This window comes from Schistocerca americana, chromosome 11 (assembly GCF_021461395.2).
Source record: "Schistocerca americana isolate TAMUIC-IGC-003095 chromosome 11, iqSchAmer2.1, whole genome shotgun sequence".
NCBI lineage: Eukaryota > Metazoa > Arthropoda > Insecta > Orthoptera > Acrididae > Schistocerca > Schistocerca americana.
The window spans coordinates 181,871,135-181,993,036 of record NC_060129.1 but is presented as its reverse complement, the minus strand read 5'-3'; the positions used below and the strand labels follow the sequence as shown (position 1 = coordinate 181,993,036).

Here is a 121,902-nt window from a genome sequence, read left to right as displayed (position 1 = left end):
TATCTGATACCTTTTAGTATCTCCAGGGTTCTTCCATGTATACAACCTTCTATCATGATTCTTAAACCAAGTGTTAGCTATGATTAAGTTGTGCTCTGGGCAAAATTCTACCAGGTGGCTTCCTCTTTCATTTCTTAGCCCCAATCCATATTCACCTACTACGTTTCCTTCTCTCCCTTTTCCTACTACCGAATTCCAGTCACCCATGACTATTAAATTTTCGTCTCCCTTCACAATCTGAATAATTTCTTTTATTTCATCATACATTTCTTCAATTTCTTCGTCATCTGCAGAGCTAGTTGGCATATAAACTTGTACTACTGTAGTAGGTGTGGGCTTCGTATCTATCTTGGCCACAATAATGCGTTCACTATGATGTTTGTAGTAGCTTACCCGCATTCCTATTTTCCTATTCATTATTAAACCTACTCCTGCATTACCCCTATTTGACTTTGTATTTATAACCCTGTAGTCACCTGACCAGAAGTCTTGTTCCTCCTGCCACCGAAATTCACTAATTCCCACAATATCTAACTTTAACCTATCCATTTCCCTTTTTAAATTTTCTAACCTACCTGCCCGATTAAGGGATCTGACATTCCACGCTCCGATCCGTAGAACGCCAGTTTTCTTTCTCCTGATAACGACATCCTCTTGAGTAGTCCCCACCCGGAGATCCGAATGGGGGACTATTTTACCTCCGGAATACTTTACCCAAGAGGATGCCATCATCATTTAATCATACAGTAAAGCTGCATGCCCTCGGGGAAAAATTACGGCCGTAGTTTCCCCTTGCTTTCAGCCGTTCGCAGTACCAGCACAGCAAGGCTGTTTTGGTTATTGTTACAAGGCCAGATCAGTCAATCATCCAGACTGTTGCCCTTGCAACTACTGAAAAGGCTGCTGCCCCTCTTCAGGAACCACACGTCTGTCTGGCCTCTCAGCAGATACCCCTCCGTTGTGGTTGCACCTACGGTACGGCCATCTGTATCGCTGAGGCACGCAAGCCTCCCCACCAACGGCAAGGTCCATGGTTCATGGGGAAGGGGTTCTACTAGCTAGGCGGCAAATTAACCAATGGTGGTTGGAGCAAAGAGGACATTAAAAGGAGACTAGCACCGGCAAAAAGGAGATTCCTATTCAAGAGAAGCCTAGTAGTACCAAAAATAGGCCTTAATTTCAGAAAGAAATTTCTGAGAATGTACGTTTGGAGCGCAGCATTGTTTGGTAGTGAAACATGGACTGTGGGAAAACCGCAATGGAAGGGAATCGAAGCATTTGAGAGGTGATGCTGCAGACAAATGTTGAAAATTAGATGGGCTGATAATGTAGGGATGGGGAGTTTTTGCGCACAATCTGAGAGGAAAGGAATATGTGGAAAACACTGACAAGGAGAAGGTACCAGATGATAGGACATCTGTTAAAACATCAGTGAATGACTTCCATGGCACTACAGGGAGCTGTAGGGGGCAAAAACTGTAGAGAAAAGAGATTGGAGTACACCCAGAAAATAATGGAGGACGAAGGTTGGATGTGCTGCTCTGAGATGAAGAGATTGGCACAGGAGAGTAATTGGTGGCGTGTCGCATCAAACCAGTCAGAAAGTCAGAAAAAAAGGACAGAGAACAGGAAAGTGCCAAATTCCAGAAAGGGATACGTTCAGCACACGGCACAGTAATGGAGAAAACACGTAGAGACTTACCAGACACGTGTTACTCCGGTCCGCGCCGTAGCAGCCTGCTCTATGGCGGTCGGCGGTCGCGAGTCGCTCCTTTTATACTTGGGCTGTGCACGGCTGGGCAGGGCTGCCACCTCCCACCCACTCTGTTCTCCGATTTCCCTCTACTCCATACCCCACTCCACATTCCCCTGCCACTTTCCTGCAGTGATAACGCGTGAGCGCGTCTGACGTCCGAAGTCTTGCTACGCGATGTCTGACAGCAACAAACGCCAAAGACACGTGACTTCTGTGGCGTTCACTAACTTTCAAGGTAAAGTTTGTCCAAACGATCTGACCAAAAGTCCTAAGAATATTTTGTTCTTACATATAATAAGTAAGTGTATCAAAATTTTGTATAACACCACTCAGTGACCATACCACATCTATAGTGGGAAATGACATAACAGGCCGAAATATTGAATTCGTTTTTCGCAAGAGTCTCACGGCGGAAGATAGTGACGTGGTCTCTCTTTTCTAGCCGAAATGCTAGATACTGAGGTAAGCGATCGAGAAACCGAATAGATACAAACGCTTAGTAGTAGGAGGGCATGCGGACGAAATCAGACATTACTCAAAAGAACTTGCTCCCCTACTACAGCAGTTTATCATTGGTCGCTACAGAAACGAACAGTGCGTAGTGAAAAGAAAAAAGCGTAGGTCATTCCCATTTCCGCCGGCCGGTGTGGTCGAGAGGTTCTAGGCACTTCAGTTTGATGACCTCAGATGTTAAGTCCCATAGTGCTCCGAGCCATTTGAACCATTCCCATTTCGACGATGTGCCATAGGACAGATGCACAAAATTACATCCCCACATCGCCGACGTCTGTCTGTTGTGGAATTATGGCACGTGTTCTATGCTAACCTACTAGGTCTGTTCTTGAGAGCAAATAATCTCCTGTATAAAAATGAACATGGATTCTAGAAATTGAGGTCTGATCGAATTTTCTCGTTCTGAGAAGACAGAAGGAGGGATGTGTTATACTTGCTAAAAACAAAGATCGCACAAATATTTCTCTAGTTAAAACAACGGGTTTCGACAGACTTTGCTGTCATCTTCATGTGTTAAAAAACCTTTTTATTATGAATCGCGTTCATTTTAAGTTGGAACTCTCGCCAAGTTGTCATATGTGACATTATGAAAGTATATACACTACTGGCCATTAAAATTGCTACACCAAGAAGAAATGCAGATGATAAACGGGTTTTCATTGGACAAATATATTATACTAGAACTGACGTATGATTACATTTGCACGTAATTTGGGTGCATAGATCCTGAGAAATCAGTGCACAGAACAACCACCTCTGGCCGTAATAACGGCCCCGATACGCCTAGGCATTGAGTCAAACAGAGCTCGGATGGCGTGTACAGGTACAGCTGCCCATGCAGCTCCAACACGATACCACAGTTCATCAGGAGTAGTGACTGACGTATTGTGACGAGCCAGTTGCTCGGCCACCATTGACCAGACGTTTTCAGTTGGTGACAGATCTGGAGAATGTACTGGCCAGGAAAGCAGTCGAAAATTTTCTGTATCCAGAAAGGTCCGTACAGGACCTGCAACATGCGGTCGTGCATTATCCTGCTGAAATGTAGGGTTTCGCAGGAATCGAATAAAGGGTAGAGCCACGGGTCGTAACACAACTGAAACGTAACATCCACTGTTCAAAGTGCCGTCAATGCGAACAAGAGGTGACCGAGACGTGTAACCAATGGCACCCCATAACATCACGCCGGGTGATAACGCCAGAATGGCGATGACGAATACACGCTTCCAATGGGCGTCCACCGCGATGTCGCCAAACACGGATGCGACCATCATGATGCTGTAAACAGAACCTGGATTCATCCGAAAAAATGACGTTTTGCCATTCGTGTACCCAGGCTCGTCGTTGAGTACACCATCGCAGGAGCTCCTGTCTGTGATGCAGCGTCAAGGGTAACCGCAGCCATGGTCTCCGAGATGATAATCCATGCTGCTGCAAACGTCGTCGAACTGTTCGTGCAGATGGTTGTTGTCTTGCAAACGTCCCCATCTGTTGACTCAGGGATCGAGACGTGGCTGCACGATCCGTTACAGCCATGCGGATAAGATGCCTGTCATTTCGACTGCTAGTGATACGAGGCCGTTGGGATCCAGCACGGCGTTCCGTATTACCCTCCTGAACCCACCGATTCCATATTCTGCTAACAGTCATTGGATATCGACCAACGCGAGCAGCAATGTCGCGATACGATAAACTGCAATCGCGAAAGACTAAAATCCGACCTTTATCAAAGTCGGAAATGTGATGGTACGCATTTCTCCTCCTTACATGAGGCATCACAACAACGTTTCACCAGGGAACGCCGGTCAAATGCTGTTTATGTTTGAGGAATCGGTTGGAAACTTTCCTCATGTCAGCACCATGTAGGTGTCGCCACCGGCGCCAACGTTGTGTGAATGCTCTGAAAAGCTAATCATTTGCATATCACAGCATCTTCTTCCTGTCGGTTAAATTTCGCGTCTGTAGCACTTCATCTTCGTGGTGTAGCTATTTTAATGGCCAGTAGTATATATATATATATATATATATATATATATATATATATATATATATATATATATATATATATACCACTCACAAATGGTTCTAACGTCACAACAAAAACGCAGCACTCGAAGCACATCTGTTTATATAAGCTGGACGTTTTCTGAGATTAACTGAGGTCTGGCGAGACTGGTGGCTACCGTGAGGTCCACAGCCTTGTGGATACCGCCGCAGCTGCGATGGCTCGGTAATCGACTCCAGAGATGCTCTTCACACAGTACCCCACTGCCGTTTAGTGAAAAGAAAAGTAAGAGCCTAGCGCGTCTCGGACCAGATTTGTGACTGGATTCGCGACCTCCTTGCAGACAGAAGACAAAACGTCGCTTCTAATGGAACAGAACCGAAAGATCTAATGGTAATTTCAGGAGTACCACGGTGGAGTGTGATAGGACCGTTACTGTTTACAATATGTACAAAAATGATGTTGTATACAACGTCGGCAGCTCCATTCGCGGATTATGCGGTTCTCTATAAGAAGGTAATAACTCCGAAAGACTGTCAAATTCTGATGAATGTAACGCATTATGGAAGCTTAGGAGAAGAAATCTACTGCTGTGCAATTGGACTGTTCTTGACAAACAGCTGGAAACTGTAATTACCGTAAAATAGCCGGTAGTAACCATCTAGGCACTTGCTCCACGTACACCATAATTACTCTACCACACTACTCTGTCTCCGCTAATTTCTCAACCACACGAACATTAGGGTTGCACACGTCTGGTATGAGACGTTCCCGAAGGGGGGGGGGGGGGGTCCAGAACCGCACAATAACCCTGGGTTCCGTGTGGGGCGGTGGTGGGGTGAGTGGACTGCTGTAGCCTGTTGTGGGTTTGTGAACCACTGAGGGCTATGGCGGGGACGAAGCGTCTCCGTCGTTTCTAGGTCCGCAGTTCAGTACATACATACATGCATACATACAGTCACCTGGAACGAATGTAAGTGGAGTGACAACATATAGAAAAAATAGTAAGAAAAGCAGATATCTGATTGAGATTCACACAGGTCTTCAGAAAACGTAATTCATCCACGAAATTAGTGCCTTACTGGATACTTCTTGGAGTTATTTTTCAGAATTGCTTATTAGTGTGGGATCCTTACCAAGTTGAATTAATAGAAGAAGTTGACAGGACGCAAACAAGAGCGGCTCGTGACGTCACCCGATCATACTGTTGGAGAGCGATCGTTGCAGAGGTACCCAACAAACCCCAGTGGCCGACGCTACAACAGGGGTGTTGAGGTTTCCTGTTGACATTCCGAGAGAGTTCGTTCCAGGAGGAGTCAGATAACGTATCAGTCGCTCCATCATACTTTGCAAAAACAGACATAATGTCTAATGGGATAACAGCAATCAGTGGTTTTATAATGTTACTTAAAATCCGTCTTGATTGCAAATTTTTTATTCATATGACCGGTTTCGGTTCATTCAGGACCATCTTCAGATCTGTAAAAATAATGATACTAATTTACTATTTCACGGAAGCAAATCTTTTTCATCCTATCTAATCAACATCAAATGTACCAGAACGTACCTGATATTTCAGTTACAGGAGTAACCCGTCCAAATTCAGCAACTTTCACATGCTACATCACATAAAATAGGTTGGCAGAGTGCACGTCATTTATATTAATTATAACACTATTACCGACAGGTGGCATCTGGTACATTCGTTACATTCCATTTGCACATACTGTATTCAGTAGATCTTTTTCTATATTAAAAATACTTAATTAAAATATGTAGATGTCAAGGTTAAAATCTGTCCTTGTCAGAATTGAAAAACAGTAAAATTATCATTTTTATACGATCTAAAAAGCATAGGGCGATTTATATATCTATGGTGCTGGTGTGAACTTGTTTTCCTCTACGGTCTGCTTCCGCGGTTCCCGCCATTTCGGTCCGCTCATTCGTCTGACGTCCATCGCCGCGGGCAAGAGGGCCTCACAGGACCGCCCCGTCAACGACGCCAGGCGCTGCACGCGGCTTCCGGCTTCTCCACCGCGCACCATCTCTCATCCCTCGGCCTGGATCTCCACACGCAGCAGTTGTCATTTAGTAGGTCGTCATAAATACTAAAATAGGGGTTATGATTGAATTCGCTTTGCTCGTTCAGGATTAAATCCGGGTCTTTATTTTTATGGGAGTATATTTCAATCTCTTCCAAAATGTTAAGAAACCGTCCCTTATGAGCTCTATGCGGGATGTCTAAATTGTGTTCAATGTTCGTGACTGAGTGCTTTGTCGCAGCCATATGCGCTCCAAAAGCTGTTTTGTTTTGAGCGTAGGTGTGCTCTCTGAATCTGGTTTCAAAGTTCCTACCAGTCTGCCCTATATACAGGACTATTACAAAAGATTCAAGCGATTTCATAAATTCACTGTAGCTCCATTCATTGACATATGGTCACGACACACTACAGATACGTAGAAAAACTCATAAAGTTTTGTTCGGCTGAAGCCGCACTTCAGGTTTCTGCCGCCAGAGCGCTCGAGAGCGCAGTGAGACAAAATGGCGACAGGAGCCGAGAAAGCGTATGTCGTGCTTGAAATGCACTCACATCAGTCAGTCATAACAGTGCAACGACACTTCAGGACGAAGTTCAACAAAGATCCGCCAACTGCTAACTCCATTCGGCGATGGTATGCGCAGTTTAAAGCTTCTGGATGCGTCTGTAAGGGGAAATCAACGGGTCGGCCTGCAGTGAGCGAAGAAATGGATGAATGTGTGCAGGCAAGTTTCACGCGTAGCCCGCGGAAGTCGACGAATAAAGCAAGCAGGGAGCTAAACGTACCACAGCTGACGGTTTGGAAAATCTTACGGAAAAGGCTAAAGCAGAAGCCTTACCGTTTACAATTGCTACAAGCCCTGACACCCGATGACAAGGTCAAACGCTTTGAATTTTCGGCGCGGTTGGAACAGCTCGTGGAAGAGGATGCGTTCAGTGCGAAACTTGTTTTCAGTGATAAAGCAAAATTTTTTCTTAATGGTGAAGTGAACATACACAATGCGCGAATCTGGGCAGTAGAGAATCCTCACGCATTCGTGCAGCAAATTCGCAATTCACCAAAAGTTAACGTGTTTTGTGCAATCTCACGGTTTAAAGTTTACAGCCCCTTTTTCTTCTGCGAGAAAAATGTTACAGGACACGTGTATCTGGACATGCTGGAAAATTGGCTCATGCCACAACTGGAGACCGACAGCGCCGACTTCATCTTTCAACAGGATGCTGCTCCACCGCACTTCCGTCATGATGTTCGGCATTTCTTAAACAGGAGATTGGAAAACCGATGGATCAGTCGTGGTGGAGATCATGATCAGCAATTCATGTCATGGCCTCCACGCTCTCCCAACTTAACCCAATGCGATTTCTTTCTGTGGGGTTATGTGAAAGATTCAGTGTTTAAACCTCCTCTACCAAGAAACGTGCCAGAACTGCGAGCTCGCATCAACAATGCTTTCGAACTCATTGATGGGGACATGCTGCGCCGAGTGTGGGAGGAACTTGATTATCGGCTTGATGTCTGCCGAATCACTAAAGGGGCACATATCGAACATTTGTGAATGCCTAAAAAAACTTTTTGAGTTTTTGTATGTGTGTGTGCAAAGCATTGTGAAAATATCTCAAATAATAAAGTTATTGTTGAGATGTGAAATCGCTTCAATCATTTGTAATAACCCTGTATTGTTTACAGCAGTCATTACATTTGATCTTATATACACCTGAATCCTGAAATATATTCCTACTATTACATATTCTATTCCGGATCTTCAATTTTAACGTGTTATTTGTTCGGAACCCTATTTTAACGTCGGATTTACGAAAGCATCTTTCAATTTTGTCTGTAATTCTTCCATTGTAAGTGAGAGCTACATATTTTTTCTTGCTGTTCCTCTTAACTGCTATTTGACTTCCTTCTATTAGTTCCATTTGCCTCTTCTTTATCTTTCTATAAATATTCATCACCTGCTTACACGTATATCCGTTCGCTACGGCCACTTGTTTTAAAATACCTAACTCCTTTTCTACTTCCTGTTTATTTAGTGGCAATCTTAGTAGCCTGTATATCATCGAAGTAAAATATGCCCATTTGTATCGTGGTGGGTGACAAGAGCGCTCATTGATAACTAGATCTGTACACGTAGGTTTTCTGAATGTGCTAAATTCATGCTTCCCATCTTTCTTTATTAGTGTTAAATCTAAGTAATCTATACGGTTGTTTTCTTCAAATTCCATGGTGAATCTAATTTTCGGGTGTTGAGAGCTCATTTTTTGTGCTACGTTTTCGATATCATTTTTATCTCCTTTGTATAATAAAATGGAGTCGTCAACATATCTCCTGTAATATACAATTTTCTCAGCGATATTAGGATTTTCATCAAAGAATTTGTTTTCTAAGTGATTTACAAAAATGTCAGCCAGCGTCCCAGCTAAACTGTTCCCCATTGCCAGCCTGTCTTTCTGTTGATAAATTTTACCATTGAAAGTAAAGTAATTGAACGACAAGACTTGTTCCAACATTTCCACTAGTTCAATCACTTCCCCCAGTGTCAATTTACCATGAGTGAGGAGATTGTTCTTAATGATCTCAATCGTTTCTTTTACGGGAATGTTTGTGTACAGATTGGTGATATCCAATGAAGCTAGTGACGCGTTCTGAGGTATAAGTACGTCTTTAATTTGCTCGCCAAATACGTAGCTGTTGCTAATGTTGAAAGTCCGACGATATGTATATGCCGCCTTCAATCTGTTATTTAGCTCTTTATTTAATTTATAACTTAGGCTGCTGGTGTTATTAACGATTGGGCGAATCAATTTTTCAACTTCATGGAGCTTTATTTGTGAGCGTAATTCGTGGATTCGCGGATTCATTACTTTCAGTTTAAACTTTTCCTCCTCTGTGAATAGAAACACACTGTTACCTATTTGTTTCCTTATTTCTGTTTAAAATTTCTTGGTTGGATCTTTCTTGACTTCTACTATTCCGTTTTCCATAAAGAACTTTTCAGTTTTCTCTATATAGTCTGTATCATGTATTAAAACCATAGTGCCGCCCTTATCTGCCTTTGTGACAATAGCCTTACGTGATTCTAACTTCTTATTCATGCAAAGTTTGTGCCACGTCAGGCTTCGGGATACATTACGAAGTTTTTACGTATTAGGACAAAGCTAATGAAAGAAAACTTGAAAATAAAATTTAACAAAACATGCTTAGACGCAGGGATTACTCCTAATTACGCAAAAGTAAAAATCAGGAATATGTCAAACATAGCACAAATAGTAAAATGTAAAAGTGAAGTATTATGGGTAAAAACTCAAATTCGACAAGCATATAAAATGAAAGACAAGTTAAATAGAGAAGCTTTTAATCTTCACTTGATTTTAGGTGACATTTTATCTCCATTACAGTTCACATACGTAAGCAGAGAGATTGAAAATAGAATTGACAGGGAGCGAGAATTAACTCTAAACAGACATCAGAAGAAGCTGCAATATAACCTAAATCCCGCAATTAACTCAAATACAATAAAAAGACTGTCGCAAAAGTGAAGATTGCATGTGATATCGCAAATATGAATAGATACGAACAGACAAACACGGCAGTTAAAGTAAAGAAGTCAATAATAGATGAAATGCACTCTGCTCACAAGAACAGAAACGAACTACTAACTCTTAAGGGCTTGAATGAGAAGTTAGAATCACGTAAGGCTATCGTCACAAAGGCAGATAAGGGCGGCACTATGGTTTTAATACATGATACAGACTATATAGAGAAACGTTCTGAATGAACCGAAACCGCTCCATCATACGTCTAGCGAAATGACAGCAGCGAGAAAATTAGAGCATATATGAAAGTTTATTGTCAACCATTCTTTCCACGCGCTATTCGCGAATGGAAGGGGGAAGAGGCATGAGACAGTTGTAGCTGAAGCACCCTCTGGCGCACACCGTAGATGTAGATGACGTCACCGGTTAATGGGGTAGAAATGCGGGTACTGCAGCCACACTACGTGAAACATTCAGCTGTCAAGTGTGAGTTGCGTAAAACGCAGCCCAGAGTTTTCGCTGCAGAAGCAGGAGGTGACCGTGAGCGTATCTGGGACCGTTCAACCCGAGATAACCCCTCGACAGTACGACTTCTTCCTCGACGCGATTGAGCCTCGTATTGGCTGCACACTGCTTCCTGGTCTGTATCCTGCACCATAGTTTGCTAAATGTAATTTTCAGACGAAGGAAGATAAGGGTTAGGATCCTGCCGACTCCGAGGTCATTAGCCACGGAATGCAATCTCGGACAGTGTGCAGGAGAGGGAAACAAATCGACCGAGCGCATTCAAAGGGATTTCCGCATACGCTGAAACTTCCCCTATGAATGTAAAGAATGACTGTGCTGGTAAAACTTCTATGTTACTTGATTTTCAAACACCAGAGTGAAAATGAATGTTCTGAGACCGTTTTCTCTTTACTTATTCTGATCATTTCTAAACTGACACACAATATTTTAGCGCAACGCAATCTGACTTTCAACAATCTCTACAAAAGAATAGCCCTGACGAACAATAATCTATACCCTCCATGAATCACTTACCTCACAAAAATCTTCGTTACTCGAACTACTGCATAACAGCGAGCGCCAATACTGCCAGCTAAATAAAAGATTCAAACTACTGAAGGCACTAACTACTGATACACGTATACTCAGCAAATGAAAGATTCTGATAGAGAACAAACAATGTATTTACCTTCGTCCACTCATATTAACATTTCAAAACTCTGGGATTTCTCTCCCCCCATCCACCACTCCTGGCGGCTCACCTCCAACTGCCCAACGCTACAGGCTGTTCACATCCAACTGCCCAACAATACACTGGCGAGTAACTTCCAACAATGAGTCCAGCCAGCCACAGACTGCACACAGCGCAGTCAGCGATTTTAATACCGAGCGCTGCACAGCGCTACCAACATACAAACATAAACAGCCTACTTACAACGCTTATCATTCGTTGGTTGTGGTGCCAGCCAGCTCAAGAAGAGAAAAAAATCAAATCCGGTGGCACTCTACACGGAATGGGGAGATTATGCATGAAAAGGAAGCACACTGTGGCTCCAGAGAAAAAGACGTATTACCGAAGGGAAAGCTACAGTGCAGCCCGATAGTAAAACTGCACGATGTAAGTATTCACAGAAAGCACGTAATATGATACTTAGGGGTACATACTGGCGATTCACTGGCGATTAACCGGCACTTAAAACATGCAACTGATCAAGCAGGAAATCTGGAAAACTCGCAAGCATCAAGAGAATAACAGACTGCTACTGCAAACTGAACGAATCTATCACCCAGCTTTGTTTGAGGGCGTACTGAAAAGTGTTATCTCTTTAATTTTTTTTTGTGAAACTCGTAACCCTTGTAATATTGGGGGGGGGGGGGAGAGGGCGACCGATCTTCATGCCATCCTTTTAAAAATATTGTAATCTACTCATATATCTACTGTATATTTTAAAATATTGAAGGAAATATTTATTGCTTTTGATGACTTTTTTATATCAGTTTTTGTATGTTTTTCTTTTTTTTTGTATTTTTCGGTAGAATGTAACCCAAAAATTTAAGTCTTAATACTAAATGTGGCTTTACGCAGTGAATTTGTTTTTCATATTTTGATGTTCAGGATATCTCTTACATAACTATACTGCATATTTTTAAAAAGTATGGTGTCAACAAAAGTCAATGGTAGTTAACGAATACTGTATTAAAAAAAAAAATATGGTGCTCTCTGTGTACACATTACGAAAAATTTTCAGGTTCTAGGCCTTACCTACTGGTCAGAACGTTATTTAAAAATGACGTTGTTGATGAAGTTGACAAAAGTTAACGAAATTTGTCTTTCTTGTGGTGGGGATAAAGTACATCCCCTTGGCAGTATGCGTTATGGAAAACACTTTGGTATTGCTAGGGTGAAAGCTTTTTAAATAAAACAAACATTGAAACTTCCTGGCAGATTAAAACTGTGTGCTGGACCGAGACTCGAACTTGGGACCTTCGCCTTTCTCGGGCAAGTGCTCTGCCAACTGAGCTACCCAAGCACGACTCACGCCCCGTCAGTTTTAATATGCCAGGAAGTTTCATATCAGCGCACACTCCGCTGCAGAGTGAAAATCTCATTCTGGAAAGATCCCCAAGGCTGTGGCTAAGCCATGTCTCCGCAATATCCTTTCTTTCAGGAGTGCTAGTTCTACATGGTTCGCAGGAGAGCTTCTGTAATGTTTGGAAGGTAGGAGACGAGGTACTGGCAGAAGTATAGCTGTGAGGACGGGGCGTGAGTCGTGCTTGGGTAGCTCAGTTGGTAGAGCACTTGACCGCGAAAGGCAAAGGTCCCGACTTTGAGTCTCGGTCCGGTACACAATCTGCCAGGAAGTTTCATATCAGCGCACACTCCGCCGCAGGGTGAAAATCTCATTCTGAAAACAAACATTACTAATAACTTACAGCTTTATTCTTCACGTCTGCATATTCAATTCTCACTATAGTCACCATGGCGACAAACACATTTCTCTCCACAAGAGAACAGTTTGTTGAGATCGTCATTGTAGTACGTCTGACTTTGTTGGTTGTTCCATAACCTCACCTCTGCATCCATCACTTCTTCACTATCAAAGTGAAGTCCTTGAGGGTGCTGTTTAACTTTTGGAAGAAGATAAAAACCGCTTGCGGCCTAGTCGGGACAGAAAGGAGGATGATCGATGACAATGAATCCAAGGCATCAGACTGATGCAGATGTCGTGGTGCTCGTGTTTGGTGTGGTATATAGAATGTTAATAACGTTTGTTTTATTTTTAAAAAATTTCAGAGTTTTCACGTGAAAAATTCGGAGTCACTACTTTACGGACTTTGTCTCACAGCGATCAGAACAGAACAGTGGTTAGGGGAGGGCAAAGGAGGGCCCTGCTCCGACTGTACGGGGCTTTCAGCACGTGTTTTCACCTTTTACTTCCCGAAGAGTACATTACACTTGCTGTCTCCAGCCAAGTTTAAGATTTTAAAGACTAGTGGAAATAATGGAAATTATGTGGGAAGATTTCAGGGACAGCCGCCAACGATAACAATGGCAGTGTAAGGGGGGGGGGGGGGGGGCAATCAGTGTCAAAGGCGGTACAGTGTTCTCATTTCTCCCCGACATCCGGGAGCGGTTCCAAGTAAGCCATGTAGACCCGAGTCGAGGCATAGTGCACTTTTTAACGCGACACGACTTCTACCCAATGCTTCCACAACGAATGCTTCTCACTCAGCTGACTTTGGTCCTATGGGGAAAATACTGACCACCGCGCGACTGCTGTGGTCGCAGGTTAGAATCCTGCCTCAGGCATGGATGTGTGTGATGTCCTTAGGTTAGTTAGGTTTAAGTAGTTCTAAGTTCTAGGGGACTAATGACCACAGCAGTTGAGTCCCATAGTGCTCAGAGCCATTTGAACCATCTGAACCAAAATACTGTCCATTTATTTCTAAAATGCACAGAAATATGGGGACATGAACACAATTGACACACGACGACATGCGGGAATCCATTAGAGAGCCAGATAAAAGGCAAATCTCAACACAGGCTAACACTACACATCATCTATTATATGCTCCAATGCAGAGAAAAGAGAGTGTACAGACCGACCAGGCAGACAATTACCAGACTTGAACTCGATCCATGGAAAGTATCCAACACAGAACAGAATGATAACACTCTCTCTGACAATGACAGTGACCTGTGAGTGCCTGGTACCACATAAGGTACATATGACCATAGTTTTATCGAGTTTTGCGAAAATTCCTTTGATAATATTCCGTTACAGTAGTCATTCGAAGCTTCATGTATTGTGCTCTTGACAAACAATTGTGTTTCTTTCAGCATCTCTGTGTCTATAGCCCTGCAAACGGCCTTGCCGCAGTGGTAACACCGGTTCCCGTCAGATTAACGAAGTTAAGCGCTGCCGGGCTGGGCTAGAACTTGGGTGGGTGACCGTCTGGTCTGCCAAGTGCCTGTTGGTAAGCGGGGTGCACTCAGCCCCTGTGAGGCAAACTGAGGAGCTACTTGACTGAGAAGTAGCGGCTCCAGCCTTGTAAACTCACAGAGGGCCGGGAGAGCGGTGTGCTGATCACGTGGCCCTCCATATCAGCACTATGGGACTTAACATCTGAGGTCATCAGTCCCCTGGACTTAGAACTACTTAAACCTAACTAACCGAAGGACATCACACACATCATGCCCGAGGCAGGATTCGAGCCTGTGACCGTAGCTGCAGCTCGGTTCCGGACTGAAGCGCCTAGAACCGCTCGGCCACAGCAGCCGGCTATGAAGAATTCAGAAAACTCAGAACATGAAGTGAGTGTCACTTCACAGTCCACCAATGAAGCGCGCTCTCTCTCTCTCTCTATTCGTTTAGTCGGTTCTGACTCTTCGTGACCCCATGAACCAAATCACGCCACTTTTTCCTGTCTTGCACTTTCTCCCGTAGACCTTCCAGGTTGGAACCCATTGCTTCTGTGATGCCATCGATCCTTCTCATCCTCTGACGTCCTCTTCTTCTAGTTCCTTCAATCTTCCACAGTATTAATGTTATTTCCAGCGAGGCATGCCTTCGCATTGTGTGTCCAAAGCCTTTGTTCTAACATTAGACCTTCCAAGGAGAAAACTGGTTTTATTTGCTCCAATATTGATCTGTTGGTTCTTTTTGCAGTCCATGGTACTCTAAGAAGTTTCCTCTAACACCACAATTCGAAGGAGTCAATTCTTCGCCGTTCAGCCTTTCTAATGGTCCAGGTCTCACATCCATACATCACAACTGGAAAGTCCATAGCCCTCACAATACGGATTATGTTGCTAGTGTTATATCTCTGGACCTTATAACCTTGTCAAGGTTTGACACCGCCTGTCTACCGAGCAACAGGCGTCTCCGGATTTCATGGCTGCAGTCGCCATCAGCAGAGATCTGGGAACCGAGATAACTGAATGTGGTCACTACCTCCATGGTTTCTCCTGCTATATCCCACGAATTGGTAGGTGTAGTTGCCATAATTTTCGTTTTCTTCACATTCAGCATAAGTCCGGCCATTTCACTTTCGTATTTCACCTTCAGTAAGAGTGTTCTTAATTCTTCTTCACTTTCTGCCAACAGGATCGTATCATCCGCGTACTTGAGGTTGTTTACAATTATTCCAGCTATTTTAATTCCTGTTTCTCCTTCATCTAGCCTCGCATTCCTCATAACATGTTCTGCATGCAGATTGAATAAGTACGGTGGCAGTAAGCAGCCTTGCCGGACCCCTTTCTGAATCTTTATCCATTTCGTTGTTCCATACATAGTTCTCACCGTGGCTTCTTGGTCAAGGTATAAACTCCGTATCAGATGAATGAGGTGATCTGGTACACCCACGTTTTTCAGTACGTTCCATAATTTGTTGTGATCGACGCAGCCAAAGGCTTTGGCGTAGTCAATAAAGCAGAGGTACACATCTTTCTGGAATTCTCTCATTTTTTCCATAATCCACCGAATGTTAGCAATTTGATCTCTAGTTCCTCTTCCTTTCCTAAATCCAGTTTGTTCTTCTGGTAGCTCTCGATCTAGATATTGGCGAAGTCTATTTTGTAAGATTTTCAACATAACTTTGCTAGCATGTGAAATAAGTGCGATTGTTCGGTAATCTGAGCATTCTTTAGAACTTCTCTTCTTTGGAATGGGGATGAATACTGATCTTTTCCAGTCTTCTGGCCACTGCTGCGTGATCCATATTTTTTGACATATTGAGTGCAGCACTTTCACTGCATCCTTTCCAGTGACTTTCTGCTGGTATTTCATCATGTCCACTAGTTTTGTTATCAGCCATATTTTCAAGGGCCCACTGGATTTCGCTCTCCAAAATATCTGGCTCTAGTTCTAAATTAACATTAACATCAGCAGTAGGAGCCCTGTCATTATGCAGTTCTTTCTTGTATAGGTCTTCTACATATTCTGCCCATCTTTCCTTAACATCCTCTGCTTCACTCAGATCTTTCCCGTTTCTATCTTTTATCATTCCAATTTTTGCCTGGAATTTTCCTTTAATTTCTCTAATGTTCTTATAAAGATCTCTTGTCTTCCCCATTCCGTTACTATCTTCAACTTCCTTCCACTGTTCATTAAAGAATATATTTTTATCTCTTCTAGCTAATTTCTGAAAATCTTTATTTAATTCAAACATAGCTGATCTATCTCCCTTAATTTTTGCTTTCCTTCGTTCTTCTGCAACTTGCAGTGCCTCAACTGATAGCCATCTAGCCTTCTTACCGTTCCTTTTCTTGGGAATGTGTTTCTCTGCGGCCTCCTTGACAGTATTAGCTACTTCTGTCCACATCTCTTGCGAGCTTTTGTCCTCCAGCTGTAATACATTAAATCTGTTTTGTACCTCTACAGCGTAGTCGGAAGGTATAGAGTTAAGGTCGTATCTGCAAGTTGGGATACTTTTTGCTACATTCTGATGTTTCAGCCGAAATTTTGCAATCAGGAGCTCATGATCTGATCCGCAGTCAGCCCCAGGTCTTGTTGTAGCTGACTGAACCGCGCTCTTCCACCTCTGATTACAAAGTATGTAATCAAATTGGTTCCGGTGTAGGCCATCTGGCGAAATCCAGGTATATAGGCGTCGTTTTTGTAGTTGAAACAGTGTATTAGTAATTATCAATGAATTTTCTTGGCAGCATTCTAGGAGTCTCTGTCCAGCTTCATTTGTTGTACCAAGGCCATATATCCCTGTTATACCTTCTACAGCTTGATTTCCCACTTTTGCATTCCAATCTCCAACTATGAAGACGATATCCTTTTTTGGTGTTGACAGTAGTAATTCTTGTAAAATCCCCATAGAACTGGTCAATAATTTCCTTTTCAGCATCGGTTGTTGGTGCATAAACTTGAATTACTGTGATGTTGAGGGGCTGACCTTGAAGTCTGATGGACATCATTCTATCATTTTATATTTGCATTCCATTACAGATTATCTCACTTTATCACTAACTATGTAGGCTACTCCATTACTTCTGTTGTTATCGTGCCCAGAATAATACACCATATGGCCATCCGAAGCAAATTCTCCCATGCCAGTCCACCTCATTTCACTTATTCCCAATATGTCGATGTTAATTTTCTCCATTTCTCTTTTCACTGTGTCTAGTTTTCCTTGATACATGGATCTTACATTCCATGTTCCTATGCAGTGCTTCTCTTTGCACCATCTTACTCTTCGTGAAGCTCCTCTCAACCTGGTTCCCCCCAGAGATCCGATTGGGGAACTTGAAACTCCGGAACATTTTGAGCTGAGCGAAGCCGTGGAGTTTTCTTGGGATAGTTCAGTGGTGGTTTCCCGTTGCCTTCCACTGTCCTCCAACTCCTATCTGCTCATCGACTCAGTTTCCCGCTGGGGTTGGTTACCCAACCTTCCGCTGAGTTGCTCGGTTTAACAGGGGCACCACGTGTACGTAAGAAGTTGGAGAATTGAGGTGACAGAGGCTGTGAGAACTCTCTTGCTGAGTTCTTGTAATCGCGTATCACCCCCATTTTATGCCAGAGTCTCATGATGTCTGCAGAGACCCCCACAGGTCATTTCCTGGGCCCTGACGCCGCGCTACGAGCTACCAAAGAAATGATGACTTTGTTACGATTCTTGACGGGAAATAAGAAATAGCACAGGCTATGTATTAAATCAAAAGAAACTGACAAACTGATTTGTGAAACGACTCCTCCAAAGTTCGTGAAGGATTGCAGCTTTCGACGCTTAATGCAATGTCTAATACTATACTTGGCATACTATCAGTTTAGAGAACACCACTCCTTTTTATTTTCAGTAATGTATGCTGTAATCGTTAATTACATAAGCAGTTTACAATAAAACAATGTTTTGTTTTCTAACTACGTAGCAAGATTATTCTACATACTGCTGTTGTTATGTAGAAGCTTTAATTACGTAAACACCACTCCAGAAAAACTACTGACCAGCCTCCTGCTCCGACTTTTGCTCCGATGCCGCAAAACTACGCCACATCTCTGTTGACCTGGTAGGGCAGCGTCTGTGAAATACGGTTCATGTAGGGTTGCCGGGTTTTAAAACACACGCCTTTCCTTACTGTTCTTTTTCACGATTCCTCCAGCTACATGCAGGTGACATTAACTTCAGAGTAGCAATATTGAAACTTCAGACATGTAATTCACTGTCTAGTTTTATGGCATTACGGTTCTTCTTCTATTTTGCTTCAGACTTGCCTCTCTATGAACTCTTTTTAACCTCTTTTACTAAAAAGAAGAACATAAAACAAGACATGGTATCAAAGGTTTGGAGTTAACATGTTGTGCAAGCTGCAGTTAATCTCAACTCGTACTGTTTTCCTTGTGATAGAAGTGAAACTGTCGAAAGACAAAATATAACGTGTCTGGTACTTGAGATGCTTGATGGATTGTCTGATAAAGGTAACTGACTTGTTTGCTACAGAAATCTGATGCAAGTCACGTGCCAACGCTCTCCAAAGACGCCCTTATCTGATAAGCGACGTAAATTAAGCGAAACTACACAGTTTTTATGGTATGTTCGTTTTCTAATCTTTCTCACTTCTTATATCAGTAACTGATACTGTGTCATTCTTCTTTCCAAAAATAAAGAATTAGAAAAAGAAACTTTGGCGCTACAGCGGAGTGTATGCACGCTCCGCTGCAGCGAGAAAAATTTCATTCTGGAAACATCCACCAGAATGTGGCTAAGCCATGTCCCCGCAGTGTCCTTTCGCCCAGGAGTGCCAGTCTTCCAAATTTCGCAGGAGATCCGTTGGTAGGTTGATTCGAGGGAAGGGCCCAAACAACGAGGTCATCGGTCCGATCGGATTAGGGAAGGATGGGGGAGAAATTCGGTCGTGCTTTTTCACAGGAACCATCCCGGTGTTTACCTGAAGCGATTTAGGGAAATCATAGAAAATCTAGATGGGCACGGCCAGATGCGGGTTTGAACCGTCATTCTCCCGAATGCGAGTCCAGTGTACTAACCACTGCGCCAAGTCGCACGGTTTCGCCGGAAATTTCGCTGTGAAATTTGGAAGGTAGGAGACAAGGTACTGACTGAAGTAATGCTGTGAGGACGGAGCGTGAGTCGTGCTTGGGTAGCTCAGTTGGTAGAGCACTTGCCCGCAAAAGGCAAAGGTTCTGAGTTCGAGTCTCGGTCCAGCACACAGTTTTAATCTGCCAGGAAGTTTCATATCAGCGCACACTCCGCTGCAGAGTGAAAATCTCATTCTGGAAACATCCCCAAGGCTGTGGCTAAGCCATGTCTCCACAATATCCTTTCTTTCAGGAGTGCTTGTTCTGCAAGGTTCGCAGGAGAGCTTGTGTAAAGTTCGGAAGGTAGGAGACGAGGTACTAGCAGAAGGCTCTGAGTACCGGGCGTGAGTCGTGCTTGGGTAGCTCAGTTGGTAGAGCGCTTGCCCGCGAAAGGCAAAGGTCCCGAGTTTGAGTCTCGGTCCGGCACACAGTTTTAATCTGCCAGGAAGTTTTATACTCGCATTGCAAAAATACTAGAGGGAAATGCAACGAATCGCAATGAAAGAGAAGACACGTCACATTAGTATGGGAGGCGAATAAAAGCCAACGGCCTTGCCGCAGTGACAGCACTGGTTCCCGTCTGATCACCGAGGTTAAGCGCTGGCCGGCTGGGCTAACACTTGCATGCGTCACTGTCTGGGTCTGCCGAGTGCTGTTGGCATGTGTGGCGCACTCAGCCCTTGTGAGGCCAATTGAGGAGCTGCTTGAAAACGCTGTTGAATGTTGTTGTTTGTGACAAGATTGCGTTATGCCTCGTATATAATGGAGAAACGTCAGAGCATTCGCTTGGTTGTGCAGCATCGTGCAGCCATCTCACTTACGTTGTGTCACGGTTGGGCCTGTTTGCAGCACGACTGGTATTAGTATGACAAGCGCGACGACGTCAGCAGCGACAATGATAGCTATCACAGCTAGCGTTGTCGCAGGTGTCGTTGACAAAGCAGCAAAGAGAGTTGCCTAGCCGGCACACGTTATGTTTTCAGACGGATCCCGGTTCTGCACATAACACCACGATGGACGTATCGCTGTCTGGGCTCTCTGAGGAAAACAAACACCATCATACAGATACAGCACCTGGCGAGCTGGTATGGGGTACATTTACGTAGTAGGCAACACGATCAGCTCTGGTTCGCATAGTCTGTAAATTGGATGGCAGGTGCCGCATTTGTGAACTTTTAAGATCTGTGTCTGTCCTCAACTTTTGAGCCATCTGTAATGCTGTCTTTCAACAGGATAGGGCAACACCAGATGTTGCTAATGCATTTTTCACCTTCCTCAGTACAGAGGGTATTTGGGTACTGCCCTGGACAGTCCGTGTCGAGATTCCTGAACCACTGAAATCATTTGGTCATGGATCGTCGAAAGTCCTGCACGACCAATGACGACTTCTCACGTAGAGTTGAAGCTGCATTGAGTGACATACCCATACATCTCTCGTGTTGGCACATTTTGTTACCCAGTCAAGGTAGAGTCAGAGGTGCCAGCGCTGTCTGCCGAATTTGGCAACACGTAAAGCCTAAATTCAACTAAAAATCTCATCATATATGCTCTCTGCTATACTTTACAGTCACAATATGTTAATTTTCGTTATCTTGTGACATTCCTGATGCAGAGTTTTTGGACAAGAGTGTCAAAAAATTTATTTTTATGGGAAAAATATTAAATTATTTCTGCAATACATGTCCTATTTTCTCTGTTCCACACCAGAGTACTCACTGCTCACTCGAGCCAAACAGAATTGACCAACAAACATCTAAAATACAGCGCCATCCATATATGGATAATCCGAAAACACTTCTCTTCTTTTTTTTTTTTTTTTTTTTTTTGAGTCATCGGTCTTCTGACTGGTTTCATGCGGCCTGTCACAAATTCCTCTCCTCTGCCGACCTCTTCCTATCAAAGTAGCACTCGCAGCCTGCGTTCTCGATTATTTGCTGGACGTATTCCAATCTCTTTCTTCCTCTACAGTCTTTGCCCTCTACAGCTCCCTCTAGTACCATAGAAGTCATTCTCTGACGTCTTAACATTTGTCCTACCATCTTGTCCCTTCTCCTCGCCAGCGTTTTCCACATATTCCTTTCCTGTCTGACTCTGTACAGAACCTCCTCATTCCTTACCTTGTCAGTCCACCTAATTTTCAACATTCGTCTGTAGCATCACATCTCAAACGTTTCGATTCTCTTCTGTTCCGGTTTTCCCAGAATCGATGTTTCACCACAATACAATCCTATGCTCCAAACGTACAGGGTGTCCGAAAAATCTTTCCCTGATTACATAAATTGATAACTCAGGCTAGAAGTAAGATACAAATATGAAACTGGTGTCTAATTGTTTACAAACTATCAAAGTTTTTTTCACACATTAGTAAACTTCCACATGAGCACCCTCGGTAGTACGTAGCACATCTAGGCGATATTCAATTTCCGTCCGCACATTAGCCAACATCACTGGAGGGATCGATTCAACGGCTGTGGTTATCCGTTGCCGCAAGGTTTCAAGATCTGGTACACGTGTTCGGTAGACCTCGTCCTTGCCATAACCCCTAAAAAGAAGTCTAATGGGGTTACGTCAGGAGAGCGTGGAGGCCAAACCGTTGGCCCATCGCGACCAATCCATCGCCCAGGAAAGGTCATATCGAGATAGGCACGGACGTCCAAACCCCAATGAGGCGGTGCACCGTCTTGCTAAAACAAGACATCGGGGTGATACTGAAGCAGCTGAGGAACAGCATACAGTTGCAACATGTCCAGATACACTGCATATGTGACGGTAGCCTCAGTGAAGAAGAATGTCCCGATAATTCGATCGTGCAATAGCGCGCACCAAACATTCACCTTTGGACTGCCTCCGGTGCACATTATGGCGATTCAGTACTCCATTGACAAAAAAGGTCGCTTTGTCAGAAAAGGCAATTCGTCTGAGATAACCATCATGGTCCTCCATACGTGATAGAATTTCGACCGCAAAGTCATATCGACGTGTACTGTCATTGGGCAACAAGGTCTGAACGATTTTCACTTTGTATGCGCGAAACAATAAACGTTTGTGTAAAACGTCACGGAGAGAGCTTTTCGGCATCTGTAATTCACGTGAGGCCCTGCGCACCGATTTCTTCGGACTTTGCAGAAAAGACTGCCTTACAGCTTCCACCCTGTCTGCTGAGGTTCTCGGTCGACCAGACCTCGGAAGGTCAGCAACCGATCCTGTGTTCTTGAACTTCTCATACCAGGCTTTAATGCTCTTGACATCAGGTGGATTCCTTCCAAATGTTGTCTGGAAGTGTGTCTACACTGTAGTCGGTGGTCGTGTCTCATGGTACCACAGGACACACTGTGCCTTCTCCTGATTGGTTAACATGGCTTCTTGGGCACTGCACCTCATCCACTACTTACGTACTGCGAACCTAAAACAGAAAAAAATTTGTTAGTTGTAAACAATTCGACACAAGTTTCATATTGCATCTTACTTCTAGCCTGAGTTATCAATTTATGTCATCAGGGAGTCTTTTCGGACACCCAGTGCATTCTCAGAAATTTCTCCCTCAAATTAATCTTTGGTACTAGCAGACTTCTCTTGTTCAGGATGCCTTTCTTGCCATTGCTAGTCTGCTTTTGATGTCCACCTTGCTCCATGCGTCTTTGGTTACTTTACTGCCAAAGCAGTATAATTCCCTAACTTCATCTACTTCGTGACCATCAATCCCGATGTTAAGTTTCTCACTGTTTTTATTTCTGCTACTTCTCATTACTTTCGTCTTTCTTCGATTTACTCTCAATCCATATTCTGTTCCCGTTAGACTGTTCACTCCATTCAGCACATACTATAATTCTTCTTCACTTTTACTCAGCGAATCGTATCATTGACATCCTTTCACCTTGATTGTTTTATATGATTCAGACTGAGTTTGGGACAGAATGTTCTGTCATGCAGCGCCAAGATAGCATACTGAAGGCCTTATCAAATTTCGGACTCCTGGTAATCAAATATCGGTATGCGAGTCGATAGATGGATTACGCAAGTTGTACTCACGGGGCGCACACGTGATGTCAAGACTGTCACACCTGACGGTAATCAGTACAGATAAGCGGTGAGCAGGCAGGCGACACCTGCTTACCGTCACGCCAGGTGACGTCACGTGGCCGCAGCGTCCTCTGACTTGTGTATATAAGGAGCGGGTGAACGGGCTGCTCCAGCCTACACTGGTAGTACGCCAGCTGACAGAGCGTTTCCGTGCCTGACGACAGCCTCCGCTGCTGACTTTTAAGGTGAGTGGATGCTCTGCTACTCCTGTTTAATCTCTCGCGTTTTTTGGTGAGCTTCACACGTGCTATATTTGAAACTCCCTGGCAGATTAAAACTGTGTGCCGGACCGAGACTCGAACTCGGGACCTTTGCCTTTCGCGGGCGAGCGCTCTAACAACTGAGCTACCCAAGCACGACTCACGCCCCGTCCTCACAGCTTTACTTCTGCCAGTACCTCGCCTCCTACCTTCCAAACTTTTCAGAAGCTCTCCTGCGAAGCTTGCAAAACTAGCACTCCTGAAAGAATGGATATTGCGGAAACGTGGCTTAGCCACAGCCTAGGGGATGTTTCCAGAATGAGATTTTCACTCTGCAGCGGAGTGTGCGCTGATATGAAACTCCCTGGCAGATTAAAACTGTGTGCCGGACCGAGACTCGAACTCGGGACCTTTGCCTTTCGCGGGCAAGCGCTCTACCAACTGAGCTACCCAAGCACGACTCACGCCCCGTCCTCACAGCTTTACTTCTGCCAGTACCTCGCCTCCTACCTTACAAACTTTACAGAAGCTCTCCTGCGAACCTTGCAGAACTAGCACACCTGAAAGAATGGATAATGCGGAGATATGGCTTAGCCACAGCCTAGGGGATGTTTCCAGAATGAGATTTTCACTCTGCAGCGGAGTGTGCGCTGATATGAAACTCCCTGGCAGATTAAAACTGTGTGCCGGACCGAGACTCGAACTCGGGACCTTTGCCTTTCGCGGGCAAGCGCTCTACCAACTGAGCTACCCAAGCACGACTCACGCCATGTCCTCACAGCTTTACTTCTGCCTGTACCTCGTCTCCTACGTTCCAAACTTTACAGAAGCTCTCCTGCGAACCTTGCAGAACTAGCACTCCTGAAAGAATGGATATTGCGGAGACATGGCTTAGCCACAGCCTAGGGGATGTTTCCAGAATGAGATTTTCACTCTGCAGCGGAGTGTGCGCTGATATGAAACTCCCTGGCAGATTAAAACTGTGTGCCGGACCGAGACTCGAACTCGGGACCTTTGCCTTTCGCGGGCAAGCGCTCTACCAACTGAGCTACCCAAGCACGACTCACGCCATGTCCTCACAGCTTTACTTCTGCCTGTACCTCGTCTCCTACGTTCCAAACTTTACAGAAGCTCTCCTGCGAACCTTGCAGAACTAGCACTCCTGAAAGAATGGATATTGCGGAGACATGGCTTAGCCACAGCCTAGGGGATGTTTCCAGAATGAGATTTTCACTCTGCAGCGGAGTGTGCGCTGATATGAAACTCCCTGGCAGATTAAAACTGTGTGCCGGACCGAGACTCGAACTCGGGACCTTTGCCTTTCGCGGGCAAGCGCTCTAACAACTGAGCTACCCAAGCACGACTCACGCCCCGTCCTCACAGTTTTAATCTGCCAGGGAGTTTCATATCAGCGCACACTCCGCTGCAGAGTGAAAATCTCATTCACGTGCTATATTTCTCTCTCATTCGTTAATTCCTCTCCCACTTCTGCACTGAATTAAGTCTGTATGTGGCAGCTCTGTACTTGGCACAGGAACATTGTGCGATGGCTTCCAGCAACTTCTTCTTTCGTCAGATTCGCAGTCATGGTGTCCAAGTTTTGCTAATGTCTGATGCCTTCCTCACTCATACACATACCACTAACTGCTTCCTGCAGACCATTGGTTTCTACTTCTGAAATCCTCTTGGTACTGTGTCCGCTCAGTGTCATTCAATACGATCACGACCACACCCCTCGATCGACGTTATCACTCGTGGTGTCACTCGCATTCATACATGGCAGTGAAAGTTTGAAAATTCGTGACGCTAGCTCAATGGGCGTCAATTGATTTAAATGTTATTCCCGGCTGACTCTTAATTCAATTACTGCCACGCGGGTGAGGAGAAAGAACACATCCTGGTGATACCAGCATTATGCGTATTTAGATGTTCGATTAATCTGAATGGTTTGCAATGTTCCAGCGATTCTATTCGAACTCTATGCTGATGTACCGACATGGACCATTTTTGCAGCTAAACATGCAAGTACGTAATGGATGTTCAGTTTCTCAATGTAGTTCGTCGCACTCACACATTATACGTCCGCTGTAAGGACCATTTCATGCCTTTACATTTTTGGTGTCCCACAATATTGGTTGGCTAAGTATTAAGGGAAGCAGTGGTTGGGAAAGGAGTGAGACAGGGTTGTAACCTCTCCCCGATGTTATTCAATCTGTATATTGAGCAAGCTGTGAAGGAAACAAAAGAAAAATTCGGAGTAGGTATTAAAATTCATGGAGAAGAAGTAAAAACTTTGAGGTTCGCCGATGACATTGTAATTCTGTCAGAGACAGCAAAGGACTTGGAAGAGCAGTTGAACGGAATGGACAGTGTCTTGAAAGGAGGGTATAAGATGAACATCAACAAAAGCAAAACGAGGATAATGGAATGTAGTCAAATTAAATCGGGTGATGCTGAGGGGATTAGATTAGGAAATGAGACACTTAAAGTAGTAAAGAAGTTTTGCTATTTGGGGAGCAAAATAACTGATGATGGTCGAAGTAGAGAGGATATAAAATGTAGACTGGCAATGGCAAGGAAAGCGTTTCTGAAGAAGAGAAATTTGTTAACATCGAGTATAGATTTAAGTGTCAGGAAGTCGTTTCTGAAAGTATTTGTATGGAGTGTAGCCATGTATGGAAGTGAAACATGGACGATAAATAGTTTGGACAAGAAGAGAATAGAAGCTTTCGAAATGTGGTGCTACAGAAGAATGCTGAAGATAAGGTGGGTAGATCACGTAACTAATGAGGAGGTATTGAATAGGATTGGGGAGAAGAGAAGTTTGTGGCACAACTTGACTAGAAGAAGGGATCGGTTGGTAGGACATTTTCTGAGGCATCAAGAGATCACAAATTTAGCATTGGAGGGCAGCGTGGAGGGTAAAATTCGTAGAAGGAGACCAAGAGATCAATACACTAAGCAGATTCAGAAGGATGTAGGTTGCAGTAGGTACTGGGAGATGAAGAAGCTTGCACAGGATAGAGTAGCATGGAGAGCTGCATCAAACCAGTCTCAGGACTGAAGACCACAACAACAACAACAAGTATTATGACTATACGTTGTATAGAACTTCCACAGATATTGTTTATCATGTAGTCAAGACTACGTAATGAAGCCAAAATCGTGGATAAAATTGAAATGTAGTTTGTTTATTAACACATTTCTTTTCACTAACTAAATATGAAATATGAATCGGGATTGGGGGTGATGATCCTATCCTTCTTTTCAGTATTAAAATGGTCGATATCGTGTTTTGAATAACGCGTGTCATATAATGTCCAAATATCGACACGACCCAGGCTATCAATTCCGCACTTAAATGTCTATTCTTCGCTCTCGAAATGTTCGATGTGATTGTCTTTCACACGCAAGGTTCATTTTAACGGTGTATGCACTGTTTTTAGTATTTTAGGTCCCCGTTAATTAATATCTGGTAGTTAACAAGCGAACTATTTGTATGCTGGCGCGTTGTTTGTATTAGTTATCCCCGCAACTCTCCTAGGATAAGATTCTCTTAATGTTCCGCGCACACGCGTTTCACAGTTTTATAAAATGCAGAATTACGTAAACTATAGCTTTCCGTTGCGTACAACTTTCGTGGGTTCCACAACCGTAATAGTTTCCAAAAAGTATTTTTCCCAGCTAACACAAAGCTCGAATTATGTTGTCTGAAACATTTTCACTTCACCCGACAATAAACGTCTCTGATCACTTCGTCACACGTAATGTATTTTAAACGTGCTTGAAGAGTCTTTAAATAATCTCCTTAACAAATTTCGCAGTCGCGTACCACTTTTTCATCGACTAGCCCGATCGCTATAACTGAAGGTAGAGAGCTCAATAATGTGTTACATGTTCTTTTATATGTATTAAAAAGCAAAGGCGCCCCTATATCTTTCTGTCCCGCTTGGTCTTTGCTACTTTGCTTTTTATTGCTTTTCATTATATTGCTTCTTAGTAACACTGAGCAGTTATTAAAGTTTCGTGTTACTTTCCCCCTTTTAATTCTTCCAAAATAAAGTATATTTATCCCGGATTTTAATTAATATGATGCTAATTGACACGCCTGCCCGCAACCGTTATAGTACCTCTGTTTCCTATGTTCCTTTCACATGCATGTTCTCTTCAAATCGCGTCTGGTCGCAGCTGAAAACAAATTCCTTACTGAACAAGGGGATAAGTTTGTTTACCTCATCTAATAATTTTCGGGCCGATTCCGCAGTTTCTCATGCATCGTCCTGTTGACACTTCATTTCAAATTTCGTTATCTTATGTCTTCCAATTCTCTAGAACTGTTTGAAGTTATGGACCCATCCACAACTTTCGTTGAGATCACTATAATTTATGTCGCACGCAATTTGATGTGCATATCGTAGCAGATCACTTTCATGCACATCCTGTCAGTTGTATTGTATGGCTCTGAGCACTATGCGACTCAACATCTGTGGTCATAAGTCCCCTAGAACTTACAACTACTTAAACCTAACTAACCTAAGGACATCACACACATTCATGCCCGAGGCAGGATTCAAACCTGCGACCGTAGCGGTCACGCGGTTCCAGACTGAAGCGCCTAGAACAGCACGGGCACACCGGCCGGCTGTCAATTGAGTTGAGCATCCTTGAAACGCGCAAACACCAGGTTTTGTAACGATTCGGCCTCGTCCTCGCTTGAATATCCATAGTTCCTCTAATGCACTGTACACTCATATTGCTGTGGACTTATTCGAAATCTGTTCATAATTGTTTTTCACTATGTTGAGGGCGATCTTGCATGTACGTAATAATGTATAATACCCACTCCTTGGAGAATTCTTGTCCTTTACTACATTTCATTGCAGACCAGATTTGAGGCTGTCTATCCCTTAACAATGATGAACTACGTGGCTCGACAGATGTTTCAGTGTGACTTTCACTTGCTAAGCACGTGTCGTCATCGTTGCACTCTCCATGTAGTTGTCTGCATAGCCGAACGTATGCTATTGTGGAATGGGGGTGTGACAGTTCGATGGAAATCTCACTGCCGCTGAAAAAGACAAAAATGGGGTCCTGGTGGGACGGGTGCATGGGTTCTAGGGCAGCACACACACACACACAATGAAAGTAACACAGGATACTGAACAGTGAAAGATGTTACTCAACTTAGGTAACGTTGGTTACAGCACCTGCAGAATGCAAGTTAACCTGTATGTCCTACGTTGACTAGAGTTCCATTAACACAAATTAAAACACGTTCTCTGAACTCAAGTCGGAATGAAACTAAACTTCTGTCTTGATGTACTACTTGAACAGTTCCAAATTAACGGTACTCAGTTAAATCTCTAGGCAGGCACACCATAATTGTATTCCGCCATTCTATCGGCCACTGCCTCTGTCTCACTTGGTGACTTGAGGACACGGCGAATGTTGTGCAGGAACTCCCTGGCAAGACGCTGGCCGACTTGCAACCTGCAGCTGACGACTTCTGCTCGTGCACGGTTACTTCAGCGCGTTCCTGTCTTCCTGGTGATTCTACAGGGCAGCGTCACTGGTTTGCGCGAACCGATTTTCCTGCAGCGGACGGACGTTTACGGCACTTCTGGTACCAACTGTTGCAAACTCTTCTCGTGTGGAAGCTCAGTACTCCACCATACGACACTCCAATGACTCAGCGTTAATATTTCATCTGTCACTCCTTCGAGACTCTCAGAAATTTCTTGGGTTTCTTCTTCACGAAATGTAGGTATAATATGATGTTTGCTTTGATTATCGTTTCCATTGCTCTGCTTTGTATCAACACCAGTAGCACCGTAGCACTGTTGTGAGTTCCTCGTCGAATAAGCAGCTCAACTATGCTCCGTAGCGTTATGCTGTCCTCATAATTGGGTACCTCCAGTTCCGCCCCCTGTTGCCACTGGCTGCTAATATTGAAAAATCAAGCTCCTCCAGCTGTTCTTAAGATTTCATATTTATTTGGCTACTAGTTTCGACGTTCCGTCAACGCCATCTTCAGACCCTATATAACACACCATACATGAAACAAACAATGTGACACATCAGTAGTCTATGAGCTAGTGTACAAATTAAATATGAACATATTATATAAAGGATGACTTCATTAAAAGTAGTTACATTTCGTTCATTTTCATTAAAATGCGATTTACCTTGACATTAGCCATTTATATGGTGTAAACAAGTACAAATGAGCTTATATATACACTGTAATATCCATTACAGATCAATACCAGACATTTGACTAAAGTGGGGGTATATATAAGTCTAGGTGACAAACTTTTACTCTTAGAGATAATAATATAGGCGTGAAACAGTATTAAAATTGTGTTAAAAGCGAATAATGATAGCCTAAACCCTTCTTTGTGTGCACTATTTAACTAACAGGAAGGAAAATATGCATTGCCAATCAGACATATGTAAGGTACGATTCCATGTTTATAAATAGTGAAAGGTGGGAAAGGTGGAATTACGTTTGCATAACACTGTATCGTCATCACTATAAAGTAACGAAGTGAAATAGGTTACTTCATAACGATACGAAACACAAGTGGGGAGGAAGTGAAAGAATGGTATTGAACCCAGTTAATGTATTAAAAGGTAGTCAATGGTGTGAAATAAATGCACATGAGTCACTTCTTGAATCTACTCATTCCAACAAGAGAAATGTAAGCTAACATGCTACCAAAATGTACCATTTCAATGTCGGTGACTCATTTATAGCCGAAACCCAGGTCTAAAACAATCTAAGTCTAATAAGCCTGCATAAGTAAAAGAACCATCAAGAACATAAAAGTGCTCCAAATACATGTAAACAGGGTGTTGTCAGTCAAAACCGTTCGTCACATGTGTAAAATACCTGTAGTTCCTCTAGAAACTAATTACAAAAGTAGAGTGCAGAGTAAGATATACAAAGTATAACTCTCGTATTGTTATACGTAATCTAGCCAAGGATTGACAAAAGTCAGCAACAATTATTGAAACGCCTAATCGCCCACTTACTTGGACGACCTCTAACATTTATATCATCACTACACCACAAGTTCTCACTCATTTCTCCTATCCTTATAAACCTGTTCTTGTATAAAATTACTAGTTTAAATATACAGGATGTTACAAAAAGGTACGGCCAAACTTTCCGGAAACAATCATCACACAAATAAAGAAAAGATGTTATGTGGACATGTGTCCGGAAACGTTTAATTTCCATGTTAGAGCTCATTTTAGTTTCGTCAGTATGTACTGTACTTCCTCGCCAGTTGGCCCAATTGAAGGAAGGTAATGTTGACTTCGGTGCTTGTGTTGACATGCGACTCATTGCTCTACAGTACTAGCATCAAGCACATCAGTACGTAGCATCAACAGGTTAGTGTTCATCACGAACGTGGTTTTGCAGTCAGTGCAATGTTTACAAATGCGGAGTTGGCAGATGCCCATTTGATGTATGGATTAGCACGGGGCAATAGCCGTGGCGCGGTACGTTTGTATCGAGACAGATTTCCAGAACGAAGGTGTGCCGACAGGAAGACGTTCGAAGCAATTGATCGGCGTCTTAGGGAGCACGGAACATTCCAGCCTATGACTCGCGACTGGGCTTCCCTAGAACGACGAGGACACCTGCAATGGACGAGGCAATTCTTCGTGCAGTTGATAACCCTAATGTCAGCGTCAGAGAAGTTGCTGCTGTACAAGGTAACGTTGACCACGTCACTGTATGGTGAGTGCTACGGGAGAAGCAGTTGTTTCCGTACCGTGTACAGCGTGTGCAGGCACTATCAGCAGCTGATTGTCCTCCACGGGTACACTTCTGTGAACGGTTCATCCGACAATGTGTCAATCCTCATTTCAGTGCAAATGTTCTCTTTACGGATGAGGCTTCATTCCAACGTGATCGGATTGTAAATTTTCACAATCAACATGTGCGGGCTGACAAGAATCCGCACGCAATTGTGCAATCACGTCATCGACACAGATTTTCTGTCAATGTTTGGGCAGGCATTGTTGGTAATGACTCGATTGGGTTCCATGTTCATCCACCTACGCTCAATGGAGCACGTTATCATGATTTCATACGGGATATTCTACCTGTGCTGCTAGAACATGTGCCTTTACAAGTACGACACAACATGTTGTTCATGCACGATGGAGCTCCTGCACATTTCAGTCGAAGTGTTCGTACGCTTCTCAACAGCAGATTCGGTGGCCGACGGATTGGTAGAGGCGGACCAATTCCATGGCCTCCACGCTATCCTGACCTCAACGCTCTTGACTTTCATTTATGGGGACATTTGAAAGCTCTTGTCTACGCAACCCCGGTACCGAATGTAGAGACTCTTCGTGTTCGTATTGTGGACGGCTGTGATACAATACGCCATTCTCCAGGGCTGCATCAGCGCATCAGGGATTCCGTGCGACGGAGGGTGGATGCACGTATCCTCGCTAACGGAGGACATTTTGAACATTTCCTGTAACAAATTGTTTGAAGTCACGCTGGTACGCTCTGTTGCTGTGTTTCCATTCCATGATTAATGTGATTTGAAGAGAAGTAATAAAATGAGTTCTAACATGCAAAGTAAGCGTTTCCGGACACATGTCCACATAACATATTTTATTTCATTGTGTGTGAGGAATGTTTCCTGAAAGTTTGGCCGTACCTTTTTGTAACACCCTGTATTCACTTTCCACACATTTACGAGAACGATGATGAAAGTGAGGGTAAAATTATTCTGAATAAAACGCCCATCAAATGATTAGGATAACACTGGATAGTAACACTGAGTCATATATGCAAGAAGAGGTTTATAAGGATAGGAGAAATGAGTGAGTACTTATGGTGTAGTGGTGATATAAATGTTAGACTTTAGTCGTCCAAGTAAGTGGGTGATTAGCCGTTTCAATGATTGTTAAAAAAATGGTTCAAATCGCTCTGAGCACTATGGGACTTAACATCTGAGATCATCAGTCCCCTAGAACTTAGAACTACTTAAACCTAACTAACCTAAGGACAGCACACACATCCATGTTCGAGGCAGGATTCGAACCTGCGACCGTAGTGGTCTCGCGGTTCCAGACTGAAGCGCCTAGAACCGCACGGCCACTCTGACCGGCCCAATGATTGTTGCTGACTTTTGTCAACCCTTGGCTGGATTACGGACAACAATGCGAGAGTTATACTTTGTATATCTTACTGTGCACTCTACTTTTGTAATTCGTTACTAGAGGAACTACAAGTATTTTACACATGTGACGAACGGTTTTGACTGACAACACCCTGTTTACATGTATTTGGAGCACTTTTATGTTCTTTATCGTTCTTTTACTTGTGCAGGCTTATTAGAATTAGATTGTTTTAGACCTGGGTTTCGGCCATAAATGAGTCACCGACATTGAAATGGTACATTTTGGTGGTACGTTAGCTTACATTTCTCTTGTTGGAATGAGTAGATTCAAGAAGTGACTCATGTGCATTTATTTTACGCCATTGACTGCCTTTTAATACATTAACTGGGTTTAATACCATTCTTCCACTTCCTCCCCACTTGTGTTTCGTATCGTTATGAATGATGTTTAAGTAACCTATTTCACTTCGTTACTTTATAGTGATGACGATACAGTGTTATGCAAACGTAATTCCACCTTTCCCACCTTTCACTATTTATAAACGTGGAATCGTACCTTACATATGTCTGATTGGCAATGCATATTTTCCTTCCTGTTAGTTAAATAGTGCACACAAAGAAGGGTTTAGGTTGTCATTATTCGCTTTTAACACAATTTTAATACTGTTTCACGCCTATATTATTATCTCTAAGAGTAACAGTTTGTCACCTAGACTTATATATACCCCCACTTTAGTCAAATGACTGGTATTGATCTGTAATAGATATGACAGTGTATATATAACCTCATTTGTACTTGTTTACACCATATAAATGGCTAATGTCAAGGTAAATTGCATCTTAATGAAAATGAACGAAATGTAACTACTTTTAATGAAGTCATCCTTTATATAATATGTTCATATTTAATTTGTACACTAGCTCATAGACTACTGATGTGTCACATTGTTTGTTTCATGTATGGTGTGTTATATAGGGCCTGAAGATGGCGTTGACGGAACGTCGAAACTAGTAGCCAAATAAATATGAAATCTTAAGTACAGCTGGAGGAGTTTCGTTTTTAATAAAAATTATACGAGTTGAGGTCTCACCACCGTCCGCTTTAAATATGTATGTACGAAGAATATTGTGGTTGGATGGTTGACAATACACTATGTGATCAAAAATATCTGGACAACTGGCTGAAAATGAGTTACAAGTTCGTGGCGTCTTTCATCGGTTGGGCCACCCTTAGCGTTGATGACAGCTTCCACTTTCGCAGGCATACGTTGAATCTGGTGCTGGAAGGTTTCGTGAGGAATGGCAGCCCATTCTTCACGGACTGCAGCACTGGGGAGAGGTATCGATGTCGATCGGTGAGCCCTGGCACGAAGTCGGTGTTCCAAAACATCCCAAAGCTGTTCTATAGGATTCAGGTCAGGACTCTATGCAGGCCAGTCCGTTACAGGGATGTTATTGTCGTGTAATCACTCCGCCACAGGTCGTGCATTATGAACAGGTACTCGATCGTGTTGAAAGATGCAATCGTCACCCCCGAATTGCTCTTCAACAGTGGGAAGCAAGAAGGTGCTTAAATCATCGATGTAGGCCTGTGCTGTGATAGTGCCACACGTAACAACAAGGGGTGCAAGCTCCCTCCAGGAAAAATGTGACCGCAACATAACACCACAGCCTCCGAATTTTAGTGTTGGAACTACACACGCTGGCAGATGACGTTCACCGGGCATTCGCCAGACCCACACCCTGCCATCGGATCGCTGCATAGTGTACCGTGATCGTTACTCCACTCAACGTTTTTCCAATGTTCAATCGTCCAGTGCTTACGCTCCTTACATCTAGCGAGGTGTCGTTTGGCATTTACCGGCGTGATGTGGGGCTTATGAGCAGCCGTTCGACCATGAAATCCAAGTTTTCTTACCTTCCGCGTAACTGTCATAGTACTTGCTGTGGGTGCAGATGCAGTTTGGAATTCGTGAGTGAGAGTCTGGACAGATGTCTGCCTATTACAAATTACGACCCTCTTCAACATTCGGAGGTTTCTGTCAATCAACAGACGAAGTCGGCCTGTACGCTTTTGTGCTGTACGTGTCCCTTCACGTATCCACTTCACTATCGCACCGGAAGCAGTGGACCTAGGGACGTTTAGGAGTGTGGAAATCTCGCATACAGACGTGTGACACAAGTGACATCCAATCAGCTGACCACATTCGAATCCGTGAGTTCCGCGGAGCGCCCCATTCTGCTCATCCACAATGTATAATGACTACTGAGGTGGCTGATATGAAGCACCTGGCAGCAGGTGGCAGCACAATGGACGTAATATGAAAAACTTATGTTTTTGGGGGTGTCCGGATACTTTTGTTCACATGTTGTATGTGAGGAGCTTACTACCGCGAACATCATTGCCTTTTGCGACTTCGCACTAAAGGGGTTCAGTGTGTAAAAGTTGCTGTGAATACGGAGACAACATGGAATTTATTTGTTGGACTCTGAATAGTCATTGTTGCAAGGAACTGAATAATTAAGGCTTCAATCTAGGAGAGCGGCATATTTTCGGCACTGTACATTGGTCTATGTTTGTCCTGACATGCCTTGTATCTGGCTTTCAAAGCTTGGCGTGGGCGAGTAAATGCCAGCCAGTTCACAGTTGCCACAGCGAGTGGACAGAACAGTCTGGCTTCTGTTGTGAAGCAGCGCACATCAAATATCGCATCGGCTGTGCCAGGTTGAAATCACGCATGTGGCAAAATAACAATCGCTGGTAATGACCGAGTGAGAAGGAAAGCTCTAAGCCGAAAGACGGCGTGGGCTACGACAAATAACAGTGTGACTGAAGGTTGAAAATACCGTTACAGCTTTAAGGTTATTTTATTTGGAATATGACCTGTTTCGGGCTCTTATACGCCCATCATCAGGTGTTATAACTTCGTGCTGTTACCCCCGAGCGCCGCGGTGGACGAGTACGGGACGCGGGGGTTTACGAGCAAGCGCAAAGCATGTTTTTCCGCTCGTGGTCTAAATAAAAGAATCTTACAACTCTTTCGGTATTTCCAACCTCTGGTATAGTGCTCAGTTGCAGATGTTCCGCCGGCAGGATTGTATAACAGTGTGATTATTAGAAACATACAGATCATCACTGTTAAAGTGATATGACTGAGATAATCTGAAATGCTGACATACGATACGTAAAGTTGATACAGGGAATTGAGAGATAAGATACTGCAATATCAGTTACTTAGCTTCCTACTCTAGAGTGTTTGAAAGAACTTTTTCTTGAGTGCTCAGTTCTAGAATGGGTTGGCAAAAGATCTCGTATTCACGTCTTTCTTCCTTCTTCTTCACTTTCATGTATTATGAGCGGTGTGTTTCATTTGCGTATTCGTCTATTTTTTTTCATTGACATATCCGTTTATGATTCGGTTTTGGTTCTCGTCATGTTTCAGTAGGTGACCAACAATCTGATATTTTGATCTGATGGAACTGCGATTTCTCAACTTCATCCTCGATAGAGAAAGAAGCGGAAGCAGTGAAAGGTGTAATGGCTAGTAATCACGAGACACAGTTTTAAGTCCCAAATTGTATTTCATTCCTTCAGTTTCTATCCTTATAGAATCTGACCTTTGCTTTACAGTAGTATTTCTTACACTCTCCTTATCTCCCACTCTTGCAAGGACTTCATCACTTGTCATCTTATGAGGCTATGTGATTGTCAGTACCCACTCGTAACAACAGACCTCAAAAAAATTCAGTCTTCTCCTTTCTTCAGCCCCAAAGTCCAGGCCACTCTTTCAGAAAGCTACAGTCGTTTGAGGCTGTTACTTTAAGACGTTAATATCTTTTTTTTATTGAAACCACAGCTTCCTTGAGCAATTCAGCAGCTTGTCTGGTCTTTGCTTCTTCCACACCTGAGGTCTTAGACACGTAAATAAGTAAATGAGTCACCTTTCTCCACTAGATTGTCACATACACGTAAGCAACATTTCTTTTGTCCTCCTTCATCACAAACTGGGCTCTGTCATTCAGACTTTTTTTTTTTTTTTTTTTTGCAGATAACCTTATTCCTTTTGTTTAACATGAATTCAAGATCTTGTTCAGCTTTACTTAAAACACCTGGGACATCATCAGAAACCTGTCCGTAAGAGAGGTGGGCAACAGAGGGCATTTGTCACCCTTACCCCTCTCAGAAATCTGAAATAGAGAGATTTAATTTCTATATTGTGAGCATTACCACCAGTTCATTAAGATATATTAAGTTTTCATGTCACCTATGAAATTTAGTTTTTGTAGCATGAGATGTTTCAAAAGTGACAAACTCATCATATCAAGAATGGAAATTTTACACTCTTGCCCCACCCTTGATTAATCTCTGTGGACACCTGTGTATCATCATATCTCTCCTATATATGCGGTGTAAATCTGCCTATGTAGAGTGCAAACCAATAACGTCTGTCTACTTTTTATAAAGTTTTGTTGGTGTCTGTGCTTCATTTCTACTTTCTTCACAGTACACTACCTCAAGCTAAACTGCTCTGCAAAACTTAAGGGTGAGGTGGACAAAGTAACATAACAAATTAATACTCCATCGAAATGAATGAAAGTGCAGAGGTATGTTGCCAAAGGTCCCATGATCATGCATAGAAAGCTGGACATTAACACAGAGTGAGGCCATCGTGACACCAGCAGCCCAAATGGGGATGTTGAAGGAACAGGAATATACAATGTGTGCCAATTATCTATTGGTTACGGTGCACTGTGGTGGTGGTGGTGGTTGTGGTGGTCATGTTCTTCGTTACAGAATTGACTGGAGGCAATATTTGAATTACTTCACACTGGGAAGCGTTGTCAGAGATGGACCAGAGCGAATGTCTGATTTACGTCACTCAGAGAAGGATCATTGGGTAACTAGAAAAAGGATAAAGTGTGACAAGTGTAGCTCAAGAATTTGGTACTGTGCACAGCGTTGTTTCAAGTGCATAGAGAGCATTCCAAACCACAGGCATTGCTTTCCGAGAGAGGCGAGGTGGCCAACCGTGGTGCAACATTGTGCAACATGCAAGAAGAGGCTCAACGCTAACAGTGACTGCTGTTGCAAACACACTTAAAAGCACTGCAAGGCACACAATCCCGTACTCCACAGTAGCACAGCAACTGCATGGGTTGGTCTCCTTGACTGACAACCAGTGCATTCTGTTCCGTTGGTACCATTACATCGGCCACACCGTTTCTGATGGTGCCAAGAGCATAAGTACTGGACCCATGAGGAGAGTAGGCACGCGCTCTTCTCTGATGAGAGTAGATTTAGTCTGCATAGTGACACTTACATGGCGAGAAGTGTGAACATCTAATGCACCCAGGAACATGGTCATGTTCATGGTTCAGGCATTTTGGTGTGGAGAGGGATAACGTTGCTTGTATGTACTGACCAGCGTATCTTTGAACAGGGTACACTGATTGATCAATGTTATTGTGTCATTGTTCTCCTTCTCCACGTGTGTCTTTCCAGAGGTGCATTCGGTCCTGCCTTCATTTTATGGATGACAATACACAACTGCATCAAACAGTGTAGCTGGAGAAGCTCTCAGAACGAGAGGATATTCAGCAGGTGGACATGTCTGTCCTTTCCCCCAACTTAAATTGCATTGAATACATATGTGAGGCATTGGAAAGACATATTGTAGTGCAACATGCACAAATGGCCAGCCAGCAGTTGCCAGCCACGCTGGTAGAGGAGTGGAATGTCGTACCACAAGCAATCCTCCCAGATTATATCAATATGTGGTGTCTGTTCCTTCAGACATGTCCAAAAAATCAGAAGCCACACATCCATATAGTTAATTAACCTTCATCGGCAGTGTATTCACCACATTCAGTGCTGATGCACAGTTATATCCAACCTCCTGTGAGAATCTCAAAGTAATGATCATTGAGGATGCGCAGAAACACGGCAGATAGGTCGGCCAAGAAGCGTGACGAGACAGCCTGCACAACTGCGATAAACACTGTGTCTGGATGGCACAGTGGTTAATGCAATTGCCTAGTAAGCAGGAGGTCCCGGGTTCGAATCCCAGTCTGGCACACACTTTCAATCGTTGCCACTGATGTTGCACAAAGTCTTGAGGCAGCTGATATCAATAGTCATTTTCATTTCCTCCCTCCCCCTTCCTCCTTTAATTTACATAGTATTGGAATACGTTGCAGAGCTTATGTTGCCATCTGTGGTGATCACACACCCTATTAAGAACCAAGTCGTCCTTTTTGTAATTTCCAAGGCACTGGCATTGTTCCTGGTACCTTCAACGTAACTGTTATCTGTGAATAATAGAAGCACTTTTTTGTATCATTGGGCATTTCTTTGTTACCTTCTCTACTATACTGTTGCAGTTCTTTGTCTACACAGTACCTGTTTCATCAAGCTATGCCACTTGGCAGCAACACACAATGCGAAAGTTAATTCGTCCTTAAGTAGATTTTGCCATTGTATTTCATCAAATGCTTTCTGCATATCTACAGTAGTTGCGTACATTTTTAAATTAATTTCCATACATTCCTCTATGATGTGCAGAATGTCGGAAGTAGTGCTGGAGGGAACTGATGTCATGAATCCTGCAGGGCTCTCCATAAATCTGTAGGAGTATGAGGGGTGGAGGTCTCTTCTGAACAACACGATGTATCCCAGGTATGCACAATAATGTTCATGTATGGAGAGTTTGGTGGCCAGCCGCAGTGTTTAAACTCACAAGAGAGCTCCTGGAGCCACTCTGTAGCAATTCTGGACGTGTGGGGTGTCGCCTTGTCCTGTTGGAATTGCCCGAGTCTGTTGGAATGCACAACTGACATGAATGCATGCAGGTGTTGAGACAGGATGCTTACATACATATCACCCATCAGAGTCTTATCTAGACGTATCAGGTTCCATATCATTCCAACTGCACATGCCCAGTACCATTACAGAGACTCCACCAGCTTGAACAATGCCCTGCTGACATGCAGGGTCCATGGATTCGTGACGTTGCCTCCATACCTGTACACGTCCATCCTCTCCATACAATCTGAAACGAGACTCGTCCAGCCAGGCAACATGTTTCCGATCATCAACAGTCCAGTGTTGCTGTTGACAGACCCAGATGAGGTGTAAAGGGGTTGTGAAGTCCATCAACGGTACACAGGGAGGACTTCGGCCACGAAAGCCCATATCGATGATCGATAATATTTCATTTGGACCCAATATTTTTTGACAGCCTAGCACTGAAATCTGCAGCAGTTTGTGGAGGGGTCGCAGTTCCATCACATCAAACGATTCTCTTCAGTCATCACTGGTCGCATTCATGCAGGATGTTTTTCGGGCTGCAGCGATGTCGGTGATTTGATGTTTCACTGAATTCCTGATGTTCACGGTACACTCGTGAAATGTTCGTACAAGAAAATCCCACTTCATCGCTACCTTGGAGATGCTGTGTCCCACCGCTCGTACACCAACTGTAACAACACATTCAAACTCCCTTAAATCTCCATAATCTGTCATTGTAGCTGCAGTAGCCGATTTAACAACTGCACCAGACACTTGTTATCTTATGTAGGCGGCCAGCTGGGGTGGCCGAGCGGTTCTAGGCGCTAGAGTCTGGAACCACACGACCGCTACGGTTGCAGGTTCGAATCCTGCCTTGGGCATGGATGTGTGTGATGTCCTTAGGTTAGTTAGGTTTAAGTAGTTCTAAGTTCTAGGGGACTGATGACCTCAGCAGTTAAGTCCCATAGTGCTCAGAGCCATTTGAACCATTTTTATATAGGCGTAGCAGACCACAGTGCTGTATTCTGTCTGCTTACATATGTCTATACTTGAATATGCATGCCTGTACCAGTTTTTCCGCATCTATACTGGCTCAAGTAGCGAATGTTTAATTGTAATCACCCTGTACTGTTACAGTACTCTCTGGTCTTATCAGTATTATTGTGGATCACTGTTTCTAATGGCTTCCTGATGAAGTAACTGTGCAGTCCAGAAAGAAATTAGGGAAGTGAGATCTCCATCCCTCCTGGCGATCTTTGAACAAACGAAAAGAAACAAATAGGACATCATTTAAATGGTCTTATTAAGGATTTCCACAAGGGTATCCTGGTGTTGCAATTGATATTTGAGGGATAGTTTTTACTAACTGCAGCTCGACACGGGTCTGAGTGTGGATCATACAGTATTGTGGTAGTGTGTAAGGTCAAGGGACTACTCAGGGATGCCGTGTTTCAGAACCACCCAGAGTCATCATGGACGCAGTTAAGGACGTTCAGGAGACCACAGCCGTGGACTTGGGTTCCCTGTTGGACGATGGGGACGACGCCACGGTGAAATTGGTGGCTGGCGACACAAGGTTACTGGCACACAGGGCTGTCCTGGTAGCCAGGAGCCCCGTGTTCGCTGCCATTTTCAGCCACGATACGGTGGAGGCCAGCAGCGGCAAAATCACCATCCCTGACGTGGAGGGCCCGGTGCTGCGGCAGCTGCTGTCGTACCTGTACACCCTACAGCCCCCTAAGCTACCTGGCATGGCCCCCCAGCTGCTCGCTGCCGCCGACAAATACGGAGTGACGGGTCTGAAAGCATCTTGCGAGCAGCAGGTGGCTGCAGGGCTGGGGGTGGAGACGGCAGTGGCCGCAGCTGTGCTCGCGATTAGACACGCCTGCCCCGGCCTCAGGCAGGCTGCCGTTTCCTTCGTAAAGGCCCACACGCAGCAGGTGATGGCGACGCAGGGATGGGCGGACGCTGTGGTCAACCACCCACACGATTTCGTGGAGTTCACTAGACTAATTGCTGAACCATCTGTAGAACATAGGTAAGTGCAGACAAGATGTTTAAATATTCTCACAGATCTGTATATTTATCTGCGTCCAAAGCTAGTTTTTGTTAACTGTGATGTTTCTAACAGGGTTTCCTAAGTTGCTCTTGTGCTATGAGGCGAATCTTCTTTGACAAATAAAGAAGCTGCTTGTGGATTGCTCACACACACATCAAAAAAGTTTTGCATCACCTCATTTCCGAGAGGTCCGGAACCTGTACAAAAAATTGGAATAGAGATCAACATAAACATCATTTCCGCACTTTTTATTGTTCATGAAAACTATACATTGCAAGTTGTATCATCATACAGCGAGAACTTCATAGGTGGTGGTCCAGACTGCTGTACCCGCCAGTACCTCTAGTATACAGCAGCACTCCTCTTGCAGTGATGCATGCCTGTATTCGTCGTGGCATACTATCCTAAACTTCATCAAGGCACTGTTGGTCCAGATTGTCTCACTCCTCAATGGCGATTTAGCGTAGATGCCTCAGAGTGGTTGGTGGGTCACATTGTCCACAAACAGCTCTTTTCAATCTATCACAGGCATGTTTGAAAGTGTTCATGTCTGGAGAACATGCTGGCCACTCTACTTGAGCGATGTCGTTATCCTGAAGGAAATCATTCACAAGATGCGAACGATGGGGGGCGAAGTGTCGTCCACGAACACGAATGCCCCGCCAATGTTCTGCCGATATGGTTGCACTATCGGTCAGAGAATGGCATTCACGTATCATACATCAAATGTATCTGTTCCTAATTGTAAAAACAGACGCACTTGGTATATGTCGATTTCACTGCCATCTGCTACAACTGGGAAACCATGGTTCGAGTAAACCTTACATAATTTTTTGGTGTGGTATCCAAAGTCAGTAACAATTGGGAGTTCCCTATGAAAATGTAAAGTTAGCCCCACTCATGCAGGTGGGGTGGTTAGGAGGCATCCCACTGCAACACATAGAGAGATTAACTTTTCACCCAAAACTTTATTTTATTGTATGATGCATGTTGCGAGATATTTAGTTATCTCAAGTTTAAACAAACGCCCCACATACAGGGTGTCTGGAAATTCCTGTTACAATATGTTATGACCTTTAGAGGGGAGTTAGTGCTTAATATTTTGAATACGAGCCAATGTTCAGAGACCTCATCCAACGATGCTACATAGCGTCAAAATTATAGGCGCCAGTGCCTTTAAATGTATGTATGTAGATGGGTAAATGTATCAAGTTGAGATAGGGGTCCCATAACCAGAAACGAACTAACCGATAGTGGAGCACATGTACTGGTACTGAAGTTAGGAAGATTGTAGAGTAGGGAGCTTTGAGAGATGGTTGTATGGACCAAAGAACGAAAAAAATGTGTAGTGAACATGGCTTATAAAATGCATACCTTAAGAGCTACAAGCACTGTTTCAATAGAAGCTCATAGCTCCTCCAGCATGTAACTTTGAGCCCATTATTACTGGACACTTTTTTCCTTGTTCTGATCCAGACTACTGCCACTGAAAGTTGCCTACCCTACAATCTTAGCAGCAATAGTACTAGTATGTGTATTCCAGTGTCAGAGATATCAGCACAGTTTTCCCTTATAACTCTCAACTCTTTCGTTTCTGGTACAGGTACCCTCACCTCAAATTGATACATCTATCCTTTTCCATCATCCTGTAAACTTTGTAACATCATCACGCTATCACCGTGTATACACATATATTTACAGAGGCCAGTGGCTATAACTTTGACTCTCTTTAGCCTCATTGTATGACATTTCTGAACACGGATTCTTATTGAAAATATCATATACTCACTCCCCTCCACATGTCCTAGAAGCTTGTAACTGGAATCTCCGAACACCTTGTATTTATATGTCATCTGGCACGTCGATATCACAATCGGTTACTGCAATAAAAGACCACTGCTTTTGTGAGGTATGATGTGGCAGAGTGCTTGAAACAATACTTTCCGTTTTCCAGTTCTACCTATCCATCGTTATTTGCTTCATTGTGAAGCTCTATGATTACACCAGATCACTCACACAAATCTTTTTCCGTCACAAGTATATTACAAACGAACCTTGGTTAAGTAGTGCTTGAAGCAGAGTCCCCTTATGAAATCGCCCCTGTCATAATTCTGGATTGGACACTAAGAGAATACAAGCCAGTCCAGTGCTATATAACATTTTACATCAATTCACTATACAGGGAATAATATTCGGCTTCCAGACAATATTCCAGATGGTTTAATGCAGAAACAGGAATAAGTCAGCAGTTCATTTGAAACTTTGTACCTGTTTTAAATTTAAAGCCCATGGTCATATAAACAGCTGCAATTCAATACAAATAATACACTCCTGGAAATTGAAATAAGAACACCGTGAATTCATTGTCCCAGGAAGGGGAAACTTTATTGACACATTCCTGGGGTCAGATACATCACATGATCACACTGACAGAACCACAGGCACATAGATACAGGCAACAGAGCATGCACAATGTCGGCACTAGTACAGTGTATATCCACCTTTCGCAGCAATGCAGGCTGCTATTCTCCCATGGAGACGATTGTAGAGATGCTGGATGTAGTCCTGTGGAACGGCTTGCCATGCCATTTCCACCTGGCGCCTCAGTTGGACCAGCGTTCGTGCTGGACATGCAGACCGCGTGAGACGACGCTTCATCCAGGCCCAAACATGCTCAATGGGAGACAGATCCGGAGATCTTGCTGGCCAGGGTAGTTGACTTACACCTTCTAGAGCACGTTGGGTGGCACGGGATACATGCGGACGTGCATTGTCCTGTTGGAACAGCAAGTTCCCTTGCCGGTCTAGGAATGGTAGAATGATGGGTTCGATGACGCTTTGGATGTACTGTGCACTATTCAGCGTCCCCTCGACGATCACCAGTGGTGTACGGCCAGTGTAGGAGATCGCTCCCCACACCATGATGCCGTGTGTTGGCCCTGTGTGCCTCGGTCGTATGCAGTCCTGATTGTGGCGCTCACCTGCACGGCGCCAAACACGCATACGACCATCATTGGCACCAAGGCAGAAGCGACTCTCATCGCTGAAGACGACACGTCTCCATTCGTCCCTCCATTCACGCCTGTCGCGACACCACTGGAGGCGGGCTGCACGATGTTGGGGCGTGAGCGGAAGACGGCCTAACGGTGTGCGGGACCGTAGCCCAGCTTCATGGAGACGGTTGCGAATGGTCCTCGCCGATACCCCAGGAGCAGCAGTGTCCCTAATTTGCTGGGAAGGGGCAGTGCAGTCCCCTACGGCACTGCGTAGGGTCCTATGGTCTTGGCGTGCATCCGTGCGTCGCTGCGGTCTGGTCCCAGGTCGACGGGCACGTGCACCTTCCGCCGACCACTGGCGACAACATCGATGTACTGTGGAGACCTCACGCCCCACGTGTTGAGCAATTCGGCGGTACGTCCACCAGGCCTCCCGCATGCCCACTATACGCCCTCGCTCAAAGTCCGTCAACTGCACATACGGTTCACGTCCACGCTGTCGCGGCATGCTACCAGTGTTAAAGACTGCGATGGAGCTCCGTATGCCACGGCAAACTGGCTGACACTGACGGCGGCGGTGCACAAATGCTGCGCAGCTAGCGCCATTCGACGGCCAACACCGCGGTTCCTGGTGTGTCCGCTGTGCCGTGCGTGTGATCATTGCTTGTACAGCCCTCTCGCATATCCGGAGCAAGTATGGTGGGTCTGACACACTGGTGTCAATGTGTTCTTTTTTCCATTTCCAAGAGTGTATATCTTTTATATGTATTGCATCTAGCTGACATAAACAGAATCTACTTTTACTAATATTGTACTTCATATTGAAGTAAGAACAGAAATCAATCAACAGTTCATTTGAACCTTGTTTTGGTTTTAAATTACAGGTACTATAACTTTCATACGTATTAGCTTCAGCTAAAATAAACAGAATCTACCCTTACTACTATTCAAGATGTTCATGTGGGAACAGAAATAAGTCAGTAGTTCTTTTGAAATTTTGTTATTCTTTTAAATTTAAGTAACAATTTCATGGCTATACAAACAGCTGCATCTCATTGCAAATACTATAACTCTGGATTATTTTATTCCTGGGCATTCATGTTAATGCCAATCTTGATTAAAGTATTTGCTCACAAACTGACTGTATTATATGTTAATATACGAATAGAAATAAGACGTCAGATCACTTGGAGTTTCTTCTTGTAGTAATCCATTTATTTATTTATTTATTTTGATCCCTCATGTTAACGCCAGTCTGATTAAAGTATTTGCCCATATATCGACTTTAATACAAGCAAACAATAATAAATAACATCTGTGAGCAAAATTTGCCTATCTCTGTAGCATGCAACAGTTGTATAGCACATGCTGGATGCTGGCAAAGCTTCGCTATCACAGTGTAAATCTATACAGATTGTGTATAAATGTGTAGAGTGATGTACCAACTGGCCATCAAAATGGAAGCAGAGAGAGGGATGCTAACAGAAAAAAGCTGCCCATACTGTCACAGAAAGAATAAAACTAAAATTTTCCATCCATATCGACAGATAAACATTACTCATCATGTTGCATTAAACTGTGTTCCATATCTATCACAGATCCAGCATCCAGCATTATGGTAGAAAGAGTGATGTAACTTCCAGAAAACCATCTGAAGATGAAACTGAACAGGTCCAAAAACCGGTTCAAGGAATAATAAATAACTGTTAAAAAAGTGACTGGTAGCAGTTTTATGTATTTAGATTCAGTTAACTGTCATGGGTTCTAAAATATCCGTAATGGGTAACCATAATGCCAGACATTAGTCTGTGTGTTCTCCTCAGTGAGAAATTTCATAGCTGACTAACCACTCCATGATCTGACTGATGCTTACAAAGTGTGGGTGCTCATTTTCAAATACCTAGCTATGTATATACTGGCTATAATTTGTATCTAAAATAGTACTTTCAGTAGCAGTTAAATTTCCTCATGTGGTAGCTCCTTTCTATCATGAAGTCCTAGTTTTGAGTTCCCTACACTGTTTGCTCCTGAATGTCCTTCTGTGTTCAATTCAAGACATGCTGTCCTCCTGTTTATCCCCTATACATCCCAAAGTCGAGTCCTTCATGCACGAATTACAAACGCTTTGAATATCGTCTCATGATCATAGTATCAGGTCAAGTGAATATACATTATGTTCCAGCCAGTTTACTTCATTGCTGAGTCCTCTGCAATTGTTGCTGTTGTGATGTACTTGAGCTGCTCCATCCAATAATTCTCTAGTTAAGTTTAGCATAACAGTCAGCTAGTAGGTACATTCTGTTTGCACTGGATTTTCAACTAACTCTTTGGTACGGTGCTGCTAAGGAGAATTTGAGAGAAGCAACTGAATCTGGTTATGTCACTGGTAAGTTGTTCATAATGACTGAGAACTATTGGCATTGTGAGTGTGTGTTTTACTTGCTGTATATACTATGTGATCAAAAGTATCCGAACACTCCCAAAAACATTGGCATTCCGTATTAGGTGCATTGTGCTGCCACCCACTGCCAGGTACTCCATATCAGCGGCCTCAACAGTCATTAGACATCATGAGAGAGCAGAATGTGGCACTCCGCAGAACTCACAGACTTCGAACGTGATCAGTGATTATGTGTCACTTGTGTCATGCGTCTGTACGTAAGATTTCCACACTCCTAAACATCCCTAGGTCCACTGTTTCCGATGTGACTGTGAAGTGGAAACGTGAAGGGATACATACAGCACTAAAGCGTACAGACCTACCACCTCTGTTCATTGACAGAGGCCGCCAACAGTCGAAGAGGGTAGTAATGTGTAATAGGCAGACATCTATCCAGACCATCACACAGGAATTCCAAACAGCATCAGGATCCACAGCAAGTGCTATAACAGTTAGGCCAGAGGTGAGAAAACTTCAATTTCATGGTCGAGTGACTGCTCATAAGCCACACATCACGCCAGTAAATGCCAAACGACGCATCGCTTGGTGTAAGGAACGTAAACATTGGACGATTGAACAGTGGGAGAACGTTGTGTGGAATGACGAATCACGGTACACAATGTGACGATCTGATGGCAGGGTGTGGGTATGGCGAATGTCATCTGCCAGTGTGTGTAGCTCCAACAGTAAAATTCGGAGGCAGTGGTGTTCTGATGTGGTCGTGTTTTTCATAGAGGGGCCTTGCACCCCTTGTTGTTTTGCGTGGCGCTATCACAGCACAGGCCTACATTCACATGTTAAGCATCTTCTTGCTTCCCACTTTTGAATTCGGGGATGGCAGCTGGGTCTCTCAACATGATCGATCACCTGTTCATAATGAAGGGCCTGTGGCGGAGTGGTTACATGACAGTCAACCCTGTAATGGACTGGCGTGCACAAAGTTCTGGCCTGAATCCTGCAGAACACCTTTGGGATGTTTTAGAACGCCAACTTTGGGCCAGGCCTCACTGACCCACATCGATACCTCTCCTCAGCGCAGCACTTGGTGAATAATGGGATACCTGATTGAACGTATGCCTGTGAGAGTGGAAGCTGTCATCAAGGCCAAGAGCGGACCACATTGAATTTCAGCATCACCAACGGAGGTCGCAACGAACTTGCACGTCATTTTCAGCCAGGTGTCCGGACACTTTTGGTGACATAGTGTATGTGTGGACAACCCCTCAGCAACGCTGCCTGTAGTGAGCTGCGTCCAGGTCCTCACGTGAACACGCCTGGCCACACTCCACCTCTGTTCCTCTCTGTGTGTGCAGCCCGCCAGCTCCTGCCGACAGCAGGCCCACCACCACCACTGCGGACACCCATGGCCAGCCCCACAGCCAGACTCCTGCTGCAGCTCCGCAGCCCACGGCTGCCCAACACAGCAGCACTGGACCACCTGATGACGACGTCGTCTCCCGTCTGCGGTGGGTTCCCTCACTACTCACACACACACAAATTACCTAGAAAATCTAAAAAGTAAATGTATTTTAAATACTAGTAAGCTGCCTCTGCCTTTCAAACTGCCCATGAGTTTTCATTCAAGGTTATGAACGCAGTTTATGTAAACGCAAGATAAGAAACTCGATTCCCCATGAAACCATGTGTAAAGGTTTAAACGTGGAGGCAGATGTTTCCACAGTGAGATTTTTCACTCTGCAGCAGAGTGTGCATTGATATGAAAGTTCCTGGCAGATTAAAACTGTGTGCCGCGCCGAGACTCGGGACCTTTGGCGTTCACAGGCAAGTGCTCTAACCGGCTGAGCTAACCAAGCACGTCTCACAACCCGTCCTCTCTGCTTCCAAGGTCCAGAGTTCGAGTCACAGTCTGGCACACAGTTTTAATCTGCCAGGAAGTTTCGTGTATGCAGATACACATGGTGTAATTGGTAGTTTCAGAAAACAAGGTGTTAGGTAATGAATTTGTGAAGGCAAAACATATCAGGAACCCAATTCAGTTTACAAGCAGATCAAATATACAGTTTCACCATTATGTCTATGAACAAATATAGAGTCGGATTATCTAACATCCCTGCTTAACTACGTCTCAGAATTAGAAAAAAAGTTATAAATTGCGTGAAAATGTAATTGCGACTGGGGAAAGCTGTTTCTGTCACTTGAACTCACAGCCTCCTAGCACAGAGATAGATCCTAATCACCACATTTTCTGAAGCAATTGAAAATGAGAAAAAAGATCAAGCAATCAGAAAGTGAAATCTACATGTAAAATACAGCAGGAAACAGACACAGTTTTCCCTAATTTGAAAATCATCATACATCCAAAGTGTATAATAATATGAAGTCAACTGAAGTGCTTGTCACTCGCTGCGGTCTCACCATTGCACCAAAGATAGCTGGCTGAAAGCGCTCATATCTCACACAAGACAAATGTCTGAAATACTACTTCCGAAGGCATTCTGATCGAAACAGAGGTCGAGAAAATGGTGTTTTGTCTTACAAAGCATGATGGAACTGATATGAACACTTTGGTTGACTCAGGTCAAAGCTTTGGACTCCTGGGTTGAGATAAACGAGGACATCCTTGTTTTGGCAAAGGTGAATTCTGCTCATGATCAGAGACGACTCGTGACTGGCGGTCTGTGAATCGACGAGGGGTTAAATGCAGTCATGCACTGCACGAAAAGCTCTTGTATGAAACAGCCGCCTCAGGCTCAATCTAAATGTAGTAGGAATCAGCAAAGCGAAATGGAATGATAATTTGGATATCTGGTCACACAAATGTGGTGTCATATCAACAGCCCCAGAAAATGGTATTATGGGAGAATGGTTTATTGTGAATAGGAGGGTAGGTCAGAGAGTAAGTTATTTCAAACAGCTCAGTGATAGCTTTATCCTCATCATAATCAGCAAATCAATGCCAGCAATAGCTCAGGAACATAATTCAGTGTCACACACAGAAAATGTAGGGAGAGTAAGTATATGACAGCACTGAACTGGTAACTAAGTATGTAAAACAAGATGACGATATAACAATCATGAGGTATGGAAATGCTGTAGTAGGAGAGAATTTAAGGACTGTGCTATGTTACAATGTGGGGTATGTAGTATGAATGAGAGAGCAGAAATAATTCTAGAGCTCTGGTTAAATTGTGGCTGGTAACAAGAAGTACAGTGTTCAAGAAGTAAAAAAGAAGAACTCACAGTGGAGAATGGCTGTTCTGTATGAGCTCCTCAGGACGTGGAGTGGCCTGTTCATATCGCTGTAGAATGGGTAAATGAGTTCCAGTAAACATACACATGCAAAGCAAAATCTTATAGATGACGTTTGTGGCTATTTCAATAATAGATTAACAGTTCTGAGCTCCCCTTCTGTGCTTCCCAGTTTTGTTTCTTTTTTTTCCGTAAAGTGTGGGGATACAGGCTTCTGACTGGTCTGATGTAACTCTCCAGAACTTCCTATCCTGAGACAACCTCTTTACCTCCCAGTAGCACTTGCACCCAAAGTCGTGGCTTATTTCACGCACATATTTCAGTCTTTGTCTTCTCCTACAGTTTTTATTCTCTGTAGCTACCTGCAGTATCACGACAGTTCAGTGATTTCTTCATCTATGTCGAACCAAACTGTCTCTAGTACTTGTCAGGATTTTTCTTATACTCCTACCCTCACCGACTCTACAGTAAGACCCTCCTTTCTTTTCTTACCATTTCACCCCAATTTCAACATCCTTCTATGGCACCTTATTTGGAACACTTCGATTCCCTACTGCTGCTGTTTTCCCACAATCCACGATTCATTTTCGTACAATCCCGTGCTCCAAATATACATTACATGATATATCTTTCCCAAATCAAAGCCTATGTTTTATACCAGTACCATAATTTGGCGAGGAATGCCCTCTTTGTCTGTGCTAGTTTGTATTCTTCAACTACTTTGCTTTTCACACCATGCACAATTATTTTTCCACTGCAGCAGAATTTCTTCATCTCACCTACTTTGTACTCCCCTATCTTGATCATAAGATTATACCAACTCTTATTTCTGTTACTATGTTCCTTCTTTTGCTTATAAATCTAATTTATGTGCCCATTAGACTGTTCATTCTATTCAGCAGCCCAAAGTTATTTCTCAATTTCGCTGAGGATAGCAATTTTGTCAAATGTATCTATCAATGAAATCCTTTCAGCCTGAATTTTAATCCTGCTCCTGACATTACCTTTATCTCCGCCATTGATTCTTTGATATTCAGTTGGAACAGCTGAGGAGGGGACTGCATTCTTGAGTTATACGTTTTTTAATCTAGACAGCTCTTTCTTCTGCTCTTGTTGTTACCTTCTGATTATTGTATATGCATTATATCACCTTCCTTTCCCCATGCCTCATACCCAGTTTTTGAGAATTTCAAACAACTTCCACCATTTTTACATTGTCTGATGTTTTTTAGTGGTAGATTAAATTAATTTCTTGATTTTTATTGTACCTTGCTTCCATTACCTACTGCAAATTCAGAAATCCCTCTCTGGTAGCTTCACTTTTCCTAAATCTAAACTGTAACAGACCCTCATTTCCCTTCCATTCCTCTGTACATTATTCTTGTCAGCAACTTTGATGGATGAGCTGCTAAGTTGACTGAACAAAAGTTCTCGCACTCAGATGCATTTTCTCGCTTCTGGAATATCTGAAGGATATTTTGCTGAAAGTGTGATGGTATGTCTGTAGTCTCGTAGAGTCTACATACTATCTTGAATAATCGTTTGGTTGCCACTTCCCCCAATGATTTAAGAAATTCTGAAGGTATATTATCCAACTATTCCACCTGGTTTGTTCACAAGTTTTCCAAATATTGTTGAACTCTGGATCTAATATTGAATCTTCTATGTTTTTATATTCGAGTTCCATGTCCTAAGGTATTATGTACCTAGTGGTTCCTCTCCCTTAGAGGATTTCGAAATACTCTTCCCACCCATCGCTTTCTCGTCGGTGTTGATTAGCAGCGTTCTTTCGAACTCTCAATGTTGGTGATCTAGAAATTAAACTTTTCTGTGTGCTGAAACTGTCCTTCGAATGACCATTTCCTTTTCGTTTTCTTCTAATTTTTCCTGCAGATATTTTACTTTATGTCCTTGAACTTCCTATTGATTTCACTCCTTAGATATGTGTAATGCTGTATTCCTATCTTTCTTCAGTTTTTTTGTTCTTCCTTCTTTCGTCAATCAATTCAAGTGTTCTTTCCGTTCGCCAATATTTCTTCAGAGTTCGCTTTATTCAGCTGCCTATTTAACTTCTGTGGTTCGTTTTTTATTTAAGAAATCCACTCATGCTGAAATTAACTGCCTAATGTGTTCTTCGTTATTGCTTTATCTACAATGTCAGATAATTTAAATAGCATGTCAAATTCCTTGGCACTTCAGTATCCCACTTATTTACACTTAGATGTTTCTGGATATTACATGTTACAATACAATATCTAATTGTGGAGCCTCTATTCATTGTCCTATAATCTAGGTGTAATCTAACCCGGTCTCCAGGCGTTAACTAAGTATACCTCTGCATCTTGTGATTATCGTCTGAACAGTTAAAAATTACTTAAGCAATGAAGTGCTTATACGTATGTCCCAGGATACGGAGTGTAGACTTCCAGTAACTTTGCCATCCTAAACATGTGTCGGAATGGGGCAAAGAGTACTTCAACAGGGAGTGGTGTGGAGAGAAACAGTTGCTAATTAACGAGCAGGTTCAAGAAAATATGCACTTTAGTGATGAGAGTACATGGTAAAGTAAGTGACTAAAACGTCACTGAACCCTACCAGTGCATTGCCGTTACAACAGTTTGAAGGATAGACACATACTGTGCATGAAGCAGCTTGGTTACTCCTTGGTAAAGTTTCGGATTCCACACATCAGGGATTGATTCAGACACACAGTCCTTGCAAGTTCTAACGTCTGTCCATTTCGAGATGAAACATCAGCATTGCTACTATTCCATGTCAGATTGTGGGTCTGTGTGAACCAGTCAACTCACCAGAGGGAGGCAAAGGCCCACCACTTCCACCATGGCCACACCTAGTAAAGCACTGTGGGATTCAAAACAACTTGCAGGCTGTTGAAAACAGTGGAGTTGTTCAAAACTCACGTTTTCTACCTTGCCATTCGATAGGATGCAATAGGTAGCTTTTCATATAAATTATCAGCATGTTAAGATTATTTTTAAATACCTATATAAAGTGTTTATTAGATCATTAATTTTTCGTCTCTTTGCATGGACTTATTTTAAACTGTAACATCTATCTTGTCAGAATTGGAAAACAATATTGTTTTTATTTGATTTTTCCTTTGTAGAGAAGTTGCCACATTTTATTATTAAACTCTTGTGGCACACAGTTTGCCGTATGAGAATACAGATATTCTCTGCTAGGATGAGTAAAGAGAGGTTTTCTGACACAAGTGACACTTTCTTATTTCTTAGTACATATATTGGCGCCATGAGGCAGACAATCAGTTCAGGAAGCCTATGTTTGCTTGACAGGAGTATTTATAATGCTACTATAGAAAGCAGCATGAAATATTAGTATACACTCACACTCTACAGTTGGTGCAGCTTGTGTGTGTGTGTGTGTGTGTGTGTGTGTGTGTGTGTGTGTGTGTGTGTGTGTTTTCCCTCCTTTTTACTTTAAGTGTGCACATGGAGTTAGGTGTACACTATTATAGGTCTCAGTGCATTTCGTGCATATTTGAAAGTATGGATTCGCTAAAACATAGCGTACATAAAGCATAGCCGACATAATGCCCCGATATCTGAAATGTTCTGACAAAATCTCTTGTGTACAACAGAAAATTTTCCTGTTTGGTGCGGCTGCGACCTGAAATTTTCCAGTAACTGGACTGAACTTGTTTGCTTCTATGTCAGGAAAATACATTTAAATACCTGAAGAATAGTTGAATTCTGTGCGCCGTCTTGGGTATATTCAGGAAGGACTGCCACACTCAGACAACTAGAATTCTCTGCATGAACCATCTGTTTCAGTGAAGACCAACTATTGGTTGGCAGTAACATCTTGGAGTCTGAGGAATTGATTTACATGAATCAATGTGACAAAATGTGATAACTCATTTCGTTCAGAGATTCAGTAAAAGAACTTATAATGGAAAGTGGATGAAGACTCTGATAACGTGGTGCAATAACACCTCTGTACCTCAACCCTCCAGCTGCGGCCGACGTGGACTTTTCCTTTCAGCTGTTTCTGGGGAATTTCGCGAGACCTGCGAATATCGCGTCGGGTGTAATTTCGGCTCTGTCTGCGCTTTGGAACTGCTATTTTATCGTCTGAAACCGCAGGTGCCTCGGTTTTCACGGTATACAGTCCCACTCACATACCACACATATACCTTCAAGTGGCAGCAGTTTCATTCCCGAGCTTGTGTGTGGGACCTTGCTTTGAGATATACAAGACTCAGAATATTTATCAGTATGTTTGTTCTGCTTTTATAACGTTGAACGCGACTTTCAGTTTACCCACTATATTTACTCTCAATGTCAGTTAAGAATCAACTCAAAGTAAGTTTTTGATTTTCTTGTTAAATTACTATAATTATAATCATTCTCATTATCTACTAAAATTTTCCACTCCTTTGGATGGAAAAATCGGAAAATCGTCCACAGTTAAGGAGTTAATCTACATAGGGTTCCACAATCTTTTCTATCGTAGATTGGGGAATATATCAGGTTTGTACCTGCATAGCTGTGCTTTAAGAACTGCTTACAGTTCTCTTGAGTAGTGGGACTGCGTATCCTCAGGAACAATGGGTCCATTGTTCTCCCTATGTAAGCAAACTGCTCACTTAGGTTTTGTTTACTTAAGATGTAATTAATGGCACAAAAGATTTTGTATGAGCAATTTTACTGATAGGCGTATGTTATTCTGTCACAAAATATAATTTTAACATTGTATGGTACGCTCAATGAAAGTTCTCAAACACACTTTAGAAGTGTCCGGTAAATGACAGACAGTTCTGCATACCGGTATTGATTCACAGCTTTCACAACTCGACCAGCAATAAAAGATAGTCTGGATTGCCTTCCTTTGAGGCATCATCTGTCACACATTATTGTCAACGTTCCTGTGCAGGCTACAGAAGCTGGTAGCAAAAGTATTGCACATGTCACCCTCAAAGCAGTTTCTTATATTTACGCAAAAGGATTTTGTGGAGTGGTACCCATGCTTGGAAAGACTCTAATTTTTCTCCCTTGATGGTATGTTACACTTTCTTCTACACAATATCGATCTGGTACAATCATTTCAACATGCCTTAAAATTCCCTTGATGTTGCTGTACAGCCTGCCTGATGAGGACAGCAAACAGCATATTAGAACAGGAGTACATTGTATGCAGGCTACAAAACGTGTTTACTGCACATTTCTTGAATCAACCCAAATAATGGAAGCGTCCCAGGCTTTGTAGATGGTGACAAACTACGTAAGTGATAGCCTGACATCATCTTAGATACCCACAATTTTCTCATAATGTTGGCAATCACTACAAAAATTTAGTAGTCAGAAAATGCCAAAATCACCAATGTTACAAAAAAGCGATTTAGATAAGCTTTGTGGAAATTGCTGTGCTATTTATGGCAGAATTGTGAATCCTGTCACAGGAAACAAAAGGAAAGCTCCACACAATGGAGACAATGTGTTGGAGAAAGCGTTGCAAAACCTAAATAACGGACAGGGTAGGGAGTTGTGGAATCAAATGAATGACAGTAAGATACTCAACATGAGTATTGTGAACAGAAAAGAAGAAACTGAAGTGGTGTAGCCTTTAGGTCTGTGCATGAAAGCATGGGGCATAGCAGGCTGACTTAAGCTTCCTCTACTAATGCTTACATTCCTCAGTATGTACCACAAATTTGATCTCTGATGTAGGGTAAAGAGCAATGTGGCGTAATAAAGGAAAACCAGACAAAGTAGCTGCAGTATTCAAATCCATAAATTGCGATGTCTTGAGAGTTATTCGGCTATAAATTTGTTTCCACACACTAGTCTAGGTTCGCTAGCTCTTGAAAAAGAGCTGTGTAGTATCTCAGGCTCGTTAAATGCACAAAATAATGTTCATGTTTATTTATTTCACTGAAAATGTACATGTGACAGGCATCCATATTGAACCAATGATCTATTGGATAACCACATCAAAAAAGTCAGTATTTGATTTACTATCTCATTACACACTGTGTACACGCTCATACGTTCTTAAACGCTTAAAATGTTAAGATTAACTCTTCACGAACTCTCCAATGATTGCACCACAAATTCTGATGTCACAATTATACCCAATTAATAATATTAACTGAAACCAGCATCAAATGGATATACATATTTCAGAATATTTATGCTGGCTTCAGGTGTAATTTAGGTGTCACATTTTGCTCTTATGATCATTAGTACTATTTGCTTAAGAAAATAACCATCGACAGCTGAAGTAGGGAGGTTATAAAATGCGAAGTGGCGGTAGAAGGAAAAGCATTTCCCAGAAAGAGTAATTTATTAACAACAAATATAAATTTAAATGTTGACAAGTCTTTTATCAAGGTAATTGTCTGGATTTACCTAGTATGGAAGTTCATAGTAAACAGTTCAGGCAAGAAAAGAGTAAAATATTTTTTTGCACAATACAACTTTATCATTGTTAAGATTTGGTTTAAAAATAAGGAAACGAGATTCTAAACGTAAAAGACATATGGAGAAACCAGGAGATTTCACATTATGACATAATAGTAAGTCAAAGATTTCGAAAGCAGTGTTATGAACTGGAAATTGTTTCCAGGGACAGATATGCAGTTTGAACTTAATTTATAGTTCATGAACTACATATTAAAAATGGCGAAACTTCAGAAAACTAGGAAATTAATGACCTAAGTCCTGAATTATTTAAAAGGACCGGAGTCTGTTGAAGGTTTCATAAAGATTATTTGGAAATTATTGCCTGAAACGGAAGAAAGGAATAAAACAGAACTGAAATGAGTAGCCTTAAGAAAGGAAACAGTAAAGTCATCTGAAGGTAGACAAAATGACACAGTACAGACACAATCTTTGGTTAGCAAAAAAGGTAATGGATTTGAAGAAAGAAGCAAACATAAAAATGTAGAGAATTAAAGCGTCTATAGGGAATCAGAAACTTCTAAAACATTAGATTGATGGTAAGTGCAAAACAGCAAAGAACTATTGATCCCAGGAGAAATTACCTGTCTCGTCATTAAATAGGAAAGACTAAGAAGCATTTTCCCCCATGAACCATGGACCTTGCCGCTGGTGGGGAGGCTTGCGTGCCTCAGCGATACAGATGGCCGTTCCGTAGGTGCAACCACAACGGAGGGGTATCTGTTGAGAGGCCAGACAAACATGTGGTTCCTGAAGAGGGGCAGCAGCCTTTTCAGTAGTTGCAGGGGCAACAGTCTGGATGATTGACTGATCTGGCCTTGTAACATTAACCAAAACGGCCTTGCTCTGCTGGTACTGCGAACGGCTGAAAGCAAGGGGAAACTACAGCCGTAATTTTTCCCGAGGACATGCAGCTCTACTGTATGATTAAATGATGATGGCGTCCTCTTGGGTAAAATATTCCGGAGGTAAAATAGTCCCCCATTCGGATCTCCGGGTGGGGACTACTCAGGAGGACGTCGTTATCAGGAGAAAGAAAACTGGCGTCCTACGGATCGGAGCGTGGAATGTCAGATCCCTTAATCGGGAAGGTAGGTTAGAAAATTTAAAAAGGGAAATGGATAGGTTAAAGTTAGATATAGTGGGAATTAGTGAAGTTCGGTGGCAGGAGGAACAAGACTTTTGGTCAGGTGATTACAGGGTTATAAATACAAAATCAAATAGGGGTAATGCAGGAGTAGGTTTAATAATGAATAAAAAAATAGGAGTGCGGGTTAGCTACTACAAACAGCATAGTGAAACGCATTATTGTGGCCAAGATAGACACAAAGCCCATGCCTACTACAGTAGTACAAGTTTATATGCCAACTACCTCTGCAGATGATGAAGAAATAGATGAAATGTATGACGAGATAAAAGAAATTATTCAGGTAGTGAAAGGAGACGAAAATTTAATAGTCATGGGTGACTGGAATTCGTCAGTAGGAAAAGGGAGAGAAGGAAACATAGTAGGTGAATATGGATTGGGGGGAAGGAATGAAAGAGGAAGCCGCCTTGTAGAATTTTGCACAGAGCATAATTTAATCATAGCCAACACTTGGTTCAAGAATCATAAAAGAAGGTTGTATACCTGGAAGAATCCTGGAGATACTAGTAGGTATCAGATAGATTATATAATGGTAAGACAGAGATTTAGGAACCAGGTTTTAAATTGTAAGACATTTCCTGGGGCAGATGTGTATTCTGACCACAATCTATTGGTTATGAACTGCAGATTGAAACTGAAGAAACTGCAAAAAGGTGGGAATTTAAGGAGATGGGACCTGGATAAACTGAAAGAACCAGAGGTTGTAGAGAGTTTCAGGGAGAGCATAAGGGAACAATTGACAGGAATGGGGGAAAGAAATACAGTAAAAGAAGAATGGGTAGCTCTGAGGGATGAAGTAGTGAAGGCAGCAGAGGATCAAGTAGGTAAAAAGACGAGGGCTAATAGAAATCCTTGGGTAACAGAAGAAATATTGAATTTAATTGATGAAAGAAGAAAATACAAAAATGCAGTAAATGAAGCAGGCAAAAAGGAATACAGACGTCTCAAAAATGATATCGACAGGAAGTGCAAAATGGCTAAGCAGGGATGGCTAGAGGACAAATGTAAGGATGTAGAGGCTTGTCTCACTAGGGGTAAGATAGATACTGCCTACAGGAAAATTAAAGAGACCTTTGGAGAGAAGAGAACCAATTGTATGAATATAAAGAGCTCAGATGGCAACCCAGTTCTAAGCAAAGAAGGGAAGGCAGAAAGGTGGAAGGAGTATATAGAGGGTTTATACAAGGGCGATGTACTTGAGGACAATATTATGGAAATGGAAGAGGATGTAGATGAAGACGAAATGGGAGATAAGATACTGCGTGAAGAGTTTGACAGAGCACTGAAAGACCTGAGTCGAAACAAGGCCCCGGGAGTAGACAACATTCCATTTGAACTACTGATGGCCTCGGGAGAGCCAGTCATGACAAAACTCTACCATCTGGTGAGCACGATGTATGAGACAGGCGAAATACCCTCAGACTTCAAGAAGAATATAATAATTCCAATCCCAAAGAAAGCAGGTGTTGACAGATGTGAAAATTACCGAACTATCAGTTTAATAAGTCACAGCTGCGAAATACTAACGCGAATTCTTTACAGACGAATGGAAAAACTGGTAGAAGCCGACCTCGAGGAAGATCAGTTTGGATTCCGTAGAAATGTTGGAACACGTGAGGCAATACTGACCTTACGACTTATCTTAGAAGAAAGATTAAGAAAAGGCAAACCTACGTTTCTAGCATTTGTAGACTTAGAGAAAACTTTTGACAATGTTAACTGGAATACTCTCTTTCAAATTCTGAAGGTGGCAGGGGTAAAATACAGGGAGCGAAAGGCTATTTACAGTTTGTACAGAAACCAGATGGCAGTTATAAGAGTCGAGGGGCATGAAAGGGAAGCAGTGGTTGGGAAAGGAGTAAGACAGGGTTGTAGCCTCTCCCCAATGTTATTCAATCTGTATATTGAGCTATCAGTAAAGGAAACAAATGAAAGATTCGGAGTAGGTACTAAAATTCATGGAGAAGAAATAAAAACTTTGAGGTTCGCCGATGACATTGTAATTCTGTCAGAGACAGCAAAGGACTTGGAAGAGCAGTTGAACCGAATGGATGGTGTCTTGAAGGGAGGATATAAGATGAACATCAACAAAAGCAAAACGAGGATAATGGAATGTAGTCAAATTAAGTCGGGTGATGCTGAGGGTATTAGATTGGGAAATGAGACACTTAAAGTAGTAAAGGAGTTTTGCTATTTAGGGAGTAAAATAACCGATGATGGTCGAAGTAGAGAGGATATAAAATGTAGACTGGCAATGGCAAGGAAAGCGTTTCTCAAGAAGAGGAATTTGTTAACATCGAGTATAGATTTAAGTGTCAGGAAGTCGTTTCTGAAAGTATTTGTATGGAGTGTAGCCATGTATGGAAGTGAAACATGGACGATAACTAGTTTGAACAAGAAGAGAATAGAAGCTTTCGAAATGTGGTGCTACAGAAGAATGCTGAAGATAAGGTGGGTAGATCACGTAACTAATGAGGAGGTATTGAATAGGATTGGGGAGAAGAGGAGTTTGTGGCACAACTTGACTAGAAGAAGGGATCGGTTGGTAGGACACGTTTTGAGGCATCAAGGGATCACAAATTTAGCATTGGAGGGCAGTGTGGAGGGTAAAAATCGTAGAGGGAGACCAAGAGATGAATACACTAAGCAGATTCAGAAGGATGTAGGTTGCAGTAGATACTGGGAGATGAAGAAGCTTGCACAGGATAGAGTAGCATGGAGAGCTGCATCAAACCAGTCTCAGGACTGAAGACCACAACAACAACAACAAGAAGCATTTTCATAGAAATGACAGAACACTGAATCTGACTGGTGTATATGAAAAGAAAGCTTTTCATTGAAACAGCATCATTAACAGCCCTATTTGTACATTATATTTTCAGAAAAAGTGTATGTATGTGTGCGCGCGTGTGTGTGTGTGAGTGTTTTTGAGTGAGACCGATTGGTGGCTATTAGGTTTATCAGTTGTAATGTCTCACTTGGCAGAATAACAGAATGAATTTGTTCTGTAATGTCTTTAGTTTATAAAAGATTTTGTTACCTTTTACTCTTGAGCAAAAGCTACACACAGTTTGTAGCAGGCTTGTCTGCTTTGCTCATGCAGTGAGGCTGTCACACACTGGTATAATTGACAAAGTGCATTTCTCAGCACACACATCATCAGCGAGAGGTCCACAGTTTGTTCAAGAAGCTAAGATTTAGTCAGAGCAGTAGTCCAAATGGTAATCTAGAGAAGTGTATGAAATGCTAATTTTTTGAATGATTTATAGGACCCTTCAGCTGCCATTTTGTTTATTTCCTGTACGACTGTACAATTTCGGCCTTAGGCCATTTTCAAGTATCTAAAAGTGAAGTTTCATACATTGGATACATTAGTGACACTTGCGATTTTGATGTAGGAACAAGTCATATTTGTAGATATACTAGGCGCATCATAACTTAGTTATGGAAGATTTTTTAGAAATAGATTATGTCATATACGTCGTTGCTCACATGACATCATGTTATGCTTATAAATTAGTTCGAGGTGTTCACGCTATTTTAGGAGCACGTTAATTTCGAGCAGTTGTTGCACATCTCTTATACGTAACGTAATTATCCCTAGGAAGATTATAATTAGTTTACAGAAACTTGCTACTTAACCTGCATATGTTTTTTGTTCTGTTATATTTAATTATCGTTCATCATTAGTGTAAATATTACTGTATGTAATTTCTTTAAAATAACTTGCAATTATTTGTTCTGTTATTGTAGGAGCACGTCATTTTTGAACAGTTGGCACAAAGATCTTACATATCGCATTTATCACAGTATTCTAATGAAATAGTACTGAGATCAATGAGGGTCCAGTAAACTGATCGAAATTAACGTGTTCCTAAAATAGCGTGAACACCTCAAACTAACTGATGAGCAAAACATTGTAACGAGCCAACTGGCGGTACTCCAGATTGAACTCACAACGACAACGGATCGTACTGTACTAACGTCGCTATGCCACTGATGTATGGCTTCCTGCCGCGCAAAATTGCTTGAGCGAACCAATCGACCACTACAGCAGAAATTTAGTACAGTTCTAATTTTACAGTCGATGTTATGTCTGTGGATCGCTATTATTTTTCAGAAGATTCTAGTCGTAGAGGAACGCCTGGCAAGTACTCGGAGTCTAGCTCATACCGTAGTTGCTCTCTCAAAAGACGAATGAAGACAGATCAACGCTCGGATAATTAATACTGCAGCAATCATAAACATTGACGAGACGACAGACTCAAATGTTTTGATAATAAACAGCACTTATACTATACACAACGTCGTAATCGTACAGTGACACTATTAAACCACGAATAGACACGCTAAAACATTCCAATGACACTGACGAACAATATCTAGCAGCAGTTAAGAGACATGCAGATTTCGATAACAACTTCCGTTATCGTACTATCGGACAAAACAAAACACCAACCACTTTAAATACAATAACTATTTACATTATGTCAAACTAAATGTTACCTCTAGCTTGCAATTGTTCTCACACACAACAAAATTCTCACAACGCAGCACACTATCTCAGGAACAGTCTCGTAATCTTTTAATTACTTATAGTATTTACCTACAATATATGGTCGTGTTACGACCAATCGAATTTAAGTTGCTCTCAAAGATATCTATAAGGATTAAAATAATTGAAGCTACCATTAAATCTCTTTCTGTTTAGTCCAGTGTTCCTATGTAAATAATACGACGTAACGTATTCCACAGAGTTACCAATCTTTGCTATTAGTATAATCGCTGACTTGTCTATGATAACTTTCGACAACTTCAATTCTAATTGAAATTACTTAGGCTACTCTTTGCGTAAATGAAATCATTTTAGCTGTTTAGAATATCTATCCTCTGTATATTTAGCGTGGATCAACTCAATTAATGAACTTTTTGATCAGGCAAAACTTACAAATACCATCGTAAAATTGTGTCATGCAAAGCGTTATTAATATCTCTGAAACTAAACCTTTGCTTTTCTCACAAAATATAGTTACCACAACAGCTACTAATTGACCACACGTAAAGGTTTCTTTTAACCCAAGAAAATTGGTATTTATTGGGTCTTGGTATCTCAATACAATTTAATTCACATAAGTGAGCGAGTGTCAGCAAAGACTAACACACCCCACAAAAACGGAAATTCATTAATAATGAAATAAAATTAAACAAAAACCCTAGGCGCCAGCGCCTCTTTAACCCTAAGTAACAATTTAACACAATTCCGAGCCTCTCCAGGCGTTAGCTAAACGCGACCTGCTAAGTTCCCTATATTGAAATAGGCCACTTGTCACTTGAGTAACAAAGTTTTCGTTTAGTTGTAGCTTGTAAATGGTTCCTTTTATCCTCATCGCTTATGAACTCAACTACTGGTGCGATCTATCATATTACATTGAAACAGTTCAAATCTGTACGAGCCAATTCTAGGTCTTCTGTATGATTATGGTATTTAAACAACAACAACAAAAATGTGTTCGAGGCTTTCTCTTCTCGACACACACCAGTCACTACCAAACCACTCCAACAAAACAGCTAACAACCCAATTACCTATGAGCGAGACGCGACCACTAATCGTACACCACGGACAGGATATCGGTTCCAACGATTCCCAAAAACTCATCAACTGCAAATCTGCTTCTCTCTAACACAGCTCACGCTGTATCCATCATAGCAAACTATTCCTCACTACCGAACTGTTCACAGGACGACAATAAATCGATGGCCATAGCACATAAATTCGCCAAAACCAGTTTCTCATTCGCGACTATTTATAAAATCACACAGTGCCTACGTACATTCCATAGTTCAGCATTGAGAGGAAACTACCGTCACAGCCACGTATATGAACAGGGGCCTAAAAGACAAAGTATCCACGCTGCTCCGTGAACTGCACAAAAATAAGATACAGGTTCTATCAGCAAAACTTCTTTCCCTCTCCCAAGCCTTAAACGCCAACTGCTGTGCCTCAACACACCATGCAATGGGTCGGTATCCTGTCCGTCCTAGACGTACCTCGATATATTAACTTAGTCGGTAAGAGGTCTGCTCGGGAACTAACTACCTTCTTACGTCATACAATAGGAACCACTTACACGAACAAATACGCAGCGCCACACCAACTTCTGACAATCAATTAATTATTCGTTGATGCTGTCGCTTGTCTACGACAGCGGCCGGCTGCTGCACATCGCCCAGGCAGCATCTCTGGCCCCAGCGATGGCGAGATGTTGCATCGCTGAAGTCCCGTTTCTAGGCGCTACAGTCTGGAACTGCGCGACCGCTACGGTCGCAGATTCGAATCCTGCCTCGGACATGGATATGTGTGATGTCCTTAGGTTAGTTAGGTTTAAGTAGGTCTAAGTTCTAGGGGACTGATGATCTCAGAAGTTAAGTCCCATAGTTCTCCGAGCCATTTGAACAATTTTTTTTTGAAGTCCCATGCGCTCACCACTTGTTTTTTTTCTTTTTTTTCTTCATCGGCGCCCTCGGATCACCTATAACATGTTTTGTCTCGCTTAATACATCATACACATATATTTATAGTAAGGACCAGGTGTTATTAGCCATTTATCGGGTCGGATGTTCATCAGTTGTAAAGGCGAACGTAACCCGTGCATTTTGACACAGCACAACATGATGTCATAGCAGCAACGACGTATATGACACAATCTATTACTAAAAAAATCATCCATAAAGTAAGATATAATGCGCCTAGTATATCTACAGATATGACTTGCTGCTACATCAAAATCATAAGTGTCAGTAATGTATCCATTGTATGAAACTTTCGGTTTAGATACTTGAAAATGGTTTAAGGCCGAAATTGTACAATCGTACAGGAAATAAATAGGATGGAAGCTGAAGGCTTCAAGAAATCATTCAAAAAATTCATCGCAGCTGCGAACCCTACCGTATTGAAAATTTTAAAATGCTAATTTACTCTTCTAACCTGCAGATTTGTTGTTGCCTTCAGACACATAAAAGAAAGAAATAAGAACGTAAGTTAAAGTGTGTGTGTCGTTGTCTGTGTGTGTGTGTGTGTGTGTGTGTGTGTGTGTGTGTGTGTGTGTGTCTTATTTCGAGCAAATAATTTCCTTGTAAATAGTATGTTTCTCCATTTTTGGAACTGCTCTTCTTCTATGACAGTTTTCTTCATTAGACGAGTGTATTTGGAGAAATGTGTGAGAATTCCTCGGTATTTTGCAGGGGCCTTACCGCAGAGCAGAAGGGCAGGGAGCTGATTGATGCGGCTAAGGAGGGGGCAATCAGCAGGCTGCGGGCGGTGCTCACGGCCGGTGCAGATGTGAGAGCGAGGGACATATTCAGCAGGGACACTGCCCTTCATTGGGCAGCACGGAAGGGATGTCTGCAGGCTGTGATATGTCTGCTGCGCAGTGGGGCTGAGGTGGACGCCAGAAACAACTGGCAGAGCACGCCTCTGCTCTTGGCCGCACAGTATGGCCACACAGAGGTGGTGTCCCGGCTGCTGGAGGCAGGGGCCGACAAGGAGGCCCGCGATGGAGATGGGGACACGCCGCTATACGTCGCCAGGGCGTGCGGCCACCAGGAGATTGTAGAGATGCTAACATGAAACTACCAGTACAACAAACTTATCAGCAAAATTAATAAAGTTTTACTAATTGTTTTTTCATGTTTTTCTTAAATAAAAACAGTACAGAAAATTTAGTCTTGTATTCATTGCATGTACCCCTCTTTGTGCAGTTATAGTGCAATTCACGAAGATAGACAAATATTTTAATATGTCACTCTACAAGTAAAAACAGAGAAAAAAGTTCATATAAACATAGGTCCGCAAATGTTTAGTTACAGGGTTACGGCTAATAAAAGATTTTGCCTAACATTTAGCAACTTCGCTAGTATGAAGCCGTCGCAAAACTGTATGAGGTTAAAGTAAAGCATGATTTCCATTTATTTTGTTGCTGTTCGTCTGATGAATCTAATAAAACGTGTCCGAGACATGTATCTGCAGTAGTATTCCGGAACATCCAGAGAAGCAAAGATATGATTATACAAGTAAATTTGTTTACTTTCCATTAAGAATGTAGAAACGTTCAAGTCATTGTTGGCAACCTTTAGTGAGTTGTTTCTGTCGTTTTTCTAACCTTGAAACGAGTTAGTCTTCTGTATTGTTCAGTTTATGAGGACAAAGTCAATACATGTGAGGCATTACTTTGCTCACACTATGAATGCCATGGACGAAATTAAGAACAATCCTGCGAAACTGAAACGAGCAACAAAATCTGTTCGTACATGTACAGCTAAATGCATTGAACTCGGTGGAGACATTTTTGAACATTTATTGTAAATGTATTGTGAAATTGTATATCCACTGTACGACTTCCTTAACACTAAGATTTGTTTTTTTATGGTTTAACATAAATTCACAAGTGCTATGGTGTTAATAAAAGCAGATTATCTGACACGGTCATACAGTTTCTGCCAATGTTATTACCATCATTTTTCGAAAATTAAATTCTCTACAACTTCTGTTGAAATCATTGTGCAATTGTCTGGAATTTAAAAGACAAATTGGGCCAAGTAGTTAATAAATTAAAAATTTTACGAAATTACATCTTTGCTTCTCTGGAAAACTATTGCAGATACACATTTGCGACATTCATCAGATCACTAACAACAAAATAAATGGAAATCGTGTTTTACTTTAGCCTTATACAGTTTTTCAATGGCTTCATGTTAGCAAAGTTGCTAAATTTCAGGCAAAATCTTTTATTAGCCGTAACTCCATAAGTTAACATTTGCAGACCTATGTTTGTATGAACTTTTCTCTTTAGTTTCACTTGTAGAATAACATACTAAAATATTTGTATATCTTCATGTATCACTCTCTATAGCTTCTGTGGTAACCCAACAACAACAGCTATAAAGGATAGCTATAAATAATAGCTATAAAAAAGCTCTGTCAACTAATGTAGATAACCACAGACAAGCTTCTATTCGTCACAACTCAAAAAAACTCGACAAAAACTGCGTTACTGATAAGTACCAGTTTTTTACAACACTTGGATGCTGAAAAGTACATGTTAATGCATGTTTCACGTGATGTGCCAGCACTGTAAATTTTGTCATAAGCAGATTGCTGCTTTAAGTGCACTGTGATTAGAATATATCTTCAGCTCGGATATCAGACCGAATTTACTTCAGTCTGTATCGTGCAGATGCTGCAATAATTTGGGTGTTTAATTACAATGTGACATAACTATCAGTATTCGCAACTCATTAGTTTTGATCAAAAGCTGAATTTACTCATCTATCTGCAGCACTAATGATTTGATAGCTAATGCGTTTAATTGCAGTTTAACGTTGAGACCAATATTCGGACCTTCTTACATGCTTACCATCTGAAATCCCATTATTACTTCATTTTTAACTAAAAAGAATCATAGAACGACCTGTAATCGTACAATATCCAGCTGCAGTGCTGCAGTTACAGGAATTATTACCATTTATTGTACCAGGTAACGTGGAAATTCATTCTCACATTACAGGGCGTCAAAACAATTTCTCCCTCTTTCCACGTTTTCGTTCTGTCCGTCTGCACTGCAGTTCCCTCAACCCGGCGTGATTTCAGCAGTGTGTCTGCGGGGTGACATGCAGCGACTCTGGTCGGACAGGCGTCGCCACGGACAACAACGCCCTCTCTGCCCCAGCCGGCAGTCTGTCGAACTATGGCCCAAAGGAACTGTGAAATTGATTTAGCAGTTTGTGTACACGATCTGTGTACACATCACACAACACTTGAATGCTACTCCAATTCAAAGGAACAGAAACCAGTGGTGCTCATGATATTTTAAATAGTGTCTACACAGATAGATAGAACTTCGCAGTTTTCCAGAATATGCGACAAATCATTGCAGCCTGCAGTCTCGACTTTCGGAGTTTTGCTTCTGACTACCAACCAGTAGTTACACCCTATATTACAAGCTGCGATATAATGACAATGTAATACACACATCAAAAAATGTTTTGCCTCACCTCGGTTCCGAGACTTACGGAACTTGTACAGAAAATTGCAATAGAGATCAACAACATTTCCTCCCTTTTTACTGCTCATGAAAACCACAAACTGCATCTGCTGAGAATTCTTCGGGTTGTATGGCCATGGTCCATGGAACTCTTCTATCCCTGACGTTTCATCCAAGGCCCGGCAAGACTCAGCACAATCAGGAGCACTCCAAAATGTGCCGGCTGGTGTGGCCGTGCGGTTCTAGGCGCTTCAGTCTGGAACTGGGTGACCGCTACAGTCGCAGGTTCGAATCCTGCCTTTGGCATGAATATGTGTCATGCCCTTAGGTTAGTTAGTTTTAATTAGTTATTAGTTCTAGGCGACTGATGACCTCAGAAGTTACGTCGCATAGTGCTCAGAGCGACTCCAAAATGTCGAACACAGCCTTGAATGAAACGTCAGGGATAAAAGAGTTCCATGGACCACGGCCATACGCCCCAGAAGAATTCTCAACATCTGAAACATCCGGTCATGAAAGCCTTCATTGTATGATCACACGTTGCATGTTGTACCACCAACACCAAGACTTTCAGAGGTGGTGGTCCAGATCGCTGTACACACCCGAACCTCTAATACCCAGAAGCACGTCCTCTTGCATTGTTACATGTCTGTATTCGTCGTGACGTACTACCCACTAGTTCATCGAGGCGCTGTTGGTCGAGATTGTCCCACTCCTCAACGGCGATTCGGCGTAGATCCATGAGTGGTTGGTGGGTAACGTCGTCAATAAACAGCCCTTTTCAATCTATCCCAGGCAAGTCCGATAGGATTCATGTCTGGAGAACATGCTGGCCACTCTAGTCGAGCGATGTCGTTATCCTGAAGGAAGTCATTCAAAAGATGTGCGCTATGGAGGCGCGAATTGTCGTCCATGAAGACGAATGCCTCGCCAATATGCTGCCGATATGGTTGCACTATCGGTTGGAGGATGGCATTCACGTATCGTACAGCGCTTATGGCGCCTTCCATGACCACCAGCGGCGTTCGTTGGCCCCACATAATGCCACCCCAAAACAGCAGGGAACTCCCATCTTGCTGCACTCACTGGACAGTGCGTATAAGGCGCCCAGCCTCACCGGGTTGCCTCCAAACACATCTCTGACGATTATGTGGTTGAAGGCATATGCGACACTCATCAGTGAAGAGAACGTGATGCCAATCCTGAGTGGTCCATTAGGCATGTTTTTGGGCCCATCTCTACTGCGCTGCATGGTGTTGTGGTTGCAAAGATGGGCCTCGTCATGGACGTTGGGAGTGAAGTTGCGCCTCATGCAGCTTATTCCATACAGTTTGAGTCCTAACACGACGTCCTGCGGCTGCACGAAAACACGGCGGCGTTGCTGTCAGTGTTGCTCCAAGTCATAATCTGTAGGTAGCGGTCATCCACTGAAGTAGTAGCCCTTGGGCGGCCTGAGCGAGGCATGTCATCGACAGTTCCTGTCTCTCTCTAACTCCTCCATGTCAGAACAGCATCACTTTGGTTTACTCCGAGATGCCTGGACACTTCCCTTGTTGAGAGCTCTTCCTGGCACAAAGTAACAATGCAGACACGATCGAACCACTGTATGAACCGTCTAGGCCTGGTTGAACTACAGTCAAGACGAGCTGTATACCTCCTTCCTGGTGGAATGACTGAAACTGATCAGCTGTCGGAGCCCTTGTGTCTAATAGGCGCTGCTTAGGCATTGTTGTTTCGATCTTTGGGCGGGTTTTGTGACATCTCTGAACAGTCAAAGGGAGTGTGTTTGTGATACAATATCCACAGTCAACGTCCGTCTTCAGGAGTTCTGGGAAAACCTTTTTTTTTATTTGTGTATAATCCTGTTTGCAACAAAATGTAAACCAACTGGATTTCAATGAATTTTTCATCCATTTTATTTACAGTAGAAAGGACTGAAGGAGTTAGCAGGTGCAGTACTACAGTCAGAAATTGAGGACAGCACATTCGAACAATAAAAACAATTATTATCCTTCAACTACAGATTGTTTACTTTTCACCATCAAACTACTATCGTCAAAACAATTTAAGGTGTACATCGGGCAGGAGAGGGATTGTCAGTTTTGAACATACAATAACAACATTGGTTCAGAGTGCTGTACAGGAAATGTGACACACATCAGTCTGCACGGTACAGTGAGGTGGTAATCAAAATAACAAAAGCACAGGGAATAAAATTATTCGTTTATGTGTACAAAACAAGTGAATAATTCTAATGAAGCCACTGTTAGCGAAATTGTATATTATCTCCAACGGTAACAGTCAATAAATTTGGAAGAATTATTCTGACGTTTTCTGTACGATGAGCTATATATCTATGCAAGAAAAAATAGTTGCACACAATGAACCTTTCATACTTCAGTACGTTGATACAGCCATAAGATTAATGTCCATCACTTAGGGAGCATTTAGGCACAGTTTCAAACTTTTCATTTTTGTTGTGTACTTTGTCAATAGACAGCAAACGTATATCTGACATAGCTTAAAATAGATGGTGAAACAGTATCTCCAAAAGTATGACCTCCTCATCGCCAATCAGAATAGATTTCGGAAATGTAGATCATCCGATATCCATCTCACGTTTTTCTCACATTACGCCTTGAAACCATTTGATCAAGGCCTCAGGTAGAAGCAGCATTTTTGTATGTATATATATATATATATATATATATATATATATATATATATATATATATGTGTGTGTGTGTGTGTGTGTGTGTGTGTGTGTGTGTGTGTGTGTTCATGTGTGTGTGTTTATACATCTATTTAAATAAAATTAAATTACATCTAATTAAAAAACGTTCTCGCAAGGAATGACACATTCACACTTAGCAAAATACACACACACACACAAAACAAATGAAAGACATCAAACTACACACATAACACAATCAAAAGATAAAAGATATACACACAGCGACGGTTGGCAACACTGAACACTGTAATCATGTACATGTTGATCATGAAATGAAAAGAGCAAGTGAGATGTTGTAACGAATGTGGATGAAAAAACGCCGGATATCGGCCATGCGGACGAATGAGCAGATCTCCAGGGCCACATATATGGACTAGCATCACTGAAAATCGTAACACCAAACGATAATTTAACATTACGAAATTTGGCTACAAAAGTTGTTTCTAAACTGAAAAACAAGAGAAAAAGATGACAAAATGTAAGAAAGTAACATACTGTAACTGCCATGTAACACATTTATTATATGTATTATAGGGCACAGAAGATGCTTCATAAATAAAAGAAGCGAAACGTATATTGCAAACAACAAATTACTTTCCATTTAGTGCAAGACGGAATGCACCTCATGAATAATTATAAATTCCGAAATTACTCTCTACTAGTGTTGAAATCTTGCTGAGACTGTCAAATCATCTTTCTCTCCAGTTTCCAGCACAGATCCATTGAACATTGGAGATTCGAAGGGGTGTTGTAAAACCGAAATTTGTTTTGCAAATTCAGTGGAACAGCTCACATGGAGACTTTCATAATCGTCCACTTCTGGATAAGAAAGTGAGCAAGGACTCCTTGCCATGGAAAGGCATTTCTAATCTTTTTTGCCAATATGAACAAGGTACCAAAACTAGAGAGGGAAGAAAAACATGTGTCAATAGGAAACAAATTTTTACCAGGTATTTCAGTATGAACAGTATCACAAAACAAACATTTTATCTTATGCAGAATGCAAGAAAAACAAGTGCAAAATATAGATTCTGAATGAAATTATGGGTGTAATAATCATAAAAATTGACACAGCAGACTCAGTCTTTTGCATGTACTCAGATGAATAAGATACACAAAATCACAGGGCAAAATAACGTAGGCAGTACCTAAAAAGAGAGCAAAAAGAAGGCAAAATCACTATACAAAAAACATCAATAAAAGAGAAGTTACGATGTAAAATACGCAAAACAACAAGATGGAATACTGTGAAAAAGATCGATAAATAAAATTAAGCATAAGCACTATGTAATACCAAGCTTATGCAGAGAAAGTATGCTTTTGTTCATGTTCTGGGAGTGATGGATGTTAAAAACTTTGCCTTTGAATCACACAATGTCATTAAATCAGTCAATTAGAATAAACCAATAATCATCAGAATGAGGTTTCTTCACATTAATAGTTAAATTACTGATCAAGTCGAGACAAGAACATTTAATTATGAAGTAGTGAAATTGACTAAAATTTATGTCATGTACAAAAGTGATGTTAAAAAATTAATAAATCACAGACAATATTTTATCAGTCCTGCTGTCAGGCATACACACAGGACTTTACAGAGAGGAGGGTATTACTGTCAGCCAATTAATCGTGTGCAGTGAAGTTCATCAAATACATGAGAAACAATAATACAAAAACAGTCTCATGAATAGTTTTCAGTCCCAATGAAAAGAGAGCACACAAGATTCACTCTATCTTCATTGCACTCTGGAATGTTTGATTCAGATGCACAAACATTAATTGGATCAGCACATGTGGCTGGACTTCCATGTGGGATACTAGGAGGACAATGGTTCAAATGGCTCTGAGCACTATGGGACTTAAGATCTGAGGTCATCATTCCCCTAGAACTTAGCACTACTTAAACCTAACCAAGCTATCACACACATCCATGCCAGAGGCAGGAATCGAACCTGCGACCGTAGCGATCGCGCGGTTCCAGACTGAAGCGCCTTGAACTGTTCGGTCACACCGGCTGGCGAGGACAATGGGAAGACTTGATGTGCAATTGTCAGCGACTGTTGTCCATTCATCTGTGATGTAAGTCACCTCCTTCACTCTGACTTCTCTCCAACTGTCTTTATGTAGCTCGTGTCGATATCGCCACGTATTGCGTACACAGCCATCTGCAGGACATGGTGGCAAGCACAGACACCACAGCAGATGGGCGTCGACCACAGGGACTGGATGACAGCAGCCCTACATGTCACACCACCATAGTTCGCCAGTTGGCTAGAGGCACATCGACTCGCTCCTCTGACGTCTTGTAGTGGCGTGGTGTTGCCAGTGAGTAGAATGCTGACAAACACAATGGATGGCAGACCCCCCTTGGTGTACCCCTTCTTCATCTTTTTCCACGTATGTATCTCAAGGAGCACCACAATGCCTGACCCTGGGCTGTGAGTCAGATAGGCCCCTTGACATCTTGGAGATCACATCTTGGACCTACTGATAACAAACAGACCCGAACTTTTCGACTCTGTATGTGCAGAACAGGGAATCAGTGATCATAAGGCCGTTGCAGCATCCCTGAATATGGAAGTTCATAGAAATATAAAAAAAGGGAGGAAGGTTTGTCTGTTTAGCAAGAGTAATAGAAGGCAGATTTCAGACTACCTAACAGATCAAAACGAAAATTTCTGTTCCAACACTGACAATGTTGAGTGTTTATGGAAAAAGTTCAAGGCAATTGTAAAATGCGTTTTAGACAGGTACGTGCCGAGTAAAACTGTGAGGGACGGGAAAAACCCACCGTGGTACAACAACAAAGTTAGGAAACTACTGCAAAAGCAAAGAGAATTTCACTCCAAGTTTAAACGCAGCCAAAACCTCTCAGACAAACAGAAGCTAAACGATTTCAAAGTTAGTGTAAGGAGGGCTATGCGTGAAGCGTTCAGTGAATTCGAAAGTAAAATTCTATGTACCGACTTGACAGAAAATCCTAGGAAGTTCTGGTCTTACGTTAAATCAGTAAGTGGCTCGAAACAGCATATCCAGACACTCCGGGATGATGATGACATTGAAACAGAGGATGACACGCGTAAAGCTGAAATACTAAACACCTTTTTCCAAAGCTGTTTCACAGAGGAAGACCGCACTGCAGTTCCTTCTCTAAATCCTCGCACAAACGAAAAAATGGCTGACACCGAAATAAGTGTCCAAGGAATAAAAAAGCAACTGGCATCACTCAACAGAGGAAAGTCCACTGGACCTGACGGGATACCAATTCGATTCTACACAGAGTACGTAAAGAACTTGCCCCCCTTCTAACAGCCGTGTACTGCAAGTCTCTAGAGGAACGGAAGGTTCCAAATGATTGGAAAAGAGCACAGGTAGTCCCAGTCTTCAAAAAGGGTCGTCGAGCAGATGCGCAAAACTATAGACCTATATCTCTGACGTCGATCTGTTGTAGAATTTTAGAACATGTTTTTTGCACGAGTATCATGTCGTTTTTGGAAACCCAGAATCTACTATGTAGAAATCAACATGGATTCCGGAAACAGCGATCGTGTGAGACACAACTCGCTTTATTTGTTCATGAGACCCAGAAAATATTAGATACAGGCTCCCAGGTAGATGCTATTTTTCTTGACTTCCGGAAGGCGTTCGATAAACAAAGTAAGAGCCTACGGAATATCATCAGACCAGCTGTGTGGCTGGATTGAAGAGTTTTTAGCAAACAGAACACAGCATGTTGTTATCAATGGAGAGACGTCTACAGGCGTTAAAGTAACCTCTGGCATGCCATAGGGGAGTGTTATGGGACCATTGCTTTTCACAATATATATAAATGACCTAGTAGATAGTGTCGGAAGTTCCATGCGGCTTTTCGCAGATGATGCTGTAGTATACAGAGAAGTTGCAGCATTAGAAAATTGTAGCGAAATGCAGGAAGATCTGCAGCGGATAGGCACTTGATGCAGGGAGTGGCAACTGACCCTTAACATAGACAAATGTAATGTATTGCGAATACATACAAAGAAGGATCCTTTATTGTATGATTATATGATAGCGGAACAAACACTGGTAGCAGTTACTTCTGTAAAATATCTGGGAGTATGCGTGCGGAACGATTTGAAGTGGAATGATCATATAAAATTAATTGTTGGTAAGGCGGGCACCAGGTTGAGATACATTGGGAGAGTCCTTAGAAAATGTAGTCCATCAACAAAGGAGGTGGCTTACAAAACACTCGTTCGACCTATACTTGAGTATTGCTCATCAGTGTGGGATCCGTACCAGATCGGGTTGACGGAGGAGATAGAGAAGATCCAAAGAAGAACGGCGCGTTTCGTCACAGGGTTATTTGGTAACCGTGATAGCGTTATGGAGATGTTTAACAAACTCGAGTGGCAGACTCTGCAAGAGAGGCGCTCTGCATCGCGGTGTAGCTTGCTGTCCAGGTTTCGAGAGGGTGCATTTCTGGATGAGGTATCGAATATATTGCGTCCCCATACTTATACCTCCCGTGGAGTTCAGGAATGTAAAATTAGAGAAATTAGAGCGCGCACGGAGGCTTTCAGACAGTCGTTCTTCCCGCGAACCATACGCGACTGGAACAGGAAAGGGAGGTAATGACAGTGGCACGTGAAGTGCCCTCCGCCACACACCGTTGGGTGGCTTGCGGAGTACAAATGTAGATATAGATGTAGATGTAGACATTGGTCACACAGGCCCCTTGATGATGCTGCAATGCACGCATCATATGGGATGGTATTGTCAGCGAATGGAACTCTGACAGCCATTCCTGGTATCACATCCCCCTGGGTGTACAGATTCCTCATTTTCTTCCATTTGTGTATGTCCTGCAGTAACGCAATGCCTGACTCTGTCTGTGAGTCAGACATTCCACTTCATGGTGCTGCAGTGGCTGGTCTGTTGTATTAGGACGGATAGCAATGTGTTGCAGCCCCATGTGGCCTGCAGGTCGTGCCTACACACTGCCCGCAAATGTTTTGGCAGCTCCTCGCGACTCCCTCAGTGGCCAATAAGCGTGGCAGTGGGGCCCCGCCCCGCTCCCCCCAGACGCGTGTGTACACGAGGTGGCGGCGCCATGAGATTTGCACAGCTGCGACTGGTGCAGATAGCGGACAGGGTGGGGAATGGCATTCTTCCTTACACTCTCTCCCAAGCAAGAATTTACCAGGGGGTTGGAACACGTGCACAGAGTGACATGAGCATGGAGTGACACTTGCACGGAGCATGGGGCTCTTGCCGGGGTAACCGGCTTTTCTCAGGTACAGGAACGCTAAGAAGTCTAGCAGTCCAGCACAGCTGCTCATGTGAACTGGCTCACTCCCACACGACAGCAACCACGATTCGCTTCAGAGTGGACCACTGACGCGTTTCGTGGCAAATTTATGTTTGATATCTCTTTTAATATTTTGATGATGCAGCTGAAGGGCGTAGCTAAACAGGAAACCTGGTATTTCTTATGACCGTTGCGCGTTTTGATCACTGCCTTTTTGGATGAAATTTAAACTGACAAATTTGTATTTCGTTACCATTTTATTTAAACATTAAACATAAAAACGCAGAACGTCAATGAATGTTACATATTTTGCTTTTCAATAAAGGATCAGTGTCTGGCACCACTTTTCGAATAATGCTAATTCGAAGACAAGTTCTTAGGCGAAAATCCGCCAGTGAAATGCTGTGAGTGGGTTTCGTTCTCTTCATTGCGTAAAAAATTGGCCTGTCCATGTAAGACTAAACAACGAGATAAACGTAGCTGCACACTTGTAACGTAGTGGAAATTTTCATTGAGAAAACAGAAGACTACGAGACTCATTTTGATATGAAACTAATCACGCTAACGTCACGCGATAAGTGCGTGTAAGTTCTAGCTATAGGCGAGCTTCCAAAATGTCAACATAACCCAAAAATCAGTGAAACTGCGCAACCCTTTGCTCGCTGAACAGCTGTTGGTAAGTAACTTGATCTAACTGCTGATACACTCACTGAGTGTTCTTCCTGAAAACAAAGATGTGTTTTCACGGTGAAAATGGTGGGAAAATTATTGCGACATAAACTTCTCTGCACCCATATAATGAATACTTTCTCCAGCCATTCTTCTTCTTTTTTGTTTTGACAGCAGCTTCTCGCTGTTGGCCTTCCAAGTCTCCATCATCTTTTGAATGGAATCTATTGGTATGTTGTCATAAACTGAATTTTTTATTTGTGTTCAAAGTCCTGAGGCACATTAATACAACACCAAGAGTATTAAGACATCATCACCCACAACAGACGTATAGAATAGACATAATGCACTGGTACGTTGATGACGATGGGTCTGACCACTTGGAAGTCTCTAACGCGACCATCATGCTACTATTCATTCCTTTATAAACAGCTACTTTCCATTTTAAAGGGAAACATCACCCTGAAACTTCATATATTTTAAAAAAATTTTGATGGCTACTTCACATTTTTGAAGTGTTTTGTCTTAGATACCAGAACGATTTGGCTGTATTCGAATTACAATTTTATCTAAGAAATTTTTGAAATGCGGGCAGCGTAAAGGGTTGTGACGCACCGAAAGATGTTGTAACCTGCCCACAGAATTATTTTAAAAAAATGAAAATGAACCACGAACCAATATCCTCCACACAGAAATATTTAAATGAGTAATTAACCATGAACCAAATATAACCTCTGTACAAAAATAATATAATTAAATGAATTTTATATATTGTAACCTGTGAACAAAATTAATTCTAATGTAACCTCTGAACAAAATTGGCTCCCATTTATAGTCTGTGTGCAGAAATGCATTCACATTTAATGTTCCCACAAAATTCTTTTCTCATTTGATGTCAAGTTCGAAACAGAAAAATTCCTAAACACCAAAATAATAAAAAAGTTTAGTAACCTGAAAAATTGTATGAAGACAGCAGCGCTGCCCTTCGGCCCTGTATTCTGAATAAAAAAAGCAAAAATTCTTACCTCAATAAAAACTGCAATTATATCTGCTCTTAATTAGGTATTTTTCGACACAGCTTCGTGCAATGCTGGCGTATATATATATATATATATATATATATATATATATATATATATATATATATATATATATATATATATATATTTATTTATTCTTGGAAGAAATGATCATGCATTGGAAATATTCTTTAAATTGAAATGAATGCTTTTCTTTAAAAGAGTTACTTTATATTATAAAAATTATTATTGGGGCATTTTTTGGAACAAATTAAATTACAATTAACATACATTATTAAATATGCGCAAGGCTACTTCTTTACCTTCTACAAAAATACTCATCTTCCTGAGTCCTGACCAGAGTCGCGAGCAGAGCACACAGCCGACACATGCCGACTCCCGCCAACTCACGCAGACTACACCAGACTACGCCAGACTACTGTCGACTCGCGCAGACAAGCGCAGACTAGCGACAAGCACCAACTAACGACAAACTACTCTCTGGTCAGAGATTCTGTCATGCCTCGCCCATCACCGGCAAAGCATACATCTTACAATGTGAAATAAAATTTTTGAATTCTGTCACCATCAAACAGAACCATCTTTACTCTGAATTTTCTATAAACTCAGACTGGGACATAAAGCTGCAAGATTTCCAGTAAAACTTAAGCTAAGCAATTGGCAATCAGTCGTTGGACATCAATTACTTTGCCTTTTGACGGTAAATATAAATTTAGGGGAGACACTGAAGACCTGTTCAGTACAATCAACAAGCTCCAAGGAAATAGGCATTGGCTTACAATCAGATATCGCTACCGCTGCACCTCCTCAAGAACACTGCAATTAGGTTTTTTTCAGAAAATTCAAGAAAAAGGCTGTCCTGATCCTGAAAGTATGGTATTCTTATATTCCCTGGACAATTTTGTACATCCTTCTATCTTCGATCAACTGAATAATTTCTTCTGGAACCCAACGTTTCTTCGCAGTTACCGAACTTGTAGCGACGGTATCTACAGCATTAAAGAACTTCAGTCGCATCTCAACTTTCTTAGGTACTTCATTGTCCCACTTCTTTACAAATTCATTCTTCCAGACGAACCTCTTAAACTTCAGCCTACTCTTCACTACTCAGCTGTGATCTGGCTCTACATTTACTCCCAGATGCATCTTACAATTCAAAATTTCATTGCGGAATCTCAGTCAGATTTCAAAGTAAACCATTTGGAATCTTTCCTTATCTCCAGGTGTTTTCCATGTGTATGTATTCCTCGTGTGATTTCTGATCAGTAAACTGAAATTTGCTAGAATTTTGAGTTAGTCTTTCTCCTCTCTCATTAGCTTTAGCAAACCCATATTTTCCCATAACACTTTCTTCTATTCTTTCCGCTGCTTCGCAACTCCTCATGATTATTCGATAATCATGTCGCCTTGTGTACTTAGTTACCCGTTCAGTATCCTCATGTGCATTCTATACTTCCTCTTCTGCATGTGACGCCGCTATGTATACCTAAGCAACTGTTATTCGCGTAAGTTTCCTATTGATTTTGAACAGAACAAACCTAGACCGGCTCTAGGTGGTTCCGTAATACAGTCCTTTCCCAGAAATAATTAACTATAAGTTTTCTTTCTCTCTGACAGTCCCATCCACACTGCTTATAGTGTTAGGTAGTTTGGAGTGGCTGGAGATATATTGTATTCGTCATCCAGGAAAATAATTACATCCTTACAAAATCAGATTGGGGTTAAAACTCTATTGATTTTGTTTGTTTAGCTCCAAAAGTGGCTCTGAGCACTACGGGACTTAACTTCTGAGGTCATCAGTCCCCCAGAACTTAGAACTACTTAAATCTAACTAACCTAAGGACATCACACACATCCATGCCCGAGGCAGGATTCGAACCTGCGACCGTAGCGGTCGCGCGCTTCCAGACTGTAGTGCCCAGAACCGCTCGGCCACTCCGGTTGGCTAGCTCCAAAAGGTACTAGTGTTGTGTACTTAGGAACGGGTGCCAAAAGACTGAGAAGCTCAGGTAGCAGGAAGCCCAAACTACGCTTGGCACAGGACACACAGAACGAAGCAAATGTGCAGCCAGTAGGAGGCAGAATCAGGTCGAGTAACAGGTCGTCCGAGCAGGAGGCCATCTCGGTGTGAACGGCCCCTCATACACTCAGGGTCACCTCCTCCAGCGAGGACAGTAGTCTGCGTTTTACGCAACGCTCACGTGAGTAGTAGGGGAGATTGTTGTGCGTTGGAACACTTGTCCGATCTTTGGCTCTAACCTGCCATGAAAGAGAAGTTTCATGTTCGATATATTTTCTTATTCCATTCTCAAATGACAGCATACACTTTTGCGTGTTTCGGTCTTTCTCTGGAAATACAGAAACTACTCTGGAGAAGTAAGATCTTTCCAAATTTGAAACATTGTTCCGAGGTACAACATTGTCGCGAGCATGGAAACAAGTATATTATTGAAATTTAAAAGTGTTGCAATCGACAGAATCTTGTCGATAGTATGTTTAGTACTCGATATGTTACATATTTACTCTCCAACAGGCTAGTAACCAGAAAATTCATTAAATTAAGTAAAATATTTATCAAAAACATGTTACTAGTCAGATACAATTTGAAAAGAAGCTGTTGGAAACTAACACAAATTTTCGTTTTCAAAACAAGTAACCTTGTCAAGAGATTAAAAAAGCTCAGTTCATTTTCAAATGTCTCATGTTACGTGGTAAAAGAACTTATACTGTTTCATTGTACAAGATTGTGCATAACTGGCGAAGTATGGCTTAACCGTACACACATTGTACAACTAGTTTTAAAAAACATTTAGACTTTTACTCCCCACAAAATTTTGTAAATAAATAATCTACACTGTCATTCAAATAGCTTTAATGTATTATGGGACCTGGAGGTTATGGCCTGTAGTTTTTACTAGTGCTTTGAGGCTTAATAACTCAAAAACTTTAATAGATACTGAAATGAAACTTTAACCAAATAATCAGTATGGTGTGACCTCTATGTAAAAAGAGAAAAAATTAAAATTCGTGAAATATATAGTGAAGTGAATATTCATTTTTATCTTACGTAACTGAGTTATTGTAATTTTTATTTTAGGTACACTATACTTGACCTTTTTGGTCAAAATAAATTTCGTTATTTTAATTATTAACTTGTTGAAACCATGATCAACAACATTTAACAAAATGTTGTTCTGCATACTTATTTAAAAAGTCAGTTTTTTCTCCTAATAATTTATGAACATATGACAAGCTCCAACTTAAAATATATAAAACATACTTAAAATATATAAAACATTGTTGAATAATGTGGTTCGTTGTTTGGATAAGCACTATATCATTGTTAATGCAAAATTTTGTTTTTGTAGTTTTAACACAGTATGAGATAAAGATACTTAAGCATGTAAAAACGTTGATCATGAGAAACTGAAGCTAAAGATCAGCATGTCGTTTCGTTGTCATCTGACAACCCACAACTTACGGTTGATGGTGGGAGAGACGACATCACAGATACAATCTGTGTAAACCAGTTTTGTTGGCCACTGCTGCATAGTGTTTATGGATCGTGACAACCCGTTTAGCATCAACGAAGGCCTGCAGATTGTGCACTGAAGCGCTGAAACTGCTAGCTACACAATAAATATCACCTTAAGGATGGCTGTAAGAGTTTCACCACACACTTTTCAGTCGTCCACAGTTTCGGTGCCTAGTTTGCTGGTAGTTTTTACCTGGTCGTTACGCCATCTTTAAAACATATTATGGCATCCACCACAGTAATCTGAAAAGCTGACAAACATACAGAAAAAGTTTCTGGCAAGTGTTCCCAAGTGCAGCTATTGAAGCTTTCATTGAGATTCTGTGTTTCGACATGTAAACATATTTCCAATAGCTTAGAATCTGAAATATCTCTATGAACTAGTTTTGGTTCTAACATAATACTTTTTGGCATGTGATGTACAGTACACGTTTTTCTCCATTAGCTTCACACCTATTATACTTGCCTCATGAAGTGTTTCCTTCAGGGCAGAGGCCATCCTGTGGATGCTCATCTGTGGATATTGCGTGAAACACAGTTTCCCCAATTGCTTTTTTCATCTCATCTCACTTCTCACTGTTTCTCTGATGTCTAGACCATAATATTCTATGAGGCTTTCTATTTCTGATTTGGTGAGTCGGTCTTGTCCACCATTTGCTTTGCCATGGGAGAGTTGGCCTCCCAAGACTTTTTTGGCTGGAGAGTTTCCACCAACTGGTCACCTATATAGTGTGGACCACATCATATAAAAGTATGAGTACAGCATGGCACTACATATAGTCTCCTTTAGTGAAGCAAAAACTGAATTTCCCTTTGGATCCATCAATCATGTTCCTGATTTTATTCACTACATGCGTATACAGCGTGGTCCAGAATTCCATCAAAAAACCTTCAGAGGTGGTAGTATCGACCAAAAGAGGAAAAAACATTGGTATTTAATAAGGGCTTTAAAATGCATACCTAAAGAGCTATGAGCACTTGTTCATCCTTGATACAGTGAAACACAACTCTTCTATAAGTAGAGAGGAGTTAGTGTTCAGACGGAATCCCAGTTCGATTTTACAAATAGTACTCTACGGCATTGGCCCCTTATCTAGCTTGCATTTATCGTGCATCTCTTGCCCAGCGCCAAGTCCCAAGCTATTGGATAAAAGCGTAGGTGATTCCAGTATATAAGAAAGGTAAAAGAATGGACCCGCAAAATTAAAGGGCAAAATCCCTAACTCCTTTTTGCTGCAGAATCCTTGAACACATTCTCAGTTCGAATATAATAAACTTTCTAGAGACTAAGAATCTTATGTCCACGAATCAGCATGGTTTCAGAAACCATTAGTGGTGCGAAACTCTGCTTGCCCTTTTCTCACATGATATACTGAGAACAATGCATGAAGAGCAACAGGCAATTCCATATTTGTACATTTCCAGAAAGCATTTGGCATGGTGCCCCGTTGGAGGCTGTTAGCGAAGGTACGAGCATATGGAATAAGTTCGCAGATATGTGAGTGGCTCAAGACTTTTTAAATAATTGAACCCAGTACATTGTCCTTGACGGCGACTGTTCATTGGAGGCAAGGGTATGGTCAGCAGCGCCTAAGGAAAGTGTGTCAGGACTGCTGTTGTTCTCTGTATACACAAATGATTTAGCGGACAGTGTGGGTAGCAATCTACCGTGGTGTAGAGTAAGGTATCGAAGTTGAGTGGCTATTGGAAGATACAGAGAACATAGACAAAATTTCTGGTTGGTGTGAGGAATGGCATATAGCCCTAAATGTGGAAAAATGTAAGTTAATCACAATGCGTAGGAAAAACAAACCTGTAATGTTTCGATACAGTATTACTAGGGTACCTGCTTGACATAGTCAAGTCATTTAAAAAATCAGGGCATAACGTTGTAAAGCGATATGAGGTGGAATGAGCATGTGAAAACTGTGGTAATGAAGGCAAATGATCGGCTTCAGTCTGTTGGGAGAATTTTAGGAAAGAGTGGTTCATGTGTAAAGGAGACCTCAATAGGATGCTGGTGTGACCTCGACGTTTTCTGCCCCAGATGCCACCAGAAATTCCACTTGTAGCATTGTGAGGCGAGGAACTGCCTGGTTGCGCTCAGAAGAAGACGAGCACCCAAACAGGATGTTTTAAGATAAAGCAGTGGTTGCAAGCCTGGGGGTGGAGGATGGAAAGTTGGGAATGGTGTGGCTGCCCACACAGATTTTCAGTGGGCAAAGAGCTATCCTGCCTTGTGCAGTACTCACGTTTGATAAGAGTCTGGATGATTTTACTGCTGTGATAACAGAATTTCAAAACTACTGCCTGCCCAATGTATTAGACCGAGCCTTCTCTCTTCCTAGAGGAAAACACATTCACTGCCAACGACACAACCAGGTGCTTGAGGAACCACCTTCCATGTACCACATCATGGCCAAACACCATTGCCACCATTGGCAGCTCATTGTGTCTCTCATTACAAAGGATGGCCAGTAGGTAACCAACCAGATGGCCATCGTTTACTCCTTTGTAGGACGTTATCGCCACTTGTATGATGGAAGCAATGTGGCTCAGTGAACGACTAAGGACGTGTTATGACATGTGGCATGCACGCTACACAATATGACGACAGCGTCACTAAACGAGGCAATCACCCCAGATGATCCTGATGGAGCGTTCAACAAAATAATAATTAACCATTGCCTGGAGCAGACAGCGTGCCAAATTTAGCGAACTTTGAGCAACTTAATGATGTTAGGTGCGTGGATATGTATCAAGAATTAATGATCCGCGACTTCATTGTGCCGTCTACCATCATCAAATGCCTACTAATAGAGATCCACAAGCCCTCCAGGGATTGGTGATTGCTACATACCTTCCGCACACCATGTTAAATGAGGACTATAAAATCTATGATGGTAAATTGAGTTCATGGTTCAGAGTAATTTCAGGGGTAAGACAAGGCTGCGACCTGTCTCCACTGTTGATAACAATAGACTCGCTGGGTGAGATTAAGATATGTGAACACAAAATAAGCAGTCTTGCATATGCGGATGACTTAGTTGTGATAGCAGATTCGATTGAAAGTTTGCAAAGTAATATTTCAGAGCTAGATCAGAAATGTAAGGACTATGGTATGAAGATTAGCATCTCCAAAACGAAAGTAATGTCAATGGGAAAGAAATATAAACGGATTGAGTGCCAGATAGGAGGAACAAAGTTAGAACTGGTGGACGGTTTCAAGTACTTAGGATGCATATTCTCACAGGATGGCAACATAGTGAAAGAACTGGAAGCGAGGTGTAGCAAAGCTAATGCAGTGAGCGCTCAGCTACGATCTACTCTCTTCTGCAAGAAGGAAGTCAGTACCGAGACTAAGCTATCTGTGCACCGTTCAATCTTTCGACCAACTTTGTTGTATGGGAGCGAAAGCTGGGTGGATTCAGGTTACCTTATCAACAAGGTTGAGGTTACGGATATGAAAGTAGCTAGGATGATTGCAGGTACTAGTAGACGGGAACAATGGCAGGAGGGTGTCCACAATGAGGAAATCAAAGAAAAACTGGGAATGAACTCTATAGATGCAGCAGTCAGGGCGAACAGGGTTAGATGGTGGGGTCATGTTACACGCATGGGAGAAGCAAGGTTACGCAAGAGACATGGGTTCAGCAGTAGTCGGGGCAGACCAAGGAGAAGGTACCTGGATTCGGTTAAGAATGATTTTGAAGTAACAGATTTAACATCAGAAGAGGCACCAACGTTAGCACTGAATAGGGGATCATGGAGGAATTTTATAAGGTGGCTATGCTCCAGACTGAACGCTGAAGGGCATAATCAGTCTTAAATGATGATGATGATGATGATGATGATGATATAAAACCTATGCTAAACTTCTAGAAACTGGTATAGGGATCACTCTACCACTAATCCTGTCTACAGAGCAGACGTCATAAGGAAACGAAATTAATCAACAAATGGCCATCTGCGAATTCTGGGACTTGATGGCATTATCCGCATTGTGTTGCCTTTGTGCTGCACTCGTCGCCATCTACTTCGACAATGCCTTCGACAAAGCACAACACGAGTTTCTCTTGTCGAGAGTGGGCTGTTTGGGTTTCCTGGTGCTTTCGTCAAAGCTGCATGGCAACTGTTAACTGGTCTGGTTTCACAACTGCAGGTCAACGGTAGGGTGGTTGGGATGGTGCCCCCTCTCCACTATTTCATACGCAGCTGCCTCAGAACCACTCATAAGAGGTCTGGTCGCCTATCTTTCATTTCTGACATTATGCGCTCATATCCTTCACTGTCAATCATACAGTGACGACATTCTCCATCTTGTATGACCGGGTGATGAGATTCGTGTTGCACTGGAGTAGATCATACGATGTGGGAGTGGCTCAGGCAGTCTTTTAACGTTGCCAAGTCATCAGTCATGAACTCTGGACGTGGCCTTCAGCTAGACGGGGAGTTTCCCCTGACTCAGATCGACGGACTTTGATAAATAGGAGTAACGTGCACTGTGCGGTGAAGATGAACTAACACGGATTGTTATAGTCATTTCGAACATAAAATCTTCCGCCAGAACCTCCCACGCACCCTGTAGGACCTCCAACGGATGCAACTCATCGACAATCATGTGGTGTCAAAATTGGTTCATGTAGCACAAGTCCTTCATATGCCAGGGGTGCTGGATCGTCGATTCCAAGCGGCCTGTGGGTATTCTACTTCTTAAGGGTTTTTACCAACGTCTGCTACGATGTACTTATCCTCTCTCCATGTGATCGTGGACTGGACCTTGTCAATCAGTTCAATTATGAAACAATGGACTGCATGCCACATGTTCCTCACACACAGTCTCCTCAAAGTCCTCATGCCAACCTCTGTTTCACCACTAGTGATGGTGACACATGTTGCACCCCCATGTCCCATATCTCTGACTTCCTCACAGTATACAACTCTGTACGTGCTGGACTCCCAACCACACGACCACTGAGGGTGGCGAATTTTTCCCAGATGCTGCTGCAGCACTTTGCCTGCAATGTTATAGAAGCCAAGAACCCAGAAGTTCGATGGCCAAGAGTGTGGTGGTCAATACAAATGCTTTTTCTTCCTACCACAGCCAAGGCATTGTGGTACCATTACAAATTTGTAGCTGCTGCCATGATGTTGGTCTGATCCATTCTCCTTTGTGTTCAAGTTGTTGTCTTTGAGATACTGGTGGATAACAATTGATGTGTGCAATGTACCACAAAGTATGGCAGCTGGTCCACTCTTGCATGTTAACTTCACTCCCCAACCTGAGGTTAGTGAACCATGGATGCTTCTCCAGCGGACTCTCACTTATCACCCACTGAAAATAATGCACCAGAATCGTTTAAGGGCATGACTAGTGCGTATCTCTCCCATGGTTTGGAAGAAAACGAATCTTGGTTATTGGCAATACGTTCAGGACACATAGCTTCAGGACACACACGGCCGTCTCGGGCGTACACCACAATACCGACCCTTCTTCGCCAACTATCTGAAAGGAGTTGTTTCTGACCCCCCTCCCTCCCAAAGCAGCGTAATGGTGGGCTCGCTGCGGATCTTTTCACGATGGACCAACACTGTGGAAGAAGTTCCATAATTGGCGAAGTTCAACACCCTCTGCGGATAGAAGGCATGCACGAGAAAGGGTGCCCACATTTTTACAAATGTCTTTTTTCTGGTTATGGCAGAGGAACATCTCAGTGACATGCACACAGGCGTGTAGTCCAGTTCTTTAGTTCCACACTAGGACACTGCTTTCTGATTTCTGCAAAAAAACAAAAACAATAAAAGAAGCCATACCGGCACCCCTTATTTTATTTGGATGATCTGTTTCTTTTCCTAGTTGATCAATGAGGTTCACTGATGGGCCCCCTGACAAGGCCTCAGGGTTCTCGACCACTCCCTACCCTGCCCCCAGACCACCTGGCGGACAGCTTTGTTCGTTTTGTTACAAAAAAAAGTAAAGGGGCAATTCTGGGTGGGGAGGAGATAACGTATGTTCAATCCCACATGTAGATCTTTTTTTATCGTATCGAAATTGGTAGGAACAGGTAAGCCAAAAATATAAATATAATAAGGACTATTATCCTTCTTAGGCTTGCAGGACGTGACGAGTTCATATCTCATATTGTGTCGAAATTGGTAGGAACAGGAAAGACAAAAATATAAATAAAAGAAGGACTATTATCCTTCTTAGGCTTGCAGGTCGTGACGGGTTCATATCTCATATTGTATCGAAATTGGTAGGAACAGGAAAGCCAAAAATATAAATAAAATAAGGACTATTATCCTTCTTAGGCTTGCAGGACGTGGCAGGTTCATATCTCATATTGTATCGAAATTGGTAGGAACAGGAAAGACAAAAATATAAATAAAAGAAGGACTATTATCCTTCTTAGGCTTGCAGGACGTGACGGGTTCATATCTCATATTGTATCGAAATTGGTAGGAACAGGAAAGCCAAAAATATAAATAAAAGAAGGACTATTATCCTTCATAGGCTTGCAGGTCGTGACGGGTTCATATCTCATATTGTATCGAAATTGGTAGGAACAGGAGAGACAAAAATATAAATAAAAGGAGGACTATTATCACTCTTAGGCTTGCAGGACGTGACGGGTTCATATCTCATATTGTATCGAAATTGGTAGGAACAGGAAAGCCAAAAATATAAATAAAAGAAGGACTATTATCCTTCTTAGGCTTGCAGGACGTGACGGGTCATATCTCATATTGTATCGAAATTGGTAGGAACAGGAAAGCCAAAAATATAAATAAAAGAAGGACTATTATCCTTCTTAGGCTTGCAGGACGTGACGGGTTCATATCTCATATTGTATCGAAATTGGTAGGAACAGGAAAGCCAAAAATATATAAAAAAAAAAAAAATGGTTCAAATGGCTCTGAGCACTATGGGACTTAACATCTATGGTCATCAGTCCCCTAGAACTACTTAAACCTAACTAACCTAAGGACATCACACAACACCTAGTCATCACGAAGCATAGAAAATCCTTGACCCCACCGGGAATCGAACCGGGGAACCCGAGCGCAGGAAGCGAGAACGCTACCACACGACCACGAGCTGCGGACTATAAATAAAAGAAGGACTATGATCCTTCTTAGGCCTGCAGGACGTGACGGGTTCATATCTCACACAATCCCTACTTCTTCATGTCATGACTGCCATGCTCTTTAAAAAAAAGTTAGGCGTCCTCCTTACACCTGCGGCTGTAGCGCATCGCCTAAGATTCATAACTATTATGTGGCACAGGTTAAGATCATGGCTTTGTACTCTCTTTCCTTTTTGCCTTTCATCGTTCACAATGTCGTTAAATATTGTATGCCATTCGATATGCAGATGAACGCACTTATCTCCAATCTGAACCTCCGGTAGGTAATTAACTCCGACCAAACTGGCTGACAGTACCAATGGACGAACAGTAGATCCCTTACGGGACAAGGAGCGAAAAGCATCCCTGTTGCGGAAAAAGATTTGAATATGATTAGACATTCCTTCACGCCAACGGTCTCGCCGCAGTGGTAACACCGGTTCCCGTCAGATCACCGAAGTTAAGCGTTGCTGGGCTGGGCTAGCATTTGAATGGGTGGCGATCGGTCTGGTAAGCGCTGTTGGCAAGCGGGGTGCACTCAGCCCTGGTGAGGCAAAAAAGGGTTACCTGACTGATAAGTAGCGGCTCCGGTCTCGTAAACTGACATACGGCCGGGAGAGCGGTGTGCTGACCACATGCCCCTCCAACTCCGCATCCAGTGACGCCCATGGGCTGAGGAGACATGGCGGTCGGTCGGTACCGTTGGGCCTTCATGGACTGTTTGGGAGGAGTTTAATTTTTTAGACATCCCTTCAGTACATGGTGTAGTTAGTATAGCCGCGTCCTGAAATACACTCCTGCAAATTGAAATAAGAACACCGTGAATTCATTGTCCAGGAAGGGGAAACTTTATTGACACATTCCTGGGGTCAGATACATCACATGATCACACTGACAGAACCACAGGCACATAGACACAGGCAACAGAGCATGCACAATGTCGGCACTAGTACAGTGTAATCCATCTTTCGCAGCAATGCAGGCTGCTATTCTCCCATGGAGACGATTGCAGAGATGCTGGATGTAGTCCTGTGGAACGGCTTGCCATGCCATTTCCACCTGGCGCCTCAGTTGGACTAGCGTTCGTGCTGGACGTGCAGACCGCGTGAGACGACGCTTCATCCAGTCCCAAACATGCTCAATGGGGGACAGATCCGGAGATCTTGCTGGCCAGGATAGTTGACTTACACCTTCTAGAGCACGTTGGGTGGCACAGGATACATGCGGACGTGCATTGTCCTGTTGGAACAGCAAGTTCCCTTGCCAGTCTAGGAATGGTAGAACGATGGGTTCGATGACGGTTTGGATGTAACGTGCACTATTCAGTGTCCCCTCGACGATCACCAGTGGTGTACGGCCAGTGTAGGAGATCGCTCCCCACACCATGATGCCGGGTGTTGGCCCTGTGTGCCTCGGTCGTATGCAGTCCTGATTGTGGCGCTCACCTGTACGGCGCCAAACGCGCATACGACCATCATTGGCACCAAGGCAGAAGCGACTCTCATCGCTGAAGACGACACGTTTCCATTCGTCCCTCCATTCACGCCTGTCGCGACACCACTGGAGGCGGGCTGCACGATGTTGGGGCGTGAGCGGAAGACGGCCTAACGGTGTGCGGGACCGTAGCCCAGCTTCATGGAGACGGTTGCGAATGGTCCTCGCCGATACCCCAGGAGCAACAGTGTCTCTAATTTGCTGGGAAGTGGCGGTGCGGTTCCCTACGGCACTGCGTAGGATCCTACGGTCTTGGCGTGCATCCGTGCGTCGCTGCGGTCCGATCCCAGGTCGACGGGCACGTGCACCTTCCGCCGACCACTGGCGACAACATCGATGTACTGTGGAGACCTCACGCCCCACGTGTTGAGCAATTCGGCGGTACGTCCTCCCGGCCTCCCGCATACCCACTATACGCCCTCGCTCAAAGTCCGTCAACTGCACATACGGTTCACGTCCACGCTGTCGCGGCATGCTACCAGTGTTAAAGACTGCGATGGAGCTCCGTATGCCACGGCAAACTGGCTGACACTGACGGCGGCGGTGCACAAATGCTGCGCAGCTAGCGCCATTCGACGGCCAACACCGCGGTTCCTGGTGTGTCCGCTGTGCCGTGCGTGTGATCATTGCTTGTACAGCCCTCTCGCAGTGTCCGGAGCAAGTATGGTGGGTCTGACACACCGGTGTCAATGTGTTCTTTTTTCCATTTCCAGGAGTGTATATTCCCTTACTTTTTCGCATGTACGGAAAAACCATCGCCGGCCGGTGTGGCCGAGCGGTTCTAGGCGCTTCAGTCTGGAACTGCGCGGTCGCTACGGTCGCAGGTTCGAATCCTGCCTCGGGCATGGATGTGTGTGATGTCCTTAGGTTAGTTAGATTTAAGTAGTTCTAAGTTCTAGGAGACTGATGACCACAGATGTTACGTCCCATACTGCTCAGAGCCATTTTTGAAAAACCATCCATTAAATTTGTTCGAATTGTTCAAAAAACATTTGAAAAGTTCATTCGTAAATCAAAGAAAAAATTCCCAGATGGGAAATCTCTTCATGGGACAATTCTAATAAAATAAGTTCTTCAAGTCTGCATTAATTTAGTGCATCTGCTTTTACAGGAATGAGCAAATACTCGTGCATCGGATCAAGCTGACTGAGGAGGAAACAGTGTTTTTGAATTTAAACGAACTGTGTTTTCTCGTATCGCTTCTGAGTAATCCCTGCAATGTAGTAGCTTTCATTAGATATGGGTGGTGCTCTACGCTTTCATGGTTCGGTTGCCTTTATGACGAATACTATCCGGAAATCTGTTCCAGCACAGACAGCGATGCAAATGATATAAGTAAGACGATTCTGAAATCTATTCTGTTACAAATGGAACACACATTTGAAGAAACTTTGCTGTAATGACAGACTTATTAATGAAATTGCTACGGCGATAACGAGTACTTTTGAATAAATTTGCATGATACCTACTATTTAATGATATTCCTTAGGACGGAACGAAGCTACACAGACGGGATTTGAACCCGTACTGCCAACATGGTGGCCGTGAATTTCAGCCGCCGCGCTCCGCACACTTGCTCGAAATGTGAGTCAGGTTACAGGTATAATGAGTACACATACAGTTTTGACAACGATTTTCTCCGAAACTATGATCCTTCGCATCGAAAGCAGCCCACCAGGTGTTCATTAGACAACCTTGTACAGCTCACCGTAGACTCACCAAAATCAGTCATTAACAGGTCTGGTGGTCGCCTTGTCAGTCATTGGTGTGGCTGGATTGAAGAGTTTTTAGCAAACAGAACACAGCATGTTGTTATCAATGGAGAGACGTCTACCTCTGGCGTGCCACAGGGGAGTGTTATGGGACCATTGCTTTTCACAATATATATAAATGACCTAGTAGATAGTGTCGGAAGTTCCGTGCGGCTTTTCGCGGACGATGCTGTAGTATACAGAGAAGTTGCAGCATTAGAAAATTGTAGCGAAATGCAGGAATATCTGCAGCGGATAGGCACTTGGTGCAGGGAGTGGCAACTGACCCTTAACATAGACAAATGTAATGTATTGCGAATACATAGAAGCAAGGATCCTTTATTGTATGATTATATGATAGTGGAACAAACACTGGTAGCAGTTATTTCTGTAAAATATCTGGGAGTATACGTGCGGAACGATTTGAAGTGGAATGATCACACAAAATTAATTGTTGGCAAGGCGGGTACCAGGTTGAGATTCATTGGGAGAGTCCTTAGAAAATGTAGTCCATCAACAAAGGAGGTGGCTTACAAAACACTCGTTCGACCTATACTTGAGTATTGCTCATCAGTGTGGGATCTGTACCAGATCGGGTTGACGGAGAAGATAGAGAAGATCCAAAGAAGAGCGGCGCGTTTCGTCACAGGGTTATTTGGTAACCGTGATAGCGTTACGGAGATGTTTAACTAACTCGAGTGGCAGACTCTGCAAGAGAGGCGCTCTGCATCGCGGTGTAGCTTGCTCGCCAGGTTTCGAGAGGGTGCGTTTCTGGATGAGGTATCGAATATATTGCTTCCCCCTACTTATACCTCCCGAGGAGATCACGAATGTAAAATTAGAGAGATTCGAGCGCGCACGAAGGCTTTCAGACTGTCGTTCTTCCCGCGAACCATACGCGACTGGAACAGGAAAGGGAGGTAATGACAATGGCACGTAAAGTGCCCTCCGCCACACACCATTGGGTGGCTTGCGGAGTATAAATGTAGATGTAGATGTCGATGTGACGTCAGACGTCGCCGCTCTCATGCCTTATCGCTGGTGACCCAGCGCCCTCGACACGTAATCAGGACAGTCGGCGTCTTAACTTTTCCCTGACAGATAATCACTCGTCAATGAAACTGGCGAATTGCTTTCAAACAAATTCCGAAGCTGGGTGAAAGCCGTTCGATTACCGTTCTTCCAGGAAAGGAAATTCTCACAAGGGGAAAACATAAAAAGCACTACATTCGCATGCTTGATAACATATTTATCACACGGCTTTAATTTCACGTCAATCTATTCCACCGCTGACATTTTATAAAGTTCTTACCTTTCTTGAAATTTAATTTGTTTGAAACATGTCTTCTATATTACAGTTATTTTACACATTTTACCTGGAAACGATCACAAATTTGGAAATGTTTGTTAATTTTAATAATAGTATAACTTTTAAAGCAATCTTAATATCTACAAGTATAATTTCATGCAGCTCTACTGTATGATTAAATGATGATGGCGTCCTCTTGGGTAAAATATTCCGGAGGTAAAATAGTCCCCCATTCGGATCTCCGGGCGGGGAATACTCAGGAGCACGTCATTATCAGGAGAAAGAAAACTGGCGTTCTACGGATCGGAGCGTGGAATGTCAGATCCCTTAATCGGGAAGGTAGGTCAGAAAATTTAAAAAGGGAAATGGATAGGTTAAAGTTAGATATAGTGGGAATTAGTGAAGTTCGGTGGCAGGAGGAACAAGACTTTTGGTCAGGTGATTACAGGGTTATAAATACAAAATCAAATAGGGGTAATGCAGGAGTAGGTTTAATAATGAATAAAAAAAATAGGAGTGCGGGTTAGCTACTACAAACAGCATAGTGAACGCATTATTGTGGCCAAGATAGACACAAAGCCCATGCCTACTACAGTAGTACAAGTTTATATGCTAACTACCTCTGCAGATGATGAAGAAATAGATGAAATGTATGACGAGATAAAAGAAATTATTCAGGTAGTGAAGGGAGATGAAAATTTAATAGTCATGGGTGACTGGAATTCGTCAGTAGGAAAAGGGAGAGAAGGAAACATAGTAGGTGAATATGGATTGGGGGGAAGGAATGAAAGAGGAAGCCGCCTTGTAGAATTTTGCACAGAGCATAACTTAATCATAGCCAACACTTGGTTCAAGAATCATAAAAGAAGGTTGTATACCTGGAAGTATCCTGGAGATACTAAAAGGTATCAGATAGATTATATAATGGTAAGACAGAGATTTAGGAACCAGGTCTTAAATTGTAAGACATTTCCTGGGGCAGATGTGGATTCTGACCACAATCTATTGGTTATGAACTGCAGATTGAAACTGAAGAAACTGCAAAAAGGTGGGAATTTAAGGAGATGGGACCTGGATAAACTGAAAGAACCAGAGGTTGTAGAGAGTTTCAGGGAGAGCATAAGGGAACAATTGACAGGAATGGGGGAAAGAAATACAGTAGAAGAAGAATGGGTAGCTCTGAGGGATGAAGTAGTGAAGGCAGCAGAGGATCAAGTAGGTAAAAAGACTAGGGCTAATAGAAATCCTTGGGTAACAGAAGAAATATTGAATTTAATTGATGAAAGGAGAAAATACAAAAATGCAGTAAATGAAGCAGGCAAAAAGGAATACAGACGTCTCAAAAATGATATCGACAGGAAGTGCAAAATGGCTAAGCAGGGATGGCTAGAGGACAAATGTAAGGATGTAGAGGCTTGTCTCACTAGGGGTAAGATAGATACTGCCTACAGGAAAATTAAAGAGACCTTTGGAGAGAAGAGAACCAATTGTATGAATATAAAGAGCTCAGATGGCAACCCAGTTCTAAGCAAAGAAGGGAAGGCAGAAAGGTGGAAGTAGTATATAGAGGGTTTATACAAGGGCGATGTACTTGAGGACAATATTATGGAAATGGAAGAGGATGTAGATGAAGACGAAATGGGAGATAAGATACTGCGTGAAGAGTTTGACAGAGCACTGAAAGACCTGAGTCGAAACAAGGCCCCGGGAGTAGACAACATTCCATTTGAACTACTGATGGCCTCGGGAGAGCCAGTCATGAAAAAACTCTACCATCTGGTGAGCACGATGTATGAGACAGGCGAAATACCCTCAGACTTCAAGAAGAATATAATAATTCCAATCCCAAAGAAAGCAGGTGTTGACAAATGTGAAAATTACCGAACTATCAGTTTAATAAGTCACAGCTGCAAAATACTAACGCGAATTCTTTACAGACGAATGGAAAAACTAGTAGAAGCCGACCTCGGGGAAGATCAGTTTGGATTCCGTAGAAATGTTGGAACACGTGAGGCAATACTGACCTTACGACTTATCTTAGAAGAAAGATTAAGAAAAGGCAAACCTACATTTCTAGCATTTGTAGACTTAGAGAAAGCTTTTGACAATGTTAACTGGAATACACTCTTTCAAATTCTGAAGGTGGCAGGGGTAAAATACAGGGAGCGAAAGGCTATTTACAGTTTGTACAGAAACCAGATGGCAGTTATAAGAGTCGAGGGGCATGAAAGGGAAGCAGTGGTTGGGAAAGGAGTAAGACAGGGTTGTAGCCTCTCCCCGATGTTGTTCAATCTGTATATTGAGCAAGCAGTAAAGGAAACAAAAGAAAAATTCGGAGTAGGTATTAAAGTTCATGGAGAAGAAGTAAAAACTTTGAGGTTCGCCAATGACATTGTAATTCTGTCAGAGACCGCAAAGGACTTGGAAGAGCAGTTGAACGGAATGGACAGTGTCTTGAAAGGAGGATATAAGATGAACATTAACAAAAGCAAAACGAGGATAATGGAATGTAGTCAAATTAAGTCGGGTGATGCTGAGGGAATTAGATTAGGAAATGAGACACTTAAAGTAGTAAAGGAGTTTTCCTATTTGGGGAGCAAAATAACTGATGATGGTCGAAGTAGGGAAGATATAAAATGTAGACTGGCAATGGCAAGGAAAGCGTTTCTGAAGAAGAGAAATTTGTTAACATCGAGTATAGATTTAAGTGTCAGGAAGTCGTTTCTGAAAGTATTTGTATGGAGTGTAGCCATGTATGGAAGTGAAACATGGACGATAACTAGTTTGGACAAGAAGAGAATAGAAGCTTTCGAAATGTGGTGCTACAGAAGAATGCTGAAGATAAGGTGGGTAGATCACGTAACTAATGAGGAGGTATTGAATAGGATTGGGGAGAAGAGAAGTTTGTGGCACAACTTGACTAGAAGAAGGGATCGGTTGGTAGGACATGTTTTGAGGCATCAAGGGATCACAAATTTAGCATTGGAGGGCAGTGTGGAGGGTAAAAATCGTAGAGGGAGACCAAGAGATGAATACAATAAGCAGATTCAGAAGGATGTAGGTTGCAGTAGGTACTGGGAGATGAAGAAGCTTGCACAGGATAGAGTAGCATGGAGAGCTGCATCAAACCAGTCTCAGGACTGAAGACCACAACAACAACAATTTCATATAAATAATGACCATAACAGGATGTAGTTCAAATGGCTCTGAGCCCTATGGGACTTAACATATGAGTTCATCAGTCCCCTAGAACTTAGAACTACTCAAACCTAACTAACCTAAGAACATCACACACGTCCATGCCCAAGGCAGGATTCGCCCCCTTTTTTTTTTCAATTTTGTTTTTAAGACCTAAATCGTTGACGCATCATATAGTGAAGTGGGCTACTTAATCATTTGGATCTCTAGGAGTTTGTTATAACCACATTCTGTTTATCTTCTTATTCCGTAAAACTCTCAGAATCAATTTTTCAGGTGTTCCTATGGATGTATTAGTACAATGTGGTACTACACACTATTCCTAACTTATTTTCTGGACCGTAAAATCCAAAACACGATGTCAGTGTGAATGAGAATAAGATGACATAATGCGGCATTTACGACAATCTGCAGAATACAGTCAAATACACTATAGTTATTATGCATGCATGGAAACATGCGGTCAGGGAAACTGTAAAAATTTTTATGCATTTCAGCTGAGAATCATGGAAATAGATATACTGCGCCTGATACTGTTAAGGAGGAGGCAAGGGCGATGAAGGCGGGCACGTCAGCTCGATGGAATGCGGCATCACGCGTTATGGCAACGCAAACGCAATTTTCGGTACTTGGAAGAATAACGCGCTTGTGTCGTCTGCTAGCCGCTTTATGTTCGTGGCGCTGTGCGCGCTGCAGTGCGCATGCGTGGATCTGTGGCCGCTTCCTATTGATTGGCTTGAGCGACACGAACTGACAACAGCGCTTCGGTTCTCGACCCGAACGGTATCGCTACCGAAATGCATACTGAATAACGCAGGGACCGTTCGGTGCTCTTGAGTACCGAAACGATCGGCACAATGGCGGAAAGATACAGAATAGGCACCCTGGGTCCATGACCGTATCAGTTGGACGCTGTAGAACTGGGAAACCATCACCTGGTCAGATGACTCCTGATTTCAATTGGCAAGAGCTGTTGGCAAGGTTTAACTGTGGTGCAGACCTCATACAGCCATGGTCCCATGATGTCAACAAGGCATCGTGCAAGCTAGTGGTGCCTCCATAATCGCCGGCCGCGGTGGTCTAGCGGTTCTGGTACTGCAGTCCGGAACTGCGGGACTGCTACGGTCGCAGGTTCGAATCCTGCCTCGGGCATTGGTGTGTGTGATGTCCTTCGGTTAGTTAGGTTTAAGTAGTTCTAAGTTCTAGGGGACGTATGACCTAAGATGTTGAGTCCCATAGTGCTCAGAGCCATTTGAACCAACCTCCATAATCATGTGGGTCATGTCTACATGGGATGGACTGGGTCCACTGGTCCAACTAAACCAGTCACTGACAGGAAATTGTTATGTTCCGTTACCTGGAGGACATTTCCAGGCATTCACGTACTTCATGTTCCCAAAGAACGATGGAATTTTTGTGGATGACAATGCGCCATGTCATCGGACCACAATTGTTCCCGATTAGTCTGAAGAACATTCTGGATGATTCGAGGGAATTATTTGGCCACGTATCGAACACCTATGGGACATAATTGAGAGGTCAATTTGTGTACAAAATCTTGCACCAGCAACACTTTCGCAATTAGGACGCCTATAGAGTCAACATGGCCCAATATATCTTCAGGAGACTTAAAACTTGTTGCGTCCATACCACATCGAGTTGCTGCAATAAGCAGGGCAAAAAGAGAACGGACACGGTATTAGGAGGTATCCCATGTAATGCCAGATGGAATGGAAAAAGACTTTGTGGAGTCGAAAAAGAAAAGATGCAAGAAAACGATTATATTTGACTAGAAATCGCGGAGCAGTATTACCAGAGTAGGTACATACAGAAATTTTGTGGTGTGGAATATTTTCCAAACACAGAGACAATGGTGTAATTGCCTTACCATACAAGAAAGGAAAGGGCCAGGCATAAACAGTCACTCTCGTATCAGCATTCTATTCGTAATATACAAGATATTCGCTTAAATTGTGATCATCGCATAGAATTCGAAGAACAGTGCGTTTCAAAACAGCCAAGGGACAAGCCGAATGTAGAGGTGGATATAAGGTACGTTCCACTTGCAAGTCGCGGACATAATTTTGGAGCAAAGGGACGACTATGAACTAACAGTCTTTTCGGCTTCCATAGATTTTACGAAAGCATTAGACTCGGTTTCAACAAAATCTGCGCTGTCAACCATCGAGAAAGAAGGAATTTCTCAGCTTGTGTTCGGTACACAAAAATATAGTATCGTCTCAGTGCCACAGTTTGCTTTTTTATGCAATCAGAACAGTGACAAACGCAGTACCGGAGAGAGTAAGAGCAACCGGGGACGAGAAGTCCACACCACCACAATTTTTGACACCGGCTGTACAGTAGGAGAAAATATCAGGTCCTCATAATGGCAAAATGAAGCAGCGATATGCCTTAATGGAACGTACCTAAATGACTTTCGTATTGCTATACAATTCACATTGCTTTTCTCTGGTGTAAATGGACGTAACAAAGAATGTAAACACTTTTAGAGCAAAATTGAAAATTGGTTTGGAAACTATAACAATGTGTTTACTCTTGTGCGTTAACATACAGCTATAACCGGCGGTGAAAATATATTTGCAGAGAAAAGCACATAATGATATACACTCCTGGAAATTGAAATAAGAACACCGTGAATTCATTGTCCCAGGAAGGGGAAACTTTATTGACACATTCCTGGGGTCAGATACATCACATGATCACACTGACAGAACCACAGGCACATAGACACAGGCAACAGAGCATGCACAATGTCGGCACTAGTACAGTGTATATCCACCTTTCGCAGCAATGCAGGCTGCTATTCTCCCATGGAGACGATCGTAGAGATGCTGGATGTAGTTCTGTGGAACGGCTTGCCATGCCATTTCCACCTGGCGCCTCAGTTGGACCAGCGTTCGTGCTGGACGTGCAGACCGCGTGAGACGACGCTTCATCCAGTCCCAAACATGCTCAATGGGGGACAGATCCGGAGATCTTGCTGGCCAGGATAGTTGACTTACACCTTCTAGAGCACGTTGGGTGGCACGGGATACATGCGGACGTGCATTGTCCTGTTGGAACAGCAAGTTCCCTTGCCGGTCTAGGAATGGTAGAACGATGGGTTCGATGACGGTTTGGATGTACCGTGCACTATTCAGTGTCCCCTCGACGATCACCAGTGGTGTACGGCCAGTGTAGGAGATCGCTCCCCACACCATGATGCCGGGTGTTGGCCCTGTGTGCCTCGGTCGTATGCAGTCCTGATTGTGGGGCTCACCTGCACGGCGCCAAACACGCATACGACCATCATTGGCACCAAGGCAGAAGCGACTCTCATCGCTGAAGACGACACGTCTCCATTCGTCCCTCCATTCACGCCTGTCGCGACACCACTGGAGGCGGGCTGCACGCTGTTGGGGCGTGAGCGGAAGACGGCCTAACGGTGTGCGGGACCGTAGCCCAGCTTCATGGAGACGGTTGCGAATGGTCCTCGCCGATACCCCAGGAGCAACAGTGTCCCTAATTTGCTGGGAAGTGGCGGTGCGGTCCCCTACGGCACTGCGTAGGATCCTACGGTCTTGGCGTGCATCCGTGCGTCGCTGCGGTCCGGTCCCAGGTCGACGGGCACGTGCACCTTCCGCCGACCACTGGCGACAACATCGATGTACTGTGGAGACCTCACGCCCCACGTGTTGAGCAATTCGGCGGTACGTCCACCCGGCCTCCCGCATGCCCACTATACGCCCTCGCTCAAAGTCCGTCAACTGCACATACGGTTCACGTCCACGCTGTCGCGGCATGCTACCAGTGTTAAAGACTGCGATGGAGCTCCGTATGCCACGGCAAACTGGCTGACACTGGCGGCGGCGGTGCACAAATGCTGCGCAGCTAGCGCCATTCGACGGCCAACACCGCGGTTCCTGGAGTGTCCGCTGTGCCGTGCGTGTGATCATTGCTTGTACAGCCCTCTCGCAGTGTCCGGAGCAAGTATGGTGGGTCTGACACACCGGTGTCAATGTGTTCTTTTTTCCATTTCCAGGAGTGTATATATATATATATCTAAGAACTAAGCTGAAATCTAATTTTAGGACTTGGGATGCATAGGAATCTGACTTTGTCATTACTCGTGTGAGGTTTGGCTGTTCACATTTCATTCACGGGATTACATTTTTTATGTTGTGACCCATGTAAGAGTCTTTTATTTTGGGAGCGTCTTTCATGGAAAGTCCGTTTCGTTCAACTACAGCGGGAGTGCTGTGCTGGTACATCACTTTAAATTTAACGCGTTTGTTGCGTGGATGGCCGTTGGCAAAGGCTGTTCGTGAGTGCTGAATCGCAACTCCAGGCGCTCCCTAGCCGCCAACGGGGTGTTTCAGCTTTCCCGCGCACGGTTCAGTGAACACGTTGCGTCGATGGTGTTGTGGTGTTTTGTGGTTTGCTGAGCTGGTTGCGGAGGAACGACGATTACCAGGGACAGAGACTCAACTGATACCATCCCTGCCTCCACATTTTCCAGCCGATTTTGAAGATTTTAAGGTAGGCTAGCGCTCGCACTTTGCAAAGCAGCTAACACTCACACTTGGTTTCCGATGCACTGCGCTTAATCACATCACCGCCTTTGGTTACACAACCGGAGAATCACTGCCCGTCGGCATATCTGCACTCTTAACACTTATTATTTTCATCGTGAATGAAATTATCACTTCTTTATAACAACGACGTATTGCTTTATGTCTGTGGCAGACTTGCACAGTATTTTAAGCCTTCACTTATACACTACTATGTACACAAAACTATTTTTTTACAGTTTATAATCAAATAGTTTGTCTCACTTTGAAGCTTGCTAACTGAGAGCTTCGATTATCATGTCCATTTCAATTTCTGTTGCTTTGTTCGTAGCCACCTTAACATTTCGCTTTATGTTATTCATCATCTTTCTCTAAGACTAATTAACCTTTCGATTCCCAGTCACAATACATTGGTTCTCCAATTTGTTAGCAATTATTTTTTGGTTTCATCTGAATCGTTCTTTCCATTCAGTAGATTCATTTAAGGTACACTATCATTTCGACAAAAAATTCCTTTTTAGTAGATGCGAGGATCAATAGGTCACACTTGATGGCTCTCTCACATCAGAACAGAACACCATTCAAGAAAATATTCAAATTCCTTATCTCGATCGCAGTTCCCAAATTCAAATGGCTCTAAGTACTATGGGACTTAACATCTGCGATCATCAGTCACCTAGACTTAGAACTATTTAAACCTAACTAAACAAAGGACATCACACACAGCCATGCCGGAGGCAGGATTCGAACCTGCTACCGTAGCAGCAGCGCGGTTCCCGACTGAACGGCCTAGAACCGCTCGGTCACAGCGGCCGGCTCGCATTTCGCGCCTCGGATTGACTTTAAAAGAAAAAGTAAAGACATTCAAAACTAGCTTTTTCCGGTTTCGTACACGCGCTTCCTTTTGAAAATCGTGTGCCAAACCAACCCTCCACGTCAAACGCATTTCTCAATCTGCGACGTCAAGTCTACGGGACGGGTCTAGGCGGGTTAGGATATTTACACATATTCATAAGAAAGACATAGACATAATAGTACATAGAACAAGAAATATAGCAAACAAATCCTTGTCCCTTATTACTTAGAAATTAATTACTCTTTCCGTTGTACGCACTGTAATTAAGAACTACCTGCTTTGTTTTACTGGCGGTTTTATTGTCATTTTATTCTCGCTTTGACGCCTGCTTGCGTTGCTCTGCATTGACCTCTATATATGACCTTAAGTCATCATTCCTTTCTCCCTGTCACTTACGCTCTTATGCTTGGTATTTTATTTTCACTTATGGCTTTAAATGTATCTGACTTTCGTATTGCAATTACAATTACAATTAATGCTACTCTGTATCTATCTGAAGGATAGCGCTATCGTCATGTTGCTGCTTACAAATAACTCACATGCTTCGTAAGCATTACGTTATTTTAATGCAGAGATGAACTTGTTCCAGATTTCTGTGTACATTACAACTCAATCTAGACTTCGCTGACTTAGAAACTACTTACTTATTTTCCTTTTTAGTGGCATCATGAACCATTAATTGTCAATCGACCCTTGTCCTTGATGAAAATAAATTTTCTTTTTCGATCATTGCTCCTTGAACTTCAGAAAATTCCTACATACTACGTTTTATTTTCATTTCTTTACCATTTCATATCGCAGAAGCCGGCTTGTTAAGCACATCCTTAGCTTTATATTTCATTTTTCTTTCATAAATATTATATGCTTAAAACTGAATCGTAAAATTAGAGTCCTGGGAGTCGATCACTTTCTTCATTAAACAAGAACATTTCATCAGCTTGTCTGTACATAAATTATGGCTCAAGATAACATATTTTAAATTCTCTCCAGTATAGCAAGACGGGCTCACTGTCGTGTACTTTATCCTAAGCATTTGTAACGAAGTCAGATCAGTTTTCACTTAGTTACTAGCAGCTAACCTTCTCTTGCCATTATAAAGCTTTCTCTTGACTTATTTTGTAGCATGATACTTTTTAAGATCAGAGTGATCGTATAATCTTTTTATTTTTCCATTTGCGGGATCAGAAATCAGATAACAACCTGTGTGCGGTATACGAAGGATCTCGTAAGGTGCGTGTTTTTAGCAAGACCTTTTCGCCTATTTTTTAAGTTAACACCTTATTAATATGTTTGTCATACGCCTTCTTGCGTAAATTGGCTTGGGTGGTCAATGTTGTTAGAGCTTGTCTTATTCTGCAGTCTAAAATAGCGCTTGTGTTGTTACACTTTGGAATTGAATTGACCCATTCATTTTTCTCTTGGTATGAAGACATCAGCTCACAGTAAACAGGTGATTATTCACAATTTCCTCGAAAGCTGACACAAAGTCAACCCAGCGAGTCTGCTGATTTGGTACATACGTTCGAATGAAACGATTAAACTCCTTGAAGACTCCATCAGTCAGGTTCGACTGGGGCCTAAATTTTGAGATAAGGATTTGCTTAATTTGATGACGAGCAAGGAAGAGTCTCCATCTTTTGCAAACATAGACCCATTGTCTGAGACATTTGATTCAGGTCTTCCGAATCTAGGAAAGTAGTCGCTTTCTAAATGATTGACGATTGGTTGCGTGTTGGCAGATCTCATAGCGTACAATCTCAAATGCTCGGTAAATAGATCGATGACAGCTATAAGGTACCTTAGTCCTCCACGACCTCGTGGAAGTGGTCCTGCCAAATCTATGCCTATGATTTGTCTAGGTTTCTCTGTGATGATAGGATTCAAATGCAGTATATTCGAAAGATTAAAAGGTTTTGCCTTTTGACAAATGACACAGTGTTTCAACAGCTTGTGAATTCTGCTATGAGGGTTAGGGATGTAGCAGTACTTTACTGTTTTACGCTTACACTTTTCTGGACCAAAGTGTCCCCATGAAATATGTGTATACCAGAATAAGCGTTCTACATATGACAATGATGTATAGTGGAGAAGAACTTGATTATGTAATTTGTAGTATTTCCACATGCGGTGGGTGGGATTAGTTTCGAGGATCTGTTTCACACCTCTCCATTTTGGATCAGTTTCCTGCATTTAGACAATCTGGTTACAAAGATCAAGAAAATATTTGGGATGTATTGGATCCTTCATCAAAAGAATTCTGTAATTTGACATTTGTTCCAAAAGTTTGTCAGAAGAGCCTTCAGGCATGCAAGAAACAGTATCTGCAATAATGTTATCTTTGCCCTTTATATAGATTATTTCGAAGTCATATTCCTGCAAGAAAAGACTCCACATCGTTAAGCGAGGATCTAGGAGTTGACACGTCAGAAGATAACTAAGAGCGTGATGATCAGAATAAACTTTGATTTTCTTGCCATTGATGTAGTAATTGAATCTCTTGAAAGCCCAAACTACTGGAAGAGCTTCCAATTCGGTAATACAGTAAGATCGCTCGGTTTCTCTAAGAACCCTACTAGCAAAACTAATTACTTTTATTTCTGATTTTCTATTGGCTTCATGGATCTGGAAGGGACATGGGCCTAATCCCTGAAAACTTGTATCAGATGACACACAAAATGTATTTTCCATATCTGGATGATGATGAATATTGCTATTTAACAATGCTTCTTTCATATCGAGGAATGCCCTTTGACAGTCGTCAGCCCAATTCCACTGAGTATTTTTCTTTAACAATTTCAATAAATGAAGGTTGTTCATCACTTACTGTGGTATGAATCTTCTGAAGAACGAAGTAAGTCCGAGATAACCTTTAAGTTGGCGTCTTGAAGATGGAATAGGAAAATTTTTAATTCCGCTTAGCTTAGCCGTAGCAGGACGCATTCCGTCAGATGAAATGACGTATCCTAAGAATTAGATTTCGGTTAGGCCAAAGTGTGACTTTTGCAAGTTGGCAGTGACTCGGTATTCCAGCAATCGCTTAAACACTTTCTGTATTAGTTGAACGTGGCCTTCCCAGGTTTTAGTAGCAATTAAAAGATGATCAACGTAGAGAGTGACTTCATCAAGAAGATTTGGACCAAGAACATGATCTAGGGCAGAGACGAATACTCCAGAACTAACATTCAATCCAAAAGGCATGACCCGAAATTGATAAGATCGGCCAGCGAAGATAAATGTTGTATACTTTCGTTAGTCAGGACTTAGTCTCAGAGCAGTACTAGGCGCTACAGTCTGGAACCGAGCGACCGCTACGGTCGGAGGTTCGAATCCTGCCTCGGGCATGGATGTGTGTGATGTCCTTAGGATAGTTATGTTTAATTAGTTCTAAGTTCTAGGCGACTGATGACCTCAGAAAAGTCGCATAGTGCTCAGAGCCATTTGAACCAACTTAGTCTCACTTGCCATTATGATATCTTCAAATCAAAGCTACTCAAATACTTAATTCCATAAAATCTCTGCAGGTGTTCTTCAATCGCTTCAAGTCTGGTACAATAATTTTATTTATGTTTCGTGCCTGCCGGCCGGGGTGGCCGAGCGTTTCTAGGCGCTACAGTCTGGAACCGTGCGACCGCTACCATTTTTATGTTTCGTGCGTCAAGTACGAGTCGTACTGTGTTGTCCTGTTTCAAATTCGTCAACAAGGGGCGACTATATGGTGAATTAGAATACTCTACGACTTTCCAGCCCAGCATCTTCTTAATTTCACTCTGAACTGCTTCCCTTCTTGCATACGGTATGGGGTACGTCGTACGACAGAAAGTCTGGTGCGGCACCACTTGTATAGTATATTCACAGTCCTTTATAATACCAGGTCGTTTGGAAAACTCTTCGATATATTGTGACAACAAATTGAATAATTCCTGTCGCTGTGGTTCGGATAACTCTGTTGATTCTGAGGTCTTATTGGTTGTCTCCTACGGAGAGGATAAGTCACTGACTGTTATTGTATCATTAAATGTATCACAGTTACCATAGAACAAGTTGAGATGATTACGACAATGAGGTCTTGTGCCTATCCTTTGTAGTCTAATGCTATGACAAGTGCCAAAGTTTTTTAATCTTTCTTTCACTAATCCCAGTGCTACTTCTGTCTGATGTACTAACAATGTGCAAATGCCAGTATAAAGGTCTATTCGAGCTCTATAGCGTCTTAGAAAATCCTTTCCCAAGAGACATGGCACTGCCAAATTCTTGACAACGAGGAAAATACATTTGATCGGTACTGATTGAATCTCCAGTGGCACCCAAGCTTTTGTATCTGGGAGCCGATGGCTCCTGTTATTGAACATCCTTGGGCCGGTAATGTTGGAATTTTAAATAATGTACTAATTTGCTTATAGAAACATTAGGACATAGCATTGCACCTGTATCTAGGATTACAGTCGTCAAAATTCTTGCTATAGTAAGTTTTGTCATGTATCTGTTCGTCACCGTCAGTCGTCCCTTTATCTTGTAATAATTCTCCTCTCATGGTTATTCCGTCCTTGTATCTCAGTACAAGTACGTCATGGTTAGTCTCTTTGTCGAAGTGGTCGCCCACATTCTGTCTCACAGCATCACATAGGGAGCTTTCAGATGCTGAAATTAGTTTTCCTGCTTTCGTGGTTTTGATTGGCCTTCATCATTAGGAAATTCGACCAATGTGACATTATGAGAACACTCAGGAACAAAATTACTACTATGTACAAACCTCGTGTCATGGTGTTGTTGCGTTTATTCTGGTGTCCGATATGTGTTGCAGTCGTCCGCGTTCGCGAGAAATACAGGCGGATTGTACTGCCTTCGCGGGGTCTGATGATTTTCATTACCATAATGATTACCGGAACTGTTACGGAATCCATCTTGACACCGTGGCTTGCCGTTAAACTATGTGTTTCTATACATTCCCTGTACTTGATTTTTACTGGGCGCGGAGTTGTGTTGGTATGAGTGGACGTTATGAGCTGTTTGTTGCTGCCCGTAATCTGAATGTTGGCCGTACGAGTACGGTGCATTCCATTGTTCTCCGCTCTGCTGTTGCCAAACCTTTCGACTGAAACCATTTCCAAACTTCTGCTTGTACGGTTGAGTGCCGTACTGCTTAGCAGTCCTGTTATGCACGGGACTGAATCGGTTGTGTTGATTATGTCTATCCATTTTGTACGGATACCCATTGCCTTTATTTCCGTTTTGCCAATCGTTACTATTTTTGTAACCATTCCCTGGGTTTTCATAGCCTTTACTCTCGTTATGTTGTGGCCAAGAGTTGTGTGGAGTGTTCCGCAGTTTGCTATCTCCCATGTCCTCGTACATCAGGTCTGGGGAATCTAATATCGACAGAAAGGTATATCTGGTTCATCATCTGGTATGGTTATCAGCTTCTCACGAATTGATATGGGTAATGTAGACTTGAGGGTCATAATTACATCTTTACTGCTAATAGGGGTATCCCAATACCGGATCATCATCATCATTTAAGACTGATTATGCCTTTCAGCGTTCAGTCTGGAGCATAGCCCCCCTTATACAGTTCCTCCATGATCCCCTATTCAGTGCTAACATTGGTGCCTCTTCTGATGTTAAGCCTATTACTTCAAAATCATTCTTAACCGAATCCAGGTACCTTCTCCTCGGTCTGCCCCGACTCCTCCTACCCTCTACTGCTGAACCCATGAGTCTCTTGGGTAACCTCGCTTCTCCCATGCGTGTAACATGACCCCACCATCTAAGCCTGTTCGCCCTGACTGCTACATCTATAGAGTTCATTCCCAGTTTTTCTTTGATTTCCTCATTGTGCACACCCTCCTGCCATTGTTCCCATCTACTAGTACCTGCAATCATCCTAGCTACTTTCATATCCGTAACTTCAACCTTGTTGATAAGGTAACCTGAATCCACCCAACTTTCGCTCCCATACAACAAAGTTGGTCGAAAGATTGAACGGTGCACAGATAACTTAGTCTTGGTACTGACTTCCTTCTTGCAGAAGAGAGTAGATCGTAGCTGAGCGCTCGCTGCATTAGCTTTGCTACACCTCGCTTCCAGTTCTTTCACTATGTTGCCATCCTGTGAGAATATGCATCCTAAGTACTTGAAACCGTCCACCTGTTTTAACTTTGTTCCTCCTATTTGGCACTCAATCCGCTTATATTTCTTTCCCACTGACATTACTTTCGTTTTGGAGATGCTAATCTTCATACCATAGTCCTTACATTTCTGATCTAGCTCTGAAATATTACTTTGCAAACTTTCAATCGAATCTGCCATCACAACTAAGTCATCCGCATATGCAAGACTGCTTATTTTGTGTTCACATATCTTAATCTCACCCAGCCAGTCTATCGTTTTCAACATATGATCCATAAATAATATGAACAGCAGTGGAGACAGGTTGCAGCCTTGTCTTACCCCTGAAACTACTCTGAACCATGAACTCAATTTACCGTCAACTCTAACTGCTGCCTGACTATCCATGTAAAGACCTTTAATTGCTTGTAAAAGTTTGCCTCCTATTCCATAATGTTGTAGAACAGACAATTACTTCCTCCTAGGAACCCGGTAATATGCCTTTTCTAGATCTATAAAGCATAGATACAATTCCCTGTTCCACTCATAACACTTCTCCATTATTTGCCGTAAGCTAAAGATCTGGTCCTGACAACCTCTAAGAGGCCTAAACCCACACTGATTTTCATCCAATTGGTCCTCAACTAATACTCGCACTTTCCTTTCAACAATACCTGAGAAGATTTTACCCACAACGCTGATTAAAGAGATACCTCTGTAGTTGTTACAATCTTTTCTGTTTCCATGTTTAAAGATTGGTGTGATTACTGCTTTTGCCCAGTCTGATGGAACCTGTCCTGACTCCCAGGCCATTTCAATTATCCTGTGTAGCCATTTAAGACCTGACATTCCACTGTATTTGATGAGTTCCGACTTAATTTCATCCACCCCAGCCGCTTTATTGCACTGCAATCTATTGACCATTTTTTCCACTTCCTCAAATGTGATCCTATTTCCATCATCATTCCTATCCCATTCTACCTCGAAATCTGAAACCTTACTGATCGCATTTTCACCTACATTGAGCAACTCTTCAAAATATTCCCTCCATCTGCCCAAGGCATCCACAGGATTCACCAGCAGTTTTCCTGACCTGTCCAAAATACTTGTCATTTCCTTCTTACCTCCCTTTCGAAGACTGCTAATTACACTCCAGAATGGTTTTCCAGCAGCTTGACCCATAGTCTACAACCTGTTTCCAAAGTCTTCCCACGATTTCTTCTTGGATGCTGCAATTATCTGTTTGGCTTTGTTTCTTTCTTCAACATAACTTTCTCTGTCTACCTGGGTTCTGGTATGTAGCCATTTTTGATACGCCTTCTTTTTCCTTTTACAGGCTGCCTTGACTGTATCATTCCACCAAGCTGTTTGCTTCATCCTACTTTTACACACTACTGTTCCAAGACATTCTTTAGCCACTTCTAGTACTGTGTCCCTGTACCTTGTCCATTCCTTTTCCAATGACTGTAATTGACTACATTCAACTAACTGGTACCTTTCTGAGATCGCTGTTATGTACTTGTGCCTGATTTCCTTATCCTGAAGTTTCTCCACTCTTATCCTCCTACATATGGACCTGACCTCCTGCACTTTCGGCCTCACAATCCCAATTTCACTGCAGATTAAATAATGATCAGTGTCATCAAAGAATCCCCTGAATACACGTGTGTCCCTCACAGCCTTCCTGAATTCCTGATCTGTTATTATATAGTCAATGACAGATCTGGTTCCCCTGCCTTCCCAAGTATACCAGTGAATGTTCTTATGTTTAAAAAAGGAGTTTGTGATTACTAAGCCCATACTGGCACAGAAATCCAAGAGTTGTTTCCCGTTCCTGTTGGCCTCCATATCCTCTCCAAATTTACCCATAACCTTTTCATACCCTTCTGTTCGATTTCCAATCCTGGCGTTAAACTCACCCATGAGCAGAACACTGTCCTTGTCCTTTACTCTAACAACTACATCACTGAGTGCATCATAAAAACTGTCCATCTTATCTTGATCTGTCCCTTCACAATGCGAATCTACTGACACAATCCTAATTTTCCTGCTAGACACTGTCAAATCTATCCACATCAGTCGTTCGTTTACATACCTTATTGCAACTATGCTGGGTTCCATTTCTTTTCTGATGTAAAGCCCTACACCCCATTGTGCTATTCCTGCTGTGACTCCTGACAGGTAGACCCTGTATTCTCCCACTTCCCCTTCTTTCTCACCCATTACCCGAATGTCACTAACTGCTAAAACATCCAACCCCATCTTACTTGCAGCCTCTGCCAGCTCTACCTTCTTCCCAGAGTAGCCCCCATTGATATTAGTAGCTCCCCATCTCATTACTATTCATTTGCCAAGTCTTATCTTAGGAGTCCCTGGTTTGTCAATTAGAGGTGGGACTCCGTCACCTCCAAAGGTCCGAGGCATTTTGCTCTGATTGTTGCCAGCGTCATATTTAAAGTACCAGGGAAGCAGGTTGCTAGCCTTACTTGCCCCGGGTCCCGTTGAGTTTTACCTCTAACAGTTGAGGAACTAACGAGTGGATTTGGTAGTCTTTGCTGTCTGAGCACAAAGGTGACCACGACTCAGAATATGTCAGAGATGCCCAGCCTTATTCCAAAGTAACTGGTATCCCGACTGTCGGCACCACTTACTTGGCCACTCATACGTTGCCCGTGGTTCATGAACTAGGACATGACTACAGGAACCCAAACCATGAACCACAATACCGGATTTTGTCAAGATTTTTTCGAAGTATTTTCTCAGGCTACTATTCCTGGGGTCAAATTTTCCGCGTTATAAACTTCTTTACAAAGGCGCTTCTGAACACCTTCGCTCCAAAATTTGCTGAGAAAACAGTGCTCAAACTCCTCATATGTTCGACACTTACCAACCATTTCGGTTCCCCATATTGCTGACTCGCCAACTATATATCCGGTAACAAATTGGATACATTGTCTATCGGTCCACGAATTTGGAAAAATGAAAGAGAAAAAACAATTGGGTGTATATTTCGTTTGTCGGGGTTAAAGGTTTGAAAAACACGATATTTTATCATGCTTCGTTCCTTCATCATTTGTACTACTGAGTCAGATTACTGGTTTCGGTGACTAACTAAAATATGTGGTGGTGAAGTGTGTTCATTAGATACAATAGGTATTCGGAATTGCCGAAATAATTAATCTTCTTCCTCTGAGGCTAAAGAGGTAGGATAATTCGGTCTCTGTTTTAGGGAACTACTACTCACTTGTGCCTCCAAGTTATTTAGTTGTTCCATTACCTCTTGCTTCCAATTTGGTATTTCTTGCTGAAGGGTACGCCTAATGCTACCGAGTTCAGACAACACAGTATCTTCGGAGCTGCCAGGAACTGCCAAGATACTAAGAGTGGTTGCTTTCACAGTCTCTACTAGGTCTTTGTTAATTTTATTTTCGACAAATTTGTCCTTTCCACAAATCCAGTTCTCATACTTCTCTCTAAATTTTCTCTCGTGTGTATCTAGCCTCTCTTTAACTTTTGTTTCAGTTTCCAGAAGTCAAATTTGACATTCCCTCGCTTAGTTTTTCTACTTGCATAGTTGCTCTGTTTAATCTATCATTAACGGTGGTTACAGAGGAGTCAAGATTCACGGTTATGCCTCGGATGTCAGCTGTCTCCATTTTCAAGGTAGCTAAAGTGTCATTCAGTTCGGAAATTATTCCAATTCGAATTTGAGAACCTGCATCCTTAACTTGATTTGCTACTTTGTTGGCTACGTCTTCTCTAACAGTTTTTGTTTCTTCGCTTACTGTGGAAAGTTTACCTTCACGCGAGCCTAACATTTGTCTATTATCCTCCATCAAATCTTCTTTCATTTGATGATTTTCGTCTTTCAAATCATTTTGACTGCAGTTCACCATTTGGCGATTTTCTTGTTTTAAATCATTTTTAATAGAATTCACCATTTGGTGATCATTTTCTTTTGAATCATGTTTAACAGTATTCACTATTTGGAGATTTTCTTTCTGTATCATTTGACTTATTTCATTCAGTAGATGTTTGAATACATCGTCTGTCACTACCCTTGGATTACTTTCACCTGCCTCCCTTGTAACCAGTGTATGGCTATGAGTACTAGTGGCAGAAACTGTGCTGACATTGTCTAGTTCAGTAACATTATGGTGTGAGGCACCAAAGTCCATAATATTTCCTACTTCACTTTCTACAGTTGCTTCGATTGGTGTCTCAGCCCTACTAATTATCCTGTGGGACCGTAGGCGACGCGACATTTCACTTTTTTCATTCTGTTCATTTGACTCTAGAGATGACATTTTATCGTCTAACATAGCTCACTTATTTACAAACAGTAAGTCAATGAAGTTCGTTGAAGCTACAGCCGTCTGCTGTCAACAGAGATGTAATTTATTGGTAGCGAGTCGGCTGTCACTGTTACGTCACAAGATCGGAATGTCGGGAGTTACACGCCACGAGAACAAGTGACTATTCTGAACCGTAAAGGAAGTATGGCTGCACACGGGTCAAAATAAATGGAAACTAATACTGGTCAGCTCTGTGAACAGGCAGCGGACATTCAGAAACAACTGATATACAATAGACAACAATGGAATTTAAGTAATCGTTAAAGAAATGGCCAACCTACTAAATGCGAACTTCTGGTACTAAATGCAAACTACTGGATCCGAAGCAAATTTTCTACTGCAACTACTAAAGATCGTGACAGATTCATTAATGAAGGCTGAAACTAAGGAAGCTTAGCTACGGCTGACAAAATTTTAACTTACGTTGCTGATGACTGCCTTCGGCGATGGAACAAGATTTTCGCACAAATTCTGTTCCAAAAAATCTCTTTTCCGTAAATTTCTCTGATTGCCTTGTCTCGGTTGTTCGCTCAATGGAAATTACATCGGATGGTGTTTGATGCGTGTAACATATCAAAAGCACAAGATTTGCTAAAATTCTTTATGAAAATTTCCACAATGCGTAACATACTAAAAATTTTTTATTCCTTTGAGCAGTACACGAGTTTTTTTAATTCGTGTCCCTGTTCAGAGGCGGCAATTATAACAATATGTTTACTTTTGTGCGTTAATATACAACTATAATCGACGGTGAAAATATATTTGCAGAGAAAAGCACATGATATATATTGCATTTTAGACCAATAGACATAACTAGTTATTGTAGTGGTTTTGAATACCTTTACTGGTGAGGGGTAAATGACTTGAAATTATAATTTTTTTTGTTGGATAGCTCAACATGAATTTCCTAACGGACCAAAGTTTATCATGCATTTACCAGTAGAATAAGGTGCGGAGAAAATATTTCGCCGTTTGCAATTTCCGTCCGATTTCGTGGAAACAATTTGTGACTGTGAACCATCAAAATTTGCAGAAACATAAAAAAAAATTAAAGACGTATGGTCATGAAGTAGCGAGATATAGCTTCTATTCTAAATAATTAGTCCATACACAAGTTCCATTTAACTTTGAATTTATGACCATCAATAATTAACTTAGATCCTTCGACATTTCCAAATACAGGTCGCACAATATAGTCTCTCACATAAATCTACTGCTATACAGTATGGCACTTTCACATCACACTAAAATAATATTTTTTAAATAATAATAATACAGTGGCAAGACGCCCGTGTCCGACACAAATTACAAAAGACAGAAGAGTGAGTAACTGTTCATCGAGAATATCCCGTGCACAAAAAGAATGTGTAAAAATCTTTTGTCCGCCTTTCGCGTAGCGGCTTGCAAAGTCAATAGCTCACTGCATCTCTGACGCCGCTTCCACAATAAACACGTCACGTTACAGGACGTTCGTTTTTTTACATTTGTTAACGGTAGCTGTTGCCGAGCGACTGCTCGGTTAGTGAATGATTTAAAGTGGTAGGGCAATCACATAATTTTACAAAACCAGTTGTAAATAGATAGAACAATTTATAACGAATACGTCGGAAAATAGACAGTATAGATTGGCGACGAAGTTACGGAGAAGATTCAAACGTATTTTGTAATATGTAGAAGAAAATGATTGGATGGCTTGCTAATAAATACACAAGCATCAACGATGTGGCACACTTTTGGTAAGACTGATAGGGTTTTCAGTACTAAGCATTTGAGTGTTTAAAAAGGATAGTTAACAACCTGGTTATGTAATGAATTATGAACTATAGCAGCGATACATGACTTTTTAAAGTGGAAACCACTAAAAAAACTAAATCTTTTTCATGGAGCAACGCAGTAATGAAGATTGGAAAGTACTGGGAGAGACCAGAAGCCAAACAGATGTATATGAGAACAGACTGCATTAAAACTGTACGGAGTATGTAATGGAGGTAGAACGAACATGTAACTAAGTGAATAGATGGTAGATAACGAAAGGAATATAAGGGAAAGAACTTCAGGTCAGTTTTAGAAAAAGACATCATCCTGCGAGAAGAAGTTGACAGAAAACCGGGAGACACGAGATGCATCAATGATTCTGCGTGGAAGTCATTCCCACAGAATTATTGAGATCCTCCAGAGAGCCAGACATGACAAAATTGTTCCACAGGTTTGTAGCCTTTATGATAAATGTGGAATACCCTCATACTTCAGGAAGAATGTAATAATTTTGAAATCCAAAGAAGGCAAGTGCTGACAGATGTGAACACTATCGAAACATCAGTTTAACATGTTGCGATTGCAAAACATTGACTTAAAATTTTTGCATCAGAATCTAAAACTAATGGAACAAGCTATGCAAAACAAGTCCTACGGCAAAGTCGACAAAATAAGTTGAAGGAAGGCAAAGCTGCAGTTATGGAAATGGTAGAGGTAGCTTTTCAGAAAGTGGACTTTACTACAGTCTTTCAAATTTTGAGCGTAGCAAGGGTAAAAACCATGAATCAAAATGTTATTTCCGACTTGTGCAGAAATCAGACCTCAGTTATAAGAGCCAAAAGACAAGAAAGAGAAGTTGTATTTGAGAAGGGATTGTGACAGGTTGTTAGATTGTTTGTAACGATATTCAGTCATTACACTGTGTAATTATCGAAGGAAATCAAGGACAAGTTAGGAAAGGCGATCAAAGTTGAGGTAGAAGAATTAAAATCTTTGAATCTTTTAGATGACACTGCGATTCTGTTAGTGACAGCGAAGGATTTGGAAGAGCAAAGTAACTGTATATATGTCTTGGAACATGATTATAAGATGAACTTCAACGAAAACAAAACCAGGGTAATTAACTGTAGTTGAATTAAATTAGGCGATACTGAGGTAATTAGATTAGGAAATAAACAGATGAGGTAGTAGCTGTGTTTTGCTGTTAAGGTACCAAAGTAAGAAGTGATGGCCAAAATAGAGAAGACATAAAGTACAGAATGAGAGTAGCCAGAAAAGCATTTCTGAATAAGAGATGGCACAACTTGAGCAAAAGAGGGGATCAATTGACAGGCCACATCCTGAGAGATCCAGGGACGTTCAGTATGGTAATGGCAAAAGGTGTGGAGTGTATAACTTATAGAGGGAAACAATAGCTTGAATGCGGTAAGCAGGTTCAAACGAATGTAGTTTGCTGTAGTTACATAAATGAGATGCGACTTACACTGGACACAGTAGTGTGGAGAATAGCATCAAGCCACACTTTGGAGTGAAGACCACGATAAGGACGGTGTAGAACTGGCATCAGACGAACATGTGACACGCCAGACTCGACGTCGTGTGGTTCTGTGATGTTTCGGGAGAGATTTTCGTGTCATTACTAGGGCTCATTGATTCATATCAACATTCCAGATGTTCCAGTGTTCTGCATTCTTCTACATACCACGATGAGTATGCTGTGGACACTCCCATCTTCGAAGATGACAACAGCGATTCTCAAAGAGTCGTGCTGTTGGGTACTTGATTTGGTACACTGTAACATCAAGACTTGCCCCTCTAAATCAATCTTTCTTACTCCCTTAAAAAAAAGTCAGGGACTGTTTGGAACAGCGAGTGAAAGTACCAAACAAGATCCTCGCAATTTTGTATTTCCACAGTTCTTATGTCAGATTACGTGGAATGTACATTTTTCTTTATTGATAGTGCATTTCCTTGCAAACTAAATGGATAGTTTGTGTGATTCATTTTTTTTTTTACAAGTCTTACATAGGATGGTTTTATTCTATCTTGGTATATACTTATGATTTTACAATTAATTAAAAACTTACAAAAGTAACGTTAGACTTAGAAACTGGAAGAATTAACAGAAAATTATTTCATTACGGAGGTGAAATAAAGGACAGGTTAGAATGTGTGAGAGCCCACCACTAGTGCCATCACAAATGCGAGGAAGTTGATGGTACACTTAACTCGTCTTTGTTAGACACACCGATTTGTGATACCTGTGAAGTGCTGACGGTAGCGAAGCATCTCAGCATGAACCTGGAGTCCTTACTATGCGACCGTAACAGTCGCGCGGTGGTCAGTATTTTCCCCATCGGACTATAAAGTCCGCTGACTGAGAAGCATTCGATGCGGATGCATTGGGTAGAAGTCGTGTCGCGTTAAAAAGTGCACTATGCCTCGACTCGGGTCTACATGGCTTATTTGGAACCGCTCCCGGATGTCGTGGAGAAATGAGAACATTGTACCGCCTTTGACACTGCTTCTGTAAAGTTTGGAAGGTAGGAGACGAGGTACTGGCAGCAGTAAATCTGTGAGCACCGGGCGTGAGTCGTGCTTGGGTAGCTCAGATGGTAGAGCACTTGCCCGCGAAAGGCAAAGGTCCCGAGTTCGAGTCTCGGTCGGGCACACAGTTTTAATCTGCCAGGAAGTTTCATATCAGCGCACACTCCGCTGCAGAGTGAAAATCTAATTCTGGAAAGAGAAAACAGTCTTAGTACGTTCAGTTTCACTCTGGTGTGTGAAAAATCAAGAAAGTTTTACCAGTTCAGTCATTCTTTACATTCATAGGGGAAGTTTCAGCATATGCGCTAATCCCATCATTGTGTGTTTGTGTGTGTGTGTGTGTGTGTGTGTGTGTGTGTATTTCCAAACCTACAAAGTTTGCTACTCAGCTTTCTTAGACATGTCTGTGCTGTATCATCGATGGACATTTGCTAACAGCTACTGATGCCCCCACTCACTTCTCATAACACGTTCATCAAATCTCTGATGCTGGCCCAGATATTGACAGCAAAACGTACTTCATGGTGTGACTATACTGCAGCGTGACGGTTTGCCTCATTCCACACGTGGCTGTTTCTGACGTTTGAAGTACCATCAGTATCAAATGAGGCCTCGTCAGTAAACAGTACGATTTGGAGGAAATATGGTCGATCAAACCATTGTTCGAGTATAATGACTTTTCTGGGGACTAGAAATCTACTCTGTAGGAATCAGCACGGGTTTCGAAAAAGGCGGTCGTGTGAAACCCAGCTCGCGCTATTCGCCCACGAGACTCAGTGGGCCATAGACACGGGTTCCCAGGTAGATGCCGTGTTTCTTGACTTCCGCAAGGCGTTCGATACAGTTCCCCACAGTCGTTTAATGAACAAAGTAAGAGCATATGGACTATCAGACCAATCGTGTGATTGGATTGAAGAGTTCCTAGATAACAGAACGCAGCAGTCATTCTCAATGGAGAGAAGTCTTCCGAAGTAAGAGTGATTTCAGGTGTGTCGCAGGGGAGTGTCGTAGGACCGTTGCTATTCACAATATATATAAATGACCTTGTTGATAACAATGGAAGTTCACTAAGGCTCTTTGCAGATGATGCTGTAGTATATCGAGAGGTTGTAACAATGGAAAATTGTACTGAAATGCAGGAGGATCTGCAGCGAATTGACGCATGGTGCAGGGAGTGGCAATTGAATCTCAATGTAGACAAGTGTAATGTGCTGCGAATACATAGAAAGCTAGATCCCTTATCATTTAGCTACAAAATAGCAGGTCAGCAACTGGAAGCAGTTAATTCCATAAATTATCTGGGAGTAGGCATTAGGAGTGATTTAAAATGCAATGATCATATAAAGCTGATCGTCGGTAAAGCAGATGCCAGACTGAGATTCATTGGAAGAATCCTAAGGAAATGCAACCCGAAAACAAAGGAAGTAGGTTACAGTACACTCGTTCGCCCACTGCTCGAATATTGCTCAGCAGTGTGGGATGCGTACCAGATAGGGTTGATAGAAGAGATAGAGAAGATCCAACGGAGAGCAGCGCGCTTCGTTACAGGATCATTTAGTAATCGCGAAAGCGTTACGGAGATGATAGATAGACTCCAGTGGAAGACTCTGCAGGAGAGACGCTCAGTAGCTCGGTACGGGCTTTTGTCAAAGTTTCGAGAACATACCTTCACCGAAGAGTCCAGCCGTATATTGCTCCCTCCTACGTATATCTCGCGAAGAGACCGTGAGGATAAAATCAGAGAGATTAGAGCCCACACAGAAGCATACAGACAATCCTTCTTTCCACGAACAATACGGGACTGGAATAGAAGGGAGAACCGATAGAGGTACTCATCAAGGTACCCTCCGCCACACACCGTCAGGTGGCTTGCGGAGTATGGATGTAGATGTAGATTGCTGCAGCAACCACTGCCACAATGCGACTCCTGGCGTAAAGTCAGTCACAAGCAGTACATGGACTCGTTCTCGGTGATACGGGTGTAATTATTGTTCGCAGAGTACTCGCCACATTCTGGTTTGAGCAGCGCCCTTTTCACGTGCAATACGACGAGTCCGCTGCAACACGTCCCAGCAGCCCCAGCACCACCTCTTCAGAATCGGGTGTGCGAGTGGTCCTCATGTTTGCCAGGTCCGCCGTTTCTTCTTTCCAGTGAACCAGTCTCCCGCATTCGTCGATCGAGAGAAATAAACAGTCGTCGTGACGGACGATGCCTCCAAGGAAGGGTCGACAGAAGCGTCCGATCCCACGCGTCGGCTTTGACCCGTGACGTAAGGGTGTTGTCGTGTGTGACGTCATGACGGCGCGGAGTTTGGTTTGAGTGTGGCTGTCTCCAGTTCTGTTTTATCTTATTTTATTTACTTTTCTGGTCTGTTCGTTCTATCTCGTGAGATTTTTTTTAAAATTTAAAAACACTTATTACTTATTTTAATTATCTGTTTCCTCCAATTTCTGTTTTAGTTTATTATATTTATCTTTGTGATCTGTTCGTTTTATCCCGTGAGATTTTTTTAAAAAAAGGCAAAAAACACCAATCAGCTACTGAAGCATCTTTATCTTCTATGAGTTGCAGAGGTTACGACCCCTGGGGAGGTGGGTGGGTATTCATGCATGGCTGTCTTCACTTACACGTTGTAGCTACGCAAGGCGTCTAAATTTGTTTATATTTAGTTTGCCCCCCACCCAAAACACCCCATTTCCCGCGCTTGTCCCGTTAGTGTCATTAGGCTTCTTGTGGAAAGTGTGCGTGTTTGTTTTTGTTTCCGCTATATTTGTGACGTCATGGGTCAAAGCAGACGGGTGGGATCAGACGCTTCCGTATTTCCCCAAGGAACTGCCTTTCAGCAGCGAGAACATTGCAATGCCTTTCCCCATCCACATGATGCATATCAGTGAGTTCCGCGAAACTGTACCGCTACTGCTCTATCGTACTACGCTGTACGTCTCTGAATAGCACTGACAAGGGAACCTCCCCATCGCACCCCCCTCAGGTTTAGTTATAAGTTGGCACAGTGGATAGGCCTTGAAAAACTGAACACAGATCAATCGAGAAAACAAGAAGAAGTTGTGTGGAACTACGAAAAAATAAGCAAAATATACAAACTGAGCAGTCCATGCGCAAGATAGGCCATATGAAGGACAGTGTAAGCACAGGAGGGCCATGGTCCCGAGGTTGCCGGCACGGTAGCTCAGCGTGTTCAAATGGTTCAAATGGCTCTGAGCACTATGGGACTCAACATCTTAGGTCATAAGTCCCCTAGAACTTAGAACTACCTAAACCTAACTAACCTAAGGACATCACAAACACCCATGCCCGAGGCAGGATTCGAACCTGCGATCTTAGCAGTCACGCGGTTCCAGACTGAAGCGCCAGAACCGCTCGACCACCGCGGCCGGCTCAGCGTGTTCGGTCAGAGGATTAGCAGCCCTCTGTAATACAGAACTGAGTTAATCGATCAACAACGAACTGAAACGGATGTCCTACGACGTCCGCCCCGAGCAGATGCAAGTAACGAAAGCGAATAAAATGAGATTAAAAAAAAAAAAAAAGAGGCTAGCGTGAGCAGCTGCGGAAGGAGAGGTCCTTGGTTCAAATCTTCCCTCGAGTGAAAAATTTTTATTTTTTTTATTTTCAGACCATTATTATCTGTCCGTCCGATGCGAGGTAACTGCGCCGCAGTATGGGGACGCTACACCTAAACAAACATCGAAACACACGACGTCAGTCGAGTACAGGGCACGGAAGAGAGAGTATTCCTGCTAACGAGGCTCCCTGGGTGGCAGTTGACTGTTCGCTACTTTGGACGAGAGTGCGTTAAATACGTGAGATGTGTTCCGTGGGCAATATGAATCCAGCAAATATAGGGGATGGACGGACAGATAATAATTGTCTGTAAATAAAAACTTAAACTTTTCACTTTTTTTTTGTTCGTTTTTAGTTCGTTGTATCTGCTCAGGGCGGACGTCGCAAGACAGCCGTTTCAGTTCGTCGTTGATCCATTAACTCCGTTTTTTTATTACAGAGGTTCACTCGAGGGAACACTTGAAAAAGTGGTTCAAATGGCTCTGAGCACTATGGGACTTAACTGCTGATGTCACCAGTCCCCTGGAACTTAGAACTACTTAAACCTAACTAACCCAAGGACATCACACACATCCATGCCCGAGGCAGGATTCGAACCTGCGCCGCAGCGGTCGCGCTGTTCCAGACTGTAGCGCCTAGAACCGCTCGGCCACTTCGGCCGGCAACGATAACGTGCGGGTCGATTTCATTCCATAGTTAAAACCGGACTGCTCTTTGTTGATAATATATGCGCCTTCATACTGTTGGAATCTGACGTTAGTTTCTGTTACAAACGTCTTGGAACAGTCTAAAAGTTCTTCCAGTTTATTCGCGTAGTTCTTGCTTACATATTTCGTAATCTTCCTGCTCGTAATTTTGTATTTTCTTTTGAACGTGACAAGCCAATGAGATGAAGCCTTGAAGTCCAGGCCGATTTGTTTAGCGTAATGCAATTCCCAAATCTGTACGTCTATATCATGCACTGCACTTCATTTCTCGCTTTAATAAATTGTCGGTATACATGGTTTTCTAGTTCACTGAACTTCTGTCTTCGGGTTCCACCTCGTTCCACGACTTCTTTGCAACATTTAATTGTGCTTTTTTCTCCATCCCTTTAAATTTCTTAAATTTATTTGTTACTTCACTCCATAATCTATATCAGCGTCTTTTAATTGGTTTGGACAGTAACCTGTATTGGAGCATTTCCTTCATGTAACCCAAAGAAATACCATCAGATTGAAATCACAGTATATCCTCTTCGTGTTCTTCATACGGATCGTCAACAATCTCATCATCTGGTACATACAGCCCCCCAGCAATCAGTAAGCTATCGTCATCACCACACGTAGTGTTTATCAACAAATGTAGGAAATAATCATACAAATATTCGACAGTCGTTCGATCCCTTAAGGAACTTTCCGATTCCTTACAGTTCGGAAAATATTCATTGACTTTATTATTGAAGTCGCGAGCTATATTTGCTGGATTCCTCTTGCCCACGGAATACATCTCACGTGTTTAATGCACTCTCGTCCAAAGTAGCGAACAGTCAACTGCCAGCCAGGGAGCCTAGTTAGCAGGAATACTCTCTCCTCCGTGTGCTGTAGTCGACTTCCGTCTGTTTCGATGTTTGTTTAGGTGTAGCGTCCCCATACTGCGGCGCAGTTACCTCGCATCGGACGGACAGTTAATAATTGTCTGAAAATAAAAAAATTAACTTCTCACTCGAGGGAAAATTTGAACCAAGGACCTCTCGTTCCGCAAGCTGCTCACGCTAACCACGGGACCACGGCGCTCCTGAGCTCACACTATCCTTGATGTTGCCTGTCTTGCGCATGGACTACTCAGTTTGTATATTTTGCTTATTTTTTCGTAGTTCCACACAATTTCTTCCTCTTTTCTCGATTGATCTGTGTTCAGTTTTTCAAGGCCTATCCACTGTGGCAACTTATAACTAAATCTGAGGGGGGTGCGATGGGGAGGTTCCCTTGTGAGTAATGGACGTGTACGTCGTTCATTCATAGCACGTCCTCTAGTGGGGAAATGTA

At 42.5% G+C, this 121,902-nt stretch overlaps 1 protein-coding gene and 4 non-coding genes across 5 annotated transcripts; 2 read left to right on the top strand and 3 right to left on the bottom strand.

Moving 5' to 3' along the window:
* Positions 1–23,606: 23,606 nt before the first annotated feature.
* Positions 23,607–65,562, top strand: LOC124554025 (ankyrin repeat domain-containing protein 17-like). The gene is made up of 4 exons (XM_047128051.1): positions 23,607–23,669; positions 41,079–41,661; positions 48,432–48,584; positions 65,159–65,562. Exons 2-4 carry the CDS (start codon positions 41,096–41,098, stop codon positions 65,541–65,543), a joined length of 1,104 nt encoding a protein of 367 aa, XP_046984007.1. The 5' UTR covers positions 23,607–23,669; positions 41,079–41,095; the 3' UTR covers positions 65,544–65,562.
* Trnas-cga lies at positions 24,067–24,141 on the bottom strand. The gene has a single exon. It is a non-coding gene; the product is annotated as a tRNA-Ser (tRNA).
* On the bottom strand, positions 24,368–24,442 carry Trnas-cga. The gene has a single exon. It is a non-coding gene; the product is annotated as a tRNA-Ser (tRNA).
* On the bottom strand, positions 24,669–24,743 carry Trnas-cga. Its single transcript has one exon. It is a non-coding gene; the product is annotated as a tRNA-Ser (tRNA).
* Positions 38,840–38,913, top strand: Trnat-agu. Its single transcript has one exon. It is a non-coding gene; the product is annotated as a tRNA-Thr (tRNA).
* Positions 65,563–121,902: the final 56,340 nt, after the last annotated feature.

Excerpts from the sequence above, each read along its gene's own strand:
- LOC124554025 (XM_047128051.1), top strand. The coding sequence starts at position 41,096 with ATGGACGCAGTTAAGGACGTTCAGGAGACCACAGCCGTGGACTTGGGT. Across the intron at positions 41,662-48,431 it reads GAACCATCTGTAGAACATAG|CCCGCCAGCTCCTGCCGACA; the intron begins GTAAGTGCAGAC and ends CTGTGTGTGCAG. Across the intron at positions 48,585-65,158 it reads GACGTCGTCTCCCGTCTGCG|GGGCCTTACCGCAGAGCAGA; the intron begins GTGGGTTCCCTC and ends GGTATTTTGCAG.